The sequence below is a fragment of the Cupressus sempervirens genome, chromosome 1 (assembly GCF_028749045.1).
Source record: "Cupressus sempervirens isolate cs-2001-9-10 chromosome 1, ASM2874904v1, whole genome shotgun sequence".
Classification (NCBI taxonomy): Eukaryota; Viridiplantae; Streptophyta; class Pinopsida; order Cupressales; family Cupressaceae; genus Cupressus; species Cupressus sempervirens.
Genome location: NC_143118.1, coordinates 251759674 through 251903852, shown reverse-complemented (window position 1 = coordinate 251903852; position 144179 = coordinate 251759674).

Genomic DNA, 144179 nt, shown 5'->3' with positions numbered 1-144179 from the left:
ATTATTATTAAAATATATTTTATTAACCCCTCTTGGATGTGAGTTAGGTTTATGCCCTCTTTTAAGGGGTTTGGAGGCATTTTGGGCTCATTCCAGAACTTGATTTTTGCTCATTCTTTGTTATTCTTCAGAGGCTGCCAAACCTGTGGAGAAGGAGACCCAAGAATGGGAGTTTGCAGGTTTCTAGGGAGACCCAAGAATAGGATTTTGTAGGTTTATAGGAAGGCTAAGGATGGAAGGTTGAATCCATTCCATGTGCATGCTCATACAGAGTTTGCCTTTGTGCTGAACAGTGCAGATTTGTGGGCTTTCAGGTGTGTTTTTTGTATGAGTTTGGTGTTTTCAGTTGAGTATTTCATATCAGTTTGGGTTGCTGCTGTATTTCAGACTTTATGATGTTAAAATAGAGCTGAATATATGTACTGGGACGTGATTAAACTTCTGAGATAGATTATTAGTGTTTTTGTGGTGTTTTCGGGCATTTTTGTATTAATTTTGGGAGCCCGATGAGCATAGTATTTGTCATACATTTGTGAACTGTTGTGTAAAGGCTATACAGATTTGGAAATATCATTTTTTAGGTTTTTATTCTGCTGAAATTTCTGTAAAAATTTCCATTTTCAGATTTATTAATAATTTGTGAAGTTGTAAAGCTTTTGGCACTATTTCGGTCATACCCGATTTGGGTTTTATTGAGAAATTGGTGGATCTTTGTAATATTGGTTGTTTGATTTTAAAGATCTGATTTGAGGCTCAAAATATCATGTAAAATCAGAAAAGTGACATTTCATACCCCTTGAACCCTTCTTGGGAACACTACCCCCAAACCCCTTTAGAAATAATATGGGGGAGGAAATTGTGCTGAATAAATCACCAAGTCTAATTAGGCTCCACATCACAACAGTAGATTGTACATATTTAATACATTAGGATTTACATAAAGTGGTTACAATTCCTTTAGATCTATGTGAAATATCTAAATTAATAACAAATCATGATTTCAATACTTGTAATATATATATCAACAAGAGAGAGAGAGAGAGAGAGAGAGAGCTCCATGTGCTAGTAGTCACAATCAAGAAATAATCATAAAAATAAACATTCAAAAAGGGTAGTACATAATATTCAAAATATTACATCCATATACTAAATATGGATTGAATTTGTGTGAAAAGAATGTCACATGTGGTAACAAATTTTTATCTTGTTAGGCACCATTTGTGTAATCTGTATGAATAAAATACATCTATTAAAGACTCGTGTAGAGTTTTACATGGGTTCATCCTAGTGAGAACAATGCACAATTCTAAGTCATCTACGAATCACACATGTTAGCTCACACGGATCTTAATTAGTTAACCCCACATGGGCATAAAACTATTTTTCTAATAGGCCCCACAATGATACACCTTAACATTTACTTTTCAATAACACATCATTACTATAATGAGTCACACGTATATAGGCTTATCAAAACATTTAGCCAATTATTTCAACTAACAAAATAGAAGTACAAAGAGTGTATATTTGCCTCAAAATTAGACTGTGTAGATCTAAGATGAACAAGACAAACCCAAAATATTGATAGAACTAACCATATTTATTAAATATTGAGATTTTTCACTTTGTAGAAAGGATTTTTTTCCACATTTTTAGGAAGAAATGTAAACTTCTCTATAACAATATATATCATTTACCAAATCCCTAAATTGGAAACTGTATTTGGAACCCAATTTAATTCTCGATATGTACACAAGATCAAACTTGTATAGATCTCCAAAAGAATTATTGAATGTCATTGATAATGCCCTCAAAAACCCAATCAAAGTGTTGGGATGCTTTTACAACATCAATTATTTTCAAGAAATATCCCTTACTAATAATTTGATTTAATGCCCACCCCCTCGCAATTTTTTTTTGATAAATCTTATATCTCAATAGGATATCCAATAACTTTGGCTACAACACTCATCTTTATACATACTCTACCAACATAACTAGCCAATACAACTCAAAATGGGTAATGCAGTGTGTCATCACCAGTACTAGAAATCTCTAGGTTACTCTTTATTGCATCACAAAAAGTTAAGTTTACACCAACCAATAGATAATGGCCTTCATTTCATTATAAAATGAACTATCTTCTTAGTAATTTCAACTTGTTAGAAGGTTGGAGGTAGATCCCCAATAGAAACAATGTTAAGGAAACTTGGACAAGACCAAGACTTGACACAATCTATGTATATTGCCTAATAACAAATAATAGAAGGTGAAAAACACCCCCTCTAGATGTCTCTTTCAATACTCTTGAAGATTTATTTATTTATTTCCTTTTCTAGGAAAGACTAGATGTATGGTGGAATTCACAACTAAATTTATCTATTGAGGGGTGTGGGAAAGGCTAGGCCCAATTCTCAATGAAATCAAGAAAACATCATTTATAGAGAAACTTAGATAGAGCTTCCCAATTCTGGACAAAAGATAATTCCTCTATATTTTTTAAAATTGGCTATAGTAACAGGAATTCTAAAGATAGAAAGCAAGTGGAAACAGATATAGATAACTTGGAGAGAGGGATTAGCACTCAGATTTTCCTATATTACTTAAGATATTACCCTTCCATCTAGGAATTTATTTTGAATGCATTCCAATAGAGAATTTGAAAAGGATGGAAACATTGTTAAGATTGTGATAATAAAAATAGATTTTTGTATCTAGACATCACTATGTACACATTGGTTATGGGTTGAATGTAATAAAATCAAAAGCATTTCTCTCATAATTATAGTAAGTGAAATGATTTGTCTTAGATAGATAAATACTATTATCAAAAATTAATGGTTAACCTATTCATATGATTAAGAGTTTAACATTATTGTAAAATCAACAATTTAAATTTATATAAAATTATGACAATATAACATTATTCACTCAAGGTATAGTGTATATTATCTACAATGTATGTGATGTCTACTCCGAAGTTTAAACTTATTTTTAAAAATGATAGAACTGCTAACATGCTAAAGAAAAAGACAAACTGAAACAAAGTATTGACTCTCTAGTTTTTAAATAAGGACTCAAGAAACTGAATAATAATATTAGAAATAAGAAAATATAACATCAATAACACTAATTTAAAAAGAAAAAAAGAAAACATAATTTTCAAACCTTGCAGCGAGTATAATCAGGATTCTCTAGTATTCAGTCCAAATTATAAGAAACAAACATAAATTTAGCTGATGCTATTTTAATATTGTAGTCCATTAAACATTTCTAGAAAACAAGTAGGTGAGAATTTTAAACAGAAAATCCATGCTTCAAACAAGAAGATATTATTACAACCTCACAGTCAACTCCGCCATGAAGATTTCTTCTACAAACACAAACTCTTCTTAGAGAAAGCTTTGAGATCCCAAATTTGCTTCTCTGTAGACACACTTCTAAGATGATATAAGAAAACCAGGTATAGAGATGATCAACTTCTATGGATGGTGCAATTTCTTGGTGGTTTCTAATTTATTTATTTTTAGTGGACTTGCCACACACGTCAGAGAAAGGCAAATGTTTTTATTTATTTTTATTATGTAGTTTTTACTCTACGCGGGAACATGGTTGCTTCAGAGACATATGTAAGTTTGCTATAAATTAGATCAATTATTAATACTTCTATGATGAGTTGTTCATTGACTTCGTATATATTAAACTGGTTCGTCCAATTGAACACTAGTCAACCTTTCTTGTTCCTTGTACACAAATTCGGTGGTTGTTTTTCCTATTGTGGAGATTCCTTTTCAGTGTGAATACTAGAATCCTGATAAGTTCATAGAATCTTGATAAGTCCATTTTTCTTTGGTGTCAGCTATGTTTCAGACAGAATGTACTAAAAGTCAACAAATATTTTTTCAGATCTCAGAAATCATAGTTTTTTTTTCTCAATTTTTTTGTTGTTTTTTATTCATTACCAATATGAATATAACCTCTCATCTTTAATCATAATGACAACGTTTTGGTTTGAATTTTAGTATCACTTGCTTTTCATTAAGGTTTATTATTTTTGATGGAATATTAGATTAAAGATTATACAAATTGTAATTATCAATGAAAGAAAAGAATAATATCATAATATTTTATATTTTAAAATTTATAATATTTATTAGCTAAATGTGAATAAGAGTTTGGGAGTCATAAAGAGTAAGTAGAACATTTTTCTAATGTCTCTATATCAAGTTTGTTGCCATGTTTATGTCATATTGCACCTTTTCCATAGGAATCATCTTAATCTCTTGCAATTATTGTGTGTTTTTTAGGGTGGCTATTTAGATTGCCCAGACATGTATAAGCTCGAGAATAATTTGGCGCTTTTGAACAATGGCTCCCTAAATGAAGTATCATTGGAATTTTGTTTGGTGTTTTCTACCAATAGCTCCTTCAAAGAACTATCCTTGGATGTTTGTATCTAATGCCTCTCATGTTCTAGAAGTAATCTGACCTTCCCATGGACATCATCGTAATAATCCTTTTATTCGAAAATGCTTACAACTAATCAAATTATTTTACTTTATATGATACCATTTTCAAAAAACTCCCTAAAATAGTGTGCTTAGAGAACGAATCAAGAATAAGTGTAACCTACACGTGGGATCTAACTTGATGGAATCTAAAATATTACCAAAGATGTTTTTGCCCTTTCTATTTCTAAGGAGAGTTATACAAAGGTTTTTCTTATACATGGACTAAAGTATCTCTATACATCACTTTGGACTTTCAAAGTAAAATGTTTGACATTTTCATCTTGGATGGAAAAAAAAATGTACTTATTTGGCTTAAGTTTTTAAGGTTTTCTTTACATTATTAGAAACTTATACTAGTACTATTACTATCTCACTTAGAAAGATCATTTGTGTTAAGTTTGATATTTTATTCAACCTACTTTAAAAATAATGTTCAGAGAAATTTAATCATTTTAAACACCTACAAAATATTTAATAGATTCACATATTGGCAATTCATAAATCTTTCAAATGTCCTTTTCCACCCATAAATTTAAAAACTTTTTCTCTTAGTGTCAGTCATAAGATCGTGAGATTAAGGATTGTCATTTTTCCTCTTTGGGTAATAATATATCTTTCATGCTTATAAAACCCTTGAAAGAATGATGGAAGGTGCACTACAAGAGCTAAATAAATGTATTATTGTTCTTTGTAAAAGTTAATGAAACCATTCAATTATTTTTATCTACCTAGCTACCAAGTCACCAATAGGACATATCTTCAAACCCTCTAAAGAATAAAATGACATATCATCACCTAATCATGACTCTTCTCGACCAAATATTCAAAGAATGGTCTAACCAATGTCTAGTTTAATCTCATAATTATTGGATGATATTCATTATACTCCTATGTATTCATGTCATTCTTGTGATCCACTAAGAAATTTGAAGGAAAAATTTTTTTATAGAAAACAAGAGGATTTAAAATCTTAGCATATAGTTTGGAAGGTTCTCTTAATACGAATTTTTCTCATACAAATATTCTTATTATCTTATTGAATCAAATAATGTTGGCATACATCCTTATTCTTAACAATGAAATTTATCTCTTGAAATGCTTGAGGTCTTTTTAACTTTCCCAAGAAGTGTGCACTTTGTGATTCTCATGTAAAATTTCAAGACATGAGTATGCCCTATTTATAATATATTATAAACTATTTCCTATTTTTGTAGATTGGAATATTACTTAGTTAATTTTTTCTATAGAAATAATGATATATGTTGTATAGGAAAAGAAATCATACACTTACTAACATCACAAGGAGGAAAAACTAGACATAGCTTAGATGTAGCAACCATGCTATATCGGTATTTTCAAGCTAAATTTATAGTACAAAAGCATCCACACAAATGCCAAATCCAATGTCTTGCAAATCCTTCTTAACTCATGTGAGATGAATCCACAATAATTAGATTTACATATTAAAATGAATGAGAAGGACATCTATCTCCTTTCCTTCTTTAGTTGTTATTTTATTTCTTCATTCTATTTTCTTTATATCTTATTTTTTCCTTGATATTTCAAACCTTTTTCTTATTTATTTTATGATTCCAAAGACTTCTTCTAACACTCCCAATTTTAGGGTATAAAAATTTTCTGCAACTTCCGTTATGTGCTATAAAAACTTCTCACAATCATTCTCTTCACCATAAATTCAATCTCCCACCAAACAACAAAATACTACTTTGGCAAATACCTCCATTTCTAACATTTGCACATGGTAGATTCTTGCACTGGTTTTATTCTTGTATGGGTCTTATTATAGCCTTCTATATGAGATAAAGCTAAATTCTAAGTAATTTTTTAAAATTTAGAAAAATAATATAAATATAGCACATTACATTTCATTCATGAAGCCACAAATATAAAGTCCGTTACAAAATCTACAAAATTAATGATCTAGAAATCCATGCTTCAAACAAAGAAATATTATTCTCACCTAAAAATTACTTCCAGATGAATTAGTTAAACAAATTGAAACTACTCTTAGGAAATATACAAAAACCCAAATTTGTCTCGCATATCAATATAGTTTGACAAATGTATAAAATGTTTACACATGTAGATGAGGGTGAAAAATATATGTAAAAATACATGTACCTAGTAAACCAACCTAATTTTATATTGATAATGCACATGAAAAATAAATAAATAAATAAATAAAAATCATATTGTAGAAAACTAATATAAACCTAACTTGTTATATTTTAATAAAGAAGCCTTAAATATAAGCTATATTACAAAAATATATAAGTAAAATTAACTAGAATTTAAAAAAGAAAATCAATGCTTCAAGAAGGGAGGTATTATAATCACCTTGTTGGGTAAAAGATGATGAGCAATAAATTTGGATTGGACAATATTGAAGTTGATGAAAGATCAACCCCACAGCTCCTAAGAATCACCTACATGCAAACACCTATCACAGAAAGGAGAAGCAAAAAACTATGGAGGCTAGAATTGCCAGATACATAGATGAGACATTCTTGATGAGAAAAAAAAAGAGATTGCTATTATAAAAAATGAATCAATATTACAAAGAGAGATCCTCCTTATAAAGGAGATCGAAAACCAATAAAGTTCAAACCTAGGATGCATCATAATAATTAATAAAAGAATTAATTTTTAGATGCCTAAATTTTAGCTTAAGAAAGTTAGACTTAACTAGGAAATATCTAGTTACTCTAACACCCCTCGTCCAGGATAAACTTAGGGGGTAGCTTAAAACCTAGAAACTACTACAGAAAGTAGATTTGGGTCCCAATAAAAAAAGGCCTTATGAGGTACCAAAGCACAACCAAATGTCTAAAAAGAGGAGAACTAGAGAAAACCACATGTGAAAAACCCTATTCTGATGGAAAAATAGGCTAAAATAAAGTAATGAAGAACTAAAGAAGGCTCCAAACTAGAGAATGTCCCAGAAGATAGGAACAAAAGATGATCATGAAGAACACCACTGAAGCATGTAAAAGTTGTAAAGCTCTATCAAAAGTAACTGCTAATCTAAAGAACCTCCACTGAAATAGAACCTAACCAGGTAGAGAAGACTATAATCTATATTGAATCAAGAGGAACACAAAGGCAAACAAGTGAAATTGAAGATACAGATGACATGAAACACCAAAGCTTAAGAGATGATCAATTGAACATGGAAGGCTGCAACCAAAGTAGGGATGAAAGAATGAAAAGAAGAGTGTCTATATGGTAAATTATCCATCTCACTAAAATGCATGGGTACCCAGCCACTGCATTCGCCTAGTACATAGGAACAAATACTGAATACATAGCTCACTCCATCAAACTAAGGAACCATGAGAAATAGCAAAAGAACCCCAACTAATGCAAACAAGGATGAGGTGATGGGCAACTAGAAAAATGGACAAAAAGAACTACATTTCAAAGAACCATGATCAAGATGTGCAAAAGAGTACATATCTATGTATAGAGGTGATCAATCTCAAATACTACATGAGGCTAATGTCATAGAAGAAAAGCTCACTAGACAAAGGAACATAGTAAACAAAGGAAAAATATCAACCCCCCATGGAACTTTAGTCATGAGTAGTGCATGTACAATAAGGAATAAGATATGGTGAATCCCAAGAATACAATAATCTACATGAGTGTCCTCAGATGACACTACTTGAATTAGAAGGAAAAACAACGAAAAAAATTGAAATAAAAATATAGATGTAGTATTCCACTTCATCTTAGTGCATTTTCATGAATGCATACAAATGATATCTAAATCTAAATAGATCAAAAGAGACATAATACTAATAAAATAGATAGTACAAGTCATGATGAATCTTCTAAAGAAACAAAATCGATCATTGATCTTGAAACAACCAAGTTATCCACTAGAATGAAAAAAATGCAAAAGACTGAATAGAATATCTCTAAAGAAGAATCTGAAAAGAAAAAATAAAATAAGAAAAATAGAACTGTAAAATGAAATAAAAAAAACAAACTAACATCACTAGAAAGAGCTCAGAAAGACCTTTCCAATGATAAAAATATTTCCCAAATTGGAGATCAGATTCTCAAGATATGTCTCCTAGAGTGCAAAACTATACCCATGACTTTGATAGAACTAAAATCCACAATAAAGAGCATCAAAACTAAAAACTAATTATACCCCTATGATGGGCTTAGAACTAGCTTTCCGGCAATATCTTGTTTACAAAAAATGGGGTTTGTATGCCTAAGATATAAGTAAGAATGAGAAGATTGGTCCAAACATAGCCTAAAAAGGTGACAGAGGTGTTGATGCAATGCTAACGTCCACAAGTGACAAGCATAAATTTGATGGTCAAACGATTCTCAAGGCAAAAAATGCCTGCAAAATGACCCTTTCTTTAGAAACAATTCCAACTACCAAAAAGAAGACACATATGCCATAATTTTGCTGGTAAAGTAGCCAATGTTAGAATAAAAGTCCAGTGGCCATAAAATTGCATGTGCCAAAAATTAAACTTTTATATAAAAAACTTGACACTATATCCTACCAATAGACTTTTAGAAAAAACTACATCAAATCACTAAATAACAGAGTTTCCAAAAAAGTGTGCCCCCATCTCTAAGAAAGGTTTTTCAAGTTGAGGGTATTGATTACCATGAGACCTTAGCCCATGTTGCCAAGATGAATTATATTTCCCTTGTACTCTCTCCTGTAGCTTCACAGGGATGGATAATTTTTCAGATGAATGTGAAGAGTGCCTTTTTGCATGGAGACCTTCATGAGCAGATCTACATGAAGCACCCTCATGATTTTGTGTATGACTCTTCATTAGCATACCAACTTTAGAGGTCTTTATATGGTCTCAAATAGGCCCCTGGGGCTTGGTATGAGAAGATGGATTCCTTCTTGCTTGCTTCACAATTCACTCGGTGTCATTCTAATCCTATAGTTTACATTTAGTATCATGGGGTTGGCTTATTGATACTTGTTCTTTATTATGATGACCTCATCATCATAGGAAACTCAATCTCCATGATATAGAGTGTTCAACAAGCATTGAGAGAGCAATTTGAGATGATAGATATTCGGCTTTTGCATGATTTTTTGGGCCTACAAGTTATTCAGTCTTTGGATGGAATAGCTTTACTCTACAAGAAGTATTCTCTTGATATACTACAGAGATTCAACATGCTTGATTTCAAGCCTACACCCACACATTTTTAGTTAGGTGTTTTTTTATCTACCACTTGCTCTACTCCTATAGTAGATCCCACTCTGGATAGCCAGCTTGTGGGTAGTTTTTTGTACCTGACACACACTCATCTTGATATCTCCTTTGTGGTTGGACTTGTCTCTCAATTCTCCCATGATTCTCATGAGAGTCATTGGCAAGCTTCCAAATGTATCTTGAGGTACATTTGAGGTACACCAAGTTATGTCATCCAATACACATTAGGGGATCCTCACATTGTTGGTTTCACATACTCAGATTGGGCTACTGATATTGATGATCATAAGTCTACTTCTTGATTTGTCTTATGTCTTTGTTCTAGTCATATCAAATGGTCTTGTAAAAATTAGCATGCTCACACATTATCATCTATAGAGGAAGAGTATAAGTCATTTTTATTGGCTAGTCTAGAGGTTTTATGGCTTCGACGGTTGATGACAGAGTTTGGATTTCCTCGTGATAGTCCCACCTTTCTGTGGGTTGACAATCAAAGTACTATACACATTTCAAAAAACCTAATTGAGCATCAATGGACCAAGCACATCAAGATTCACATGGACTTTATCAAGCATCTAACTTGGGATGGTACTTTGACCTTGGAGTACATTCCTACTTCTTAGTAGGTTGCAAAAATTTTCACTAAACCATTTGCATCCGCATGGTATCTTGAACTACATTATATGCTTGGGGTGAAAGAAGTTGTCCTGCTTTTTCATGCTATCTCTTTTTGGAGTAGACTTTTTCCTACAAGTTTTCTCTATTTCTCTGTTTCATAGAGATTTGGTTGTGATTGCATACCTCATGAGGCTTGCAGGGACTCAAGTTTTCTTTCAGCATTGTGTTGTAGTTTTCTTTCTCTTTCTGTATTGTTTATAGTTGCATTGTTGCTCATCTTAAGTGGTGCTATTAGAGTAAAGCATTAATTTAATTTAATAAATTCACTTTACTCCCTTATTAAGATTTCACTTTATGCACTTATACATTCTCATTTCATAATTAATTAGTAATTATTAAATAGCATTTACCTTTTAGGTTACACTTTTTTGATTTTTGATCTCCTTCTATAAGGATAGATCATTTGTAATTATCTCTCATTTTTTCATTTCTTAGAGTACAATTTGCATATTTCTAGAGCAAAACCCTTGCCTCCTCTTATCTTTTTCTTCTTTATGATAGGTTTTTACATGTAGGTATTCTTCAAACTTTGTGGATTTGTATTGCTTAAATCCTTTAGATCACTCACCAAAGTGTTTTACACGTGTATGAATAATTCCAATATTGCACCACAAAGGAAATTCGATTAGTACAAGGAAAAGTACTAATGAGGGATCTTCTAAATGTAGAAGTCCCTTTGGCATTTTTCCTCATTTTATAAAAATGAGAAATCACAAATAATGTACAATCTAGAATAAGTTCTATGAAATAAAAAATAGGGAAATGTGCTCACCTTGAGGGCTAGAAGATCAAATAAGAAAAAATCTAAAAATAGACTATCAAATTGCAAAACACAATGAAACTAAGCGAGATCCAAAATCTACAAGATGGAATGTGTGATACATGAAAATATCAAAGCCCCAAGAATAGGTTGACCTCTAGGGTATAGGTCAAAACAAGTATACACTAAGGTGAAATTTTTCTTGCACTGAGAAAAAATCTAAGATCCAACTATCCAATGGAAACTATAACCCTATATCTACTAATTTTGATGCTAAAAAACTATAAATATTATCCATAAAAGAATGGGGAAACTCTCTTGTTTGATAGGGGTTTTCATTGTTGTAGACCTAGTTTAGGAATTAATCTTGAATTGACATAGACATAAATGGAGGAATTATAACATGTCATAGAGATAATTCTAACAATGGAGTATAGCATGGTAGTGTAGATGCAACTGTGTTTAATATGAAATCAAATATTTTAATGAAATAACATTGAATTAACACAAAAACCAAAAGTAAATCATATAAGACAAAGTGTCATGAATAGGATGCTTGTAATTTTCCTCAATGCAGGAGGGTGTGTGAAGAATCATGTGTTATGGTAAAAAATCGCACTGTGAAAATTAGTCTTGATTGATAGATTGATTGGGAAATGACTATAACTTTTAAATAGTGTAGAAAAAATTAAATCCAAAACATGCATCACATTCTATGTCTTACATACTACCATAAAAAATTTTTAAAATTTTATGACATTTAGACTAAGTTAAGGTGGTTAGACATGACATTTTCTATATTCTTGAACATTTGTAGCAAAATAATTATAATTAATTATGCAAGAGCCTACAACACAATGGTAACTTGTGAGCTTCTCATTTAGGAGGTGTTGGGTCCAAGTCCACTCGATCTTAACACATAATAATAATTAATCTTTACAAATAATAATAATTAACCAAAGCTTTATCCATTACCCATTAAAAATATTATGTAATTAATCATTTAATTGAAAAAAAATTACTATAAAATCTCTTTTACATCTAGACATGATATGCTACTTATATCTATAATCTCGTACAAAATTATTATTATTTTATTATGTTTAAAGTGGTCAGAAATACAACATCTTCTTATCTTTTTAGTCATGATTGGTAAACTAATTGAAAAATATCTATAACTTTCAAATGGTATAATCTTTTTCAAATACAAAACATGTGTGCAATTTTGTGTATTTCCTCCTAAAAGAAGAAAAAAATCAATTTGATGAGGTTCAAAAAGAGTTAAGGTGTTTAGACAAAGGAGTGTTATTTTTTTATGAAATTCTCTCTCGTAGAACTCCTTGGAATTAAAAGTCGAAAACTCTTGAATAACATTCCATCTTGCATTGTAAAATCCAGCCATCTATTTCTATGTAGATTAATAGGTTATGTACAAGTTTTCCAAGCTTCCCCAAAATAAAGATCCTCTGGATAAAAATTTCTTAATTCCTTGAACCCAACGACCTTAATCTTCATCTCTGTCCATAAAATTTACCTCCTACTAAGGGAATCTCTATTAGAAAAAATTTTAAATCTACAAAATATCAACCCATCTCAAATTCCTCTAATTCAACTATCCTTTAATATTCAAAGATTGTGAAGATTGATCATTTATAAGTAAATAATTAAACTCTTTAGGTAAAAGGTAATATATCGACTTCTTCAATGCTTAGACTATAGCATAAATCTCTGAATCATAAAAATAATATTACTTCTGGCATCATTCCATTTCTTAGCGACATAAGAAATGGGTTTACCTTCTTGATTCAAAATAGCTCTAATGACATTACCACTAGTAGCATAGTCCACTTGAAAAACCTTATTAAAATTTGAAAGTCCTAAATAGATTGTTCTACAAATTTCTTTCCTAAAAATCTAAAACTCTTGTCAAATTTAATAGTCCATTGAAATTATTTCATATCCACTCCCATTGTTTCAATCAAAGGACCATAGATACTACTCAAACTTTTGATAAAGTTTATATAGAACCTATAAAGACCATGAAAATATATAAGGGTATGTGTAGGATCATAGTGTGCCAAAATGTGGCGATCTGAAAAAATCTATAGTTTGAAAATATCTCAAACAATTTCAAAATCTATTATAACTTTTTTCCCACCCATCTTGATACTAAATGAAAACAATTAATATCTTTATAAGGTATATTATATATTTTGATACCAAACCTATATGGTCAACTTTAAAAACATCCTAAAAATGTGCTTTTGGCTTGTTTTTATGTCATTTTTACTTCAAACATGTAGCTGACGACTTTTTTTCCACCAAAATTGTATGAAATGAAAAGGGTTTCTTAATAATGTTCTTATCTTTCCATAAATGTAAGTTTTGTCAAATTATGAGTTTAGCAAGTAATTATTAATTATTTTCTAATGGAGTTACGTATAAAGTGTTGACTAACACACTACTTGAAAAACAGCTATAACTTTCAAATGGTAAAACATTTTTTAAATCCAAAGGATGCATCACATTCTATGTTTCTTCTACTATAAGGGAAAAAAATGAAAAATTGAATTTTGCAAGGTTTTGAATTAGTTAAGGTGGTCAGACACAAGTTTTTTTATTCCAAAAATACTAAAGACAAAAATTAATTATTTATTATTTATTTAGAATAAAAATACCCAAAAATATGTGTCACATCTGGGCATGAGTCTACTACTTATATGTAGAATATTATTTAAAAATATTATCATTTGATTTTGGATAAGGTTGTCAGACATCTGTCTACTTCTTATTTTTGTTTTGAAATTTTTGTAATATTGCATTAAAATTCAAAATTTCAACCAATCAATTTTATTTTATTTTGAGATAAGTCCTAGTAGTTTAGAAACTAGATTCAATTTGCTAGAGACTCTTTTCTCTCAACTTTTTGATATAAAGTTAATAACAAGTAGAAAATTGCATGTCAAGTTGACATAACCCTAATTTTCTTATTTTTAATTGCCACTTAAGAGCATAGTTTGGTTGAACATGATCCTGCACATACCCATAACCTCAATAGTCCTCCTTGAAGTGAGTCATTCAAGGATAGTCTTCACCTTCTCTAGGCCCATTTTAAGACCTTCTACTAAAAATAAAAATCTTGAATACACTAATTACCTTGTCACAAAATTGCACTTCTTCAAATTGTTAAAGTTTTATTTCCTTACCTTCTTAGAAACCCTAAGAATGAGCATTATATACTGATTGAGGGTACTCCCCTTAATACTAAAAAAAGTAAGTTTTTACACAAAGTTAGTATACACTAAATAAACCATTATTGAAAAAGACTATGTAAGATTGTGCTTATGTCATGGATGCTCCTACATCAAACACCCCAAGTAATTTGAAAAGTGACCTTGTCACATCTTAGTTGTTCAAAGGAAAACCAAGATGGGTAGCCTCCTCTCTTGTCAACCATAATGAATATTTAATAGGTCATCCTTTCCACGTCACTAGATATTCTTCATATGTCATGTTCCTTGTGTTTCTACCAACATGATTGTCCAATATATCCTTAGTCTCGTTTGTAGCTAAAGTAGTTTCGAATGAGTCAACTATGCTTCTATGACCTCACCTTTAACACCTCCTTCATGATACTGTGTCAAATTTGAAATATTAAATAGTGGTGAAATATTTAGTTCAATGGGAAACTCTATTTCATAGGCATTTATTGAATCATGCTTCTTTGGTATCTTGTATGGTTAAAAATTCATCATGTTTAACTTATAATATCGTCTTACTGAAAATCACTCCTTCGTCAAATGAAACATGACTTCATTTGCAACCTAAAATTCCTAGTGCCTTCCTTTCTCATCTACCTTAGACTTGTATTATGTATTCATCTTGGTAATGTTCTTCCTTACCTTCTCATGGATCTCCTTCAAGTGCTCTACAAAATATTCAAATTCAATGCTAATTATCTTGCAATTTTCTAACTTCCTCAATTCAAAAGCATTTCGTGAACTACTTCCATGCACTATCTAGAATGGTGATTTACCAGTACTTTTTTTGAAAAGATTCTTTTATGCAATTTTTTTATGTGGTAAAATCAAATCTCATACTACTAGCTTATCTACAACCAAACATCTTAAAAATTCCCTAAACTCCTAGTGACCACCTCTTACTATCCACTAGTATATGGATGATGTGATGGTATGAACTTCAAATATATCTTTAGTTTCTTCCATAATGTGTGTATTGAATAATATTTCCTATTATTGTAAAAATACACATATCACTCGAGTCATCATGTTGCCCAAGAAATGAACAAGGAAATGGTACACTATTAAATTTGTACCCTAGCTCTAGTAGAAACTGAGTAGTACTTTATCTACCAATTATACATCATAGCTACATGTCACACTAAGTTACTCTATTTACATAGAGTGGAGAAGAATAAAGTGCACCCTGAGCACAAAGTTAACTAATTCAGATAGAGGATTTTGAGTGAATGTTTATCAAGTGCTAAAGAAATAAAGAACAATGTATTTCCCAAGAGTCACAAGAATAAAATCATAATTTGAACTGGCATAGCTTCAAATGCTACCTGATTCCACTGAGCAAGGAAAAATTATTTACATGAATCGAGGTAAATATTTGTAAATATTTTATTGAATAATGTTCATTGATTATTTATGATTTCAAGACATATCAAACCAATAAAAATAAAGTTGAAGAGCAAAGAAAGGAAAGGTCATTCTAGAATCATTAGTCATGATTAGAGAGAAAATATTGAAGGTTCTGAAATACTAATTAAGTCAATATAAAAAATGAAAAAAAAAATTAATTTTATTAAAATAATGTTGATGTAGTTGTTGCATCATAATTTTTGTGAAGAATTATTGTTGAAGAGGTATTGCAATAAGAAAGTAATCAAGATTACTGTAAGAAGTTTGAGAGGACAGAGACAAAGTTGTAATGAATTGTAGATCTATCACAAGAAGGTGATACCTACATAGAAGAATAGGATCGAATAAAGAAAAGTAAGCTTCTACTATAGGTCATTTCTACTATTGTTTCACCACTATAGTATTTTCTTAAATCATTGGAAAATGTATACTTAACAGTCTTGTACAAAATTCTCTTAACTAGTTAAAAACTTTATCAGTGATGTTATAATCCTTGTAAAAGGTAGATCCTTATAGATCTTATTGTATACTCTTAAGCATGTAAGTTACCACAAGTGACAAATAGTGTAGCCCTAACAAGGAAAACTCTTAATGTAGTAGTGATGGATTTATAGGTCTCATTCCCACCATAATTTTCCCTTTGACCAAGGGTTGTTACGATAAAAAAATTCATTGTGCTATGTGTTATGTTTTGATGAGGTTATGCATTGAAGTTGATTTAGTTGATTTACTTTCAATTACACAAAAATTGTTATGTGCTTCATGTTAACTGAGTAACAGTAATAGGTGAAAGAAAGGATTGTCTACGTAAACGAAAAGTCTCAGACGATAATGATTCACACCCTCCCCCCTCCTCTTAGAATCCTATCTATCTTGTATTTCCAATAATTGGTATCAGGGTTTCGTGTTCTATTGCTGAAAATTTTACTATTTGAGAGTAAAGATCCAAGTCATGGAGAAGTATAGATTGGACAAGACTATTGAGAATTGGATATTGGAAAATAGATGGTCATGCATTGAATTGTTGCATTGAAGAATAGTCTAGAAAACTATCCCTAAATAAGAGAAAGGGAATTGCTCAAAAAACTAATGAGAAAACATACTTAGAACAAGTTATTGAAGAATTGTCTAATAGGATCACATATGATGAATCTGATGTTTCTATTTTTGATCTACCTAAGAAGAATAATAACCTTATCTAGTAGGGGAAAATAACAAAAAAGGAACTTGAAATTGATTACATGTGGTACTTTCAACTAATGGAGCATAAAAGAAAAGTTGGAGATCACAAGAATATGATGGAGGAAGATAAGAGATATATATTTGAAAATTTCGATGCAAAAGATGAAGAGAACTCAATGTTGACACAAAATAATTTTGATATAATAGGAAAACTACTCAGTGCAAATTATAAAATTGGTAGGAAAATGGAAGAAATTGTTGAATTGAGGATTGAAAAAGAAAGAGTAAAGAGTGAATTGGAGGCTAAGAAATATTGATGGGCATCATAAAAAAATCACAAAAAATTATTAAACTACTAAATGAATAACTCAGAGCATAAAGGAGACTGGGAGATACATCTAGCCTTAGTTATACCAACCACTTAATTACCCAAAAACAATGTGAATCATCAAAGAAGGTCAAGAAAATAAATGAAAATACCAATCCAAAGCCAAATAAACCAATATGCTATAATTGTAAAAATTATGGACACACAACAAACATATGTAAGAAAAAAAGTGGTAAGAGCAATGTTACTCCTAGATTTAATGGATTTTTTTATTATTGCAACAAGTATGACATCAAGCACCTAAATGAAGATTGAAATTTAATCATTCATCTGAGAGGTATACATTTGATGGTTACTGCTATACTTGCAACAATTTTGGACATAAATGACAAGATTGTAGATCATGGATGAATTCTAATATAAATTGAGAAAGAAGGGTAATACTACCAATTAGGATTATAACACATGTTATTCATGTACTATGCATGTGGAAAGCATGGTCATGTTGTTTCCAACTACATGAGATTTTATTTTGGAGGAAGATTTAGCAATTGGAGGAACACTAGCATCACATGGTATAATTGTAACAAGGTTAGTCATCTAAGCAAGAACTATAGAAATTGAGTCTCAACTCCAAATAATGAAAATCCTGAAAGTAAAGGGAAAATGGGTGTAGATGAAATACATTAATAGATAAATAACAAATAGGTAAGGAATATGGAGTAAAATGAGACATCAAGTTCAAATAACGAGGGCACCTCATCCAAAGGATTAGGTGAAACCTACACCTCTAACTAAAACACATAAGGAGGTTAGGAATGGTATTATCATTGAAAAATGCAACACTACTTCCTAGAATAAAATTGAGGGAAGTCCATATCTATTATACATTTTATGCATTGGGATAATATATTTAGTGTGGAAATTCTAAAATTATCACAGCTTAATCGAGCTAATTAGTGACCATATGCCAATAGTAGCAACCAGGTTTATAGCACCAAAGGTGAGATGTCACTCTACCTGAGTATAAACTAATTGTTAGAATGACTTGGAATAACTAGTGGGGGGGAGGTGAATCAATTATCCAAGGTTCTAGTGTACCAATCAAACTTGCAAAGACTCCAAATACTTTAGATCTACTCATTCAATAGCTCAGACTCTATAGTAAATAATTAGTACCATAAACTTGCAGTACATTGTTCTAATATTTATAAAACTTACAAAATATAAAAAATTAGCAATAAAACATCTCAAATGACATCCACTCAATTATGATAGGGGGATTTAACATGGAAATCCAATCTGGGAAAAAACACTAGTAACATGTCACCAATTTTTGACTCTTTTAAAGTGAGCTCTACTAGAAGTCAACCCTATTTAAAGTTACAAAACAAACTACTAAATGTGACCTTGTTAGAAAATTTAATCACCTTATTAGGACAAGCCTTGTTAGAGGACATTACAAAAATCCATTAGAATTCCACCTTGATTAAAGGATTTATATATGACTATTTGGTCAACCTTGATTAAAGGATTTCAATAGTAATACAATTGTTAGAAAGTAATCGTACGTTTGATCTGAAAAATACAACTCACTTTACGAATACATATCACAACTTGGTTTATATGTTGATTCACTAACTAACCTTCATTGTCATCTTTTTCTATGATCTTCTTGGCACTCTTTCAAGGAATCACAATTCAACTCTTCACAAATCTTCTTTGCCTCCTGCTTAAGTTTGCCAATCAATAGCATCAGAAATTGCTCCAACCTTACTAGGTTAGCCCTTGTACCTCTTAAATAGGTAATTCTAATCTTTTGTTACTTAAACACCACTGTAGATATTGGGGTTAGGTTAAGTTCATCAAATCCTTCCAACATTTTGTCCCCTCTTTACTCTTCTAGAAACTTACCCAAACTTTTTTGTGAATTCTTGCATAGGAATGCTCTAGTTCATCAATACTTATCTTCCATACATTTTAAATTTTCCAAAAAATTAATTGTATTAGCTAGAAATCATGATTTCCTCTTATTCTGTAAAATGTTATGCCCCTCAACCAATCCTGTGTTCTAACATACAATCATCACTGGGTTACTTAGTGGCTACTAACTATTCAACTTGGCACATATAATGTCACTCAGTCGATACTAATGCTCAATTGACACTATATTTGTTTAGTGTTTACTTGTGCTTGATCATCACTAGCATCACTAGTTATAAAATTCAAGTACCTTAGTATTCTATACATTTTCTCGATTAAGTATATGCATTTGGTCATTCTTTAATTACTCCTTCTATGCTTCATTACAACTATATTCTTCACTTTTAGCATGGATGAACAATGACTTTATCTTATCAAAGTCTAACTAATCAAGTAACCATTGTAATTCCTTTAATAACTCAACCTTTCCTCTAGGTCCTTTTGTTATGTCCTTTTCAAATCTCCTTCATCAATCATCTTGATATGGCACTCAAATAAAATAGAAAACCTTCTTACCAATAAGGTTTGACATCAATGATAACATAGAAATTGTCTCAGTTGCAGTTTCCAACACTGAGACTATTATGTCACCCAAGAAAATTTAGAAACATGCTATGACTGAGATACTAGAGGTAACTAGGTTATTGAAATATAGTGGAGTTGTGTACAATGCATTTAATGTGCCCTAAATGCCAAAAAGGGTAATTTTATTATATATAATGGTGTTTTTAGTTTTTAGTATATACCCTGCATTTGAAGAGATAAGAGTGAGACCAGAGAAATTAGATAAAAGAATTAGTTGCAAAAGAATTTGAAGTCAAATTTTAGTAGTGAATTCAAAAGAAAAGTGAGTTACAAGCAACTAAGTGAGCAGTTGAGTATTTGTTGAAACCCTAGTGCACGACAATGGCTTCTAGCTCTAAAGATGTGAAACGAAAAAAGAAGTTGAAGGAAAAACTAGCTAATTTGATAAAAACATGAGGCATGTAAACATATGAAGTAAAAGTTATATATGGATATCAATGCACTAACTGACAAGGTGGGTGCCATATGTACTATACCACCTAGGATTTTACTCATAAATGATGTAGAGTCATTTATTATTGAAAAATTGGAGATGTAGGAGACCTCAAACTAAATGGAGCTTATAACGAAATGTGTGTGGATAGAAAAAGGAAAGAGGAATCTAAACATTTGTAGTCAACAGGACTAACTCATACCCTCCACTTTTTGTAAATTTCAAAATAGTTGGATTACAGTTGTGTTGGGTCAAGTTCATCACCTACACATGTGGTGGGTTACACCAATGAAGATAAAAAAACTAATCTAATCCATATGGTTATTGGATACCCTATCATTGACAAAGTGAAAACCATTAGAACATGGCGCATGAGAGAAATAGAAGAAAATACAAAGGAACAGTGGGGCAATAGAGGGGTCAAAATTGATGTAGTAATGGATTTGGAGATAAAATTTGGTGTCTATGTAGTTGCATAAAAAATCTTCTAATCCTATAGACATACCATTGTTCCATGCATGACAATTAACCTAGGATTTCAAAAAAGCTAAATTAAAGGGTCATAAATATGACATTGTCGAGTTATAGCTTAGCAAACTGGCAAATAATATGAATACAATCCAAGTTGCCAAGTACAATACATGCAAATTTGGTTCTCTTCTGGTATGTTTTTCTTTTACATGAAAAACTAATTTCCAGGCTTTGGTGAAGTGAATTACAAAATAGATACCCCTGTTATATCTCAATGTAATGAGTGCATTCAAATACTAGGTAATAACTTTGAGAGTGTGATAAATGAGTATTTTCAAAATTTCAAGGAGAAAATGCACTAGAGGCACATGAAACCACCTTATCTAGTTGAGAAATATCATGATGAGATTTGTTTCCTAGATGATACTAACCATGTTATTGTAAATATTGTTAAACCTAAGGTTGCATAGTTATAACCCCTAGAATGTGAAGTTAATATTGATCAAGCAATGATATTAATTGATTTATTATTGAACAAACATGTTAATCTTGGAGCTCCCAAGTTTGGAACTTATGAAGTTGAAAAGAAAAATATTACTATGAATCTTGTTAAATACCAAAGATGGAGATAAATGGTAATAAAATAATGAAGAAGCAATAATATTCATTTATCGAAGGAAGGGAAATGAACCACTAATGATCATTGAGGAGAAAAGTGACATAGCACAAGGTAGGAGAATCCCCAAAGGAGATGTCCTAGCCCCTAGCAAATAAACTCCATAATGGAAAAAAAACACAAGATACAAGATTTTATACCAAATGCAACTCTTTATTCAGAAAATAACTGATTACATGCAATATGTCAGGCTATAAGGCCTTCCTGATTATAGTCAAATACAAAGCAAGTAACAATTCCGCAAGATCCCTCAAGATCCAACCCAAACACTAGCTAGTCCAAATCCATACTCTAGTAGAAACCTCCAATGAGGATCTAAACTTGTGCTTTCAAGCCCATTAAGAAATCTCATTATTTCCCAAGCCTCAACTACTATCCCTTCTCAAAATTTTCCCAAGATCTAGGTGTAAAATTCCTCACATTCAATGCTCTATCCACACTCTTAGGAAAAAATTTCTCACATAGCTACTCCATTTTTTCCATGCTGGATCCCACCTTCCATAATGAATCACTCCCTGGAATCAATCTGAGTCACTCCTCTAAATGAATGACTAAGACTCCCCAAGACCCCCTTACTCATACCCAACCAAGCCACAACTCATCATAGCAATAAAAAATAAAAATAAACCTTTACATTAAATGCTCATGCAAGCCACAAGCTAGTTGCAACACATGTTAAATAACTACAATCCAAATTAAATTCCAAGGTTACCTCACACTGGAGACAAAACACAAATAACTCGGGGAACACAAAAATTGTGTGTTAGAAACAACCTCTAAGCTCAGCAACTCCACCAAGAATAATCGAGCCCCTTTGTTGATCCATTCACTTGATCAACACAGTAGCCAAACCAACCAAGCTCCCTAGTATATACTAAGTTCCTCCTTCACAAATTGAGTCCCTTCATTAATTAAGCAACTTGGGCAACACTATAGCCAAGCTTCACCAAGCTCCCAGTGTGTTTCGAGTTCCCATAAGCATCATCAAGCACCTTTGACAACCAAGTGCACCAATCTATGCCAAGCTCCTTTGAAAACCAAGCACCTCTTCTTCAACTGAGTATCAGACCAAGTACCCTCCAAAGAAACTATTAATACTCCTCCCATGAACTCCAAACTAACCACTGAGGAAACCCAAGATGCCCCTACCCAAAGAAATATCTTCAACCATATTCATCTCCACCAAAGGCTTTCACTCCAATAGGGACAAGAAAACCAATATGTGTATCATCTGGATATGCTTCATCCATTCAAATATCAAAAGCATCTAAATGACCACTAACCAATCAAAATGCAACTTATTACATCAATACATATTAACAACAAGTGCATCCAACTCCACATCCATAACGACAACATGTAGATCCAAGATCAAATCCACATCAACCACAATAAATTGATCATCCATGAACAAGTGCTCTGAAATTTCCATGTCAAACTCATCCTTCTGATCATGAAAACCAATCTCAACCTCGACATCTACTAGATTAGGAATCTCTCTAGGAAGCTTAGGGTTTTCAGGAACAACCACCAATTGCTCTGCATGTTTCACATCAAACTCCACAAACTAATCAAAACCAACCCCACATACCTTTATTACCTCCTCTGTAACCTTGTTATGCCATCTTCTCTCACAAGTAGGTCTTTTAACCAGCCAAACAACTCTCTTCTAGATCATTGGACTCTAGCTCCACAAACATCTATAAAACTCAACCATGTCTTTCTTAACTCAATTAGTTAATCTAGCCTCCAACCAATGTGACATCTCTAAAAGCCTCTTTTCCACCACATAATAGAGATTTTCAATCATCCTAGGGTCCAATATTCTTAGAGACATCTTCCAAGATCTTAACAAACCCTCTGCAAAAAATCCTTCACATGCACCCTGTGACAAACCCAAATTGTTTGCAAATTAGATCAGAACCTATCACCTCACATTAACAACCAGGAATACATCATAAGTCTAGGAACATAGATCTACAATACACATTGCACAAAATCTTTATTATCATGCTCCAATAGATCAACCTTCATTGTTTACATGCATCAATCCATCTGCAAGTCCTCTATAATTGTAAGTTAGAACCACAATCTGCCACCTCACAACCAAGTTAGCTAGGACTCTAGAAAAAAAATCCACCACTGTATCAAGATCTTCTCAAATCCACTTCTCCTAACCCAAGGTCCTCATGTAAATTACCTTATATTTAGTGATCTATCTACACACTTAGGAAAAACTATTCTCTAATAACATCTAATGCAATACAAGGTAGGAGAATCCCCAAAGGAGATGTCCTAGTCCCCAACAAATAAACCACACAACAAAAAAATAATATGAGATACAAGCTCTGATACCAAATGAAACTCTTTATTCATAAAATTACTAATCACATGAAATGTGTCAATCTATAAGGCCTTCTTAGTTATAGCCAAATAGAAAGCAAGTAACAATTCTGCAAGATCCCTCAAGATCCAACCCAAACATTAGGTAGTCCAAATCCACACTCTAGTAGAAACCTCCAAGGAAGATCTAGACTTTTGCTCACAAACTCACTAAGAAATCTCCTTTTTTCCCAACCCTCAGCTACTAGTCCTTCTCAAACTTTTCCCAAGATCTAGGTGTAAACAACCTCACATTTGGTAGTTTTTCAACACACTAAGGGAAACTTCACTTGCTTAGCTCCTCCATCCTTTCCATGTTGAATCCCACACTCTATCATGACTCAGTACCTTGAATTAATCTAACTCACTCCTTTGAATGAATGACAAAGAATCCACAAGACCCCCTTACTTATACCCAACTATTTTGGTAATATGGTTCGACTAATGTCTTGATAGTTGTCATTTATGGAAACATGTATTTAGCATTTGATTTATACATTTAGAGTTAGAAATTTGTCCAAGTGTTAGATAGTTTGCAATAGTACAGAGAGAAATCAAATGTGTAAGGACAACTCATTACGAGTTATCTTATGTGCAATTGAGGAAAGATATATGAAAGTGTCATGATGGTGTATGCCAGTGCATAGGTGTGTATGTATAGTATGGAATGAGATGCAATAGAAATACCAATAGAGGTATTTAATAGAGAAAAAAAAAGCAAACCAGTAATCAAAGTTGTATGGCTTAAGCTATTATTTTTGTAACAAAATAGTTACTAAGTCATGATGAGCTGACTATGTGGATATCATTCCATAACTTATTTTATACTATGCCAAGCATGTGAAGATATGAAGGCCAACTAAGCAAAGATATGCTAAAATGCAAGGCATAAGTAAAGAGCTTATCTTGCATAGATAATGTTAAGTTAGATGTGTGATCTATGTTATAGATGAGATATGTGAATTATTGTGTGAGCCTTATGTGATGTGAGATCTGATATATAATTAGAAGAAGTTTGAATTATAGTAATGAGAGTTTAGCCAAGATGATACTATGTTAGACTACTATGTTGTTTAGTTGATAATATTGCATGATGATGCCATTTTGAAATGACAATCTATTTTATGATGATATATGGTGATCTGGTATTTGGTCATATCTCTAATTATGTTATGTGATAGATTTAATGCTATGGTCATTTACTTCATTCTTGCATTGTTATGCTTTATGCGAACATTTGTGATATAAATGGATTATTTCAAAATAATTAAATAAATGGTTAAATTAGGTGATTTAATACATTTATTTCTTTGGCTATGTTATTATATGAAATTTTACTTGATCATGTTTTTTAGCATATAGGATTTATATCCCTGGTAGTAGCACATGGAGTTAGTGATTCAACCATGCATATTTTACCAATGTCATCCCTAGATGATCGACATATTCTTATTGTAATTATATAATTAATCCTTTTTGTGATTATTAAATCCAAATTCATTTCTATTATGTGATTAGACCAATAAGCATGTTTATGCATTTAGAGGTTAACATTGTCGCGAAAGTTGTTAAGGAAATTTCTATGTTTTTGAGTTTTTCGATTTTTGGGCTTTTAATTGATTTATTTTAATTTTTGGTATCTTTTCCATAGATGAATTCCTATTTCAAATAATATTCTATTTTCATTTGGGTCAATTTGGGGTTTCACTAGGTTGGCTAGTTAATTGCCTAATCGATTATTCACTCGAAAAGTGAATAAGTATCCAAAAAATAATTTAATTCCTCACTTCTCACTTTAGAATTAGAAAGTTTGAGAGTAAAACCCAAAATCCTCTTCATGAGGATTTACTGCTTTTTTTTTATGGGAGATATGGGCATGGGATCATTGTGAGGTTGAGCTTGTTGGATCCAACTAAGGGAGACCTTGGATTGTCATGATATCTAGCTACTTTTGTGGGGTTTCTATTTTATGGTTCAAATTCTTATTTTTCCCTTTTGGCTGTGAGGTAGAGCTCCCCCATTTTATTATTTCTGCTTCATTCCAGCTTCTATTTGTGATATCCTATTGTTAGGAGATTGAGAACTAGTATTCCCCTCTATTTTTGTGTGCTAGCTCTACCCAGTTGGGTGGGTATGAACATTTCCCTATTTTTCAAGATAAGGGTTTGGGGTTTTGCACCATCATGATAGCCATTTTTCCATATAGTTTCTGCACCCAAATTTGATTGGATATTTTGAATTTTTGTGCCCAAAGACCAAATGGGTTTTAATTTTGAAGTTTTGAGATTTTGAAGTTTTTCACCTTAGTTTGTGTGCCATCCAGTTTTCTCAAGTTTTCATGGCATGATGTTGGTCGTGGACTTGGATTATCAATAGGATTTATTTTAGACCATTGTTACACTTTTTATGTTGGATTGGGATGCATGCCACATCTATACTCTTGAATTATCATTCAATTGAGTGATTTTATACCTAGTGTTATGATTTTTTGGACCTTCGTTATTGTTTTGTGGACACTAGGATTTGTGTAGAATCTATACTCCTAGATGTAGGTTGATTGAGAAAGTTCATTATGTTTGGTATTATTTCACCATTGGGATTCATGTAGAATTCATACTCCTAGATTGAGGCCAGTTGAGTGAGTTCATGATGTTTGGTCTTTGCATCATTTGGATTCATGTAGAATACATACTCTCAGATGAAGGCTAGTTGAGTGATTTCATGATGTATGGTTTTATTGTCTTTGGGATTCATGTAGAATCCATCCTCCTGAGTTGTTTTTGATTGAGTGATATTTTTCTTGTGTTCTCATCCAGTCCTTTTTTTATGATCTTCATGATGAGGGTACCCCACACATGAGTAAATGCACATACATTGGTCGAGTCACTTGCAAGTCTTGACTTTCCTTGGTATTTCCAAAAGCTATTATCATTAGGGTTGGGTTGGAAAAATGGATGCCTAAAGGAACTTGTCATTGGATAAGCATGGATAGGGTAGGGTGGCATATGGAGAGGACTTCTATCTTGTAGCCTAGTGATCATGGTGCCATAGGTTGGCAAAGGGAGCTTTAATTAAGTGATAACTAAAGAAAATATGTTAATGGTAATAAAACTTAAGATAATAAAAAGTTTTGTGCAATGGTTCCAAGGGAGTACCTTGAGAGAGTTTATACATGTGATCCAAGCTTGGGCTTTTTGATGCCAAGTGACTCTCCATGATGTTAACCCCTACTTAATAGCCTATTGAGTCTCTAACCACAACCTGTACTACTTACATTGTCTTAGGTTCTTGGTTATAGTCATAATTACTATTTGGTGTGAGTGATAGCCTTGGATGTTTTCTTTGAGTGTTTGTGGTTGGATCATTATCTCCATCAGCATGGTGGGAGTGCACCTATGGGTTCCACATGGTTGGGAGGTGTAGCTAACCATACCACTACTAGGGACTAGTGTACATAAATGGTCTTTTGTCCTAGTGCAACCATTGTTGGATATTTTCACTTGATACTTTGGGTTCCAGAGTATGCTTTCTTGTAATTTATGATTTCATTCGAATGCTTGGCTATCATGTTTAGATGATGCTATTTTATTTGATGCATTCCTATATTATGATTTTTAGCACATGATTAGATGATGTGAATTTCTTTGTTGGAGTATCTATTGCTTTTTGGTTTAGCATATTAGATTTCCTATTCGTATGATGTTTAGCATATGATAGATGATGTGGTTGATTTATTGGATTATCTAATGCTTTACTTTTAGCATGTTAGATTTCCTTATTCTTATGTTGTAGCACATTTTAGTAGCAACATCGTCATAAGATAACACCAATGATTTGGTTTGTAGTTTTGGATGTTACGTGTAGGAGATGGCTAGGATCCACGATGGTCTTATTATGCTATTGAAAGTTGGGAGGAACCGTGTACTTAGTTTGGTTGTTTAGTTATTGTGATGTTATTCCTATATATTGCAATGTTATTTCTATAAATTGCAATTTTTCTTTCAGTACATTCTTTTACCGATGTGGTTTTAGATGGATAATGTTTCTCTTTCTTGTTCATGAAATCTTTTGGTTTATGCACTCGAGTGTTCACTCCTCGATCTATGTGGATCTAGTTCTACCTAGTGTGGAGAAACATTATCCCTTAGATTTGTCATATTTTTGTTCCTTGCTATTTTGGGAGTTTGTGCAAAATTGTGCATCCTCATGTAAGGATGCAAGATCTCGTATAGTGTGTTGGATTTCTTTGCATGGTGGAGCACTTCCTCATGTGAAACCCAACACTAGTGTTGGGTACTTGGACAATTTGGTCAAGCACTTCCTCACACCACATGGTGCACATCCTTACATAGAATGCACTTTCTCATGGGGTATGCTACACATCTTCATGCAAAAACCTATCAATCTATGGTCCTTGTGTGGAAAACAAGGGGGAATCTCCACTACTTTTTGAGGATATTTTTCTGGTGGTTCTAGTACCCTTTGGGTTTACTTAAATTACCATGCTCTGATAAATCTTAGATTCTTTGTATTGTTGTCTTTTTGGCTTTCCATTTCCTATAGTGTGTATGTTAGTTTAGGTAGTGGCGTTTGGAAATTCGCTGGTTGCTACGATGGTGGTTAAGACTTCTATTGTGATCTTTGTGATCCTTCTATGATATTGACATGTGCATTCATACTTGTAAAAAAAATATCTTGGCTTGAATTGAATCCTTGTTCCAAGGATATTCAATCAGGGCATTACAAATCAATGATCATGATTGAAAAGTTGAGACTATCCTTTATGGTTTGCACCATGGGTCCACTTAGTACATGTATAGTGATGATAGCAACAACTATGGATCTCTTTCCAATACAATGATGATAACAGAAAAAATGTTAAATTTATTTACTTTACAACATGGGTCCCTCTTTCCAACTGGGTACAGCATGGAATATAGATGACAAAACTTTATTGACTAATTTCAGACTATTTTGCCTCATTGGAACCTTGTAACTAGACTCTAACTATGTTTCATGAAATGTGATGGCCCACAGAACCCATGTTATTCTCTCGTTATGTTGCTATGACTAATTTCTATGCATCTTTCCATAGTGACATAGCGAGAAGCATTGATCTTTCAAGATCTAACAATGGAAAGCATTCTCTTTTTTTTTAATAACTAAATGGGACCTGATTTGACAGGTAAGCATTTGACTTTTCAACTCAATAGCATGCATTCTTTCATTTTATTGAGTTTTTAACTTAATTATTTGGACAATTAGATGTGTTTGATTCGTTGAATTGATTCCAAATTTGATCTTCAACACCTTTGATCATGTTCTTCACCATTTCTACATTTTTAAGCATACATTTTGTATTGAATTCAACTGAACTTGATTCTGAAATATTCTCACAATCTATATATCAATATTGAACTTCAGTCTTTAGTGTTCTCTTTTGCATTTGTTCTATATATATATCTATGAAAATGTATCCTTCTCTAGTTATAGATCTTTGACCATGGAGTTAGAAACTTTTAGTGATGAAGAGTGTTGGAAATACAAAAGGAGTAATTGAGAAGGGGGGTGAATCAATTACCACTAAATAAATCCCAGATCCATTAGATGTCAACAATAAAATTTAGACTAAGAAAACTAATTGCTTTGATGCTCGATAAACAAAAATAAATTGTTGTAACTTGGTAAATTCAAAGTGAATTACTTTTAGCAGATCTTAAAACATTATCAATAATTAACTTGCAAGCATAAGAGAAATAACATAAACACATGAGACACCAGGATTTAACGTGGAAACCCAATTTGGGAAAAACCACCAATGTAGCTAGTTATTGTTTTTCACTCTTCTGAAGTGAGCCCTATTAGGAGCCAACCATATTAAAGGCTACAAAACACATTGTTAGGTGTGACCCTATTAGAGGATTTAATCACCCTACTAGGAGTGGCCTTGCAAGAGGTCTTAAAACAATTCAATGAAATTGCCACCTTATTAGAGGATTTACATCTGGCTATTAAACAAACTTTGTTAATAGATTTTAGATGACTACTACAATGGTTAGAGAGTAACAATGAAATGACCTAATTGTGATGCAACTAAATTCCTGAATCCATATCTCTTTTCTTCTTAAACTTGATCCTTCCTAATCAAATATCACTTTTTGATCCATAAGGATACCTGCTTATCCTTCAAGTTTTCTCCCTCACTTTTCTTTTCAATTCAATCAACACACATACACACACACTAGAAATCTCAACTTGACCTTTTATTTATACCTTTCAGATTGTCAAGTCAGCTCAAATTCAAATTGCAATAACTAATATTCATCATCATAGTCGGCTAGAATCAATACATAAAGTAATTAAGCTTCATGTGCCAAAATAAGAAAAATCCTTTGTAAGTCGACCTTGCTTAGTAGAAACTAACTTTAGAACAATTTCCTGTGTTAACCAATAGAAGCTCGATTAACACTGCAAACTTGTAAAAATACTTTGGCAACTAACTGAACTCGGTGAATACTAACTCTGTCAAAATTTCCCTTCATTAACCAAGTGAGATTGATTAAAACTCCTTTCTACCTAAATTCCTTTGATTCCTAAGTGATCTCAGTAGACACTGTCATTTGTTCAGAGTAAACTAGTGAATGCTCGGTAGACAAGGAAAACTATCTTTAATAACCAAGTGACTTCGGTAAGCACTATCTGTCAATTGATATGACATTTGTGTAACATCAAAGAAAACACATAATTAATCAATTGTATCCAACAATCTCCCTCTTTGGCATTGATGGCGACACAACATGTCATAGCATAATGAAATTTGAGAATAAGACTCCCTTTGACAGAAAGTTTCTCCCTCTTTGATCTTTGATTTTACACAAGAACTTCTTCTTTATGCTATATTTTCCCTTTATGAAGGAACTGCATAACTTATTTTCAAACTTCTCCCTCTACAAAATTTTAGAAAGATAAAGATATGAAAATAAACTTCTCCCTCTTTGACAACATATGCCAAATTTGTATCAATGTACCTTGAGTACTGATTCATATGCAATATTCTCTTGATTATGTTGCATTAACTGATTGATCTTTAACTTGGTTCTTGTTGATGCATCACTAAACTTTATTTAGTGAGCTTCAAATAGGGGAATGACCCCTAGCTTACTTCTTAGATACAAGAATACATCCTTAGGTAATGGATTGGTGAATATGTCTGCAATTTGTTCTTTTGTATGGACATATTCAAATCTAATTTCTTTATCCTACACGAGTTCTCTGACAAAGTGATATTTTATAGAAATGTGCTTTGTTTTGGAATGTACCACTAGGTTCTTTGATATGTTAATTATATTGGTGTTATCACAATACATGACTACTGGCTCTTTGATTTCAACCTTCATTGCTTTTGAAAATTGTTTGAACCAAACAATGTTAGAACAATTTACTAATACTGCCACATACTCTGCTTCTGTTGTGGATTGGGATGTGTAGTTTTGCTTCTTGCTTGTCCAAGATACCATCCTTTTACCAAGAAAGAAATCTCCACCAGTAGTGCTTTTTCTGTCATCAAGATTTCTTGCCCAATTGGCATCAATAAATACCTTTAGGTCTAGTTTTCCTCCAAGTTTGTACCATAAATCATAGTCTTCAGTACCTTTTAGATATCTCAAGGTTCTTTTGATTGCCATCATGTGATTTTATTTGGATTTAGCTAACAATCTTTCCACTATCCCAACTGCTAAGGCAATATTATGCCTTATGTGAACTGCATATTGTAATTTTACAACCATTGATCTATATAAGGTCTAATCTACTTCTTTAGAGTCATCATCTTTGGTAAGCTTGAGTCCAGTACACATGGGGGTACCAACTGATTTTGAATCTTCCATTACAAACCTCTTGAGTATCTCTTTTATATACTTGGATTGAGTGATATAGATACCATTTTTGTTTTATTGTATCTATAATCCAACAAAGAATGTTATTTCATCAAACATGGACATCTCAAACTTTTTGTTCATTTGTTCTAAAAATGATTTGCATAGGTCATCATTTAGTATAAATAGAGCATCATCCACAAATATCTCTACCAAGACAAGTTTTTTATCTAGTCCTTCCTTGATGTATAGACTATTGTTATCATTTGTTCTCTAAAAAAAAATCTGTATCAATTAGTTATGTAGTCTTTCATACTATGCGCTAGGAGCTTGTTTGAGATGATACAGTGCTTTGTGTAATTTATAGACCATGTTCCTTTTGTCAGGATCAACAAAACCTTCTAGCTATTCAATGTAGACTTCTTCATCAAGAATTCCATTCAAAAATATAGATTTGATATCTATTTGATATTCTTTGAATACTCTATGAGTTGCATATGCAAGTAGGGTTGTAACGCCTTCTAATCTTGCAACAAGGGAAAAAGTCTCACCATAATCAATTCCTTCTTTTTGAGAAGAGCCTTTACACACTAATCTAGCTTTGTTTCTTGATACTTTCCCATCTTCATTCATCTTATTTTTGAATACCCATTTTTTTCCAATCAATTTTTTATCTTTAGGGCTAGGAACAAGAGTCCAAGTTTTGTTATTTTATATATGCTCTATTTCTTTGTTAATTGCCTCAATCTTTCATTTTCTAGAGCATCCTTAATACTTCTAGGTTCAAAATTAGCAAGTAAACATGTACCTTTTAATTTTCTTCTCATTATAGTACCTTCTAATTTATCTCCAATAAGTTGATCAGGTGCATGATGCCTTCTGACATACTTGGTCAATACAAGTTCTTTGCTTTTTGAATGAATTTCACTATCTTCATTTTGAATTTCAACTTCAAGCTTGGGTCATTCAAACTCAGCAGGCATTGACTTAGTAGCTTTAGAATGTGACTTGTGTCCCTTTGACTTAGTTTGTACTACTTGCAACTCAGTAACTATGGAAGACTTGAGAGGTGAGGTATCCTTATTGTAAGATATGCCTAGCAATGTCTCAAGTTTGAAGTAAACAAATCTTTTGTAATCTTCTAGTTCCTTTTTGCTTTCTTCTTCAGTCTTTTCTACAAACTCATCAATTCTCATATGTGCACTTTTTATGATTTTATGAATAGAAAAATTCAAGCATTTATATGCCTTACTTCTACATGAATATCCTAAGAATATACCTTCATCACCTTTCCCATCAAATTTTCCTTTTCTACTCTTTCAAGATATAACATTTACTACCAAATAATTTCAAGTAACTTACATTGGGTTTGTAACCATACCATAATTTATAAGGAGTTTTATCTAAGTCCTTCTTCAACTGTACTCAGTTCAACGTATGAACTACAGTCATGATGGCTTCCTTCTAGTATTTGATAGCAACATTCTTTTCAATCATTAGAGTCCTTGCACAATCCATCATGGATTTCTTTCTTCTTTCAGCTATTCAATTCTACTTAGGAGTGCTAATGGCTGATACTTGCCTTTTGATTCCTCTTTCAATGCAAAAATTATTGAATTCATTGGAGATGAATTCACCACGTCTGTTTGATCTTAAGAATTTCAATCTTTTTTCGGTTTCTTTTTCTACTCTTTCTAGATAGCATTTGAATTTCTTAAATGCTTCTGACTTTTATCTAAGATACATAATAGTCATCATTCTAGAGTAGTCATTAAAAAAAAGAATAAGGAATTTTTCTCCACTATAACTTTCTACTCCAATAGGTACACATAAGTCAATATGCACAATTTCCAAGACATCTTCAGATTGATGGTTTTTTCTCTTAAAACTAGTCTTTCCCATTTTGCCAATATGACAATTTTTGTATAAACTAACATCTAGTTTGTTCAAATTAGGAATACCTATTACTTTTCTAAATTTTCTTATCTTGAAGATATTATCAAAGTTTACATGACATAGTCTTCTGTGTCATAACCAACTTTCTGCCATTTGAGCAATAAAACATGAGCAATCACCAAGATCAAAATAAAATAGGTTACCTCTTGTTTATTTTCCTGATCCAATCATATTCTCTTTGTCATCTAGTAGTTTTTCCTTGCCATGCATGAATTCTACCTTGAATCTAATGTTGAGTAGCTATGCCACACTTAGTAGGTTATGGTTCAGTCATGCAACCCAATAGGCATTGTCACGTACAAGTTCATTGGTTAATGAGATGCAACCTTTCCTTTTTATGCAACAAGGTTTATTGTTTCCAAACCTTACACTACCTCCATAATAGTGTTAAAAGTGTTCAAATTTTTTTTTGTCTCTAATTAGATGATTTGAACATCCACTATCTATGATCCATGTATCATTTTTACTAACATGAAAGATAAGTACTATCTTATCTTCTTCTTCATTAGATTCATCTTTTATAGCAATGTACACTATTTCATCTTCACTGTTATTAGAATCTTTAGACATAAACAAGTCTTCTTACCTTTGTCTTTGAAGGATTTGTAACTTTTGGATTCCTTCTTGCCTTTGTACTTGAGGCTCTTCTTCTCATCATTTCATTCTCTATTTGGACACCTGGCAGCAATATGACCAATTTCTTCACATGAAAAATCGATTAAAGGAAATCTACCTTAGTACTTTCCTCTACCTCTAGAATATTTCTTTTAAAGTAAAGCTTCAACAACTTCAAGATCACTATCAAAAATTTCCTCTATTTCCTCTTCACTTTCTAACTGATTGTCCTTTGTTTTCTTACCTTTTTCTTTGAGTGAAAGTTTGGCTTCAAATGAAGACTCAACATTTTTGGAAGCTGGAACATAATTGTCAAAGTTGTTTAGCTCAAAAGTTGCCAATATTCCTACTAGGGCATCCAAGCCTAGCTTTCTACTTGAATCACATCTCTTTTCTTGAGTAGTAGACACTCTGATTTCATAGATGGGAAGAAATTTTTTGAGCACTTTACTTACAACGGTTTCTTCCTTGATTTCTCCTCTAGAAGCTTTGATTGCATAAACACTAGCTTTGATTCTTTCCACATATTTGGTAACATTTTCATCTTCTCTCATTCTTATCTAATCAAACTATCCTCTAAGGCTTCCTTCTTTGGCTCTCCTTACATTGTCATTGCCACCATAGATATCCTTTAGCTTGTTATACATATCAAAAGTAGTTTTGCAATCTTTGATCTCATCAAATTCATCATAGCTGAGAGCATATGCAATATCAATGATGATGATGTGATGGTTCTTTTTCTTAGCAAGACCTCCAATAGATAATGTACTAGTAGGAGTTTTGTATTCTTCATCAAGGTATTTGAGCCTGAATCACTAATGGTGGCCAGATAAAGTCTCATGAGTCTCTTCCATGCTGAAAAGTTGTCTCTATTTAGCTTTGGAATCTCTCTCTTGTAAGACATCTTGATCTTTAGCTTAGATCTTTGAAACCTCTCTTGCAAGCACCAAAAGCTCTAATACCAATTTTTGGAAATACAAAAGGAGTAATTGAGAGGAAGGGTGAATTAGTTACCACTAAAATAAATCTCACATCTCTTAGATGTGAACAATCAAATTTAGACTAAGAAAACTAATTGTTGTTGATGCTCGGTAAAAAAACATAAATTGTTGTAACTTTGTAAATGCAGGGTGAATTACATTTAGAAAATCTTAAAACATTATTAGTAATTAACTTGGAAGCATAAGAGAAATAACATGAACATATGTGACACCAGGATTTAAAGTGGAAACCCAATTTGAGAAAAACCACCAATGTAACTAGTTAATCTTTTTCACTCTTCTGAAGTGAGCCTTTTTAGGAGCCAACCCTGTTAAAGGTTACAAAAGACACTATTAGGTGTGACCCTGTTAGAGGATTTAACCACCCTACTAGGAGTGGCCTTGCAAGAGGTCTTAAATCAATTCAATAGAATTACCACCTTTTTAGAGGATTTACAATTGGTTGTTAAACCAACTCTATTAAGAGATTTTAGATCATTGCTACAATGGTTAGAGAGTAACAATGAAATGACCTAATTATGATGCAATTGAATTGCTGAATCCATATTTCTTTTCTACTTAAACTTGATCCTTCTTGATCGAATATTACTTTTCTACTCCACAAGGATACCTGCTTATCCTTCAAGTTTGCTCCCTCTCTTTTCTTTTCAATTCAATCAACACACTTGCACACACACTAGAAATCTCAACTTGACCTTTTATTTATACCTTTAAGATTATCAAGTTGGAGCAAATTCAAATTACATTAACCAATATTCATCATCATAGTTGGCTAGAATCAATACATAAATTAATTAAGCTTCATATGTAAAAATAAGAAAAACCCTTCATAACCCGATCCTACTCAGTAGAAAATAACTTTGGAATGATTTCATGTGTTAACCAACAATAGCTTGGTTAACACTATGAACTTGAAAAAATCCTTTGGCAACCAAGTGAACTCAATGAATACTAACTCTGTCCAACTTTCCCTTTGTTAACCGAGTGAGCTCGGTTAACACTCTTTTTTTCCTAAATTCCTTCGACATCTAAGTGAGCTTGGTAGACACTGTGATCAATTCAGAGTAAACTTGTGAATGCTTGGTAGACAAGGAAAACTATCTCCATTGACCAAGTGAGCTCGATAAGCACTATCTATCAATTGATATGACATCTATGTAACATCAAAGACAACACACATTTAATCAATTGTATCCAAGAGAATAAATGTTTCTCAACATGAGTATTGTATTCAACATGATTAGGAACAAAGAATATGAATCAATAGAGATATTTAGATCTTCTTCTCATCAAGAAAATGCATAACAAACCTTCCCAAAACTTTATCACCTAGTCAAGAAATGTTGTATTGGTCATATGATTTCCCACATTAGGTTAACTCAAAGGGAGATGAGAAGAAAGAACATTCTAAGGGAAATCTAGACTTAGACTCAAGACTTTAACTTTTGACTTGACTCAGAAAACCCTAAGGAAAATATATAGAATGAAACTTGGGCAACACATCTCAAGGGTGTAGATGAATCATGGCTACACAAAGCAAGATCGTCAAAGTTGCATCCATCAGGATGACTTACAGAAATAAAATGGGAGAGGCACTACAATCATACCTAGAATTATTTGGCATGGATGAGGAAATGGATTTTAGTTCATGTCATCTTACCAATTCAGTTTTAAATTCTCCATTAATATACATGATTTCCCTTATTTAATCACTTAGTTGACCCATTTTACTTTACATCTCTCTTAGCAACTCAACTTGATCAAAGACACAATGTGGCTCTAAGAAACATGGTAGAATGACACATGAGGCAAAAAAAAATAACTTGACCATTTCCATATCTAATAATGATAAAACATATGGGAGTCTCTCATCATGATTATTTCTTGAAGATGCTTCCATATAAATATTGGCAAGGTTAATATGGGGATGAGAAGAAGAAATGTTGGTATTAGAAATGCTGATTGATTTGATTGCAGACTTAGAGATATTATTTCTAATGTCAGATGGAGAAGGAGGGGAGATGGAAGGGGGATTATTGCTAAAGAAAAATTCCCCTTTGTGCACAAATTTAACGTTTAGGAGTTCCAAAGGGAGATTTTTTTCCTTGGAGAGCATCTCTAGAGAAGATAGAATTTGATAGGAAGACACAAAGAAGTTAGAATTAATCAAAAGGGATGAGGTAGCATTTAGGGAGAATCTAATGACTATAATCATTTGACCAGATGGACATTTTCTTAGGCTTAAAAATGAGATTAATAATTATTAAAAAAATTATTCTCCTATATCAATAAAAGGATTTTCAAAACTAAGGAAAGAACAAAAATAAATACCTATACTAGCTAAAATATCCCACTTAGCAAGTTCAATTATAATATGCAATAGACATGACTAGTTAGAATGAGACACCAACTTGAAGGAAAAGTGATCGAAGTTCAAACATCAATCAATGAAGTGAAATGTGTAACCATTAAATGTCAATTCACTATCTAAAAGAAAATAATTTCTAAGGGAAGGATACCAACATTTGAACATAATGAATTTCCTATCAAGATTGGTAATACTTACCTAACCCAATGGGGAAGATCTTCGCCAGGTATCCACACCTTCCATATTACAAATGCACAACATTATAAACACCCTATTAAATTTTAATAAAAGTGACAAGAGACACAAGGGTGGTTGAATATCTGAGTCTACAACCTTTCTCTAATGGAAGTTGGGATTTACGGCGAAATGATTTAGATTGAGAGAAGGGAATTACTAAAGAGTGGGAGAGGGGCCACTTTTAGTCAAGGAGGAGGGACCTAAAGAATTGAGAGTGACGCTATTAGCTAGCCCCCAAATCAAAGAGAGGGATAGATGAAGATAAAAGGATTTCCCATATCTCACCAACCCTATGTGATACATTCTGATTCATGGAAACTAGAAGAGCTAGAATAGGGGATGATCACTTCCCTTGAAATTGAGGTAGTATCCTTATTTTATATACTAATTTATTTTCCATAAGAGAATGATTATACCTTTTTCTATTCCTACCTTGCAAGAGTCCATGACTTGACATTAGGGATCTAAATATGGCTTCTGAAAACACCTTCCTTCTTAGGGATTTTCCAATTACCCCATGCCAATCTCTTTTTATATCATTAGGGGAAGGATTAAACTTAGGAGGGGAAAATTTAAGAATCCTCATAACGTATTTATGGAGAGGAGATCATGTGGGAGAAGAAGAGGAACAAGGCGCAAAGAAACTAAATCACAGTTTGCAGATAAAGTTTCACTTCAAAATAAATTATTCCTGTAATTTTTTTTCCTAATTTTTTATTTTATTTTTTTAAAGAAAAAGTGGATGTGCCATTATATATATTATTATATAATAAAATGGTTCAAAAATTCAATCAAGAAAGAACCAGAAAAAAAAAAACTCGCTATCATTATTTTGTACAAAATGATATATGTGAAAACTTGGAGTAATATGTTACTTTTGAGTATACCTAAACAAAAATTACAACATGTATAATGTGTAATGTAAAAAAAATTCTATAATTAAAAAACTCTTACTCCTCCATTGCATGAAAAACCTACATCTGAAAATCTATTTGAGAATGAGTGGACCAAGAAGATGTCTTGGACACCCAAATATGTACATGATCACCCACAAAAGAAACCATAGCCCATCCATGTGTATTTAGCTCACCCCCTATGGCCATGTTAACATGTTGTATAGAATATTAAGGCTAGCCACCAACATCAAGCAGAACATAGTTTAAATCAGGGACCTCCACTATGCATGGCGCCAACTGATTATTAATTGATTATTAATCTATTATATTTCATATTTTTTATTTTTTTTAAATAATTTTTTATATTTAAATTTGTTTCATTTTTTTAAATATTTTTGGTTTATACTTTTTTTTTCAACTTTTCAAATTCAATTTAGGGGAAAAAATTATTTATATGATTTCTATTTTCAAGCTATTTTATATTATTTGAATATATTTTATTTCTCACTACTTTTAATTGTTTTATTTTACATGTTAATCATGACTTTAATTCAATTAGATAATCTAATAGAAACTTGGTTATTGTATATTTATTAGACAAATTGAGACTATTACAAAAAAAATTAATTGTATTTAACTATGAACAATTAGTGATTAGTTTTGCACCAATTGACAAATTAGAAATAATTATTATTATGTTTTATGTTTGAGAGGGTTTGAACCTAAGACCTCCCAAATGAGTGGCTTGCAATTTACCATTGTGTTTTAGGCTCATAACTTAAATAAACAACCATTTTACTAATAAATTTCAAATATAATATTGCAAGTTTCCAATGATAAATTAATAAATTTTGAGAGAATTTTTAACTTTACTTTATAGCTGTCCTCATTTATCTTCATCATTGAACTGAATATTTAATACAATAATAAAAATTAACTATTACAAACTAAGATTAAAAAAAAAACAAAATATTTCTTATAAACTATTAATAACTACAAATGTTATGGTTTGAATAAATACATGAATCCCTAGTGTAGTGGACGAGGAGTTTTTCCTAGCTTATTATGAGAAAGATCTAAATCTTACTTAATGTATATTTATATAAATGAATGTACATATAAAAGGAACGTAATCAATACATATAATAGAAATGATTAACGAGAGGGAGCTTATAAAAAAAATAAGATTTAAGTTTTTCTCCAAAACGGTAAAAGCAATTCATGGGCATAAAGAATGTTTTTTTTCCCATAATTTTGGTTACTCTTCCTATTGAAACATTCCCAAAGCTTAATTTATTTTATATTATATATTTGACAAAAAAAAGAAGAGAATTTATTTATCTTCATTTTGTTTCTCTTTTTTGAACACTTGCAACCTTTATTGGACATATTTCGAGTGATAACTTTATCACTAATTTTGAAAGAGAAATTGTTTAAATTCACCATTAGATTTTATGCCAAGAATTAGCTGATTGGATCAAGAGAATCTCGTCGTTCTTATTTAGAGGCTTCATAATAGAGGAAACCCTATCTTCATCATAAATATGTTAAATATTTGGAGCATTTATTTATTAATGAAACTATATAGCTTCAATTCTCAATATCAATATTCACTTTATACACAAATGACATATTCATTTTAAACCACAAACCCTTCACACAATGATAATCTACCACTGGATGTTAGGATTAAGCTCAAATAGAAATAATAGTTACATGAAAATATAACCAATAACAAAAAATAATAGATTGTGTATAAGAGAACACAAGACACCAAGATTTAACACGGTTCACCCATCCCTAGGCTATGTCCACCAACAATAAGTCCAATATTATTATTATCCAGTGATTACAACCTGATTACAATCCGTAATTCCTTATAGCTCAATACTACCACAAGAACCAATTTTTGCATCACACATTATGAAAATCCCTAACCCTAAGCTTTTTTATACAAGCTTTTTGTCACTTACAAAATTAGGGCTAGAATAATAGAAAAATAGTAGCCAACACCTTTTACAATATAAGGTCATTTTTTGGCTTCAGGGGGTTGCCCCTAAAAACCCCCTTGGGGCCATTGCCCCTCGACCCCACCTTGTATTGTGATAGGGAGTGCACTTGGTAGGACCCCGCAGGGGTACTACCCCTTAAACCCTTCTTGGGAACACTACCCCCAAACCCCCTATAGAAATAATATGGGGCAAAAATTGTGCTAAATAAATCACTGAGTCTAATTAGGCTCCACATCACAACCATAGATTGTACATATTTAATACATTAGGATTTACATAAAGTGGTTATAATTCCTTTTGATGTATGTGAAATATCTAAATTAATAACAAATCATGATTTCAATACTTGTAATATATAAATCAAGAAGAGAGAGAGAGAGAGAGAGAGAGAGAGAGAGAGAGAGAGAGAGAGAGAGAGCTCCATGTTCTAGTAGTCACAATCAAGAAATTATAATAAAAATAGAGATTCAAAAAAGGTAGTATATAATATTCAAAATCTTACATCAATATACTAAATATGGATTCAATTAGTGTGAAAAGAATGTCACATGTGGTAACAAATTTTATCTTGTTAGGCACCATTTGTGTAATCTATATGAATAAAATACGTGTATTAAAGACTCGTTTAGAGTTTTATATGGGTTCATCCTAGTGAGAACAATGCACAATTCTAAGTCATCTAGGAATCACACATGTTAGCTCACATGGATCTTAACTAGTTATCCCCACATGGGCATAAAACTAATTTTCTCATAGGCCCCATAATGGTACACCTTAACATTTACTTTTTAATACCACATCATTACTATAATGAGGCACACATATATAGGATTATCAAGACATTTATCCAATTATTTCAACTAACAAAATAGAAGTACAAAGATTGTATATTCGCCTCCAAATTAGACTGTTTAGATCTAAAGTGAACAAGATGGACCCTAAATATTGATACCATTAACAATATTTATTAAATATTGAGATTTTTCACTCTGTAGAAAGGATTTTTTCCACATTTTTAGGAAGAAATGTAAACTTCTCTATAACAATAGATATCATTTACTAAATCCCTAAATTGGAAACTATATTTGGAACCCAATTTCATTCTGGATATGTATTCAAGATCAAACTTGTATAGATCTCCAAAAGAATTATTTAATTTCATTGATAATGCCCTCAAAACCCCAATCAAAGTGTTGGGATGCTTTTACAACATCAATTATTTTAAAGAATTATCCCTTAGTAATAATTTGATTTAATGCCCACCCCCTCGCAATTTTTTTTTGATAAATCTTATATCTCAATAGGATATCCCTAACTTTGGCTACATCACTCATCTTTATACATACTTTACCAACATAACTAGCCAATACAACTAAAAATGGGTAATGTAGTGTGTCATCACCAGTACTAGAAATCTCTAGGTTACTCTTTATTGCATCAGAAAAAGTTAAGTTTACACCAACCAATAGACAATGGCCTTCATTTCATTATAAAATGAACTATCTTCTTAGTAATTTCAACTTGTTAGAAGGTTGGAGGTAGATCCCCATTAGAAACAATGTTAAGGAAACTTGGACAAGACCAAGACTTGACACAATTTATGTATATTGCCTAATAACAAATAATAGAAGGTGAAAAACACCCCCTCTAGATGTCTCTTTCAATACTCTTGAAGATTAATTTATTTATTTCCTTTTGTAGGAAAGACTAGATGTATGGTGGAATTCACAACTAAATTTATCTATTGAGGGGTGTGGGAAAGGCTAGGCCCAATTCTCAATCAAATCAAGAAAACATCATTTATAGAGAAACTTAGCTAGAGCTTCCCAATTCTAGACAAAAGATAATTTCTTTATATTTTTTAAAATTGGCTATAGTAACAGGAATTCTAAAGATAGAAAGCAAGTGGAAACAGATATAGATAACTTGGAGAGAGGGATTAGCACTCGGATTTTCCTAATTTACTTAAGATATTACCCTTCATCTAGGAATTTATTTTGAATGCATTCCAATAGAGAATTTGAAAAGGATGGAAACATTGTTAACATTGTGATAATAAAAAAAGATTTTTTTATCTAGACATCACTATTCACACATTGGTTATGGGTTGAATGTAATAAAATCAAAAGCATTTCTTGCATAATTATAGTAAGTGAAATGATTTGTCTTTGATAGATAAATACTATTATCAAAACTTAAAGGTTAACCTGTTCATATGATTAAGAGTTTAACATTATTGTAAAATCGACAATTTAAATTTATATAAAATTAAGACAATATAACATTATTCACTCAAGGTATAGTGTATATTATCTACAATGTATCTGATGTCTACTCCGTAGTTTAAACTTATTGTTAAACATGATAGAACTGCTAACATGCTAAAGAAAAAGATAAACCGAAACAAAGTATTGACTCTCTAGTTTTTAAATAAGGACTTAAGAAACTGAATAATAATATTAGAAATAAGAAAGTATTACATCAATAACACTAATTTAAAAAGGAAAAAAGAAAACATAATTTTCAAACCTTGCAGCGAGTATAATCAGGATTCTCTAGTATTCAGTCCAAATTATAGCAAACAAACATAAATTTAGCTGATGCTATTTTAATATTGCAGTCCATTAAACATTTCTAGAAAACAAGTAGGTGAGAATTTTAAACAGAAAATCCATGCTTCAAACAAGAAGATATTTTTACAACCTAACAGTCAACTCCGCCATGAAGATTTCTTCTACAAACACAAACTCTTCTTAGAGAAAGCTATGAGATCCCATTAGTAAATTTGCTCTGTAGAGACACACTGACAATTTTCTAAGATGATATAAGAAAACTTCAATGAGCTCTTGCTTCTAAGATGATATAAGAAAACTTCTATGGATGCTGCAATTTCTTGGTGGTTTCTGATTTATTTATTTTTATTTATTTTTATTATGTAGTTTTTACTCTACGCGGGAACATGGTTGCTTCAGAGACATATGTAAGTTTTCTATAAATTAGATCAATTATTAATACTTCTATGATGAGTTGTTCATTGACTTCGTAACTATTGAACTGGTTCGTGAATACTAGAATCCTGATAAGTTCATAGAATCTTGATAAGTCCATTTTTCTTTGGTGTCAGCTATGTTTCAGACAGAATGTACTAAAAGTCAACAAATATTTTTTCAGATCTCAGAAATCATAGTTTTTTTTTCTCAATTTTTTTTGTTGTTTTTTATTCATTACCAATATGAATATAACCTCTCATCTTTAATCATAATGACAACGTTTTGGTTTGAATTTTAGTATCACTTGCTTTTTGTTAAGGTTTATTATTTTTGATGGAATATTAGATTAAAGATTATACAAATAGTTATTATCAATGAAAGAAAAGAATAATATCATAATATTTTATATTTTAAAATTTATAATATTTATTAGCTAAATGTGAATAATAGTTTGGGAGTCATAGAGAGTAAGTAGAACATTTTTCTAATGTCTCTATATCAAGTTTGTTGCCATGTTTATGTCATATTGCACCTTTTCCATAGGAATCATCTTAATCGCTTGCAATTATTGTGCATTTTTTAGGGTGGCTATTTAGATTGCCCAAACATGTATAAGCTTGAGAATAATTTGGCGCTTTTGAACAATGGCTCCTTAAATGAAGTATCCTTGGAATTTTGTTTGGTGTTTTCTACCAATAGCTCCTTCAAAGAACTATCCTTGGACTTTTGTATCTAATGCCTCTCATGTTCTAGAAGTAATCTGACCTTCCCATGGACATCATTGTACTAATGCTTTTATTCAAAAATGCTTAGAACTAATCAAATTAGTTTACTTTATATGATACCATTTTCAGAAAACTCCCTAAAATAGTGTGCTTAGAGAACGAATCAAGAATAAGTGTAACCTACACGTGGGATCTAACTTGATGCAATCTAAAATATTACCAAAGATGTTTTTGCCCTTTCTATTTCTAAGGAGAGTTATACAAAGGTTTTTCTTATACATGGACTAAAGTATCTCTATACATCACTTTGGACTTTCAAAGTAAAATGTCTGACATTTTCATCTTGGATGGAAAAAAAAATGTACTTATTTGGCTTAAGTTTTTAAAGTTTTCTTTACGTTATTAGAAACTTATACTACCATTACTATCTCACTTAGAAATATCATTTGTGTTAACTTTGATATTTTATTCAACCTACTTTAAAAATAATGTTTAAAGAAATTTAATCATTTTAAACACCTAGAAAATATTTAATAAATTCGCATATTGGCAATTCATAAATCTTTCAAATGTCCTTTTCCACCCATAAATTTAAAAACTTTTTCTCTTAGTGTCAGTCATAAGATCATGAGATTAAGGATTGTCATTTTTCCTCTTTGGGTAATAATATATCTTTCATGCTTTATAAAACCCTTGAAAGAATTTATGGAAGGTGCACTACAAGAGCTAAATAAATGTATTATTGTTCTTTGTAAAAGTCAATGGAACGATTCAATTATTTTTATCTATCTAGCTACCAAGTCAGCAATAGGACGTATCTTCAAACCCTCTAAAGAATAAAATGACATATCGTCACCTAATCATGACTCTTCTCAACCAAATATTCCAAGAATGGTCTAACCAATGTCTAGTTTACTCTCATAATTATTGGATGATATTCATTATACTCCTATGTATTCATGTCATTCTTGTGATCCACTAAGAAATTTGAAGGAAGAAAAATTTTATAGAAAACAAGAGGATTTAAAATCTTAGCATATAGTTTGGAAGGTTCTCTTAATACGAATTTTTCTCATAGAAATGTTCTTATTATCTTATTGAATCAAATAATTTTGGCATACATCCTTATTCTTAACAATAAAATTTATCTCTTGAAATGCTTGAGGTCTTTTTAACTTTCCCACGAAGTGTGCACTTTTTGATTCTCATGAAAAAGTTCAAGACTTGAGTATGCCCTATTTATAGTATATTATAAACTATTTCCTATTTTTTTAGATTGGAATATTATTTAGTTAATTTTTTCTATAGAAATAATGATATATGTTGTATAGGAAAAGAAATCATACACTTACTAACATCACAAGGAGGAAAAACAAGACATAGCTTAGATGTAGCAACCATGCTATATCAGTATTTTCAAGCTAAATTTATAGTAGAAAAACATCCACACAAATGCCAAATCCAATGTCTTGCAAATTCTTCTTAACTCATGTGAGATGAATCCACAATAATTAGATTTACATATTAAAATGAATGAGAAGGACATCTATCACCTTTCCTTCTTTAGTTGCTATTTTATTTCTTCATTCTATTTTCTTTTCATCTTATTTTTTCCTTGATATTTCGAACCTTTTTCTTATTTATTTTATGATTCCAAAGATTTCTTCTAACACTCCCTATTTCAGTGTATAAAAATTTTCTGCAACTTCCCTTATGTGCTATAAAAACTTCTCACAATCATTCTCTTCACCATAAATTCAATCTCCCACCAAACAACAAAATACTACTTTGGCACATACTTCCATTTGTAACATTTGCACATGGTAGATTCTTGCACTGGTTTTATTCTTGTATGGGTCTTATTATAGCCTTCTATATGAGATAAAGATAAATTCTAAGTAATTTTTTTAAAATTTAGAAAAATAATATAAAAATAGCACATTACATTTCATTGATGAAGGCACAAATATAAAGTCTATTACAAAATCTACAAAAATAATGATTTGGAAATCCATGCTTCAAACAAAGAAATATTATTCTCACCTAAAAATTACTTCCAAATGAATTAGTTAAACAAATTGAAACTACTCTTAGGAAATATACAAAAACCCAAATTTGTCTCGCATATCAATATAGTTTGACAAATGTATAAAATGTTTACACATGTAGATGAGGGTGAAAAATATATGTAAAAATACATGTACCTAGTAAACCAACCTAATTTTATATTGATAATGCACATGAAAAAAAAATAAAAAATTAAAATATCATATTGTAGAAAACTAATATAAACCTAACTTGTTATATTTTAATAAAGAAGACTTAAATATAAGCTACATTACAAAAATATATAAGTAAAATTAACTAGAATTTAAAAAAGAAAATCAATGCTTCATGAAGGGAGGTATTATAATCACCTTGTTGGGTAAAAGATGATGAGCAATAAATTTGGATTGGATCATATTGAAGTTGATGAAAGATCAACCCCACAGCTCCTAAGAATCACCTACATGCAAAAACCTATCACAGAAAAGAGAAGCAGAAAACTATGGAGGCTAGAATTGCCAGATACATAGATGAGACATTTTTGATGAGAGAAAAAAGAGATTGCTATTATAAAAAATGAATCAATATTACAAAGAGAGATCCTCCTTATAAAGGAGATCGAAAACCAATAAAGTTCAAACCTAGGTTGAATCATAATAATTAATAAAAGAATTAATTTTTAGATGCCTAAATTTTAGCTTAAGAAAGCTAGACTTAACTAGGAAATATCTAGTTACTCTAACACCCCCCACCCAAGATAAACTTAGGGGGTAGCTAAAAACCTAGAAACTACTACAGAAAGTAGATTTGGGTCCCAACAAAAAAAGGCCGTATGAGGTACCAAAGCACAACCAAATGTCTAAAAAGAGCAGAACTAGAGAAAACCACATGGGAAAAATCCTATTCTGATCGAAAAACATGCTAAAATAAAGTAATGAAGAACTAAAGAAGCCTCCAAACTAGAGAATGTCCCAGAAGATAGGAACAAAAGATGATCATGAAGAACACCACTGAAGCATGTAGAAGTTGTAAAGCTCTATCAAAAGTAACTGCTAATCTAAAGAACCTCCATTGAAATAAAACCTAACCAGGTAGAGAAGACTATAATCTATATTGAATCAAGAGGAACACAAAGGAAAACAAGTGAAATTGAAGATACAGATGACATGAAACACCAAAGCTTAAGAGATGATCAATTGAACATGGAAGGTTGCAACCAAAGTAGGGATGAAAGAATGAAAAGAAGAGTGTTTATATGGTAAATTATTCATCTCACCAAAATGCATGGGTACCCAGCCACTGCATCCGCCTAGTACATAGGAACAAATACTGAATACATAGCTCACTCCATCGAACTAAGGAACCATGAGAAATAGCAAAAGAGCCCCAACTAATGAAAACAAGGATGAGGTGATGGGAAACTAGAAAAATGGACCAAAAGAACTACATTTCAAAGAACCATGATCAGGATGCACAAAAGAGTACATATCTATGTATAGAGGTGATCAATCTCAAATACTACATGAGGCTAATGTCATAGAAGAAAAGCTCATTAGACAAAGGAACATAGTAAACAAAGGCAAAATATCAACCCCCCATGAAACTTTAATCATGAGTAGTGCATGTACAATAAGGAATAAGATATGGTGAATCCCAAGAATACAATAATCTACATGAGTGTCCTCAGATGACACTACACAAATCAGAAGGCAAAACAAGAAAAGAAAATTGAAATAAAAGTATAGATATAGTATGCCACTTCATCTTAGTGTATTTTCATGGATGCATACAAATGATGTCTAAATCTAAATAGATCAGAAGAGACATAATACTAATAAAATAGATAGTACAAGTCATGGTGAATCTTCTAAAGTAACAAAATCAATCCTTGATCTTGAAACAACCAAGTTATCCACCAAAATGAAAAAAATGCAAACGACTGAATAGAATATCTCCAAAGAAGAATTTGAAAAGGAAAAAAGAAAAAAAAAAAACCAAACCAACATCACTAGAAAGAGCTCAGAAAGACCTTTCCAACGATATAAAGAATTCCCAAATTTGAGATCAGATTCTCAAGATATGTCTCCTAGAGTGTAAAACTATACCCATGAATTTGATAGAACTAAAATCCATAATAAAGAGCATAAAAACTAAAAACTAATTATACCCCTATCATGGGCTTAGAACTAGCTTTCTAGCAATATCTTGTTTGCAAAAAATGGAGTTTGTATGCTTGAGATATAAGCAAAAATGAGGTCAGTCAGTCCAAACATAGCCTAAAAAGGTGACAGAGGTGTTGATGCAATGCTAACGTCCGCAAGTGACAAGCATAAATTTGATGGTCAAACGATTCTCAAGGCAAAAAATGCCTGAAAAATGACCCCTACTTGAGAAACAATTCCAACTACCAAAAACAAGACACATGTGCCATAATGTTGCTGGTAAAATAGGCAGTGCTAGAATAAAAGTCCAATGGCCATAATATTGCATGTGCCAAAAATTAAACTTTTATATAAAAAATTTGACACTATATCCTACCAATAGACTTTGAGAAAAAGCTGCATCAAATCACTAAATAACAGACTTTCCAAAAAAGTGTGCCTCCATCTCTAAAAAAGGTTTTTCAAGTTGACGGTATTGATTACTCTAAGACCTTAGCCCATGCTGCCAAGATGAATTCTATTTCCCTTGTACTCTCTCTTGTAGCTTCACAGGGATGGATAATTCTTTAGATGGATGTGAAGAGTGCCTTTTTGCATGGAGACCTTCATGAGCAGATCTGCATGAAGCACCCTCATGATTTTGTGTATGACTCTTCATTAGCATACCAACTTTAGAGGTCTTTATATGGTCTCAAATATGCCCTTGGCGCTTGGTATGAGAAGATGGATTCCTTCTTGCTTGCTTCACAATTCACTCGGTGTCATTCTAATCCTATAGTTTACATTTAGTATCATGGAGCTGACTTATTGATACTTGTTCTTTATTATGATGACCTCATCATCATAGGAAACTCAATCTCCATGATATAGAGTGTTCAACAAGCATTAAGAGAGCAATTCGAGATAATAGATCTTGGACTTCTGCACTATTTTTTGGGCCTACAAGTTGTTCAGTCTTTCGATCGGATAGCTTTACTCTAGAAGAAGTATTCTCTTGATATACTACATAGATTCAACATGCTTGATTGCAAGCCTGCACCCACACATTTTCAGTTAGGTTTTTTTTTATCTACCACTTTCTCTACACCTATAGTAGATCCCACTCTAGATAGACAACTTGTGGGTAGTTTGTTGTACCTGACACACACTCATCTTGATATCTCCTTTGTGGTTGGACTTGTCTCTCAATTCTCCCATGATTCTCATGAGAGTCATTGGCAAGCTTCCAAATGTATCTTGAGGTACATTTGAGGTACAACATGTTATGTCATCCACTACACATTAGGGGATCCTCACATTTTTGGTTTCACATACTCAAATTGGGCTAGTTATATTGATGATCATAAGTCTACTTCTTGATTTGTCTTATGTCTTGGTTCTAGTCATATCATATGGTCTTGTAAAAAGTAGCATGCTCACACATTATCATCTATAGAGGAAGATTATAATGCATTTTTATTGGCTAGTCTAGAGGTTTTATGGCTTTGATGGTTGATGATAGAGTTTGAATTTCTGCCTAATAGTCCCACCTTTCTGTGGGCTGACAATCAGATTACTATACACATTTCACAAAACCTAGTTGAGCATCAATGGACCAAGCACATCAAGATTCACATGGACTTCATCAGGCATCTAATTTGGGATGGTACATTTAGCTTGGAGTACATTCCTACTTCTTAGTAGGTTGCAAAAAATTTCACTAAACCATTTGCATCCCCATGGTATCTTTAACTACATTATATGCTTTGGGTGAAAGAAGTTGTCCTTCTTTTTCATGCTATCTCTTTTTGGAGTAGACTTTTTCCTACAGGTTTTCTCTAGTTCTCTATTTCATAGAGATTTGGTTGTGATTGCATACCTCATGAGGCCTTGTTGCAAGGACTCAACTTTTCTTTCAACATTGTATTGTAGTTTCCTTTCTCTTTCTATATTGTTTATAGTTTCATTGTTGCTCATCTTAAGGGGTGCTATTAGAGTAAAGCATTAATTTAATTTAATAAATTCACTTTACTCCCTTATTAAGATTTCACTTCATGCACTTATACATTCTCATTTCATAATTAATTAGTAATTATTAAATAGCATTTTCCTTTTAGGTTACACTTTTTTTATTTTTGTTCTCCTTCTATAAGGATAGATCGTTTGTAATTATCTCTCATTTTTTCATTTCTTAGAGTACAATTTGCATATTTCTAGAGCAAAACCCTTGCCTCCTCTTGTCTTTTTCTTCTCTATGATAGGTGTTTACATGTAGGTATTCTTTGAACTTTGTGGATTTGTATTGCTCAAATCCTTTAGGTCACTCACCAAAGTGTTTTACACGTGTATGAATAATTCCAATATTGCACCACAAAGGAAATTCAATTAGCACAAGGAAAAGTACTAATGAGGGATCTTGTCAATGTATAAGTCCCTTTGGTATTGTTCCTCCTTTTATAAAAATGAGAAATCATAAATAATGTACAATCTAGAATAAGTTCTATAAAATAAAAAATAGGGAAATGTGTTCACCTTGAGGGCTAGAAAATGAAACAAGAACAAATTTAAAAATAGACTATCAAATTGCAAAAAAAATGAAACTAAGAGAGATCCAAAATCTACAAGATGGAATGTGTGATCCATGAAAATATCAAAGCCCCGAGAATAGGTTGACCTCTAGGATATAGGTCAAACTATATATAGGCTAAGGTGAAATTTTTCTTACACTGAGCAAAAATCTAAGATCCAAATATCCAATGGAAACTATAACCCTATATCTACTAATTTTGATGCTAAAAAACTATAAATATTATCCATAAAAGAACGGGGAAACGCTCTTGTTTGATAGGGGTTCGCATTGTTGTAGACCTAGTTTAGGAATTAATCTTGGATTGACATAGACATAAATGGAGGAATTATAACATGTCATAGAGATAATTCTAACAATGGAGTATAGTATGTTAGTGTAGATGCAATTGTGTTGAATATGCAATCAAATATGTTAATGAAATAACATTGACTTAACCCAAAAACCAAAAGTAAATCGTGTAAGACAAAGTGTCATGAATAGGATGCTTGTAATTTTCTTCAATGCAGGAGGGTGTGTGAAGAATCATGTGTTATGGTAAAAAATGGCCATGTGAAAATTAGTCTTGATTGATAGATTGATTGGGAAATGACTATAACTTTTAAATAGTGTAGAAAAAATTAAATCCAAAACATGCATCACATTCTATGTCTTACATACTACCATAAATTTTTTAAAAAAATTATGACATTTGGACTAAGTTAAGGTGGTTAGACATGACATTTTCTATATTCTTGAACATTTTTAGCAAAATAATTATAATTCATTATGCAAGAGCCTACAACACAATGGTAACTTGTGAGCTTCTCATTTGGGAGGTGTTGGGTCCAAGTCCACTCGATCTTAACACATAATAATAATTAATTTTTACCAATAATAATAATTAACCAAGGCTTTATCCATTACCCATTAAAAATATTATGTAATTAATCATTTAATTGAAAAAAAATTACTATAAAATCTCTTTTACATCTAGACATGAGTCTGCTACTTATATCTATAATCTCGTACAAAATTATTATTATTTTATTATGTTTAAAGTGGTCAGAAATACAACAACTTCTTATCTTTTTAGTCATGATTGGTAAACTAATTGAAAAATATCTATAACTTTCAAATGGTATAATCTTTTTGAAATACAAAAAACGTGTGCAATTTTGTGTGTTTCCTCCTAAAAGAAGAAAAAAATCAATTTGATGAGGTTCAAAAAAATTTAAGGTGTTTAGACAAAGGAGTGTTAATTTTTTATGAAATTCTCTCCCATAGAACTCCTTGGAATTCAAAGTCGAAAACTCTTGAATAACATTCCATCTTGCATTGTAAAATCTAGCCATCTATTTCTATCTAGATTAATAGGTTATGTACAAGTTTTCCAAGCTTCACCAAAATAAAGATCCTCTGGATAAAAATTTCTTAATTCCTTGAACCCAATGACCTTAATCTGCATCTCTATCCATAAAATTTACCTCCTAGTAAGGGAATATCTATTAGCAAAAATTTTTAATCTACAAAAAATAAACTCATCTCAATTTCCTCTAATTCATTTATCCTTGAATATTCAAAGATTGTGAAGATTGATCATTTATAAATAAATAATTAAACTCTTTAGGTAAAAGGTAATATATCAACTTCTTCAATGCTTAGACTATAGCATAAATCTTTGAATCATAAAAATAATATTACTTCTAGCATCATTCCATTTCTTAGGGACATAAGAAATGGGTTTACCTTCTTGATTCAAAATAGCTCTAATGACATTATCACTAGCAACATAGTCCACTTGAAAAAACTTATTAAAATTTGAAAGTCCTAAATAGGTTGTTCTACAAATTTCTTTCCTAACAATCTAAAACTCTTGTCAAATTTAATAGTCCATTGAAATTATTTCATATCCACTCCCATTGTTTCAATCAAAGGACCATAGATACTACTCAAAATTTTGATAAAGTTTATATAGAACCTATAAAGACCATGAAAATATATAAGGGTATGTGTAGGATCATGGTGTGCCAAAATGTGGCGATCTGAAAAATCTATAGTTCTGAAATATCTCAAACCATTTCAAAATCTATTCCAACCTTTTTCCCACCCATCCTGATACTAAATGAAAACAATTAATATCTTAATAAGGTCTATTATATCTTTTGATACCAAACCTATATGGTCAACTTTAAAAACATCCTAAAAATGTGCTTTTGGCCTATTTTTATGTGATTTTTGCTTCAAGCATGTAGCTGACGACTTTTTTTCCACCAAAATTTGATGAAATGAAAATGGTTTCTTAATAATGTTCTTATCTTTCCATAAATGTAAGTTTTGTAAAATTATGAGTTTAGCAAGTAATTATTACTTATTTTCTAATGGAGTTACATATAAAGTGTTGATTGACACACTACTTGAAAAACAACTATAACTTTCAAATGGTACAACACTTTTTAAATCCAAAAGATGTATCACATTCTGATGCAGGAGCATCCAGAGGTATAAGGGCAATCCTGTGTCACCCAAAAACATGTACTTAAACTTAGTTTATGTTTCAAGTGTTTTCATTTTTGGATACTCATTTGGGTCAAATAAAGGTTCCAACTCTCACAGTTCCACTATGAATGTTCTAGGATAGAGTATTTGAACACCTTGGGATATGTGTAAATGCCAAAAAAATAGGAGTATGTAATTGAGCCACCATTTTGGTGAACTAGAAGGTGTAAATTGACCAGATGAATCTAATTGTGATTTAGAGCATTCTAGAAAAAGAATCAAGTCAAAAGGCCACACGATTTGAAAGTTATCGCAGTTTTTCCATTTTTGGAGACCTCCTAAGAATGCTTCAAAGTCAAGTTAGGGGCATTAAATGACCTCGAAAAGGTCCAAAAAATGGGAGACGAGCTAAGCTTTTCCTTAGGGCTATAGAGTGCTTTGAGAGATTTTTGGAAATGTAAATAGTTCGTTAATCAGAGCTACGGTTCAAAAGTTATGCCTCTCGAAAGTTCGGTTACCATTTCTGGATTCTTCTAGATTTGTGTCGACTTCTAACACAGCTTTTAGAGCCTTCTATTTGGTCGGTGGATGCCAACTAGCACTTTCTAGAATGTATTCCTAATCCTTAACCCTCAGGGGTCTATTTAATAACACTTATGGCATTGTAAAAGGCAATTCGGAGTGGAGTTTGAGAGGAGGAACTGAAAGGAGAAATTATCTCCAAATTTATACTATTGTAAGCCCATAGGACATGTTTTGAAGTCTATTTTCTCTATACTTAATGTATTAGCTTATTTACAAAGTTAATAAAATTTTCACTTTCTTGTTGTGTCCATTCTTTGCTTGGTTGGTGTCCCCATCACATTCTATGTTTCTTCTACTATAAGGGAAAAAAATGAAAAATTGAATTTTGCAAGGTTTTGAATTAGTTAAGATGGTCAGACACAAGTTTTTTTATTCCAAAAAAACTAAAGACAAAAATTAATTATTTATTATTTATTTAGAATAAAAATACCCAAAAATATGTGTCACATCTGGGTATGAACCTACTACTTATATCTAGAATATTATTTAAAAATATTATCATTTGATTTTGATTAAGGTGGTCAGACATGCATCTACTTCTTATTTTTGTTTTGAAATTTTTGTAATATTGCATTAAAATTCAAAATTTTGACCAATCAATTTTTTTTTATTTTGAGATAAGTCCTAGTAGTTTAGAAACTAGATTCAATTTGCTAGAGATTATTTTCTCTCAACTTTTTGATATAAAGTTAATAACAAGTAGAAAATTGCATTTAAAGTTGACATAACCCTAATTGTCTTATTTTTAATTGCCACTTAAGAGCATAGTTTGGTTGAACATGATCCTACACATACCCATAACCTCAATAGTACTCCTTGGAGTGAGTCATTCAAGGATAGCCTTCACCTTCTCTAGGCCCATTTTAAGACCTTCTACTAAAACTAAAAATCTAGAATACACTAATTACTTTGTCAAAAAATTGCACTTCTTCAAATTGTTAAAGTTTTATTTCCTTACCTTCTCAGAAACCCTAAGAATGAGCATTATATACTGATTGAGGGTACTCCGCTTAATACTAAAAAATAGTAAGTTTTTACACAAAGTTAGTATACACTAAATAAACCATTATTGAAAAAGACTGTAAGATTGTGCTTATGTCGTGGATGCTCCTACATCATACACCCCAAGTAATTTGAAAAGTGACCTTGTCACATCTTAGTTGTTCAAAGGAAAACCAAGATGGGTAGCCTCCTCTCTTGTCAACCATAATGAATATTTAATAGGTCATCCTTTCCACATCACTAGATATTCTTCATATGTCATGTTCCTTGTGTTTCTACCAACATGATTGTCCAATATATCCTTAGTCTCCTTTGTAGCTAAAATAGTTCCGGATGAGTCAAATATGCTTCTATGACCTCACCTTCAACACCTCCTTCATGATATTGTGTCAAATTTGAAATATTAAATAGTGGTGAAATATTTAGTTCAATGGGAAACTCTATTTCAGAGGCATTTCTTGAATCATGCTTCTTTGGTATCTTGTATGGTTAAAAATTCATCATGTTTAACTTATAATATGGTCTTACTAGAATTTACTCCTTCGTCGAATGAACCATGACTTCATTTGCAACCTAAAATTCCTAGTGCCTTCCTTTCTCATCTACCTTAGACTTGTATTATGTATTCATCTTGGTAATGTTCTTCCTAACCTTCTCATGGATGTCCTTCAAGTACTCTACAAAATATTCAAATTCAATGCTACTTATCTTGCAATTTTCTAACTTCCTCAATTCAAAAGCATTTCGTGAACTACTTCCATACACTATCTAGAATGGTGATTTACCAGTACTTTTTTTGAAAATTTTCTTGTATGCAAATTTTTTATGTCGTAAAATCAAATCTCATACTACTAGCTTATCTACAACCAACCATCTTAAAAATTCCCTAAACTCCTAGTGACCACCTCTTACTATCCACTAGTATATGGATGATGAGATGGTATGAACTTCAAATCTATCTTTAGTTTCTTCCATAATGTGTGTATTGAATAATATTTCCTATTATTGTAAAAATACACATATCACTCAAGTCATCATGTTGCCCAAGAAATGAAAAAGCAAATGGTACACTATTAAATTTGTACCCAAGCTCTAGTAGAACCTAAGTAGTACTTTATCTACCAATTCTAAGTCATAGCTACATGTCACACTGAGTTACTCTATTTACATAGAGTGGAGAAGAATAAAGTGCACCCTGAGCACAAAGTTAACTGATTCTGATAGAGGATTTTGAGTGAATGTTTATCAAGTGCTAAAGAAATAAAGAACAATGTATTTTCCAAGAGTCGAAAGAATAAAATCATAATTTGAACTGGCATAGCTTCAAATGCTACCTGATTCCACCGAGCAAGGAAAAATTATTTACATGAATCGAGGTAAATATTTGTAAAGATTTTATTGAATAATGTTCATTGTTTGTTTATTATTTCAAGACATATCATACCAATAAAAATAAAGTTGAAAAGGAAAGAAAGGAAAGGTCATTCTAGAATCATTAATCATGATTAGAGAGAAAATCTTGAAGGTTCTGAAATACTAATTAGGTCAATCTAAAAAATGAAAAAAAGAATAATTTTATAAAAATATTGTTGATGTAGTTGTTGCATCATAATTTTTGTGAAGAATTATTGTTGAAGAGGTATTGCAATAAGAAAGTAATCAAGATTAATATAAGAAGTTTGAGAGGATAGAGACAAAGTTGTAATGAATTGTAGATCTATCACAAGAAGGTGATAACTACATAGAAGAAGAGGATCGAATAAAGAAAAGTAAGCTTCTACTATAGGTAAACGAAAAGTCTCAGAGGATAATGATTCACACCCTCCCCCCTCCTCTTAGAATCCTATCTATCCTGTATTTCCAATAATTGGTATTAGGGTTTCATGTTCTATTGTTGAATATTTTACTATTAGAGAGTAAAGATCCAAGTCATGGAGAAGTAAAAATTGGATAGGACTATTGAGAATTGGATATTGGAACATAGATGGTCATGCATCAAATTACTACATTGAAGAACAGTCTAGAAAACTATCCCTGAATAAGAGAAAGGAAATTACTCAAAAAACTAATGAGAAAACCTACTCAGAACAAGTTATTGAAGAATTTTCTAATAGGATCACATATGATGAATCTAATGTTTCTATTTTTGATCTACCTAAGAAGAAGAATAACCTTATCTAGCAGGTGAAAAAAAAAAAAAAAAAAGGAACATGAAACTGATTACATGTGGTACTATGAACTAATGGAGCATAAAAGAAAAGTTGGAGATCACAAGAATATGATGGAAGAAGATAAGAGATAGATATTTGCAAAATAGGATGCAAAAGATGAAAAGAACTAAATGTTGACACAAAATCATTTTGATATAGTAAGAAAACTACTCAGTGCAAATTATAAAATTGGTAGGAAAATGGAAGAAATTGTTGAGTTGAGGATGGAAAAAGAAAGACTAAAGAGTGAATTGGAGGCTAAGAAAGATTGATGGGCATCATAAACAAATCACAAAAAAGTATTAAATTACTAAATGAATAACTCAGAGCATAAAGGAGACTAGGAGATACATCTAGCCTTAGTTATACCAACCACTTAACTACCCATAAGCAATGTGAATCATCAAAGAAGGTCAAGAAAATAAATGAAAATACCAATCCAAAGCCAAATAAACCAATATGCTATAATTGTAAAAATTATTGACACACAACAAACATATATAAGAAAAAAAGTGGTAAGAGAAATTTTACTCCTAGATTTAATGGATTTTTTTATTATTGCAACAAGTATGGACACCAAGCGCCTAAATGAAGATCAAAATTTAATCATTCATCTCAGAGGTATACATTTGATGCTTATCGCTACACTTGCAACAATTTTGGACATAAATGACAAGATTGCAGATCATGGATGAATTCTAATATAAACTGAGAAAGAAGGGTAGTACTACCAATTAGGATTATAACACATGGTATTCATGTACTATGCATGTGGAAAGCAAGGTCATGTTGTTGCCAACTACATGACATTGTATTTTGGACGAAGATCTAGCAATTGGAGGAACACTAGCATCACATGGTATAATTGTAACAAGGTTAGGTGAAATAATGAGAGCACGTCATCCAAAGGATTAGGTCAAACCTCCACCTCCAAGTAAAACACATAAGGACGTGAGGAACGGTATTATCATTGAAAAATGCAACACTGCTTCCTAGAATAAAATTGAAGGAAGTCCATATCTACTATACATCTTATGCATTGGGATAATATATTTAGTGTGGAAATTCTAAAATTATTTCAGCTTAATCGAGCTAATTAGTGACCATATGCCAATAGTAGCAACCAGGTTTATAGCACCAAAGGTGAGATGTCACTCTACCTGAGTATGAACTAAGTGTTAGAATGATTTAGACTAATTGGCGGGGAGGTGAATCAATTATCCAAGGTCCTAGTGTACCAATCAAACTTGCAAAGACTCCAAATACTTTAGATCTACTCATTCAATAGCTCAGACTCTATAGTAAACAATTAGTACCATAAACCTGCATTACATTGTTCTAATATTTATAAAACTTACGGAATGTAAAAAATTACCAATAAAACATCTCAAATGACATTCACTCAAGTATGATAGTGGGATTTACATGGAAATCCAATTTGGGAAAAAACACTACTAACATGTCACCAATTTTTTACTCTTTTAAAGTGAGCTCTACTAGAAGTCAACCCTATTTAAAGTTACAAAACACACTGCTAAATGTGACCTTGTTAGAAAATTTAATCACCCTGTTAGGAATAGCCTTGTTAGAGGACATTACAACACTCCATTAGAATGCCACCTTCATTAAAGGATTTATATATGACTATTTGGTCAACCTTGATTAAAGGATTTCAATAGTGATACAATTGTTAGAAAGTAATAGTACATTTGATTTGAAAAATACAACTCACTTTATGAATACATATCACAACTTGGTTTATATGTTGATTCACTAACTAACCTTCATTGTCATCTTTTTCTATGATCTTCTTGGCACTCTTTCAAGGAATCAAAATTCAACTCTTCACAAATCTTCTTTGCCTCTTGCTTAAGTTCACCAATCAATAGCATCAAAAATTGCTCCAACCTTACTAGGTTAGACCTTGTACCTCTTAAATAGGTAATTCTAATCTTTTGTTACTTAAACACCACTGTAGATATTGGGGTTAGGTTAAGTTCATCAAATCATTCCAACATTTTGTCCCCTCATTACTCTTCTAGAAACTTCTCCAAACTTTTTCGTGAATTCTTGCATAGGAATGCTCAAACACAATTTCTCTTGAATTAAATGTTCTAGTTCACTGATACTTATCTTCCATACATTTTAAATTTTCCAAAAAATTAATTGTATTTGCTGGAAATCATGATTTCCTCTTATTCTATAGAATGTTATACCCCTCAACCAATCCTGTGTTCTAACACACAATCATCGCAGGGTTACTCAGTTGCTACTAACTATTCAACTTGGCACATATATTGTCCCTAAGTCGATACTAATGCTCAGTTGACACTGTCTTTCTTTAGTGTTTACTTGTGCTTGATCAACACTAGCATCACTAGGTATAAAATTCAAATTCCTTAGTATTCTATACATTTTCTCTATTAAGTATATACATTTGGTCATTCTTTAATTACTCATCCTATGCTTCATTACAACTATCTTCTTCACTTTTAGCATGGATAAACAATCACTTTATCTTATCAAAGTCTAACTAATCAAGTAACCATCGCAATTCCTTTAATAACTCAACCTTTCCTCTAGGTCCTTTTGTTATCTCCTTCTCAAATCTCCTTCATCAATCATCTTGATATGGCACTCAAATAAAATAGAAAACATTCCTAACAATAAGGTTTGACATCAATGATAACATAGAAATTGTCTCAATTGCAGTTTCCAACACTAAGACTATTATGTCACCCAAGAAAATTTAGAAGCATGCCATGACTGAGATACTAGAGGTAACTAGGTTATTGAAATATAGTAGAGTTGTGTACAATGCATTTAATGTTCCCTAAATGCCAAAAAGGGTGATTTTATTATATATAATGGTGTTTTTAGTTTTTAGTATATACCCTACATTTGAAGAGATAAGAGCAAGACCAGAGAAATTAGATAAAAGAATTAGTTGCAAAATAATTTGAAGTCAAATTTTAGTAGTGAATTCAAGAGAAAAGTGAGTTACAAGAAACTAAGTGGGCAGTTGAGTATTTGTTGAAACCCTAGTGCATGAAAATGGCTTCTAGCTCTAAACATTCAAAAAGAAAAAAGAAGTTGAAGGAAAAACTAGCTAATTTGGTATAAAATGAGGAAAAACTAGCTAATTTGGTATAAAATGAGGCATGTAAAGAAATGAAGTACAAGTTATATATGGATATCAATGCACTAACTGACAAGGTGGGTGCCATATCTACTATACCACCCAGGGTTATACTCATAAATGATGTAGAGTCATTTATTATTGAAAAATTGGAGATGTAGGAGACCTCAAACTGAATGAATCTTATAATCAAATGTGTGTTGATATAAAAAGGAAAGAGGAATCTAAACATTTTTAGTCAACAGGGCAAACTCATACCCTCCACTTTTAGTAAAATTTCAAAACAGTTGGATTATGGTTGTGTCAGGTCAAGTTCATGGCCTACACATGTGGTGGGTTACACCAATGAAGATCAAAAAAATATCTAATCCATATGGTTAATGGATACCCCATCATTGACAAAGTGAAAACCATTAGAACATGGCCCAAGATAGAAATAGAAGAAAATACAAAGGCACAATGGGACAATAGAGGGGTCAAAATGTACGTAGTAATGGATTTGGAGATAAAATTTGGTGTCTATGTAGATGCACGAAAAATCTTCTAATCCTATAGACGTAGCAGTGTTCCATGCATGACAATTGTCCTAGGATTTAAAAAATGCTAAATTGAAGGGTCATAAATATGACATTGTCGAGTTATAGCTTAGCAAACAAGCAAATAATATGAATACAATCCAAGTTGCCAAGTCCAATACATGCAAATTTGGTTCTCTTTTGGTATTTTTTCTTTTACATGAAAAACTTATTTCCTGGCATTGGTGAAGTGAATTGCAAAATAGATACCCCTATTATATATCAAAGTAATGAGTGCATTCAAATACTAGGTAATAACTTTGAGAGTGTGATAAAGGAGTATTTTGAAAAGTTCAAGGAGAAAATGCACTAGAGGCACAGGAAACCCCCTTATCTAGTTGAGAAATATCATGATGAGATTTGTTTCCTAGATGATACTAACCATGTTATTGTAAATATTGTTAAGCCTAAGGTTGTATAGTTATAACCCCTAAAATGTGAAGTTAATATTGATCAAGCAATGATAGTAATTGATTTATTATTGAACGAACATGTTAATCTTGGAGCTCCCAAGTTTGGAACTTATGAAGTTGAAAAGAAAAATATTACTATGAATCTTGTTAAATACCAAAGATGGAGATAAATTGTAAGAAAATGAAGAAGAAGCAATAATATTCATTTGGTGAATGAAGGAAAATGAACCACTAATGATCATTGAGGAGAAAAGTGACACAACACAAGGCAGGAGAATCCCCAAAGGAGATGTCCTAGCCCCCAGCAAATAAACCACATAATGGAAACAAAACAAAAGATACAAGATTTGATACCAAATGCAACTCTTTATTCATAAAATAATTGATTACATGCAATATGTCAGGCTATAAGGCCTTCTTGATTATACTCAAATACAAAGCAAGTAACAATTATGCAAGATCCCTCAAGATCCAACCCAAACACTGGCTAGTTCATATCCATACTCTAGTAGAAACATCCAATAAGGATCTAAACTTGTGCTTGAAACCCCATTAAGAAATCTCATTATTTCCCAAGCTTCAACTACTAGCCCTTCTCAAAATTTTCCCAAGATCTAGGTGTAAAATTCCTCATATTCAACGCTCTATCCACACTCTTAGGAAAACTTTTCTCACTTAGCTACTCCATTTTTTCCATGCTGAATCCCACCCTCCATAATGAATCACTCCCTTGAATCAATCTGAGTCACTCCTCTAAATGAATGACTAAGACTCCACAAGACCCCCTTACTCATACCCAACCAAGCCACAACTCATCCTAGCAATTACAAATTAAAATAAACCTTTACAGTAAATGCCCATGCAAGCCACAAGTCAGTTGCAACACATGTTAAATACCTGCAATCCAAATTAAATTCCAAGGTCAGCTCACACTAGAGACAAAATAGAGATAACTTGGGGAACACAAAAACTAAGTGTCAGAAACAACCTCTAAGCTCAACAACTCCACCAAGAATAATTGAGCCCCTTCATTGATCCATTCACTCGGTCAACACATTAACCAAACCAACCAAGCTCCCTAGTATATACTGAGTTCCTCCTTCAACAATTGAGTCCCTTCATTAATTGAGAAACTTGGGCAACACTATAGCCAAGCTTCACCGAGCTTCCAATGTGTGTCGAGTTCTCATAAGCATAATCGAGCACCTTTGACAACCAATTGCTCCAATCTATGCCAAGCTCCTTTGACAACCAAGCACCTCTTCTTCAACTGAGTATGAAACCAAGTACCCTCCAAAGAAACTATCAAGACTCCTCCTGTGAACTCCAAAGTAACCACTAAGGAAACCCAAGATGCTCCTTCCCAAATAAATATCTTCAACCATATTCATCTTCACCAAAGGCTTCCACTCCAATAGGGACAAGAAAACCAATATGTGCATCATCCAGATATTCTTCATCCATCCAAACATCAAGAGCATCTAAATGACCACTAACCAATCAAAATGCAACTTGTTACATCAATCCATATCAACAAAAAGTGCATCCAACTCCACATCCATAATGACAACATGCAGATCCAAGATCAAATCCACATTAGTAGAAATATGTAACTCCTCAGCAACACATGCTGAACTCTCAATTCTAATAATCTAATTGCTCACAACAAGATTTTCTACAACATATAACACATCACCCACAATAAATTGATCATCCATGAACAAGTGTTCTGCATTTTCCATGTCGGACTCATCCAACTGATCATGGAAACCAATCTCAACTTTGACATCTACTAGATTAGGAATCTCTCTAGCAAGCTCAAGGTTTTCAGGAACAACCACCAATTACTTTGCATGTTTCACATAAAACTCCATAAATTAATCAAAACCAAAACCACATACCTTTATTACCTCCTCTATAACCTTGTTATGTCATCTTCTCTCACAAGCATGTCTTTTAACCAGCCAAACAACTCTCTTTTGGATCATTAGACTCTAGCTCCACAAACATCTATGAAACTCAACCATGTCTTCCTTAACTCAATTAGTTAATCTAGCCTCCAACCAATGTGACATCTTTGAAATCCTCTTTTCCACCACATAATAGATATTTGCAATCATCCTAGGGTCCAATATTCTTAGAGACATCTTCCAAGATTTTAACAAATCCTCTACAAAAAATCTTTCCCATGCACCTTGCGACAAACCCAAATTGTTTGCAAATTAGATCAAAACTCGTCACCTCACATGAATAACCAGTAATACATCATAAGTCTAGGAACATAGATCTACAATACACATCACACAAAATCTTTATGATCATGCTCCAACAGATCAACCTTCCATGTTTACATGCATCAATCCATCTGCAAGTCCTCTATAATTGTAAGTCAGAACCACAATCTACCACCTCACAACCAAATTAGCTAGGAGTCCAAAAAAAACAATCCACCACCGTATCAAGATCTTCTCAAATCCACTTCTCCTAACCCAAAGTGCTGGTGTAAATTGCCTTATATTTAGTGATCTATCTACACACTCAGGAAAAACTATTCTCAAATAACATCTAATGAAATACAAGGTAGGAGAATCCCCAAAGGAGATGTCCTAGTCCCCAACAAATAAACCACATAGTAAAAAAATAATATGAGAGACAAGCTCTGATACCAAATGAAACTCTTTATTCATAAAATTACTAATCACATGAAATGTGTTAAGCTATAAGGCCTTCTTAGTTATAGAAAAATACAAAGTAAGTAACAATTATGCAAGATCCCTAAAGATCCAACCCAAACACTAGGTAGTCCAAATTGCAACTCTAGTATAAACCTCCAAGGAAGATCTAGATTTTTGCTCACAAACTCACTAAGAAATCTCCTTTTTTCCCAACCCTCAGCTACTAGTCCTTCTCAAACTTTTCCCAAGATCTAGGTGTAAACAACCTCACACACTAAGGGAAACTTCACTCGCTTAGCTCCTCCATCCTTTCCATGATGAATCCCACACTCTATCATGACTGAGTACCTTGAATTAATCTAACTCACTCCTTTGAATGAATGACTAAGACTCCACAAGACCCCCTTACTTATACCCAACTATTTTGGTAATATGGTTAGACTAATGTCTTGATAGTTGTCATTTATGGAAACATGTATTCAACATTTCATTTATACATTTAGAGTTAAAAAAATTTCTAAGTGTTAGATAGTTTGCAATAATATAGAGACATATCAGATGTGTAAGGACAGCTCATTAAGAGTTATCTTCTGTGCAACTGAGGAAATATATATGACAGTGTCATGATGATGTGTGCCAGTGTACAGGTGTGTATGGATAGTACGGAATGAGATGCAATTGAAATAGCAATATGGGTATTTAATAGAGAAAAACAAAGAAAACTAGTAATCAAAGTTGTATGGCTTAAGCTATTATTTTTGTAACAAAATAATTACTAAGTCATGATGAGCTCACTATGTGGATATTATTCCATACTTATTTTATACCATGCCAAGCATGTGAAGACATGAAGGCTGACTAAGCATAGATATGCTAAAATGCAAGGTATAAGTAAAGATCTTATCTTGCATAGATAATGTGAAGTTAGATGTGTGATCTATGTTATAGATGAAATATGTGAACTATTGTGTTATCCTTATGTGATGTGAGATCTGATATATAATTAGAAAAAGTGTGAGTTACAGTAGTGAGAAAGTGATCAGAAGAAGTGTGAATTATAGCAGTGAGAAAGTATTCTATGTATACCTATTGTTGTGAAGAATTGAATTATATAATTGCATGTTAGGGTAGTGGGATTTTCTTGCATACATTTTATTTGATCTATCAACTTCTAACATTGTTGAAACAACTCTTAATAGGGTTGACAATTCTAACAAAGCCTCATCCTCTAACAAGGACTTGAGAAAGTATATGTATTTTGTAGACTCCAAAAAGGGTCAATATCCTTATTAGGATCCTATTGTTTAGTGAATCATCTAGTGGATATCATCCCCGCAGGGGTTATCCCTTGGCCAGGGTTTCCCTAGTTAATAAATAATGGTGTTATGAGTTCCCTATTTGCATGGTTGTATTTACTGTTCAACATTGTTGGTTTACTTTCATTAACAAGTTATAAATTAATTAACAATATTCAGTTGTGGGCAAAATTTTCTAGAATATTGACCCCCCACCCTCCCCTTAGTATTATCTATTTCTAAAAATTGGTATTAGAGAAAAATTACTTTGAAGAGGCTTAAGAGCTTGAGTAAGATCCCTATGAATATGGAATAGTTAAAGAAACATCTTGAAGAAGCTCTTGAACAGATTGACCTTCTTCTTGGGGAAAGAGATAACTTGAAAGATAGGTATGAAGATCCAAAAGTTTACATTGGCAAACTAAAATATAAGATTGATGATCTAAAATCTAGAAAAGAATCGATTGTGTAGACTAGTGATAATGATGAAGTAGGAAACAAGAACTACAACCCATTTTGGAAACAAGAACTACAACCCATTTTCCATTGAACACTTCAAAACTGGTAGTGTACAATTACTTTCAAAGAAATTTACAAAAAACTTATAAAACTTGAACAAAAATCAAAATAATGCAACTATAATAGAGAACACACCATACACAAACTAATTCATCGAACAATATGAAAACTACAATGTTATTTACTTCCAAACAAAGCCAAAAACTAGTAAATACTACTGTAAAACATTCACAGTCTACTACAATTGTACAATGGTCGTACTAGAAAATGAATTCCAACCCTTGGTCAAGCTTCTTCAAAGCTTAAATAGGGTTTCCTCCTTGGTGTGTGGATAGGTTTTAGGACTTTAAGTTAGCCACTTTACAAATTAGACCTTTTCTTAACAAAGGGAAAAGTTGCTAGCAACGGTGGAGCAATTTTTATTACCTGAGTAGCATATTTTTTCCCACACTTTAAGACCATTGCTAGATCTTCCCAAAAAAACCTTGGGAGTTAAAATTTCACCAACTTACCTCATATAATAACTTAAAACTCTTAATGATATCTATATCATATTGTGATACTTTTTGCATAACATTTTATTGTTTAAGCAAGTTTTGGTCTTTCAAGAGAATAATCCACCTTGGAAGTTCTTTTGATGCACACATGTGCTCATAGTGCAACAAAGACTCCTAACTCAACCTTTCACCAAAATGGAAAAACAAGGATATCAGAATGATACCAACCTAAGGTTAAGATACCATTCCCATCAAGGACCAAAGAGGATTCTTTAAGAACTATCCTAGCCTAGACACACAAGCATGAGAAAAGACTCTTATTGTATTCACATACTTCTTAAGAGAAGTTCATCACACAAAAAATGAGATGGTGGGAGCCTTGAAAGAGTGCTCCTACAACATCTTTAAACTAGTCTAAAACATTGTCCACCAATGTGTCAACAAAAATTCTAACTCCTACATCCTCATGTTGAGGATTGACTACACCACAAGCCTTACGGGAAGCACTCAAGTGTTCTTTTGTAGAAGTAAATCCATCTCTATTGAATCTTTAAAAATTCTTCCTTGATTCTCTTGGTAGATCATTATTAGCCACAAGGGAAAGAGGACCAATAGGGTTTCCCCATGGTTGTGCCATAACTGTTGGTACAATTATTTGATTTGTTTGAAAAGTAACAAAAATAAGAAGAGCAGTACCAATCAACAAAAAAGAATCAAAAATAGAAGGAATAGAATTTCTGACAATAGGAGGAGAAAATATTGGCTTCTTTGTGTTCTATTTGGAAGAACAATTACAAATAATAGAGTATCTTGAAGTTGTTTGGTTATAGATTCCCTTACACGTGTTTTTCCTCTTTTACAAAGGTCTTCTAGGATACGAAAGTTAGCCTTCTTGATCTCTTCATATACTGAGCCAATCTTTCCTTTCTCCTTAGCACTCTTGGCATATTTTGAATCCAGAGTGTATCAAATGTTTAGATAAATGGTGTTTTTCAAATTTATCTTACCAATCTTCAACTTAGAATTTATTTCTACTTCTTTGATAGGTTGAGGCTATAAATTGGTATTAAGGCTATAATTTGGTATCAAGGCTATAAAATGGTATCAAGCCATTATGGAAAACACCTAAATACCACAAGTCTTTTCTTGTAACTCAAATATATATTTAGAGTATGAAGGGAAATTCTTCAAAACTTTCATTTGAATTCTTCCCCAGTAGAGTCACCAAAAACTATTGGTTAACAATTTGTCCTCCCATTAGATTTCATAATCTTGACTTTTTGGTGACCAATGGTTGGAAAGACAAAAGGGTGTTTACCAATAACTGGGTCAATGTATGTATTCTATCACTACCCTCTACATTTACTAGGTACAGCTCCAAATGTTTCTTACAATAATATGCAATGAATATGTCTTTATGTGATTATAAATTCTTGATATGATAAGCTCTTAACCTGAGAGCAATAAAGGATAACCAAGTTGTTTGTAGGCACAAAAAACTCAACAAGATGTATATGAATAACCTATCACGCTCAATGGAATGATTGCAATAGATTATCTTGATATTTTTTAACTTTTGATTCCATTCTAAATGCAAATTACTCATCTAAATGTAGAAGTGGGAAAGAAAAGATTATACATATGAGGGAAAGTGGAATTTCCTTGGCTATTAGCCTTGACTAAAATGGAATTCAACAAGTATCCAATAGATTCACATATATTATCCTTTAATTCCCAATGAAATGCATAACATGTACGAAACTATTAAGAGAAGAAACAAAAGCTTATCTAAAGTAGCAAATGGAATTATCATACTGCAAATATCAAAATGAAGTGGAATCCATTTGATTATTTACTAGATCATACACAATTATATTTAAACTCTAATTGCCAAGCTATCTAATGCCTTGTATTCCATTGAAGAGATGTGTGCCCATGTTGGACAACCAAAAACTCTAATGTGTTTCAAAATTGGTTTTCTTCCACACCATGCCTCAAAAGGATTCATTCCATCTAAGAAATTATGAGGAGATCTATTATAGATGTGATTGGCACTACTTATAGCTTCTACCTCAAGTGATGGATCAAGAGACTTAGCTTGAACCATACAACTTTTCATTGACTTAAGAGTTCTAATCCTCATTGCTACAACACTTGTCTTTTGTGGACTAAATGCTATAGGATTTTGAAGATCAATACCCTCAACTTCACAAAAGACTCTAAGTCTTGATTTCACATATCTACTTTCATTTTCCATATGAAGAACCTTCATGGCTTTACATGATTGCTTCTCAACATGAATTTTGAAGGCTAAAAACTTATCAAACACTTCATTCTTGTAATCAATAAAGTAGACCCATGTGTAGTGTGAAAAGTGATCAATGAAAGTGAGGACATAGCAACCCTTGCTAATTGTTATCACTGAAAAAGGGCTTGCTAGAACTGTGTGAACCAACTCAAGAATAATTGATGCTCTCCAAGACTTCCCTTTTTCAAACTTCTCTTCTAGATGCATATCCATTGAACAAGTTGAACATTCATTCTTAGAAAAGTTGATTGTAGGTAGACCTTTGACCATATGTTTTGAGCTAAGTTGATGAAGGTAGAGGAAGGAAAGATGTCCATACCACTCATGCCATAATTTACTTTGTGATTGTGAATGTGTCAACAAGGCATGTGAAGGAGACTTAGGGACAAAGTGCAAGAAAGAATAAAGCCTTGTGTCATGATTAACTTTACCCATTGCAACCAATCAATCATCCTTAAGATTTTGCACCATTTTTGAATCAGGAAAGAAATCAACTTTATTTCCACCTCTATAGTGAGTGATTTGGTAAATTGAAAGGAGATTAGTGCTAAGGTTAGGAACATAGAGAACATCTTTGAACTCTTTATTTTCCATCTCAATGTGTCCTTTCCCTTCAACTTCCATTTGTGTATCATTCCCTACAAAGATGTGAGGTACCTTAGATTGCTCCAATAAAGAAAAGTGTCCTTTTGAAGAACCCATATGATGTGAGGCACCTAAGTCAAGAATCCATTCCCTTGAAGAACTTGAACTTTTCATAAGTGCTTGGTCTTCTCCGTTTGAAGTGGATGGATTTGAATCCTTCAAAACATTTGGCACATTGATTTTGTTCTTCCTAAGTAATTTTTCCAACTCATCTATTCTCTTAGTCTTGCAATGATGCTTATCATGATTTGGTTTCTTGCAATATGCACAAAATAGTTTATCCTTCTTGTTGTTGTTTCCCTTCTTGTTGGAAGAAGAATTTCCTTTTTGTGAGGAGGAAGATTGTTGTGTCTCTAATTGTGATTTTTGCTTCCACTAATTTTTCTTGCTGTTGGTGAAACTTTTGCTACCTTGATTTGTTTGGTTCTCATTACTAGCCACCTAAAACACTCCTAGAATCAAATAAAGACCAAAAAAACTTCCACAAGATATTGGCAAGACAATTTCATTAAGATGCAAGAATGTTATTATTGATAATGGACTTGATTGACATCAAATAGATTATTTCAACATCAACTTTTCTACAAATGCATCAAATGTAGGCTTAGTGAAGGCACTTCTCATGGACAGCCTATGAGTGTTGTAACTTGAAATAAAATATGCATACTCTAAAGGTATCCTCTTTGAGATGTGATGAATAAATCTATCATACTTCATGGGATTACCACAATCTTTAAGTAGTGCTGTCAATTCATTGGCTTTGTTGACATAGTCCTGAATTGTGTCAAAATTCTTAGAATCCAATAGAAGTAGATCATACTCAATCTAGAATCTCTTTTCCTCATCCACCTTACCATACAGTTCTTCAAGTTTCTCCCAAGCACCCTTGGCTTCCTTAAAGCTAGAGATGTCGAGGAAGAGAACTCTATGAACACAACTCCTAATAATTACTAAATCCTAGTTTTCTTTAACTTGCGAATCAACTAGTGTAGTAGCATTAGCAGGTTTTACAATTGTACAATCAACATATAGATTTAAACCTTTTTTCATTAGTCTACTCCATACAATATCTTTCCATGTAGTATAATTGTGTGAAGTTAATAGTGGAGTTTTAGATGAACCCATGATGCAAATATAGTGCCTACCCTCATTTACATTTTTTCTAAATACATTGTTGCTATCCTGGTGGAACTTTATTAGACTAGCATTGTTTTGAGACTTTCATATATTGTGCTATGGATTCAGTTGATATATGATGAGATTACTTAGACTCTACATTTCATGTATGCATGATGATTATTACATTATTCTCAATATTGATGATGACTAGCTAGATGGTTATTATCACATGTGTTTTCTTATGGATACTTACCCCATACTTGCATGTGTATGGTGTGCATATTTTTTCTCTTATTGTATGGCATTTCTGATGTGGTTAAGGAAGGGAGTTGTAGTCACCTACTAGTTAGGATCTACATGATGCACCACTTCCTGCCATTGCTTGTTTAGCTTAGCATTTATATATATTGTATGTACATGCATGGATTTTATGTAGGTTGTAGGTATCGAGTATCAACTTTCCTAAAATTTCCAAGATGAGCATACCCTATCACACTATCTCAATGGTAAGAGAGGGGAGATAAATTCTCAAGTCCAAATCTTAAACCCTTAAACCAATTGTCCTAGCGAGGTAGGACAAGTATCTGAGATGTTTTACCCACCGAATGCATCGGATGATGTAATTCACGATTTCAACCCCTTAGACTAATTTTGTATGGATTGTTCTATGATGGGTTTTCATATTTTATCTTGGAGGTCTATGGTGAATTTTCTGTTGATTAAGTCTAAAATTAAAAGATTTAATTAATAATTTAATTATTTTGGAAAAATTAATATAATATCATGATCTTTAGATATTTTGATTTTAATTAATTAAAGGGAATTAATTGAGAAAAAAGAATTAAATAAAAGAAATTAAAATTAATAATAACAAATAAATAATAATAATGGAAATAATAAAAGAATTAAAATAAAATTCATAAGTCTACCTAGGAGTAAATGCACCTCTTGATTGCACATATGTCTACAAAATAGGAGTTAGCGCACAAATCAAGCACATGGTATCTATAACCTTGTGACCCATCTAGAAGGTTGGAAAAAGCTTGTGCTTATTTGTCAATGTTTATCTCATCTTTTGGTTGTTTCTAGAGACATTCTAGGTGCTTCCTGAGAGTTCTTTATATTCAAGCACTCCTAGAAGCTCGAGGAGTGTGTTTGGAGGACCCAGGAACGTTGGAGAAGGAAGGAGCTTGCTCTGTAGATTTTGAGAAGTGATTGATGGAGACACGACCTGAGCACAGAATGGACACAATAGGAAAGGGAAAATTATATTAACTATGAAAATATGCTAGTACACTTAGTGCAGAGAAACAGACTCTAGAACATGCCCTATGGGCTTACAATAGCATAAATCTGGAGATGAATTCTTCTCCCAGTACCTTCTCTCAAACTCCACTCTGAACTGCCTTTTACAATGCCAGAAATGTCCTTAAATAGACCCCAAAGGGTTAAGGATTAGGAATACATTCTAGAAAGTGCTAGTTGGCATCCATCGACCAAATAGAAGGCTCCAAAAGCCACGTTAGAAGTCGGTGCAAAATTAGAAGAATCCAGAAATGGTAATCGAACTTATCGGAGGCATAACTTTTGAACCGTAGCTCTAATTGATGAACCATTTACATTTTTGGAAAGCTCTCAAAGTGCTTTATAGCCCTTTGGACCAGCTATGCTCATCCCCCATATTTCAGCCCTGTTCGAATTTATTTAATGCCCCTAACCTAACTTTGAAGCATTCTTAAGAGGTCTCCAAAAATTGAAAAACTGCAATAACTTTCAAATCGTCGGGCCTTTTGACCTTGTTATTTTTTTGGAATGCTATAAATTACAATTACATTCATCTGGCTAATTTAAACCTTCTAATTCACCAAAATGATGGCTCAATTGCATACTCCTATTTTTTTTGCATTTACACGTATCCCAAGGTGCTCAAATACTCTATCCGAGAACACTAATAGTGGAACTGTGAGAGTTGGAACCTTTATTTGACCCAAATGGGTATCCAAAAATGAAAACACATGAAACAAAAACTAAGTCTAAGTACATTTTTTTGGGTGACACGGGATTGCCCTTATACCTCTAGATGCTCCTACATCAGACACCCAGGGTAGATTGAAAAATGACCTTGTCACTTTATGAATGGTAGAGGAAATCTCAAATGGGAAACCTCAATTTCTAATATTTAAGTTGAGTCCTCTATCAGTCATCCTTTCAACTTGACCATATACTCCTCATACTGCCTATTTCTGGTACTCCTACCCACACAACTATCCAGAATCTCCTCTATCTCCTCCTTCCTAGAAGTAGGAATTGGACATGGCTCTAACATCAGCTCCTCATCTGCACCATCATCATGATACTATGTTAAGTTTGCAATGCTGAAAATAGGAGAAATGTGAATTCCATCTGGCAACTCTACTTCATATGCATTTCTTGAGTCATGTTTCCTCAAAAATTTGCAGGGGCCAAATTTCTTCATCTTCAGCTTGTTGTAAGTACCGGCTAGAAATCTTTCTTATCTTAAGTGTACCATGACTAGATCCCCTACTTGGAATTCCTTATATCTTCTCCTTTGATCAGCCCTAGCTTTATACTTTTGGTTCATCTTGGTAATGTGTGCCTGAACCTCCTCATGTAGATGCTTGATATGTTCAACAAATTCTTCAGCTTTAGCACTTGTCCTCTCCCCTTGCTCTATCTTCCTCAATTTTGGTGCACTCCTTGTGCTACTTCCATATACAATTTGGAATGGTGATCTACCAGTACTCCTATTTATAGAGTTATTGTAAGAAAACTCTGCTTGTAGTAGAATCAAATCCCACCCCTTGGGCTTATCCCCAACTAAACATCTCAGCAAATTGTCTAGAATTCTGTTTACCACTTCTATTTGGTCGTCAGTCTGTGAGTGATGTGTGGAACTAAATTTCAATTTTGTTCTCAACTTCTTCCATAATGTTCTCCAAAAATACCCCACAAATTTAGTATCTCTCTCAGAAACTATACTCCTTGGAAGACCATGTAGTCTTACCACCTCTTTGAAAAATAAGTCTGCAATATGGATAGCATCATGAGTTTTGTGGCATGGAATGAAATGTGCCATTTTGGAGAACCTATCAACCACCACAAATACTGAGTCATTACCCCTTTATGTCCTCGAAAATCCAAGAACAAAATCCATACTTATGTCCTCCCATGGTTTTGATGGAACAGGCAATGGCTGATATAGTCTAGTATTGTGACTAAATCCCTTGGCAACTTGACAAATCTGACAACTTTGTACAAACTTCTTCACATCCTATGAAATTTGAGGCCAAAAATAATGTTCTCTAAGAATGGTAATGGTCTTATCTCGACCAAAATGTCCTGCCATCCCTCCACTGTGTTTCTCCTTAATCAGATTTTCCCTCATGGAACTCCTTGCAATGCACAATTGAGTGCCCTTGAACAACATACCATCTTGAATCAGATAGTCTAACCAATTAGTTATGTCTATAGCAACAGGCTCTTTACAAGCTTTTCACACTTCCACAAAATCAGGATCCTCAAGGTACAGATTCTTGAGTTCATCAAACCCAACTACTTCAACCTACATTATTGTAAGAAACAACTGTCTCCTACTCAGTCCATTTGCAACCCTGCTAGATTTTCCACTTCTATGCTTCAACACAAATGTATAGCTCTGCAAGAACTCTACCCACTTCATATGCCTTTGATTCAATTTACCTTAGCTATTTAGGTACTGTAATGCCTGGTGATCAGTATATAAAACAAATTTCTTTGGCAATAAATAATGCATCCATTTCTTTAAGGCCTAAACTATTGCATAGAATTCTTCATCATAAATCGAATAATTATTTTTTGCGTCATTCAATTTTTCACTAAAATATGCAATAGGCTTACCTTCTTGGCTTAATACAGCCCCAATAGCACTGCCACTAGCATCACAATCCACTTGGAACACCTTTCTAAAATCTGGAAGTGCCAAAACAGGTTGTTTTGTCACCTTCTTCTTCAACAATTCAAAACTTCTCACAGCTGCCACAATCCATTTCAACTCTTTTCTATCCCCTCTTATTGTGTTAGTCAGGGGTGCACATATGCCACTAAAATTCTTAATGAACTTCCTGTAAAAATTAACCAGACCATGAAATAATCTTACCTCAGTAGCAGACCTTGGAGTAGGCCATTCCAAGATGGCTTTTACCTTCTTTGGATCCATTTTGAGACCTTCACTAGGTGATATAACAAACCCCAAGTAGACTAATTCCCTTTTTGCAAAGATACACTTCTTCAGATTAATTAACATTTTCTCTTCCCTTAACCTTTCAAGGACACTACGAATATGCAATAAATGTTCTTCCAAAGTCTTGCTGAAAATTAAAATATCATCCAAATAGACAATAATAAATTTTCCCAAAAATTTCTTAAGTACCTCATTCATAAGCTACATGAAGGTGCTTGGGGTGTTTGTCAATCCAAAGGGCATGACTAACCACTCATAAAGACCCTCCTTGGTCTTGAAGGTAGTTTTCCACTCATCTCCTCCTCATATCCATATCTAATGATAGCCACTCTTGAGATCTATCTTTGTGAAATACTAAGCTCCACTCAAGCAGTCCATAAGATCATCCATTCTTGGCAAAGGAAACTGATACTTGATGGTTATCCTACTTATAGCTCGAGAATTTATACACGTTCTCCATTCTCCATCCTTCTTTGGTGCCAGTACTACAAAAACTGCACATGGACTAGGGCTCTCCCGAATCAACCCCTTCCTCAATAACTCTTGAACCTGTCTATTTAGCTCCTCAATTTTAGTAGGAGTCATCCTATGAGTAGCCTTGTTAGGCAAACTAGCTCCTGGGATTAAATCTATCTAATGACTAATTTGCCTTATCAGTGGCAATCCTTTTGGAACATTATCAGAGACGACATCTTCAAACTCACTTAGTAAATCTGAAACTTCAAGTGGTATTTCACTACTACCTTCTTTATCTTTCTTAGGAATCAAAGCATAGCACATACGTTGATGTTTCATGCCATCTAAAAACTTGCTTCCATCAACAAGACAAATCCTAGCACTGCTACATACCTTTTTGCCTTCCTTTTTTATGGGCTTCAGTTTGTGGTGAACTCCATCCTTTGTTAAAGAGTATGTGTTTGCATGACCATCATGTACTACATACCTATCAAACTGCCACGGTCTACCCAACAATAGATGGTAAACATCCATTCGAATAACATCACAAAGAACTTCATCATGGTAACTCCCAATTTTGAATTTCACTAAACATTGTTCACTTACCAAGACCTTATGATCATCTTTCACCCAAGCAATTTGATAGAGCTAGGGGTGTTTCTCCCTTTTGAACTTCAGCTTAGAGACCATCTCCTCTAATACCAAGTTATCAATGCTACCACTATCAATGATCACATCACAACATTTATCCTCACACTTGCACCTAGTACAAAATAAAATCCTCCTTTATTTAGGTTCAATCTCACCACTTAGAAGAACTCGTTCATTTACTAAAGTCTCTCCTTGTTCTCCATCCTCTGAATGTGATGATTGTGCATCCTCATCCACATGAGCAGCCCTAACTTGACCTTCAGCTCTCCTATCTATCCTTCCTTATCATTGAGGGCATTCAAAGGCACGATGACCTTCTTCATTGTAATGGAAATAGGTACCATAGAAGCCTCCTCTTCCTTGTCCACATCCTCTAGCTCTTCCTCTCTGATTTCCAAAGTCTTGATCATGGGAGCTGTTGAAACCCTCGTTCCTCTGGTTCCTACTAGTACCCACATCTTCATTTTTCTTTTGGGTTTCATTTTGACCTCTAGATGACCTACCAGTACCCCTTCCTCCTTGACCACACCCTCTTTGTCTCTATTCAAACCTCTTATTTAGCTTCTCCTCAACTCGGAGGGCAAACTAGTATGCCTCTTCAATGTTGGTCATTCTTACCAGACTTAATTCCTCCTGGATGCTAGGTCACAACCCACTGATATAATGAGCAATATTCTTCTTATTTGCTTCTACATGCCCTGCTCTAATCAGAAGTCGGTAAAACTCCTCTATATATTCTTGGACTGATTTTCCTACTTGCTTTAACCCATGCATCTTCTTAAAAAAATCAAGCTCGTAGTCAACAGGAATGAACTACTTCTTTAGTTTGTCCACAATGCGATCCCACCTTGTGATCTTATCCTTTCCTCTTGTATTTCTTTCCAATTAAACCTCTTGCCACAATATTTTTTGCATGCCCTTTTAGTTTGGCCTTTGCAAACTTAACCCTATCTGGGTCCCTAATATCCTTATACTCAAAGTATTCTTCCAGTTCATTGATCTAATCGATCAACTCATCTAGTTTCAAATTTCCTAAAAATACACCCACATCAATTGTAGGTCTTTTCCCAAACTTAGTAATGGCCCTAAAATGCCTTTCCTCTACCTGATTTAGAACTTCCCCATCAACTTCCCCTTTTGGTCCAACTTCTTCTTCTTCATTGTCATCCTCACTTTCATCACCTACGGCGACATTTGTTCCTTTATGGATCTCCTCCTACAACACTTATACCTGGCTTTGGAGGGCTCTAACCTCCTTAGGATTAATAGCTCTTGCCTTTCCACCATGCTCTCTTTGTGGAGGCATCTTCTTAACTCAAACCCACAACCACACAGTCCTGGTGCAAACTGCATCATAGTCGGCGCTCTATCTACACACTTAGGAAAACCTGCTTTGATACCACTTGGTGGGGACACAACCCAAGCATAGAATGGACACAACAGGAAAGGGAAAATTTTATTAACCATTGAAATATGCAAGTACACTTAGTACAAAGAAATAGACTCTAAAACATGCCCTATGGGCTTACAATAGAATAAATCTGGAGATGAATTCTTCTCCCAATACCTTCTCTAAAACTCCACTCTGAACTACCTTTTACAATGCCAAAAATATCCTTAAATAGACCCCAAAGGGTTAAGGATTAGGAATAAATTCTAGAAAGTGCTAGTTGGCATCCACCGACCAAATAGAAGGCTCCAGAAGCCACGTTAGAAGTTGGTGCAAAATTAGAAGAATCCAAAAATGGTAACTAAACTTTCGAGAGGCATAACTTTTGAACCGTAGCTCCGATTGACAAACTGTTTACATTTTTGGAAAGCTATTGAAGTTCTCTATAGCCTTACAAACTAGCTACACCTGTCCCCCATTTATTGGCCCTTTTTGAGGTCATTTAATGCTCCTAGCCTAAATTTGAAGCATTCTTAGGAAGTCTCCAAAAATTGAAAAATTGCAATAACTTTCAAACTGTGGGGCCTTTTGACCTGGTTATTTTTTTGGAATGCTATAAATTACAATTATATTCATCTAAAAAATTTACACCTTCTAATTCACCAATATGATGGCTCAATTACATACTCCTATTTTTTTTACATTTAGATGTATCTCAAGGTGCTCAAATACTCTATCCTAGAACACTAATAGTGCAACTATGAGAGTTGGAACCTTTATTTGACCCAAATGGGTATCCAGAAATGAAAACACATGAAACAAAAACTAAGTCTAAGTAAATTTTTTTGGGTGACACAGGATTTCCCTTATACCTCTGGATGCTCTTGTATAAGTGATTTAGCATCAGTGTCTAAGTAGACACTTGTGATTTTTGCATGTGATATATCGCTTCTTGCACTTCCTATCTTCTTCATGTCTTTTGAATACTTTTTGAGGATTTTTATATGTTGTATATCTTGTTTGTATGCATTTTTTCATGGGTAGTTAAATTCTATATAAGAAATTCTTATATGCGTAGATCTGAGAAAACTATGGGGCTAGGGTTTTTAGATGCGTATAGACAAACCTACTTAAAAGAAATTAATGGATAAATTTAGAAAAAAAAATATTTTAAGGGAAATTCTTAACTTATAGAATAGGATAGCCTTTTTTATTTAAAAACCATGTATATGTTCTCTTTTAAAAGTACACAAATCTTTATACATATATGCTTAGTAACACTTTATGTATATATGTGTATATGTGTGTGTGTGTGTGTATATATACATATATATATGTCTATACACACACACACACACATACACACACACACACACACACACACACACACACACACACACACACACACACACACACACACACACACACACACACACACACATATATATAGTTAGTTAGTTAGTTAAGCGCTGCTTATTTAAAAATCACAGTGAGAAAATGTTTATAAAATAAAATCGAATCGCATTGGGTTGAACGTTTATTAAAAACATTTTTTTTTTTTAAATTCAATGTTAAAAGGGGGGGAGGGATGAACCTGTATCCCCACATCGCTCTTCATGGCAGAGACCCAGCAGCGCTACTACTGCAGGCACTCTGACAACATGTTGTCGCAGGTTTGTGCCAACAAGCCCGCACGACACTGTCATATAAAGTACAACACTTGCATTATAATCCACGGCACATTTCAATACACTTTGTTTAATATTGTCATTGCCACTTTGAAATCAAATTTTGTAATTTGGTTTTTATGAAGTTATATATATATATATATATATGTATGTATGTATGTATGTATGTATGTATGTATGTATGTATGTATGTATGTATGTATATTATATTATATTATATTAATGGAATTTTATTATTCAAGTCAATTAAATTTTAAATAGGTGATATAGTTTTATAAATAGAATTAATAAAATTATTTAATGAAATTTTGTAATTAAAATATTTAAGTTAGTAATTATTTTGGGTTTTTTTTAAAAATTATAAATTGAGTTATTTGAAAAGATATATGATTTAAAAATATATATAATTTTTCCCAAAAGAAGTATAGAGATATTGATTTAAATGTGGATCATTTCCAACAAGGCGACCTTAGGACATTTTAGAAAATTGAGTTTTTAGAGTCAAGGGGAATATCTTTAATTTAACAAATACATGGGTTAGGTAAAATGTACGAATTTCTCCACTCGATATCTAAATTTGAAAACAAAAACTGAGACCTCCACACTTTATTCAACTATGTAATTTTACCAAACCAAAACATGTGCTTGCATTTGTGTTTTCTCTATGCGTCTTGTTTTGGGTTGACTAGTTTGTTGACTAGTTATAGGACGTCTACCAGAGGCTCGGGGGTTATGATTGTGATGTCATGATGATGTCTTTTCATCTTGATCTTTTTAAAACCCAACCATGGTTATGTGATGGCATGCTCTATGGTGTGTGTGGTTTACTGATTGATATTGTTTCTAGTCTTCTTGTGTAAGCTATGATATATGTAAGCTTTTTGATGAGTTATTGATTAGTTGTATTTGGATTACTTTCTAGTTACTTTGATGGAATTGAATTGTTTATCTGATCTTGATGATGTCATGTTGTGACAAGTTTTGACTCAACCATTTTGGAGTCTTTGATCAGTATTATTTCCTTGATATGCAATTTTGGTCGCTTGTTTGAGAACCAATGGATATTGTGATTATCAATGATACCTTCAGTTGCCAATAGAGAACTCTTGTGGTCATGATTATCTATGGATGCTTTTCAATTGCTCATGGAGATTTGATGTTCTTATTATGGATTATCTTTTGGTATTTTTTCAGTCGCTCGTATAGGACTGTGGTGATTTTTGTGATTTATGATTTCATGAGCTTAGGGTAGGTTATCTACATGTAGTGTCAGGAAGTGGCTTGCAATGGGGGCTGGGGCCCTAAGTGGCTATTAGGGTAACTCATTGTAAGTTATTTTAATAAGTGAAAACATCACACCTAATATTGACTTAAATAAACCTAATAAGATAATTGTTTATTCTTTCCCATGCCTCGAGTGCTAGTATAGACTAGGATGGGAGTAGAGAGAAAGCTTGGTTGCGACCTTGCATTTTGTAGTATGCCTCATCAGCATGAGAGGATACTAGTGGTTGCATAGGGATCACTAGGGGGCTAGGGTCTATAGAAAGACTACCATGGTAACTCTAGCATGATTCGTGCAATGACACTTTCTCGCTTGCATAGTAGATGTCCTACATGTCTTTGTTGTGCCTCTAGGATTAGATGTCGATTTGTGATTGGAGCCTTTGAGTTAGTATACTTTTAGGATTCCTAGACTTAGAGAGTATTTGTGCTATGTGGTTTGATAACCTGTTTGGGACTTGAGATTATCTCCTTAGTGTGGTGGGAGTGGACCATTTAGGTTCCACACAGTTGGGTGGTAGTGCTTATTCACTCTTATCATTTGAGATCTGTCTGAGACACCATGGCTGATGTATTATGTTCATGGATTATGATGGTGGACACGTATCCTTATACTAATGATTAGCATATGTTAGATGATGTTATCTTATGCTTATTTTGCATGATTAGATTTCTTATGCATATGTTGTAGTATGCTAGATTTCTTTTTGCATATGATGTAGTATGTTTTTGGAGTGACATTCCTACTATGATAATACCGATGATCTCTTTGGTGATTTAAAATGTTATGTATGGAGGGATGGCTAGGGCCCAAGATGGTCTAATGATGCTATTAATGGTTGGGAGGAACCGTACACTTAGATAGTTGTGTTTGTGATTTATGGTTATCTCTTATGTTGATGTATCATGTATGATATGTGGTTTCATTTACTTTATTGCATCATGGATTAGAATAGGATGATGATGATGTACTTTATTTTCATATATGTATATTATTTTATGTCTTTCATACCCTGTGGCATGTATAGTGGATGATTGAACATTCTAAAATGTAATTTACTAAAGGGACATTTGGAGAAAAGTATATTGGTTAAAGAACGTTAGACTTTTCATTATTATTTTATGTGGATATAGTATTAGATGGAATCATTAATAGTTAATTTAGATGTGATTCAACGTTAAGGGATCCTTAAAGAATGTAACCTATTATGTATGTTACTTTATGTTAAATGATGTTATTTCTTTCACTACTATGATGTGAATGGATTTACTTTCATGTTTTAAAAAAGAAATGCTACCAAACTTAGTGAAATTTTAGGTTAATTCTTTGGATCCCTTGGTGGGGCGTTACATTTGGTATCAAAGCCCAAGTTTCTACATTGGGATCTCTGGGTATTTTGGAAAAAACCTAGGACTTTGAACTATCATGTGTATCTCTTTCAAACTTGAAACTAGGTGAACTAAAACAGAACTTAAACTGTTACTTGCATATGCAACACCTAGTTTTGAAAACTGAAAATTTTACTTAAACCTAAACATAGGCAAAACTAAAATTGAACTTAGTCTATTTGTTAACTAGTGCCTTTTATGCTATATAGTAGTGTGTTTTATGGTTGTAATAGTACTTTTTATCTTGGATATTGTTGTAGGATGGTATCTAGGACAAGGTCTTCTGTTAGAGGCTTTGGTAGAGGTTGTGGAAGAGGTTGTGGTCATGGTAGAGCTATTAGTGTCCATGAGTTTGTCCATGGAGGGCCTGCTCATGAAGAGAGAAGGGGAGAGCACATTAGTGAGTAGCAGGAAGAGAGTCATAGAGGTGATCAAGCTGAGTCTAAGGAGGTCAACTTGAGATAGATGATGTAAACTATTCTTAATCACCTACCTCATGTTCAGGATCAACATAGAGCACATCAGATAGAACATGAACATAGATCTAGGTGTAGGAGCCCTCAAAAGGATCGACAGAGATCCATTGTATCTACTCAGATGAAGGACCTTTCGAGATCCAAGGTCAATCTCTTTAATGGGCAAGGTTCTAGATATGTGGTCAAACTGTGGCTTATTGTCCTTGACAGGATTTTTTCCATGCAAGACTTTGATAGTAATGTTAACCCGAGATTTGACATTACCAATCTAGAGAATTTTGAGGCTACTTGGTGGACAATTAAGGAAAAGAAGCTGGGCATAGATATGAACAGTGTCACTTGGGCGCTATTCTTAGAGAGTTTCTATGAGCGATTCCTACTAGAGGAATAGAAGCAGTAAAGGGAAAATGAGTTCCATAATCTCAGATAGTATTCTATGACTGTGACAGAGTATGAGCACAAATTCTACGAGCTCATGTCCTTTTCAAGAATTAGTAGCAATTTAGCTCAGTTGACACAGCACTTTATCAGAGGTTTGAACAACAGTATAATTGGGGGTGTTAAGGTATTTGAGCCTAAAACCCTCAAGGAGGTGATATGATGAGCCATGCTCACTATCCATAGCAAGCACCTCAGTATTTAGGACCTAGGCCAACAGCATCAAAGCCTACAGTTGGAGATGTTGTTAGAGCTCATAGAGTGTTTGCAGTGGTAGATCACTGTTAGGCAGACCATTAGGGAATAGTGGTTGAAACCATAGGAGCTATTTGAGGTACACCTCTTTCAGTGTTGTTTGACTTAGGTGCTACAAATTCTTTTATTTCTCCATCTATAGTTACTAAGTGTAAGTTGGATGCAGTGAAGCAAGATCATGGTTGGCAAGTGGAACTAGCCTCAGGCATTAAAGTCTCCATAGATTCTATAGTTCATAACTGTAGGCTTAGCATAGGAGGATTTGATACTGCAGTTGACCTTCAAGCTATACCTCTTGGTTCCTATGATGTGGTTTTGGGTATGGACTGGCTTGGATCTAATACAACTAGTATAGACTGTAGGAAGAAGATTATATTGTGTCAGGATGACCAAGGGAATGATGTGAAGATTGTTGCGATACTAAGGCCTATATCTCTACAGATGATTTTTGCTATACAATTGAAGCGGAGTTTTCATAAGGGATGTCAAATATTTTTAGTTACGGTAAATGATCTCGATGATGAAGATCCTATGAGGAAAACCTTAGATCACCCAATTTTATAGGAGTATGCAAATGTCTTTCCAAGTGAGATTTTGGGCTTGCCTCCAAAAAGGGACAGCAACTTTAGCATTGATCCAGTTCCAGGGGCGAAGCCTATCTCTAAAGCTCCTTATCATATGACTACATAGGAATTGGGTGAGTTGCATCTTTAGCTAGAGGAACTTTTGGCCAAAGGGAGCATTCGACCTAGTGTGTCACCATGGGGAACTCCAGTGCTCTTTGTGAGAAAGAAAGATGGTTCTTTGTGCCTTTGTATTGATTACAGACAGTTGAATAAGGTGATGATAAAGAATAGGTATCCTCTACCAAGTATTGATGAATTATTTGATCAAATCAAGGGAGCTACAATATTCTCCAAGATCGACCTTAAGTTAGAATACCGCCAACTTCGCATAAAGGAAGTTGACATTCACAAGATCACCTTTCGAACTTGTTATGGGCATTATGAGTTCACAATGGTACCTTTTGGGCTGATAAATGCTCCATCAATTTTCATGAGTTTGATGAATGGGGTGTTTCGATCTTATCTTGACAGGTTTCTGCTTGTGTTCCTTGATGATATATTGATATATTCTAAGTCTCAAAAGGAGCATAAGGAACACCTATGATTGGTTTTACAGTGCTTGAGAGACAATCAGCTTTATGCCAATGCAGCTAAGTGTGAATTCTTCAACTTAGAAATTCAATATTTAGGGCATGTCATTTCAAGTGATGGTATTTCTGTAGACCCTGTGAAGATCCATGCAATAGTAGATTGGTCTACATTGACTAATGTGTCAGAGATTCATAGTTTCATGGATCTAGCTAGTTATTATCACAGATTTGTCCAAAACTTCTCTAGAATAGCGCATCCTATCACTTCCCTTTTGAGGAAAGGAAAGAAGTTTTTATGGATGGAGAAATGTGAGGAAGCATTTCAGAAGCTCAAGGAGCTTTTGACTAGTGCACCGATCTTAGTAGTACTCAAATCAGAAGGTGATTTCATGGTGTGTACAAATGCTTCTCTTGAAGGGATTGGAGAGATTTCGATGCATAATGGATGGGTGATTGCATATGAATCACGCAAGCTCAAGGATCACGAGCTAAATTATCCTACACATGATCTTGAGTTAGCAGTGGTAGTTCATGCTTTGACAAGGTGGAGAAATTTCTTGTTGGGGCACAGATTCGAGTTACATAGTGATCATCGCAGTCTTCAATACATTTTCACTCAGCCTAATTTGAATGCTTGCCAGAGGCGATGGATGGAATTTTTATGTGAGTATGATTTTGAGGTAAAGTAAATTCAAGGAAAATAAAATTTGGTGGTAGATGCTTTGAGTTGCAGAAGACATGTGATATCATCTATGACTCTTAGTGTTAATTTGAGGAGTCAGATTCTTCAGGAACTTTCTACAAATTCTTGGTACTAGGAGGTGTGCAGAGAAATAGATTCAGGAAGACCTTTGTAGGGTAAGTTTGTAGGCTATGTCCTAGAGTCAGATGGTCTTTTGAGACATTCAGGAAGGATTTATGTGCCTCTACTGGATGAGCTTCGCACCTTCATTCTAGTAGAGGCCCATCGTACACCTTACTCGACACATCTAGGTGTTAAGAAGATGCATGCAAATTTGTGACATTTATTCTTTTGGTCTGGGATGAAGTGAGACATCGTTGATTATGTGGCTAGTTGTCTTGAGTGTCAGAGTCTCAAGGTAGAACACCAACACCCGATAGGACTCTTGCAACCAAATCTCATTCCTTCATGGAAGTGAGACATCATCTCTATGGACTTCATACTAGGATTACCTATGACTACTCATTGTCATGATGCTATCATGGTCATTGTTGATAAGTTGAATAAGGTGGCACATTTTTCACCAATCAGGTCTTCCTACATGGCAGCTTTTGTAGCTAATGTCTTCATGCGTGACATTGTGAGATTACATGGTATTCCCCGAAAGATCATTTCTGATAGGGACCCTATATTCAGATTTGCATTCTGGACATCGCTGCAACATGAGCTTGGAACACAATTGAATTTTAGTTAGCATATCACCCAGAGATAGATGGTCAGACATGGAGGGTGAATTAGGTGTTGGAAGATATGTTAAGGATGTATGTGATGGATAGGCAAACACATTGGGAGGACTATCTATACCTAGTGGAGTTTTCTTACAACAATGGGTATCACAGTTCTATTGGCATGGTATCATTCAAGGCTTTATATGGACATCCTTGTTGTACACCTTTGAGTTGGGACAATCTTTAGGATCGCATCCTATTGGGTCATGAGATGTGTCATGATATGGAGCAATAGGTAGTGCGTATCTATGAGAACTTGACTACAGCATAGGATAGACAGAAAAAGTATGCTGATGCACATAGGACAGATAAGCAGTTCGTTGTGGGAGATAAGGTTTTCTTGAGAGTGCATCTACAGAAGAGTCCGATTAGATACCAAAAGCGTTCAAAGCTAGCACCTCACTTTGTGGGACCGTTCAAGATTCTCTAGAGGATTGGCCCAGTTACTTATCGCCTTGCTTTACCACCCATCTTAGCTCACATTCATGATGTTTTCCATGTTTCAGTACTTAGGCAGTATATTCCTGATGTTGTACATGTTCTTGATTGGAATACATTGTAGGTAGAGGATGGGCAGCTGGCTTTGGAGCCAATTTGTATTCTGGAGCAGCGGGAGTTGACCCTCAGGGGTCAAACCATAGAGCAGGTATTGGTCCAATGGGACCCTACTAATGACTCTTTAGCTACATGGGAGGATGTAGCTAGATTATGGGATTTATATCCCTACTTGTTTGTAGGCTTCCAAGAGTAAGCCTAATCCTAGGAGGGTAGATGTAGTGTCTGCCCTTATTTACATTTTTCCTAGATACATTGTTGCTATCATGGTCAAACTTTATTAGACTGCCATTATTTTAAGACTTTCAGATATTGTGCAATGGATTCAATTGATATATGATGAGATTACTTAGACTCTACATTTCATGTATGCATGATGATTATTACATTATTCTCAGTATTGATGATGATTAGTTAGATGGTTATTATCACATGTGTTTTCATATGGATACTTACCCCATACTTGCATGTGTATGGTGTGTGTGTTTGTTCTCTTATTGTATGGCATTTTTGATGTGGTTAAGGAAGGGAGTCATAGTCACCTACTAGTCAAGATCTACACAATGCACCACTTCCTACCATTGCCTGTTTAGCTTAGCATTTATATATATTGTATGTGCATGCATGGATTTTATGCAGGTTGCAGGTAGCAAGTATCGACTTCCCTGAAATTGCTAGGATGAGTGTACCCTATCGCACTATCTCAATGGTAAGAGAGGGGAGATAAATTCTCAAGTCCAAATCCTAAACCCTTAAACCAATTGTCCTAGTGAGGTAGGACAAGTATATGAGATGTTTTACCCACCGAATGCATCAGATGACGTAATTCATGATTTTAAACCCTCAGACTGATTTTGTATGGATTTTTCTACTATGAGTTTTCATATTTTATCTTGGAGGTCTATGGTGAATTTTATATTAATTAAGTCTAAAATTAAAAGATTTAATTAATAATTTAATTATTTTGGAAAAATTAATATAATATCATGATCTTTAGATATTTTGATTTTAATTAATTAATTGGGAATTAATTGAGAAAAAATAATTAAATAAAAGAAATTAAAATTAATAATAATAATAATAAATAATAAATAAATAATAATAATAGAAATAATAAAAGAATTAAAATAAAAGTTATAAGTCTACCTAGGAGTAAACGCACCTCTTGATTGCACATATGTCTACAACACAGGAGTTAGCACACAAATTAAGCACATGGTGTCTACAAACTTGTGACCCATCAGAAGGTTGGAAAAAGCTTGTGCTTAGTTGTCAACACTTATCTCATCTTCTGGTTGTTTCTAGAGACATTCTAGGTGCTTGCTAAGAGTTCTTTATATTTAGGAACTCCTAGAAGCTTGGGAAGAATGTTTGGAGGACCTGAGAACGTTGGAGAAGGAAGGAGCTTGTTCTAGGGATTTTGAGGAAAAGTGATTTAGCAGCAATGTCCAGGTAGACACTTGTGATTTTTGCATGTGATATTTCACTTCTTGCACTTCTTGTCTTCTTCATGTCTTATAAATGCTTTATGAGGATTTTCATATGTTGTATATCTTGGTTGTATGCATTTTGTCATGGGTAGTTAAATTCTATATAAGAAATTCTTATATGCGTAGATTTGAGAAAACTATGGGTCTAGGGTTTTCAGATGCGTATGGACAAACCTACTTCAAAGAAATTAATGGATAAATTTAGAGAACAATTATTTTAAGAGAAATTCTTAACTTATAGAATAGGATAGCCCTTTTTTATTTAAAAACTATGTATAGTTTCTCTTTTAAAAGTAAACAAATCTGCATACATATATGCTTAGTAACACTCTGCGTGTATACACACACACACACACACACACACACACACACACACACACACACACACACACACACACACACACACACACACACACACACACACACACACACACACACACACACATATATATATATATATATATATATATATATAGTTAAGCGCTGCTTATTTAAAAATGGTAGTGAGAAAATGTTTATAAAATAAAAACTGAATCGCATTGGGCTGAACATTTATTAAAAACATTTTTTTTTTAAAAATCAATGTTAAAAGGGGTGGCGAGGGACGAACCTGTAACCCCCAGCCTGCTACGCATGGCAGAGAGCCGGCAGCACTGCTGTCGCAGGTCTGCATCAGTAGGCCTGCACAGCACTGTCATATAAAGTACACGCTCACATTATAATCCACAGTGCATTTCAATACACTTTGTTTAATATTAACGTTGGCACTTTGAAATCGAATTTTGTAATTTGGTTTTTATGAAGTTTTAAATATTAATATATGTATGTATGTATGTATGTATGTATGTATGTATGTATGTATCTATGTATGTATGTATGTATGTTATATTATATTATATTAATGGAATTTTGTTATTCAAGTCAATTAAATTTTAAATAGATAGAATTAATAAAATTATTTAATGAAATGTTGTAATTAATATATTTAAGTTACTAATTATTTTGGGTTTAAAAAAAAAATTGTAAATTGAGTTATTTGAAAAGATATATGATTTAAAAATATATATAATTTTTCCTAAAAAGAAGTATAGAGATATTGATTTAAATGTGGATCATTTCCAACAAGGTGACCTTAGGACATTTCAGAAAATTGAGTTTTTAGAGTCAAGGGGAAAATCTTTAACTTAACAAATACATGGGTAAGGTAAAATGTACGAATTTCTCCACTCAATAACTAAATTTGAAAATGAAAACTGAGACCTCCACACTTTATTCAACTATGTAATTTTACCAAACCAAAACATGTGCTTGAATTTGTGTTTTCTCTATACTTCTTGTTTTGGGTTTTTGGGTTGACGAGTTTGTTGACCAATTATAGGACGTCTACTAGAGGCCCGGGGGTTATGATTGTGATGTGATGATGATGTCTTTTGATCTCGATCTTTTTAAAACCCAACCATGGTTATGTGATGGCATGTTCTATGGTGTGTGTGGTTTACTAATTGATATTGTTTCCAATCTTCTTGTGTAAGCTATGATACATGTAACCTTTTTGATGAGTTATCGATCAGTTGTATTTGGATTACTTTCTAGTTACTTTGATGGAATTGAATTATTTATCTGATCTTGATGATGTCATGTTGTGACAAGTTTTTACTCAACCATTTTCAAGTCTTCGATCAGTATTATTTGCTTCATATGCCATTTTGGTTGCTTGTTTGAGAACCAATGGATATTGTGATTATCAGTGACACCTTCAGTTGCCAATAGAGAACTATTGTGGTCATAATTATCTATGGATGCTTTTTAGTTGCTCATGGAGATTTGATGTTCTTATTATGGATTATCTTTTGGTATTTTTTCAGTCACTTGTATAGGACTGTGGTGATTTTTGTGATTTATGATTCCATGAGCTTAGGGTAATTATCTACATGTAGTGTCAAAAAGTGGCTTGCAATGGGCGTCGGGGCCCTAAGTGGCTACCAGGGTAACTCATTGTAAGTTGTTTTAATAAGTGAAAAAATTACACCTAATACTGACTTAAATGAACCTAATAAGATAATTGTTTGTTCTTTCCCATGCCTCAAGTGCTAGTATAGACTAGGATGGGAGTAGAGAGAAAGTTTGGTTGCAACCTTGAATTTTGTAGTATGCCTCATTAGTATGAGAGGATACTAGTGGCTGCATAGGGATCACTAAGGGGCTAGGGTCTATAGAGAGACTACTAGGGTAACTCTAGCATGATCCATGTGATGACACTTTCTTGCTTCCATAGTAGGCTTCCTACATGTCTTTGTTGTAGCTCTAGGATTAGTTGTCAATTTGTGATTGGAGCCTTTGAGTTAGTATACTTTTAGGATTCCTAGACTTAGAGAGTATTTTTACTATGTGGTTTGATAACCTATTTGGGACTTGAGATTATCTCCTCAGCGCAATGGGAGTGGACCATTTAGGTTCCACACATTTAGCTGGTAGTGCTTATTCACTCTTATCATTTGAGATCCGTTTAAGACATCATGGCTGATGTATTATGATCATGGATTATGATGGTGGACATGTATCCTTATATTGATGATTAGCATATGTTAGATGATGTTATCTTATGCTTATTTTGCATGATTAGATTTCTTATGCATATGTTGTAGTATGTTAGATTTCTTTCTGCATATGATGTAGTATGTTTTTGGAGTGACATTCCTACTATGATAATATCGATGATCTCTTTGGTGATTTGGAATGTTACGCATAGAGGGATGGCTAGGGCCCAAGATGGTCTAAATATGCTATTAACAATTGGGAGGAACCATGCACTTAGATAGTTGTGTTTGTGATTTATGGTTATCTCTTATGTTGATGTATCATGTATGATATGTGGTTTCATTTACTTTATTGCATCATGGATTAGAATAGGATGATGATGATGTACCTTATTTTCATGTATGTATATTCTTTTCTGTCTTTCATACCCTGTGGCATGTACAGTGGATGATTGAACATTCTAACATGTAATTTACTAAAGGGACATTTGGAGCAAAGTATATTGGTTAAAGAATGTTAGACTTTTCATTATTATTTTATGTGGATGTAGTATTAGACAAAATAATTAATAGTTAATTTAGATGTGATTCAACGTTAAGGGATCCTTAAAGAATGTAACCTATTATGTATGTTACTTTCTATTGAATGATGTTAAATTGATTTCGCTACTATGATGTGAATGGTTTTACTTTCATGTTTCAAAAACAAAAAAATTTGCTACCAAACTAAGTGAAATTTTAGGTTAATTCTTTGGATCCCTTGGCGGGGCATTACAACAAACAAATAAAAGAGCTAAAGAGGAAAGAGAGATACAAGAGCACAAACACACCCGCCCTATTCACTCAAATCAACCCCCCCCCCCCCCCCCCCCCCCCCACAAAATGATTCTTTTCAAACTTTATATGTAGGGAATATACAAAAGGCCACTTGTCAAAATGGACAAAAGTGGGCTTTTGATTTTTTTGTTTACAACCTCCTTTTGTAGTTCAAATATCTTACCTAGAAATGTTGCTCAAATATACAACAATTTTAAACTTTAATCAAATCAATACGACACAAAAAGAACCTATTTCTAAAAGTGGTATTTTTGTCCACACAAGCCTATAATTTGATTGCAGATCTAGAAAGTAGACAGAAAATTATGCACTTTCAAAAAGAAATGGAACCTGAATATGTGCCCAGATGAGCCTGAACTAAGCCTTTGAAGTTGCAAAATTTGAGATTTGTGAATTATAGAAAAATTTAGGAATAGATATCTTAAACATCCTACACCAATGTGTAGATCACAAAATTCTACAACATATTTATCAGCTTGGATTATTCCAACATTAGCATTTTTACAAATGCATCAAATGAAGGCTTAGTGAAGGCACTTCCCATGGTCAACTTGTGAGTGCTATAACTTGAAACAAAAGATAGGTAGCCTCTTTAAGATGTGATGAATCAATCTATCATCCTTCATGGTACTACCAAAATTCTTAAGTAGTGCTCTCAACTCATTGGCTTTGTTGACATAGTCTTGAATGGTGTCAAAATTCTTAGGATCCAAGAGAAGTAGATCATCCTCAATTTGGAATCCATTTTCCTCATCCACCTTACCATACAACCCTTCAAGCTTGTCTCAAGCACCGCTGACATCCTTAAAGCTGGAAATATGGAAGAAAAGATTTGTATGAACACAACTCCTAATATTTCATAAAGCCTAGTTGTCTTTAATTTTTCAATCAACTTGTGCATCAGCCTCAGTTGGTTTTACAATTGTACCATTGAGATATAGATTTAAACTGTTTTCCATTAGTCTACTCCATACAATATCTTTCCATGTAGTATAATTGTGTGAAGTTAAAAGTGGAGTTTTAGGTGAACCCATGATGCAAAAAATTAAAAGAGCATAAGAGAGAAAGAGAGACACAAGAACATAAGACACACCCAACCTTTTCACTCATTCAAAGAATCCCCTCAAAGGTGATGCTTTTGGCACTTTATATATAGTGCATGTACAATTGGTCACTTGTCAAAATAGACCAAAGTAGACTTCTAGTTTTAATGGTTACAATAGAAAAGGTGAAGCTATAGCAGACTCAAGTACATAAGACACCTGATCTCCCAAGGATCTAAATTAATTACAAGTGCAAAAATAGGCCAAAAATGACCAAATTTTGAAAATACTATGTCTACCCAAAATTACTCCAAACTGATACTAGATCTAGAAAGTAGACAAAAAATCATGCACTTTCAAAAAAAATAGCACCTAAATATGTGTCCATATGATCTTGAATGAAGCCTCTAAAGTTGTCAAAATCAAGATGGGCAATTTTTAGAAAAAATCAAGAACAGGGATCACAAACAACCTATACTAATGTGTAGATAATGAAATTTTACCCCAAAACAAAAATAATTGGTTAAAAAAAGGAGTTCGTATGAGGGAGATATCAATGTTTGAAAATTACCTCTGTAATTATTTTTCTTGAATCACCACTGTCACACCTCCAAAAATCAAATGACTCTAGATTTCACCTTAGATCTCCGATTTTGTTGAAACAAAAGTAAATTTGGAGTTTTTTTGACCTTCTATGTGATACCAATTCTAATTTGCACCAACAAGCTCTAATCTTGACCTGCAAAAAAAAAAAGTATCCAATGGCTATGTAATGAAACTCTTATGGCTCTGATACCATGTAAGAATTTGGTATAGCTTTGATACAATGTAAGAATTTTCCTAAGGAAAGAATGAAATGCCAACATCTAGAAGCTCAAAAGATAGCACAAGAGAGACAATATATGATCAAATGAGAATGGATTAATCAAATAATTGGATTAATACACATATAAGTGCCTTGTATATAAAAGCAACTAATATGCTAATGCATTAACCTAAGTAAAATTAAGTAAAGTGTAATTAGTAAATACTTAATTACACCAACAGAAACTAATGCAAAGAGCACGATAGAAGTGTCTTATATGGGCCTTCCACAAAAATTTGAAATATTAGGTATAGGTTCACATTTATAATCTTTTCCAACCAATCAAATGAATGCAAAAATGTTGCAGCTGTTAAGAACAATTTCTCAACTAGGGCAGAATTTAAAACCCTTAATCAATCATTAAATACTTCCATTAATGAAAGAATGAAACCAATCCTTTTTTTGAGACTCATTAACAGTGAGTTAGAAACATTTTCTCCAAGATATAGCCAAATAAAATCAAGGAAATAAAAGTTATTGCAATTTTCTCAAAACTATTCATACTATGACAAAATCTGACCAGTCTTCACTAAAATGGCCATATCTTCTTCCAAACATAATTAAAATCATCCAAACCAAAACCAAATAAATTCTAACTCATATACCTTTCCAAAAATATAATTTTTAGGTCTTTATCATTCAAAATTATTTTCCATCAATCAAAACCTCAGAGAAATTGCAAGAAAAAATAACCAGAAAATTGAAATATACAACATCAAAATGAATTTTCTTCCATTCCAAATCCTTCCTCCAACTTCTCTAAATTAAAATTTCATATTTTGGATATAAAATATATATAATTTGGAAGCAAATTAAACTCTCCAAAAAACCTATAACTACCCATTAATACCTTTAAACCAACTTTTAAAAAGTTGTCACCAAGTTGTATAAGTTCTCATTACAATTTTGGCAACTTTTGTACAAATTTTACAATTATTATCCAAATGAATTTAAAATTTCCATAAACCCTTTAAATATAGTAAAAATTGATTTAATACTTAAATTAAACCATTTCCACCCTACTTTGATTATTTTCAGTGGTTTTCTCATACTTGACATTTTTTAGGACCTTGTAGGTCAATATGATTTTAATGGCTTTTATAGCCTTACAAAATAATTTGAATGAACTCCAATAGGTCCTAACATAAAATTTAAACCATATTAAAGATAATTTAAAATATTAATTTATGCATGAGATATAAAATAAATAGGTCCTCCTACACCATATTCCCCAACTTTGAAATTTTTCCAAGTCCTCTTGGAAATGGGGTTTCAAAGATCTCTTCATCTTCACTTTTGGTCTTCCAATTCTTTTTCTTGAGAATATGAACCTGTTAAGAACAAATCTATGTCCTTTTCAATCTTACTTATACATCACCCACATTGAAATGAGCATAATAACAAATTCATGGGCTAAAATCAATTGATTAATATCAAAATCAATCACAAAATTTGCATCATTCTTCTCAAATCTTCTTGGAAACTCTTCCTTTTTAGCATCATTCTCATCATAAATCTGATCACTATCTACTATTTTCTCACTATCATCACTTGTCTCTAAAAATACTTCAACATAATCATTTTCAGCAATATCCATCTTCATGGAGTCTCTTCCATATTAGATTCAATCAACTCTTCCTCTTTTGTTTCTTCTATACTTGATTCTCTTTGCTCTTCCTTAAGTTCATTCTCTTTTCCCAAATTTTTTCAACTTCTTGAACCTCTAAAAAAATAAATTCTTCATATCCCTCACCATTTGCAATTCCCTGCTCCAGAATTTTAATAACTTCCTCCAACTTCTTTGTATGCTCCATTTCTTCTTTTTTCAATCTTGTTATCTTCTCATCTTTTGTTTTTTGCTTCCTTCTTTTATGAATCCAACCCTAAAAATTACCATGCATTAATTTCATAAATAAATTAATTTTTAAGAAATTCTCTTTTATACTTCTTCTTCTTGTCTTTGATACCTCTCCTTAGGCCTTTCTCCTCTTTTCTCTCTTGCCCTAGTCTCTTGGTATCTAGGTTCTCTCTCTTCAACTTGTAAAAGACAAACACACAACCACAAAATACCTTTTGCCTAGACCTTTTGGGCTCTGATACCACTTGACATAGAGAGCACAATGGAAGTGTGCTAAATGGGCCTTCCACAAAAAATTTAAATATTAGGTATAGATTCACATTTATAATCTTTTCCAACCAGTCAAATGAATGCAAGAACGTTGCATCCTTTTAGGACAATTTCTCAACTAGGGTAGAATTTAAAACACTTAATCAGTCATTAATAACTTCCATAAATGAAAGAATGAAACCAATCATTTCTGTATTTTCTCCAAGATATAGCCAAATAAAATCAAGGAAATAAAAGTTATTGTAATTTCCTCAAAGCTATTCATATTATGACAGAATCTAACTAGTCTTCACTAAAATGATCATAACTTCTTCCAAACATAATGAGTTTCCAAAAATATAACTCATATACCTTTCCAAAAATATAAGTTTCAAGTCTGTATCATTCAAAATGAGTTCGCATCAATCAAAACATCATAGAAATTATAGGAAAAAATAACCAGAAAATTGAAATATACAACATCAAAATGAATTTTCTTCCATTCCAAATCCTTCCTCCAATTTCTCCAACTTAAAATTTCATATTTTGGATACCAAATATATATAATTTGGAAGCAAATAAAACTCTCCAACAAACCTATAACTACTCATTAATAACTTTAAACCAACTTTAAAAAAGTTGTCACCAAGTTGTAAAAGTTGTCATTACAATTTTGGCAACTTTTAAACAACTTTTACAATTATTATGCAAATGACTTCAAACTTTCCATAAACCCTTGAAATATGATAAAAAAAATTTAAGACTTAAATTAAACCATTTCCACCCTACTTTGATATTTTTGAGTGGTTTTCTCATAGTTGACATTTTTCAGGACCTTGTAAGTCACTAGGATTTTAATGGCTTTTATAGCCTTACAAAATAATTTGAATGAACTCCAATAGGTCCTTACATAACATTTAAACCCTATTAAAGATAATTTAAAGTATTAACCATAAGACATAAAATGAATAGATCCTCCTGCACTAGAAACCTAAATTTGATGGTAATAATTAGAATAGTAGAATGTTTAGAAATTCTAACCTTGCAAGTAATGAAACAGGTAGATCCTAGAGTAGATCCAATGATGGTGAGAAACCTAATGGTGAAAGAAAGAAGATTGTATGTTACTAGTGAAACAATCCTGGGTACACTATAAGGAATTTTAGAGCACCTAAGAATTAGAATGGAACTAACTAGAGGAGAAATGCACATGTATGTTAGTTATGAAATAAATTTCGACACAAGGAAAGATTCTATAAAATGGACAAAAAGAATTTTAATAGGAACCCTAAAATACAAGGAATCTAGAATGGCAGAAGAAGTGAAAATGGAAGTGACAATAGTCAAAAGGAGGCAATTAAGGAACATGTTGATGAATTAAAGGAACCATTTATGAAAGCTTGTAATCTAGAAAGCTCTTGTAAACTTTTGGAAGAACAATTCTTTGATGCATCTGAAGGGAAGTTGAAGTCATTGATTGTTTGTGAATCATCCTATCTGAATTAAGCTATTCTAGTAGTAGCAGAGCATTACTCGAATAGAACTTATGTTAGAGAGTTGGAAGTTATGCAGTTAATTAAAGGTAAAGGATATAGAGAGGAAGCTATGGTCAATTGTGCAAGTCTTGATATGATGGACTCAAGCAAGAATTTAGAAATCAAGCTTATTGGTAAATAGAGACAATATTTAAATTTGTGTTAGATACACATTTAATGTGCAATGCAATTTGAAATTATTTAAAGATCACAAACAAGATTGTGTATACCATTTGTTCATGTGAAGTGTCTTGAGCGAGTGAAGTGTGAAGTGAAGTTTGTGAAGCACTAAGTTGTAGAAGCCCTAAAATGTGATTTTAAGGTATTTTACATAGTTTTAATCAATTTTTCAATGTTTATAGTTATAGTTTTCAATTTCTAGTTAGAATGTGTATGATGTGAGTGATAGACCATGGTATGTATTCAAGGAACATCCATTTATTTCACTTTTAGATGACCTGTTGGGTGTATTTTTGCAAGTTCTGTAGAATGTGCTTCATGTTGAGGATATGAGAAGTTATACCCACTATAAGATTGAGATCATAGGTGATGAAGATTTTTAAAAAGATTTGGGAATCATGTGTAACAATGACCTATCCTTTAAGTTTGAGTATGTGCACCTAGATGGCTTGAATCTAGTGAAGTATATGTTCTATATAGAATTTAATAATCATGATTATACCCAAATTATTTTAAATAGGCTACACAATGATATGTTATAGCTAGGTGATGCACAGATAGTTATTGATGATGACCTAATTCATAAGGTCATAGGACTAAGTAATGAGTGTTGCAATCCTGTTAATGAGAAAAATATTAGGAAGATAGTGGAGACAAACCTGAATACAAGGTTAGATGGAAAAAACATGAAGGTAGACTCCATTCAACACAAATGAGTAAAGTTATTAAGAAATATATTAGGGTATTATTTCAACCATGGATCAAGGGTTAACTCAGTAGTAGCTATATTTTTGCATGCAGCTTATGTAATGGTAGTACAAGGGAGAAAATTTAATCTGAGTGAGATTATCAGATTGAAATTATTGGATAACATTGCCAAAGTGAAGAAAACAAAGAGCACAATTTTTAGATTTGAGTCCCTATTGACTCATTTATTTTTCTATGCTACAATGAAGTTTCTTGGTATAAAAAATTTGGATAGCAACAAGTGTGCAATGAAGATGGTGACTCAATGCTAACGATCAAAACTAGAGAATGTCAGTGACATGCCCTAAATTTTACAAGGCAAAACACGACCAATTTTTTTTTTTTTTGAAAGGTAAACTAGGGGTATTATGAATCTAAATTTACATGTTTGAAATTTCTATTGAACTATTACATATGACATAGTAGCTAGTTTGCATTGATGTGGTTAATTTAGGTGAAGATTTTTTACAACATGGTATTTTGAATTGTTTATCATTTATTCACTATCCAAATTTTGAAATAAATTACTATTCATCAAACTCTTATTTTTCTTTATCTAAAAGTCATACTATTATGATTTAATAGATAGGTTATATATAGAGTTCCCATTGAGAATTATGCTTCTAATACCAACTATGATCAGTTACTCTTAACTAGGATTCATGGTTTATAGCTCAAATTAATAAAAGAAAACATCATCCAGTAACTGACCAATTTAATACATATGCTTATCTATCAACCAATTCTTATATATAATTTAGTTACCTAATTATTACTAAATTAATCCTATATTCCAATGTTTATTCACCATAATGCAACTAATCTATAACATAGTCACTTTATAATTGAATTAAATATGTCTTAGTAATCCCAATTAATGAAATGTATTACTAATTATTCCCTTTAATAATATACGTTATTAGTTCATTAACTCTTAAATATAACCATTTTATTCACTTAAGTTCAACAACAACATTTCCTCCAACTCATACTACTCATGTCATAAATTTGTTTTCTTCCCTTTTCTTTTTATTCTAACTGCTAACACATGTCACAAAATGACTAGCCCTAAACATTTAAAGAAACTCATTTAGTATCATAAATTACTTATTTTGTCTTTATTAGCCTCCAAACATAATCTAAATTTAAGAAATTTAATATTAACCAATTTCTTTTTATACCCCTAATAGTTACCTTTAATCTTAACTATACATGCCCCTTCACTCCATCTTATTTAATTGGTTTTAAACCTTCCTTTCCCCAAATTTGAACTTCCAAGGCATGGGGTCATGTGCTCATTCAATTCCCTTTTTTTTGAAGATGTTAACTAGACTTACTTTCTACTCATTGAAAGGAAGGTTCTGACAGCAATAATTTGGAAGTTTTGAACTTACCTAGCAACACTCCCTAATGTCCACCTCCTCCACTCTCCTTCCAAGTGCATGGGTCCTCTTACCAAAGCGAGATGTGATTGGGGAAGATGTTATTTCAAAGCCCTTCATTAATCTTTCTTGCTAGGTGTCTAGATAAGTGTCTGCAGTCTCTTGTCATGTTAGGTGGTATTAAATCATTGTCCCTCTCCCATGTGACAAGGCAACTCACCTAGTTAGGTCCATTTTTTTTTTTTTTGTTATTTTTTATAAAACAATTTCACTTTATGGCTGCCTAGGTATATGGAACAATATGGTATAACTATGATTTTCTCTTTTGCATTTTCTTTCCTTTTAAAAAATATATATATTTATTAAGGTATGAGGACGTTCAAAGGGTAAATACTAGTTTAGTTTTAAGTGTCTAAGTTTAATGTTCTTCTGATTTGACATATATATATATATATATATATATATATATATATACATATACATATACATATATATACATATACGCATATACATATTTATACATATACATATATATACATATACGCATATACATATATATACATATACATATATATACATATACGCATATACATATATATACATATACATATACATACATATGCATATACACATACATACATACATACATACATACATACATACATACATACATATATATATATATAAATATATATATATACACATACATACATACATATATAATATATAGATTTCTAATATGATGACCAGTGGGTCACAAGATTTTGGTCTTCTCTTACAAAGAATTTGAGGAGTGACTCATTATAATTATTTGAGCCTACAATTAGTACATATATTATTTTATTAATCCTACAAACTCATGATTTTGGGTATATTCTCTTGATTAAAATATTACTTTTTATTCTAGGGGAGGATTTTATTTCCTTCCCCATACATTTTCTAGAGAGGAAATGTATGCCTATAGCAAGGGTTTCTCATGGGTTTGTATTATGCATTTTCTCTTTTGAAGAAACCTTTATTTTATTCAACCATGGAATTTTAGTGATTGTGTAGATGATATGATGATGCTAATTGATCTAACAACTTAATTAGACTTGAAATCTAGGTGAATCATTATTCTAGCATGCACCATGAGTTAATGAATTTTTCCTCCCATGGTAATAAAAGCATTTGTTTTGAGGATGTATTGGTGATTCTTAACCTATGAAATTGTTAGGATTTGGAAAACCCAAAGGATTGATTTTCCATGCACATGAAATGAACTATGATATCTTCCTTTCATTATAATGAATGCATAACTCATACATTTATACTACAACCACTTATGTATTAAATCAAATCATCCATTACAAGAAAATGTGTAATTACTTTACAATATTCATACTAAGGGAATTGTGAGGATAATTGTTTCCATTACATGATTTCCCATATTACATCAACACACAATGTAAAGATATACAATGAATCTTTCTTACAGTACAACTTCTCAATCAATTCTGACACATTTTGAAAAAAATACAATAATCTAAAATTTTCACTTTTACATCACATTGAAATAAAAATGGAGACTTTAAAAAAAAACATGGCACATTCAAGATGATATGAACATTGACTTCTCTTTATACACTTGAATCATTTCAACTTTATCAAGGCTGAAACCCTAACATCTTCAAGGGATCCATCTTCACAAAAATTGCACATACACACAAACTAGGAACCATGGAGGCTCACCTCCCATCCTAGGCTTCTATGAAGCCACCCAACAAGTAGGGGAAACAAGACCCAAATGGGTTACACACATACATCACTTTCCATTACATGAACACAACAAAAAACACAAAACAAATCCCTCCCATGGCTTGCACAATGATTCACCATTGGAATCATCTCACATTGGGTGAAGGTGGACTCTTCAAAGAGGAGGTGCCATAACCAAACATAAAATATCATATTGAAATTGCATTTTCCTCTCAAGGCCATCATAAAAATCTCCTCCTTCATACATTACAAAACCTCTTGTATCTCCCAAAATAACAAAGGTATATGGCTATAATGGAGCCCATACTCCATGAAAGAAAAAAACTCCTCCTCATGAGGTAAATCTTCTCAACTACAATGTTGAGCCCAACTAAGCCCTTCACCCAAGGCTTCTCTTCCCTACCAAGGGTGAGTGAAGCCTTCACACCCATGACCACATTCAACATTCAAATCCAAACAAGAAAGTCAAGAAGGAAAAACCAAGAAATATTAAAGATCATAATACACATTCACATTGCCATATTAAAAATCCAAAATCACAATGCAAAGACTCACAATACAATCCATACTCCATTGACAAATTTTCCATACTTGCAGATCTATTTTGCAATACTAAAGAAATAAAATGAAACATGATTTGAAACACCAACCTTGGTCAAAGCTAAAGGAAATGATAGTTGTAGTAGAGCTACCTTAATATCCCTCCAAAACCTAACTATCTCTAAACTTAGAGAGTAGGTGAACAACCCACTAATTTGACCAAGACTCTCTAATAAGGCCTTCTCACTAACTATTTTTGCAAAGACACCTAGCCACTTCCTCTCACAAACTTTTCTCCTCTAACTTTTATATATTTGATTTAGTGTGAACATGGAAGAAAACACATGTGACAACTCCAAATTCGAATTGATGAGAGAATGCATGGGTAAAGGGACCCTCTAGGCTCTCTAGGTACTCGCATGGTCAAAATTAGGTTGCTAACTTGATATACTATCATATGGGTAACTTTTTTTAACATAAAAGACACCTTGGGACCACCTAATGACCCCTCAAAACCCTAATCAATTCCAAATTCGAATTTCTTATGATTAAGACCCATCCTTCCTTTTGTCAAGTGGGTTTACTTACTTATTAATAGGATAATTAGTTTTAGGGTAAATTGCCACCATGTTCAAAACCCTAAATGACATGTCAATTACACACAAAGTTCACAAGTGTCAAGTGACACATAAAGAAACATTCACATTACCATGACATGCTCCTACTACATCTGTATGATTAAACATTTCCACAACCAAGAAACCTTACATTTATGAAGAAAAATACTTTCACAACTAGGCTTTTGAATCTTCCAAAGATTTGCCTTGGTTAAACAATGTTCACAAGGTTTGGAACTTGTTTCCCCCAAGAATTTCCATGGTTCCACTTCCTGCACATTAAACTCAAGCATCAGTAGTCCAAGGAGGTCGTATAAAATACATATATCATAAATGCATATAATTTCATAATTCAAATTCAATTTCCTTCCCTTGTCATTTTAAGGGTTAGTTCAAACATTAGAATATCAATATATGCATATCATTAGTCATCATAATCAAATTAACATTTATCTGCATATCATGAATCATCATAATCAAATTAACATTCATCTGCATATCATGAAGCATCATAATTAAATTAACTTTTAGTATCACATCAAAATCTAATAGTATCATGTCTTAAAACTGCATCTATATGTGTTCAATCATTTCATACACAATATCAGGTTCTTAGTGCATATCATAATGTAAAACACTACTGTAGTATCAAAATCAATAGATAAAACAATCCACTATCCATCTATGTTTCGAATAGTTGTCAAAAAATAAAAGTCTCAAATAACAAAATTTAAATCAAATTTCTATGCTATGATGAGTCGGGGTGAGGTCTCATAGTCAGAGATGATGACATTGATAGAATGATGAAAATTTTCTTGTCGAAAATGAAACAAAGGTAGAGAATACCACCCTCTGTGGTAGAAAAGTACAAGGAAGAGTTATGCTTCATGGTGGAGATAGACAACACATGTATGGAAGTTATAGTAACAAGGGTTAAGTACATATAACCCATGGGATATGAGATGAGTGTAGAGCTCATAGAAGGGTATGTACAGGTCATACTCCAATTAGAGAAGGACACAAACTACTCTAGATGGGGAACATATGAGTAGAAAATGAGAATAGTTCAATTAGAACTACATGGCAAGGAAAGAAAGAAGAAAGTTGAAAAGGTGATAGATTCCATCCTTAAGAAATTAGGCATGACCATAGAAGAGCTTAATAAAGTCAAAGGCATTGCAGTGGAGATGAAAGAAAGCAGACAGATTGAAGTAGTTGCAGCAACTCCTATTATTTTTGTAGTACCTTCAGAAGTTGTGACAATAGCACAACCATGTGCACAAACCCCCATTGTACCATATTCAATAGTTGCACGAGTACAACTAGTTAAAGGAAGAGATGATCAGCCTAAGAGGTAGCCAAAGGTGGAAGCACCTATTGCACAAAAAATGTCAAAGACAATGGTAAAGGTTAAGCAAGAACCTACACCATTCACCAAGAAAAGGGCCAAGAAGACCACCAGTGGACTAGGCAAAAGAAGAAAGATGATGCAAATAAGCGAATTTGAGAGTTCTAAGGATGAAGCTAAAAATAGGCCAGTAGTGCAAGATGCACTAGAAGGCAAAAACAATAGCTGGAAAGTGAGCATGAAACCAAAGTTAGAGAACCTAAACATGCAAATAATTAATAATGGAAATTTTGTACAATTAAACAAGTATTATAGTCTATATAGTAATATGGATACAAGGTAGTTGGAAAATTCCATTGTAAGAAACATGATTTTGAGGTATAAGAAATTTGAGAATATTCAAAAAAAAATCCATGAAGACCTCTATAATAGGGAAATAAATAGGAAGAAGAGAGTATTGGAAGAAAATATGAGTTTAAGGGTCAAAATGATAAATAAACTATGTGAAGTTGACTCTAAGGAGGATTTAGATAGAATTTTGAAGGGTATTGAGCCCTTGCTAACGAACAAAAGAAGAGAAATTCTTCTAATGGGAGGCAATTATGAGGATGTAAGGAAGGAAACAGAGGATACAATTGTGAAATTCATGACCTTAGTACCCAAGTGTGCAGTCAAAACATGATATCCCAGTGTATATGCAATCCAGTACACCTTTGAAAAATGAGGAAGAAGTAGAAGAAACACAACAAGCACTTTCACCACTGCATATTGTTATGGTTACTAAATCCATGCAAGTGGATAGTGCACATATAATTGTGGATGCAAAGGAGGACCCTTTTGCAAGATATGGAGCAAATATTGTTGGCAATATTAGTAATATAGCAGCATACTCTATCTCTAATGATGATGAGGAAGATTAAAAGAAGAAACAAGAGGAGAAAAAGAAGAATCAAGAAGAGAAGAAGAAGAAAGAAGAAGAGAAGAAGAAAGAAACAAAAAGGATAGCAGAGGAAAAGAGGATAAAGGAAGAAAAGAAAAAGGAAGAGGAAGAGAAGAAAAAGAAAGTATAAGAAGAAGAGAAAAAGAAAAAGGAAGAAGAAGAAAAGAGAAAGAAAGAGGAAGAAAAGAAGAAATCAGAGGAATATGCAAGGGGAGAAGTAGAAAGATTGACTAAAGAGAAGAAGAAAGTTGAGGAAGAGAAGAAGAAGGAAGAACAAAAATTAGTTACTCTTATTTCCATGTGAACTCCAATAGTAGTAGCATCAACAATAGTATTTTTACCATCAGATGATGAATATCAGCAAGGATTGATGAGCTCACTAAGAAATTTATTTGAAAAGAATAAATTAGTAAAGTCTTTGGAGAATACACTAAATAAAGTCTTGGACATAATGCAAAAAATATTACTACAACTATAGTAAATCTAGACTTATAATTAAAGGTCAAGGAGTTGGTGAAGATATTTGATGAAGATTTCATAACTCTAGTAGAGGTAGCTTCAGCAGAATCACAAGCTAAACACTATGCAACACAATTTGATGCAATGTGCAACAATGTGAGGAATGACTTAAAGGAACTTTATGGAAGCGTGAAGGATTTGAGAAAGCATATTGATGAAGGAAAAAGGTTGTATGGATAGTGCGTGCTACCATACAAGTACTTGACAGACCTTGAGATTCAAATAAGAGGAAAGATGAGTGAACTTGAATCACTCACTGCAAAACTACAATTCCCAGAGACTAGCATTGAAAGCTATGGTACTAAAGTGGAGAAATCTCATAGTGTGATCAAAGGCTTGGAATTTGACAAGGAGAAGGTAGCAGAGAGTTTCTCTAGCCTTAGAGAAATTTTGTAAGCAAAGATCAACATTTTGTAGAGACAATTGGAGGAATGTCTTACAACAAAGACTTCCTATGACAAGTTTTCCTATACTAACTTGAGTATAGTTGAAATGTCATCTTATGCACTATGCACACTAATCAGTATTTTAGGTATAGTGAAGGAGAACTAGAAGAAGAAAACAAAAAGATTGAGACTTGTATATGCAAATTGCTTTTCCAAAATATCAAGTTAATGAGTAGCGGGTCACCCATTTTTTGTTGATACAGTTTTTGACACCTTTGCCATTGATGTCAAAGGGGGAGTAATATGTAAAGGAAAATTGTATAATTGTAAAATATATTTTATGTGCAAGGGGGAGTACACTTATGTATCAATGTAAAGGAGTGAGAAGGAATATAATGATCCATCAAAACATGAATAAAATTATTATGTTTGAAGGTTATTTTGTGTAGTTACTTTTCTTTTTTTTTTATTATGTATGACATCATTTTTACACCTAGCCCATTTTCCCAAATTTTTCAGTCAATTCCAAAGGTGAGACTATTGGTAATATGGTCAGATAGATGTCTTGATAGTTATCATTTATGAAAACATTTATTCAGCATATCATTTATGCATTTAGTGTTAGAAAAGTGTCTAAGTGTTAGACAGTTTACAACAATATAGAGATAGATGATATGTGTATGGATGACTCATTTAGAGTTGGCTTATTTGCAATTGAGGAAAGCTCTATAACAATCTCATGATGATGTGTGATAGTGAATAGGTGTATACAGATAGTATGACATGAGTTACATTTGAAATACTAGTATGAGTATTTAATAGAGAAAAACAACACATACCAATAATTAGAGTTGTATGGCTTAAGGAATTATTTTGGTAGCAAAAGAATTACTAAGTCATGATGAGCTGACTATGTGAATATTATTCCATAAGTTATTTTATATTATTTAAAGTGTGTGAAGACATGAAGGCCGACTAAGAAGATATTTACTAAAATACAAGGTATAAGTAAGGATCTTATTGTTAGATTATGGTGACTGATCAGGAAAGTATTGCACATACTTCATAAATAGTGGGGTTCGGGGCATCGCCCCAAAAAAAAATTTTGGGCTGTGTCCAGTTTGACATGGTAGTAGACATATGGCCAACATGTTGTAACCCTAAAATGAATAAAATACTTGTATAAAAGGGTTTAGGATTAGGTATTTTCATTATGTTATGTTATGTTATGATGCAAAATTGGTTCTTGCAGCGGTATTGAGCTGTAAGGGATTACGAATTGTAATCAGGTTGTAATCATTGGATTTTAATAAGATCGGACTTGTTGTTTGGTGGACGTAGCCCAGGGATTGGGTGAACCATGTTAAATCTTGGTGCCTTGTGTTCATTTCTGTGTGATCTATTATTTTTCTATTATTGGTTATATTTGCATGTAGTTTTTATTTATGTCCATAGTTTATCCTAACAAGTGGTATCAGGGCGAGGTTTTCTTTCAGTTATCCTCGGCAGGAAAGTCTCATGGTTAAGTAGGAGTCTCATGATTGAGTGGGAGCGATGGTAGATGAGGGTAACCTAAGGGTTGACAGGTTTAATGGGCAGAACTTCCAGTTATGGAAGATGCAAATGAAGGACTATCTATATCAAAAGGATTTATGAAAGCCGTTGGAAGGGAAAGCCAAGAATCAAGGAACTATGTCAGAGGCTGAATGGGATCTTTTGTACAGAAAGGCACTCAAAAGCATTCAGTTATGCTTGGAACCATCAGTGGCATTTAATATTACAAAAGAAAATATGACAGAAGATTTTATGAAAACCCTAGCGACACTATATGAAAAGCCCTTTGCTTCAAACAAGGTATTTCTAATGAAGCATTTATTTAATATGAAAATGGCAGAAGGTGGATCTATTGCAGATCATTTAAATGAGTTTAATACTATTACTAGTCAGTTATCTTCTATGGGTATCAATTTTGATGAAGAAATTAGGGCTCTCTTGATTTTGTGTTCTTTGCCTGAAAGCTGGAATGGCTTGGTAATGGCGGTGAGTAATTCTATTCCTGGATCTAGTACCCTAAAATATGATGATGTGATTGGTGTTGTTTTGAGTGAGGAAACTTGTAGGAAATCCTTAGGTGGATCTACATCAAGAAATTCTTTGAATGCACAAAGCAGGGGCAGAATGACTGAAAGAGGAAGTAACTTTGGAAATCGAGGGAAATCAAGAGGAAAGTCAAAGGGGAAGAGGTCTCAATTGAGAGGACTGAACGACTGTTAGTACTGTGGCAAACTAGGTCATAAAAAGAAAGATTGTTGGAATCGAAAGAAAAATGAAGGAGATAAATCAGATGGAGACAAGGAGGCAAATTTGGTAAGTAACAAATCCAAAGAGGATGCTTTGCTTCTATCTTTAGAGAGTTTTGATGATTCATGGGTTTTAGATTCTGGTGCTTCATTTCATGCTACACCTCATAGAGGTTATTTCATTGATTATGTCCAAGGGGATTTTGGGCTTGTTTATTTGGGGGATAATGAACCCTGTCAGATTGTTGGAAAGGGAAAAAATAAGATTAAGTTGCAGAATGGGAATCATTGGCTACTACATGAGGTAAGACATGTTCCAAAACTAACTAGGAATTTGATTTCAGTAGGGCAACTCGGTGATGAGGGTTGTGTAGCTACTTTTAATGATAAAAATTGGAAGGTTTCAAAAGGTTCCCTTGTAGTAGCAAAAGGTGTGAAAGTAGGCACCTTATATCTTTGTACAGGTCATATTGTTCCTTCTACTTTGATTGTTTCAGAGAAAAATGAATGTTCAGGAACAATTGCTGCAGTTGAGCACAGAGAACAAATAGCTGCTATAGATTCTGATACAGCACTATGGCATAATAGACTTGGGCACATGAGTGAGAAAGGTATGAAAGTACTTCATTCAAAGAAAGTTTTACCAGGTCTGAAATGTGTGAATATGGATTTTTGTGAAAGTTGTGTGTATGGAAAACAAAAGAGAGTGAGTTTTGTAAAGACTAGGAAGGAAAACAAAAAGGAGAAATTAGAGCTTGTGCATACAGATGTATGGGGACCAGCTCAGGAATCTTCCCTTAGTGGCTCTCATTATTATGTTACATTTATTGGTGATACAACTAGAAAAGTATGTGTTTATTTCCTTAGACAGAAATCTGATGTATTTCAAACTTTTAAGAAATGGAAATGCTTGGTTGAAAATGAGACTGGTAAGAAATTAAAATATCTCAGATCTGATAATGGTGGTGAGTATTGCAGTCATGAATTTGAAGATTATTGATCCACTAATGGTATTCGTAGACAGAAAACTATTCCAAGGACTCCACAGGAAAATGGATTGGCTAAACGCATGAATAGGACTATAATGGAGCGTGCAAGGAGCATGAGGTTGCATGCCAGGTTGCCCTTACACATGTGGGCAGAGGCTATCAATACTGTAGTATATTTGATTAATAGAGGTCCCTCTACTCCTTTGGGCTATGGTATTCTAGAGGAAGCATGGACTGGTAAGAAGGTGAGTTTTTCTTTTCTCAAGACCTTCGGTTGTGAAGGTTTTGCTAATATAGACTCTAAAAATAGAACCAAGCTAGAAGCTAAATAAAAGAAATGTGTCTTTGTTGGATATGGCATTAATGAATTTGGTTATAGGCTTTGGGATTTTGAAAATCTTAAAATTGTTAGAAGTCAAGATGTCATATTCAATGAGAAAGTGTTGTACAAAGATTTGTTGTAGCAACATGAGAAGAAAGAAGATGATTATGTAGTGTTGGATGATACTCCAAAAGCTGATGTTCCAGCTATTCCTCATGATGTGCAACACCTGTAACAAAAAATACCACAAACATCAGTAAATGTTAGACGGTCAACAAGGCAAATTAGACCTCCACAATGGTTTTCTCCCTCTTTGTATTCTATTTTACTTACTGATGTTAGTGAACCTGAAAGTTGTGATGAAGCTGTGCAGGTGGATACTAAGATTCAGTGGGAGTTTTCAATGAAAGATGAAATGGACTCTTTGCTGAAAAATAAGACATGGGATTTGTGCAAGTTGCCTACAGGTAAAAAGGCTTTACAGAATAAGTAGGTTTATAGGTTGAAAGAAGAGGAAGGAGGTAAGAAAATATTTAAGGCCAGGTTAGTTGTAAAAGGATTTGCACAGAAAAAGGGAATTGATTTTGATGAGATATTTTCTCCTATTGTTAAAATGACTTCTATCTGTACTGTTTTAAGTCTTGTGGCTACTGAAGATTTTCATTTAGAGCAGTTGGATGTTAAAATAGCCTTTCTTCATGGTGATTTGGATGAAGAAATATATATGGCTTAGCCATAGGGTTTTGAGGTCAAAGGTAAGGAGAACTTAGTGTGCAAATTGAAGAAAAGTTTATATGGCTTGAAGCAAGCACCTCGGCAATGGTATCTAAAATTTGATAGGTTTATCCATGAGCATGGCTATAACAGGTGTCATTCAAATTATTGTGTTTATTTTAAGAGGTTGGATGATGATAGCTACATTATTTTATGTCTATATGTTGATGATATGCTTGTAGTTGGGTCTAACATGGATCATATTAAGGGACTAAAACGCCAGTTAGCACATGCATTTGCTATGAAGGATTTGGGGGCAGCAAAAAAAATATTTGGTATGAAGATTTGCAGAGATAGGAAGAACAAAACCTTGACACTATCTTAGGCTAATTATGTTGAGAAGGTGTTGCAACATTTCTCTATGGAGAATGCTAAAGCTATCAGCACACCTTTACTTGGTCATTTGAAATTGACTAAGGAGATGTGTCCCAAGACATAAGAAGAGGAGGATAAGATGTCCAAGTTACCCTATGCTTCAGCGGTAGGAAGCTTGATGTATGCTATGGTATGCACTAGGCCAGATATTGCACATGCAGTGGGAGTCGTTAGCAGGTATATGAGTCATCCAGGATTTGAGCATTGGAATGCTGTTAAGTGGATTCTCCGATATTTGAGAGGAGCATCCAATAAGTGTTTACACTTTGGGGGCTCTACTACTGATTTACAGGGCTATGTTGACTCAGATTTGGCAGAGGATATTGATACCAGGCTTAGTACTATAGGTTATGTCTTTACTATTGGTGGGGCAGCTATGAGCTGGGTTTCTAGGTTACAAAAGATTAATGCTCTATCCACTACAGAGGTAGAGTATGTTGCTGCTATAGAGGCAGCCAAGGAGATGATATGGCTTCAGTTCTTCTTGGAAGAATTGGGACATCCTCAGAAGGATAATTATTTGTTCGCAGATAGTCAGAGTGCCATTCATCTTGCTAAGAATTCAGCTCTGCATTCTAAGACCAAACACATACAGTTGCGGTACCATTTCATTCGGTCAGTTTTGGAGGATGGACAGTTAAAGCTGGAGAAGATACATACTAATGACAATCCAGCAGATATGTTGACAAAGGTTGTAACAAGGGAGAAGCTGAACTCCTCTTCAGCTTTGGTTGGTCTTTTTAGAAAGAACATGAATAAAAGAACAGTAGAGTCCAGGGTGGTTTGATCTAGTGGGAGCCCCATTTGGTAGTGGTATTGGTACAGGATCAGTCTCCAAGTGGGAGATTGTTGTTTAGTGTGGAGCTTGATCAATCCCCAAGTGGGAGATTGTTATATTATGGCCGACATATGGCCGACATGTTGTAACCCTAAAATGAATAAAATACTTGTATAAAAGGGTTTAGGGTTAGGTATTTTCATTATGTTATGTTATGTTATGATGTGAAATTGGTTCTTGTGGCAATATTGAGCTGTAAGGGATTACGAATTGTAATCAGGTTGTAATCATTGGATTGTAATAAGATCGGACTTGCTATTTGGTGGACGTAGCCCAAGGATTGGGTGAACCACATTAAATCTTGGTGCCTTGTGTTCATTTCTATGTGATCTATTATTTTTTTGTTATTGGTTATATTTGCATGTAGTTTTTATTTATGTCCGTAGTTTATCCTAACACTTATCTTGCATAGATAATGTGAAGTTAGATGTACGATCTATGTGCTATATGAGATATGCGAACTATTGTGTGAACATTATGTGATGCAGCATCTAATATATGATCAAAAGAAGTATGACTTATAGTAGTGAGAAACTATTGCATGTATACCTATTCTTATGAAGAACTAAATTATATAATTGCATGTTAGGGCAATCGGCTCTTCTTACATAGATTGTATTTGATCTATAAACTCCTAACAAGGTTGAGGCTTATAACAAGACCTAGTCCTCTAATAAGCACTCGAGACAATAGATGTATTTCATAGATTCCTAATAGGGTCTATACTTAAGAGGATCCTATTTTTTAGTGAATCATCTAGTGGGTATCATCCCCACTAGGGTCTTCCCTATGCCAAGGTTTCCCTAGTTAACAAATAATGGTGTTATGAGTTTTCTATGTGCATGGTTATATTTATTGTTCAGCATTGTTGGTTTACTTTCATATGCAAGTTATAAAGTATTTAACAATATTTAGTTGTGGGAAAAAATTTGTAGAATATATATTTCCCCCCACCCCTCAGTATTATATATTTCTAATGAACTAAATCACATGTTGGTCTAGCAATTAGAAATTAAAATAAACCCTTACATTAAATGCCCATGAAAGCCACAAGTCAGTTGCAACACATATTAAATAACTACAACCCAAATTAAATTCCAAGGCCAACTCACACTGGAGACCAAACACAGACAACTTTAGCAACATAGAAACTGAGTGTTAGAAATAACCTCTGAGCATCAACAACTCCACCAAGCATAATCAAGCCTCCTCATCAACCAAGCCACTTGGTCAATATAACAACCAAACCAACTAAGCTCCCTAGTATATGTTGAGTTCATCCTTCATAGACCAGGCTCCTTCACTGACTGAGCAACTCAGGAAACATTGCATTCAAGCTTCACTGAGCTCCTAGTGTGTCGAGTTCCCACAAGCATCATCAAGCACCTTCAATGACTGAGCTCCACAAGCTATGCTAATCTCCTTTGACAACTGAGCACTGCTTATTCAATTGAGTATCAACCTAAGTACCCTCCAAAAGAAACTACTGAGCCTCCTCCCATGAACTGCAAAGTAGCCACTGAGCAAACTCAAGATTCTCATGCACCAAAATGTTAATAAAAAGTTGAGGGAAAAGGAAAAGAAATAGTTGGTGTCAAGCTTGAGTCACCAAAAGATAAGAAGAGGAATTTTGATACTACCCCTACAAGCCCCAAGGTCACATGGTCTAGAACTAAACAAGATCAAGAGGCCACAAAAAAGAAAGGTGTTGTGAAAAATTACAAAGTTTGTTAGAAAGTAAAGTCCACGAATATAACTAAGAGGTGATTGAATAAGTTATACAACTAATTATACCAATTATCAACATTATTAATCCTTAACTATATGTAGAATATAATTAGCAACGATAAGAAGATACTCATATACAATAACACCAAATATGTTAACCCCTGGTGCGGATGGTACCCACGAAATGATCTACTAATATAGATATTCCTTGTTAGAGGATGGACTCTAATAGGAGACAATGAAATAAATTCAGTACAGGATTTGAATCTTTGTTAGGAGTTGTAGAAGGAAGATGGACCCATTGCCCAAACAACTTTAGGGGCAAGATCACTAGACTCATTTTCCAACTAATCTCTATATTATTCCTTGTAGAATAATAAAAATGAACTATAATTGTACTTCCTCTTCCTCTGTCTTGTCAACTAGATTCTCTGCTTCTTCTGATCTTGATACCAAATTACCAGCTTCACATCCAATAATCCCTTGGATTGCTTACTTTCATTTACCAAATACTTTTCTCTTGTTTACTTGATCTTGACCACCATACCTTTTTACAATCAAGGAAAATGCCTTCCTTTATACCATGTCCTCAAAAAAATTCCTTGAGTTGGCCTTGAGGCTTTCCCAATTAATTATAATAGGACTGAATTATGATAATTAATTATATTACAATTACACAACACTTTTGGATCAGAATATTTACAACTTATCACATGTGTGACTCCAGACCTTGTGCACTCATTGATGTCATCATCAGAATGTCCTTTGTCACTGTCTAACCTTGTATATCTAGAATCTATCTTAGTTAGTAGATACAATCCATTCATTAGAAACTACTTCTTAGATACTCTTTCTATATAGTTCTCTCTGTAAATCAACCATATCTCATGCATATCTTTGACTTACTTTATGCACACTTAACATTGTCATGAGGACATAGTGTAGAACACATTCTTAATTTCAATTCACATAATCATCAATTATTTTCTCATACAACCTCATTATTTGTCTACTACAATGCCAGTCTCTAAAAAATTACTACTATGTCAACATCAATGACAAAAATAGTCATGAATGCAACATGTCAATCATACTAACAATATCCTATAGGATTTGGAAGTTCTTAGGATACTCCCTCAAATGAATACCATCAACATTCATGGTAACAAAGTCTACTACACAACAGAACAATACTTTATAGAAAAGAAAGCTATCCCTCACGTTCTCAAGTAAATAGGTCAAGAGACCAACTTAGAGGAGAAAAAAATTGATTTTGAAAGAAGATGATGAAGAGGAAGCAGAGGATAATGAGAATATAGCATCTGATGAACAAGACAAATATAAGGTTTATATACCCAAAATACCAAATGACAACTAATGAGATAACCAATACAATAATGAATGGTAAAGGTTTTGGTAGCTTCAAATACTACAAATACGAGTCAACTAGTGAAGAGGATAAGAGAAAGGTGGAATAAGCAGTGATAATTATGATGACTAGAGTCAAATGTGCACCTTTAGAGATTGGCAATCAAATTCCTAATGAGTTGTATCATAATATTGATAGTAGATGGAAATATTCCTTTAATATTGAGAAGGAAATGAGGTTTAAATCATTAGCAAATATTATTCCTAAATTTGGTTTGGAGGATATTGATCCTCTAAAGAAACATGAGAAAAGGATTATTCAAAAATATAGAGCTCTTTATGTTTTACTAGGTTAATTGAATTTAGTGGATGATGATTCTAAGATAATATAGAAGTAAATTTACAACATTAAAGATCCAAATGCAATAATAGACATTGTTGATACTTCTACCAAGAAAATAGTTAAACTTGACAATCAAGAGGATGGATTTGACATTATTTTACTGCAAGATTTTGTTGATAGTGTACATGAAATGGTCAAAGATATTACAAGAAAAAGGAATGAAATTACTATCAAAAATATTCCTAATGAGTACCATGAAAAGTTGATAAGGAAAGATGAGTACATTACAATGACTACCGAGCTAGATATTGAGGGATTAACATTAGATGAATGTACACATGCACATATAGCTAGATTTGATCTAGTCATTCAATAAATTAAAAAAATTTGCCAAACCCAATGATCAAAATGAAAATGATACACCAATTGGATCCATGTACATGTTAGCAGAAACAATAGTGAACACCTAGGGTCAACAAACACAAGGGGAAACTGATTAACAAGGAAAAAAACCACAAAGGGGAAACATAGAAGGAAATATTAGAGATGTTGAAAATAATACTAAACATGCTCAAATTGGAGGTGAATACATAGAGCATAATGTAGATACATCTACAAAAGGTTATCTAGCACCAACTAATGGACCTCTAAGTGAGGGAATAATTAGGTAAGGCCAACTTACAGTTGCAAAAGCATTAAAGATTGCAGGATTTACATTCTTGAGAAATATATCAAGTTTTACAATTGATCTAAAATTCTTACAACCATAAGTTTTGAAACTACCTGAAGTCCAAGTGAGGAAATACCGAGTAAAGAGATAAAGGATAATAAAGACAAACATGGATTAGAGAACATGGCATTAGTATCATTATAACACAAACATCTACTGATGATCAAGAAAAGGTAAAGTTAGAATCATAAACAAAGACAAGGATTATAATGCAAAATTAGGAAATTCAAGTACCTCAGCCACAAATAGTGTCACTGAGCACCAATAAAAAGAAGAAGCTTAAGCTAAACAAGAAGGAGTCACATGCACATTAGTCAAGCCAACTCACCCTTGAAGAGATCATTATACCAAGCTAGAATCTTGACATTCTTGATGACCAAAAAATGGCTAATTTTTTAGAGCTATGTAAAAGAAAGAAGGAGAAAGAAAGGCTAAATAGAGAGTATAAACAAAAGTAGGTGCCACATGATATCAAAGATATATTCTTAGATGCTACATCTAGAATGGATTTGAATGAGAATGCACCTATCCTAAACCAGCTGGTACAAATTGTTGACACATTGAATGCTCCAAATATTAATCAAATCCAACTATTGATGGAGAGAGTTGAATTAAAGTTTGAAAATAAAGTACTAGAGAGAGTCTCTAGAGATATTTTGATTGAACAAGTGAGTCTATCTATTTCTATTACAACACTAGAGATTGATGTTCCAAACGGTTCATTGTTATTTAAAAAGTTATGTGATATTTCATTCATCACCCGAGAAGTTAAAGATAAACTGAAGAAAATAGGTAAAGAAATTAAGTCAAGTGCAGATACATTAAGAAAGGACTCAAGTATGTCTTCAAAACACTATACTTGCATAATATTTCTTGATGGACATTAACATGAATTGATACAAGAAGAGAATAATTTTTGAACTGAGATAAATAAAGTTCAATCTTTATTTTTACCTGATCTAGAGGTAATGCAATCCCACATTAAAGATTCCAAAGATCTCATAGCCACCTTGAGCCTATCTATTTTTGGTTACATGGTTGATGTTGCAACAAAGCTGAAGATTGCACTGCAAAGTTTGGAGCTAATCAAGTCAAATTGGGACAAACTTGTTAGCACAATTTATAATAATTGATAGGGGGTGAACCAATTATCCTTAGGTCTAGATGTACCAATTGAACTTTGTAAACACTTCAAATACTTTAGATCTAAACATCAATAGCTTAGCCTCTGTAGAAAATAATCAATAACATAAACTTGTAGTCCATTGTCCTAATACGAACAAACTTGCAAAATGTAAAACATTAACAGTAAAACATCTCAAATTACATCCACCCAAGTATGACACAAGGATTTAATGTCGAAAACTAATTTGGGAAAAACCACTAGTAACATGTCACCAATTTTTTACTCTTTTGAAGTAAGCTATGTTAGGAGCTAGGCCTATTAAAGGTTACAAAACACACTATTAAATGTGACCTTGTTAAAGGATTTAATCACCTTGTAAGGATTTCAAAATTGATACAATTGTTAGAAAGTATCAGTCGGGTGATTTATAAAATACAACTCAATTTGCAACTATACATCACAATTTGGTACATATGTTGATCCACAGACTAGCCTTCATTGTCATCTTAGTCTCTAATCTTCTTGGAAACCCTTCAACCAATCACACTTCACCTCTTCATGACTATTTCCAGCCTCCCTCTCAATTTTTCCAATCAATAGCATCAGCAATAGCTCCAACCTAGTTAGGTTAGCCCTTGTACCTCCTTAAATAGGCAGTTCTAATCTTTTTTCGCTTAAATGCCATCGTAGATCTTAGGGTTTTGATTAGATTCACCACATACAATGAATCTATCCACCTTACTATTAATCTACTTCTTTCTAGAATTTTTTCTTTTGAACTAAGCCATTGATCACTAACCTAACCCTTTCCTTCAATTAAATAACCAAGGTCATGCATCCTTGTCTTCAATACACTTTATGTATTCCAAGAAATTAATTGTGTCGCCTAAAAATCACAATTTCCTCATAATCTATCAAATGGTGTCCCTTGCCCAACATTGTATTTGTTGAAAAAAAATTGATACAAGTATGATAAATGTGTTTCAATCATTATTTTGTCACTGATGTCAAACTTTCTACTTGCTAGTAAGAGAATTTCTTATATGAATTAAGTACTATCATTTGTTTGATTGATGAAGAGGATTTGATCAAATGAGGTAACAATAGCACCTAGAGAAATGGTTGAGTTATGATATGGAAAAGGAGTACAACAATCAGTTAAGATAGTTATATTATAGTGCATTAATAATCTACTTAAGGTTGCAAAAGATGGTAACACTGATTAATTTTAGAAGAACAAGTTAAAAGAATTTTTTTGCCAAGCTTAACAATCTACGCAATAGGTGCCAAGAAAAGTTAGTGCAAGCCGATTAGAAAATCAATTAGAGCCAAGAAAAATCAATTTTAGTGTAAGTCAAGTAAAGTTTACTTGATGTCAAGCACCAATAGACTTTAGTTCATGCTGAGTGATTTGATAGAGGATTCTGAGCAACACAGTATATGTTGAGCATCAAAAGCTAGTTAATGTCATTGTTAGCATTATGAGAAAGATCAAGAATTCGATGAATTTGAGCTAGCAAGTTTGATTTCTTAGATTGTGTGAACCATGTGGAAGATAAGGTTGATGAGATGGTGGCACAGAATTCAAGATGAACCATTTTAAGGAAAATTCAAAGTGGATTGAAGGAGAAGTTTCTAGAAGGGAATGAAATGAAATGATGGGTAGATTCATTGAATCCTACCTAATCTGATATAACCCTAAAACAGACAATAGAGGATGAACAAAAAAAGATCTTAATTTTCTATTTATAGAGATGGCTAGTCAAAAGCAAAGGTTGTCATATGCAAGAACCTAAGGTAGACAAGAAGTCTAGGGTATTACTTCATTCATTGACCTAAGAGAAGAGGCTACATTGGCGAGAAAAGAAAGAAGTCTTAAAGGTATGGATGCTTGAAGGGTGAACAAGCTATCAGAGCTGAAGTGTGTGAAAGCCAAGCAAAATGGAGTACTAAAACAAAGATCTATAATCTATAACTGTGTTGTGAGTTGTTATCAAATCAAGCCTTACTATTATTTTCTAATCATTGTACTAGTCTAGGGTTAATCCTTTGAATTAAGGTTAACCTAAAAGTCATTTGTAAATCCTTTAACTAGGTGACATTCTAAGTGAATGATCTAAGGTCCTCTAACAAATCTCACTCCTAACATATTGATTGAAATCCTTTAACTAGGTCACATTTAATAGTGTGCATTGTAACCTTTAACAGGGTTGGCTTTTCACAAGGCATCACTTCAGAAGAGTGAGAATGAGTAGCATGTTACTAGTGGTTTTTCCCAAATTGAATTTTCAAATTAAATCATTATGTCAAATGTGTTATTGAATCTATTATGTTTCATGTTTACATTTCTAAAAATTTGATTTGACAGTAACCTACAAGTTTAGGTGATTGCATAATCTAATGGATACATGCATGATGAAAATATTTTATAATTATGGATTCACTAAACTGTGAAATTTTTTAATTCTACATATGGACCTTGGATAACTAATTCATCCCACTTCGTAGTTATTCTAAAAGAATTCCAACAATTGGTATCAGAGCCATCGGCTTAAGAGGAGTAGTTTGAAGGTACTAAAGAAAAAATATCAAGATGTCAAAATGAAACATACTCAAGCTCAATAGAGATAATGTTTCTGCATGGAAAATTCTAATGAGGCTAAACCTAGGAGGTCTTGGAGATCATGTAGAATCTACCATTTCTATTGAGCATGTTGATCTTATTGGAGTCTTAACTATTCAAGATCTAAAAAGGAAGAAAGAACATAACAAGGAAATTTTGAACAATGCCTCTACCCTAAGCTATGTCAAGTTTGATGATATCAAAGATTGTGACAATGCAAAGAAAATGTGGGATGCTCTACACACTGTCTATGGAGGTGACAAGAATGTTCTAAGAGCTAAAGCTGAATGTCTAAGAGGTAAGTTTGGTAATATGAGAATGCAAGAAGGTTAGAATATTGCTCTAGGATAAAAGATATTGTTAATGCGATAATAGGAGCTACTAGTAAAATAGATGATGATACTGTACTAACCAAAGTTTTAAGAATACTACATATTTATGCTATTAGATTTTTTGTATTACAAGAACTAAGATGTATGCAAGGGAATGATCTAACTCTTGATGGTCTGGTAGGTAGGCTCACTACTTTTAAGCTATATAATTTCAATAATTACAAACCTAAAAATGTTGAATCTCCTTTCAAAGCTAAGTGATGCAGGAGCATCCAAAGGTATAAGGGCAATCCTATGTCACCCAAAAAAATGTACCTAGACATAGTTTTTGTTTTATGTGTTTTCACTTTTGGATACCCATTTGGGTCAAAAAAAGGTTCCAACTCTCATAGTTCTACTATCAGTGTTCTGGGCTAGAGTATTTAAGAACCTTGGGATATGTGTAAATGTCAAAAAAATAGGACTATGTAATTGAGCCATAATTATGGTGGATTAGAAGGTTTAAATTGGAGGGAGGATTAAAATTGTAATTTAGAATATTCCAGAAAAAGAACCAAGTCAAAAGGTTGCACAGTATGAAAGTTATCAAAATTTTTTAGTTTATGGAGACCTCCTAAGAATGCTTCAAACTCAAGTTTAGGTCATTAAATGACCTTTTATAGGGCCAAAAAATGGGGGACAACCAATGATTTTTCATAGGGATATAGAGCACTTCGAGAGCTTTTCAAAAATGTAAACGGTTTGTCAATCAAGGCTACGGTTCAAAAGTTATGCCTCCCAAAAGTTCGGTTACCATTTCTGGATTCTTCTAGTTTTGCATCAACTTTTAACGCAACTTCTGGAGCCTTCTATTTGGTCAGTGGATGCCAACTAGCACTTTCTAGAATGTATTCCGAATCCTTAACCCTTTGGGGTCTATTTAAGAACATTTATGGCATTGTAAAAAGTAGTTCGAATAGGAGTTTGAGAGAAGGTACTAGGAGAAGAAATTATCTCTAGATTTATGCTATTATAAGCCCATAGGGCATGTTTTGGAGTCTGTTTCTCTGCACTAAGTATACTAGCATATTTTCATGGTTAATAAAATTTTCCCTTTCCTATTGTGTCCATTTTGTGCTTGGGTGGTGTCCCCATCAAGTGGTATCAGAGTGGGTTTTCCTAAGTGTGTAGATAGAGTGTCGACTATGAGGTAGTTTGCACTAGGACTGTGTGGTTGTGGGTTTGAATTAAGAAGATGCCTCCATGAAGAGAGTGTGGTGGAAGGCCGAAGCTATTAATCTCGAGGAGGTTAGAGCCCTCCAAAGGTAGGTTCAAGTGTTGCAGGAGGAGCTCCGTAGAGGAAAAAATGTTATTGCAGCTGACAAAAGTGAGGACAACAATGAAGAAGAAGAAATTGGACCAGAAGGGGAAGTTGAAGGGGAAGTTCTGAATTAGGCAGAGTAGAGGCTTTTTAGTGCCATTACTATGTTTGAGAAAAGACCTACAATTTATGTGTGTGTATTTTCAAGAAATCTGAAACCAAATGAGTTGATCGACTGGATTAATGAACTGGAAGAATACTCTAAGTATGAGGATATCAGGGATCCAGATAGGGTTAAGTTTGCAAAGGCCATGCCAAAATTTGGTGGCAAGAGGTTCAATTGGAGAGAATTAGAAGAGGAAAGGAGAAGATCACAAGGTTGGATCGCATGGTGGACAAACCAAAGAAGAAGTCCATTCCTGTTGACTATGAGCTTGATTTGTTTAAGAAGATGCATGGGTTAAAGCAAGCAGAAAAATTAGTCCAGGAATATACGAAGGAGTTTTATCGACTTTTGATTAGAGTAGGGCATGCAGAACCAAATAAGGAGAAGGTTGTTCATTATATCAGTGGGTTACGACCTAGCATCTAGGAGGAATTAAGTCTGGTAAGAATGACCAGCGTTGAAGAGGCATACCAGTTTGCCCTACGAGTTGAAGAGAAGCTAAATAAAAAGTTTGAAGGGAGACAAAGAGGGTGTGGTCAAGGAGGAAGGGGCAGTGGTAGGTCATCTGGAGCTCGAAATAAGACCCAAAGGAAAAATGAAGATGTGGGTACTAGCAGGAACTAGAGGAACGATGATTTCAACTACTCTCATGATAAAAAATTTGGAAATCAAAGAGGAAGAGGTAGAGGACATGGACAAGGTTTAGGAAGAAGAGGTTTTCATGGTACCTATTTCCATTGCAATGAACAAGGTCATCGTTCCTTTGAATGCCCTCAACGACAAGGAAGAACAGATAGGAGAGCTGAGGGCCAAGCTAGGGTTGCTCATGTGGATGAGGATGCACAGTCATTAAATTCAGAGGATGCAGAAAGAGGAGAGACTTTAGTAAATGGAAGGGTCCTACTAAGTGGTGAGATTGAACCAAGACAAAGGAGGAGTTTATTTCGTACCAGGTGCAAGTGTGAGAATAAATGTTGTGATGTGATCATTGATGGTGGTAGCACTGACAACTTGGTGTCAGAAGAGATGGTCTCTAGCTTGAAGCTTAAGAGGGAGAAACATCCCCATCCCTATCGAATCACTTGGGTGAAGGATGATCATAAGGTCATGGTAAGTGAACAATGTTTAGTGAAGTTCAAAATTGGGAGCTACCATGATGAAGTTCTCTGTGATATTATTCCAATGGATGTCTGTCATCTATTGTTGTGAAGACTGTGGTAGTTTGACAGGCATGCAGTACATGATGGTCATGCAAACACATACTCTCTAACAAAGGATGGAGTTTGCCACAAACTAAAGCCCAAGGTAAAGGAAGGTGAAAAGGTATGCAACAATGCTAGGATCTATCTTGTTGATGGAAGAAAAATTTTAGATGGCATGAAACATTAGCATATGTGCTATGCTTTGATTCCTAGAAAAGACAAGGAAGGTAGTAGTGAAATACTACTTGAAGTTTCAGATTTACTAGGTGAGTTTGGAGATATCATTTTAGATAATGTTCCATAAGGATTGCCACTAGTAAGGAAAATCAGTCATCAGATAGATTTAATCCCTAGAGCTAGTTTGCCTAACAAGGCTACTCATAGGATGAATCCTACTGAAACTGAGGAGCTAAATAGATAGGTTTAGGAGCTATTGAGGAAGGGTTTGATTCAAGAAAGCCTGAGTCCATGTGCAGTACCTAGAGTACTAGCACCAAAGAAGGATGGAGAGTGGAGAATGTGTATGGACTGTCGAGCTATAAATAGGATAACCATCAAGTATTTGTTTCCTTTGCCAAGAATGGATGATCTTATGGACTGCTTGAGTGGAGCTCAGTACTTCACAAAGATAGATCTCAAGAGTGGATATCACCAAATACGAATTCAAGAAGGAGATGAGTGGGAAAATGCCTTCAAGACCAAGGATGGTCTTTATGAGTGCCTAGTCATGCCCTTTGGATTGACGAACGCCCCAAGCACCTTCATGTGGCTTATGAATGAGGTACTTAAGTTCTTGGGAAAATTTGTTATTGTCTATTTGGATGATATTTTAATTTTCAGAAAGAATTTGGAAGAACATTTATTGCATATTTGTAGTGTCCTTGAAAGGTTAAGGGAAGAGAAACTATTAATTAATCTAAAGAAGTGTAGCTTTGCTAAAAAAGAGTTAGTCTACTTGGGGTTTGTTGCATCACTTGAAGGTCTCAAAATGGATCTAGAGAAGGTAAAAGCCATCTTGGAATGGCCTACTCCAAGGTCTGCTACTGAGGTGAGATCATTTCATGGTCTGGATAGTTTTTACAGGAAGTTCATTAAGAATTTCAATGGCATAGGTGCACCCCTAACTGACACAATAAGAGGGGATAGAAAAGAGTTCAAATGGACTATGGCAGCTGTGAGAAGTTTTGAATTGCTGAAGAAGAAGGTGAGAGAACAACTTGTGTTGGCACTTACTAATTTTAGCAAGGTGTTCCAAGTGGATTGTGATGCTAGTGGTAGCACTATTGGGGCTGTATTAAGCCAAGAAGATAAGCCTATTGCATATTTTAGTGAAAAAATGAATGATATGAAAAAGAAGTATTATGCTTATGATCAAGAGTTCTATGCAATATTTCAAGCCTTAAAGAAATGGAAGCATTATTTATTGCCGAAGGAATTTATTTTATATACTAATCACCAGGCATTACAGTATCTAAATAGCCAAGGTAAATTGAATTAGAGGCATATGAAGTGGGTGGAGTTCTTGCAGAGCTATACATTTGTGTTGAAGCATAGAAGTGGAAAATCTAACAGGGTTGCAGATGCATTAAGTAGGAGACAGTTGTTGCTTACAATAATGCAGGTTGAAGTAGTTGGGTTTGCTGAACTCAAGAATCTGTACCCTAAGAATCCTAATTTTGCTGAAGCATGGAAAGCTTGTAAAGAACCTATTGCTATAAATAGAACTAAGTGGTTAGACTATCTAATTCAAGATGGTATGTTGTTCAGGGGCAGTCAATTGTGTATTCCAAGGAGTTTCATGAGGCACAAGCTGATTAAGGAGAAACATAGTGGAGGGATGGCAAGACATTTTGGTCAAGATAAGACCATTTCCATTCTTAGAGAACATTATTTTTGGCCTCAAATTTCATTGGATGTGAAGAAGTTTGTACAGAGTTGTCAGATTTGTCAAGTGGCCAAGGGATTTAGTCACAATACTGGACTTTATCGGCCATTTCCGATTCCATCAAAGCCATGGGAGGACATAAGTATGGATTTTGTTCTTGGATTGCTAAGGACACAAAGGGTTAATGACTTAGTATTTGTGGTTGTTGATAGGTTCTCCAAAATGGCACATTTCATTCCATGTTTAGTTAGGGATAAGCCCAAAGGATGGGATTTGATTCTACCACAAGCGGAATTTGTTTACAATAACTCTATAAATAGGAGTATTGGTAAATCGTCATTCCAAATTGTATATGGAAGTAGCCCAAGGACTGCACCAGAATTGAGGAAGATGGAGCAAGGCGAGAGGACAAGTGTTGAAGTAGAAGAGTTTGCTGAACATATCAAGTGCCAACATGAGGAGGTCTAGGCACACATTATCAAGATGAATCAATAGTATAAAGCTAGGGCTGATCAAAGGAGAAGACATAAAGAGTTCCAAGTAGGGGATCTAGTCATGGTACACTTAAGAAAGGAGATATTTCTAGTAGGTACTTACAACAAGTTGAAGATGAAGAAATTTGGCCCCTTCAAAATTCTGAAGAAACATGACTCAAGAAATGCATATGAGGTGGAGTTGCCAGATGAAATTCACATTTCTCCTATCTTCAACATTTCAGACATGACAAAGTATCATGATGATGGTGCAGATGAGGAGCTAATGTTAGAGCCATGTCCAATTCTTGCTTCTAAGAAGGAGGAGATAGAAAACATTCTAGATCATCGTGTGGGTAGGAGTACCAGAAATAGGCAGTATGAAGAGTATCTGGTTAAGTGGAAAGGTCAACCGATCGAGGACTCAACTTGGATATCAACAGCTAGGGTTTCCCATTTGGGATTTTCTCTACCATCCATAAAGTCACAGGGTCACTTTTCAATCTACCTTGGGTGTCTGATGCAGGAGCATCCAAAGGTATAAGGGCAATCCTGTGTCACCCAAAAAAATGCACCTAGACATAGTTTTTATTTTGTGTGTTTTCATTTCTAGATACCCATTTGGGTCAAATAAAGGTTCCAACTCTGATAGTTCCACTATCAGTGTTCTGGGCTAGAGTATATCAGCACCTTGGGATATGTGTAAATGTCAAAAAAATAGGACTATGTAATTGAGCTATAATTATGGTGGATTAGAAGGTGTAAATTGGAGGGAGGATTAAAATTTTAATTTAGAATATTTCAAAAAAAGAATCAGGTCAAAAGGCTGCATGATTTGAAAGTTATCGTAGTTTTTTTATTTTTGCAAACCTCCTAAGAATGCTTCAAAGTCAAGTTCAGGTCATTAAATGACCTCGTAGAGGGCCAAAAAATGGGGGATGAGCGACATTGGTCCATAGGGCTATAGATCGCTTTGAAAGCTTTCCAAAAATATAAACGATTTGTCAATTGAAGCTATGGTTCAAAAGTTATGCCTCCCAAAAGTTTGGTTACCATTTCTGGATTCTTCTAATTTTGTGCTGACTTCTAACACGACTTCTGGAGCCTTCTATTTGGTCAGTGGATGCCAACTAGCACTTTCTAGAATGTATTCCTAATCCTTAACCCTTTGGGGTCTATTTAAGGACATTTCTGGCATTGTAAAAAGTAGTTCGGAGTGGATTTTGAGAGAAGGTACTAGGAGAAGAAATTATCTCCAAATTTATGCTATTGTAAGCCCATAGGGCATGTTTTGGAGTCTGTTTCTCTATACTAAGTGTACTAGCATATTTTCATTGCTAATATAATTTTCCCTTTCCTATTGTGTCCATTCTATGCTTGGGTGGTGTCCCCATCACTAAGCTATCATTGAATGAAGCTAATGAGAAGAAGAAGAATAAGAAAAACTATGTGTCTAGTGATAGTGATATAGATGAGGAAGATGTAGATAAACTTGAAGCACTACTGCCAAGGAAAATTCACAAAGGTGAAGGCAAGTTCAAAGGTAAGTTACCTATCATGTGTTTTAATTGCAATGAGGCTGGTCATATTACTGCTACATGTCTAGAGAAGAAGAATCACAAAGGTGGTGACAAGTACAAAAGTAGAAGAGATGAAGAAAAAAAAGATAACAAAGATAAGGAAAGAAGTCTTGCTACATTACTAAAGAGGAGACAAAAGATGGATTTGATGGTCATGATGATGAAGTAGTGTATGTTGCAATGAAGGATGAATATGATGAAGATGAGGCAACTATAATAGTATCTTGTATGAACACGAATGATAGATGGATCATTGATAGTGGGTGTTCAGATCACATGACTAGAGATAAAAATCAGTTCATTACCTTGAATTATTATGATGGAAATATTGTAAGGTTTCATAATGATGCACCATGTCTGATAAAAGGAAAAGGTTCTATCAAGCTCATAGAAAATATTTTATCTGGAAATGCTTACTATGTTGAAGGACTTAACTATAATTTTTTGAGTGTGTCACAACTTAATAATTTAGTTGTAAGGTTGAGTTTGAGAACAAGATTGCTAAGATATATGATACTGATGGAGAATTGATTGGAAAAGTTAATCAAACTAGAGATAATCTATTCTACCTTGAGATAGAGGATGTTACTTATTTAATTATAGAGTTTGATGATGTGTGGCTATAGCACAAGAGGTTATACCATGTTAATTTTGATAACTCAGTTAGTATCAGTAACATGAAAAGAGTCAGAGGTTTGCCTAATTTGAAGAAGCTTAACAATATAATTTGCAAACAATGTCAGTTAGGCAAAATGATAAAGTCAAGTTTTAAGAGTAATAGTCATACCTCTAAAGGAACATTAGAGTCATACTGACTTGTGTGGACCAATTGAAGAGCAAAGCTACAAAGGAGATAAGTACATTATGTTTCTTATTGATGACTATTCTAGAATGATGTTTTTTATGTTTGTGAAATAGAAATCTGATGTTTTCCAAATGTTTAAGTAGTACTTAGAAAGAGTTGAGAAAGAAATAGGTAAAAGTCTGAAATGTTTGAGATCTGACAGAGGAGGAGAATTTAAATCAAATGAGTTTAAGATTTTTTTAATAATAGAGGAATCAAAAGGCAGACATCTTCTCCTAGAACCCCTCCACAAAATGGAATTTTTGAAAGGACGAATAGATCTGTAATGGATTGTTCTAGGACACTCATGATGGAGATAAATATTGCTTTGAAATACTGGAGAGAAGCTATAAGTAGATTTTTATATACCTTGAAGCGTGTGTAAATCTAAAAAGGTACTCATTCAACACCTTTTGAACTATGGCATGAATACTCACCTAATATAAAATATTTTGAGATATTTGGAAGCAAGTGTTATATTCTCAAAGATTTTAGGAATGGTAAACTAGATGCAAAAACTAAAGAAAGTATATTCCTTGGTTATTCTACAAGAAGTAAAGCTTATAAGTGTTTAAATACTAACACTAACAAATTTTTAGAAAGTGCAAATATGAAATTTGATTAATATATAGAAATTTATGAGGCTGAACCTATGAAGGAACCAGAAGAATACAAATCATATATATACTTTTATGAAGGTATGTCTACTGATGAAGATGTTGTAAATCAAGTTGCAAACCAACAAAAAGTTTCAGTGACTACTAAGTCATATACTATGAATGATGAGTTGCATTTTAAAATTGAGCTACACTCAAGTATCGAGTTATAGAATGAAGTTGAAGCACATTCTGATTCTAAGATTAGTGTACATGAAAGAGATGTTAAAATACCTGAGATAGATGTCCATAGTGATTCAGAAGTTGAGAGACCAAATGAAGAAGCCAGAGTTGAACCAAGATTGTCTAAGCATGTAAAGAGACATCACCATGTTGCACAAATCATTGGAGATAAAGATGCTAGACCAATGACAAGGAAAAAGTTGAGAATTGTTACATGTTTGATGAGCATGAAAGAACCCAAAATATTGAAATATGCATTAGAATATGTGGACTAGAGTAAAGCCATGGAAGAAGAGATTGAACAAATTGAGAAAAATAAGACATGGACTCTACTTCCTAGACTAGAAGATAAAAATGTGATTGGTACCAAGTGGGTATGCAGAAACAAGTTAGATGAAAATGGTGAATTCACAAGGAACAAGACAAGATTAGTTTGTAAAGGATATGCACAAGAACAAGGGATTGACTATGGAGAAACATTTTCCCCTGTTGCAAGAATTCTACTTGCTAACTCTGCATACAAAAGTTTCAAATTTTATCAAATGGATGTTAAGTCTATTTTTTTAATGGTATATTAGAGGAAGAGGTTTATGTACAATAGCCAAAAGGATTTGTTGATGCTGACAACAAAAACATGGTATGTAGACTACACAAAACCCTATATGGTTTGAAGCAAGCACCAAGAGCATGGTATGAAAGGCTTCATACTTATCTTGTGAAGATTGGATTTGAAAGGACTAATGATAACAACAATGTGTACTTGAAAACAGAGAAAGAAAAAGTTATTTTATTATCTAAATTTTTTGTTGATAATATCATATTTGGAGGTCAAGATACTTTATGTAATGCTTTTGCAATTGAAATGAAGAAAAAATTTGAGATTCTATGTTTGGAGAGATCAAGTTCTTTCTAGGTTTGCAAGTACATCAGATAAAATATGGTATATGGGTCAGTGCAAGAAGTTGAGTCTCACTTTTGGCCAAAAAGTGCAAGTGCTTTTCCTATTTTTGAAATATTTTGTCAATTGATGCCAAAATTTGAGCCATTTAGAGATTAAATATAGAAAACTTCAGCAATAAAAATTGTAGTGCCTAGGATCTTCTTTTTGAATATGTAATTTATTTGTATACCCATAAGATAGATTTTTTTTCGGTATGGATTTTTAAAAACCACTTTTTCAAAATGCTTGTTTCAGGACCATACCACGCTCGTGTATGGACACCATAATTTGACACAACTAAATGAATTTTTGTGAATCCTTTTAAATGGAGTTACCTAACACACCAAAGATTGATGAGAATATTTTTCTTGAATTTTTTAATAAATATTTTTTTACTAATTTTTAATTGGCTATAAAGGTAAATTTTAAAACCTCTCGTGTACAGACACCATAATTTGATCAAAATTTCTTTTTTTTCAATTTTTTTTTAACTTCAAAAGAATTGAATGTAGATTGATGACATATAAATTAATTTAAGAAAAATCATAAAATAAAAAAGTTATTAAATTTTTACTGAACGTCTCTATTTTATATTTAGGTACCACCTTTGATTAAAAAATAATACAAAAATAGTAAATAAAATCATAACACTATGAAATTTATATTTATAAAATCAGGACAATGAGAGCTCTAATGGGTTTTTGTTTCATAAAAAAAATTGATCGGGAAGACCCTCTAAAAGTTATGGCAAGGCATGATCTTGTTAGTTCAATGCCTTAGCCAAATCTTGAGAGGCCAAGGCATAGGCTTGGTCTCACCAAGCCTGTCCCAAACCAAAATCTAAGTCAGCAAAAAATATCCTGCCTCATGTTGTAAGAAATGGGCACCTGTTATTTGAAATTCAAAAAATGGGTACCCATTTTGAAAAACTAAAAACGGCATGTGAAATCCCCTCAAAAATTAAAAAAAATTAATTTTTTTCAGAACAGGTGCCTATTTTTTACTTTTAAAAATGGGTACCCATTTTTTACTTTTAAAAAATGGGTACCCGTTTCTAAAAAATTCAAATTTTTAATTTTTTGAGAAATGAGTACCCATTTTTTGAAAATAAAAAATGGGTACTCAATTTTTTTTTAAATGGGTTCCTATTTTTTAAATTTAGGCTCAAGTACCCAAGGCAAAAATGGGTGCCCATTTTTTAAAATTGGGTACCTGTTTCTAAAAGTTATCATTCCAAGGATTTGACTTTTGTAGAATTTCGACCCACCTTTGTGCATTCACCCACATACATCACTCAGTCAAATCTTGTAAAGGAGATACTATAAACTTTTGGATTGAAGGATACCAAGCCAGTAAGTACACCTATGGTGACAAGACATAAATTGTCAAAGAATGATGATTCAATTGAGGTAAATCAAACATTGTATAGGTCTATGATTGACAAATTACAATATCTAGTACATAGTAGACCTAATATTGTATTATCAATAGGGATAGTCGCAATATTCTCTATTAATCTCAAGGAGAATCATTTGATGGTTGTTAAGAGAATAATGAGATATATGAAAAGAATAGAAGACTATGGTCTATACTACAAGAAAAATGAGAAATTTAAATTTAGAGCCTATAACGATGTTGATTGTGCTTGCTGGAAATATTGGTGACAGAAAGAGCACCAATGGAGCAACTTTTTTATTAGGCAAAAGGTTGGTTACATGGACTAGCAAGAAACAAAACTACACTTCAAGGTATGAAGGAAGGAATCACTAAACTTGTGATAATATAAGTGTTATAAATATATGGGTAAAAGCATAAACCTGTGTCACCTTTTATAAAGAAATATGATATCAAAATGTGACAGTTCAACATTAATGACAAAAAAAATGGTATTTGTGTTTAAAATATGAAGATGATGTAAACTGATGAAATGTGTAGAATTGTATGAATTTTATGCCTATAATTTTTATAATTTTTTTGACTAAGAATTTATTCATTTTATTTTATTTTGAAGTCCCTTTTTTAACTTTAAAAAATATAGGATGTAGTTCTTGTCAAACAAGTATGTGCAAATCATCTTTTTTTGTTCTGATTTGAAAATATTTTATAGATGACATGTATAGCTAGTGAACAAAAAAAGAAATAATTATTTTTGATGTATATTTTTTTTGTTATAAGTACTCAAGTTTGACCTTGTCAAAATCCAGTAGTTTTTTCCTCTCGTCAAAACTTTCATATCAAATCTACACCTTCTTGAAAAAAAATTACATATTCATGAAGAGAATTCTCTCCTCTAGTGATAAATATTTTCATTTTATTTTTTTGATATGATTTACTATTTTTTTTAATTTTTTGAGAGAGCATCTTCTAAAATGTTGAAATATCAACTTATAATATTTTGAGATTATAACATATTATAACTAATCAAAACACTCAAAAATTTATATGATGAGGATATTGAATCTGAGATCTATAAAAGGGTACTTTTAGTTTTTGAAAAAAGAAAAATTTGATAGAGAAATGAGATTTGACCAAAACAGGTTTTTGTATCACAAACGGTGACACAGATTTGTGCTTTTAGCCATATAAAATAATCTTGTGATGCATACAAAGACTAAGCACATTGCAATCAAGTATCATTACTTGAGAGAATTAGTTCAAGATAAAGAGATGAAGATGGATTATGTTAACACAAAAGAGAAAATAGCTTATATCTTCACAAAAGTATTGCCTAAGGATGCTCATGAGTATCTAAGAGGTAAACTAGGGGCAATAACCCTATCAAAGGCTATCTGAGAAGCATGAGGAGTGCCCTGCATCAAACAAGCTAAATGGTATATGTTACACATTAATGTAGTGGATCGTACTTTAGGAGCTACCTAAAGTAATCAAAGAGCTAGAGTTACAAATCAATCGCAAGCAAGGTGACCAAGGGAGAAACTAAAAATATTCATATCTACATATGAATATGACAAGTCTTTGGCATTTTTGTTAAAGAGGGAGAAAGTGTATTGAATTCAAGGAGAAATCATTAAGAGAAAAAGGCAAAGAGGGAGAAATCTAGATAGAAGATAAAGAAACATGGAATATCTACTCAAAGGGAGAAAGTTTACCAACTAATTACATCTACCTAGTAAGAGGGAGATAATGGTGAGGGAGATATAAGAAGTAATAAAGAGGGAGTAATAAGGATGATTTGATTGATTATTTGTTGATCGTAACAAAATTTTGTAACCTATTCAGAAGATGAAAGTTGTTCATAGAGGGAGAGATTTCAATACAAGAAATTATTTTCTTTTCGGTATTTTGTTGGTCATACTAATTAAGTCTGGTCAGTTTGGTTTTCCATCAACACCAAAGAGGGAGATTGTTGAAAATAGATTGATACAAGTATGATAAATGTATTTCAATCATTGTTTTATCACTAATGTCAAACCTACTACTTGTTGGTAGGACAATTACTTATATGATTTAAGTACTATCATTTGTTTGATTGATGAAGAGGACTTGATCAAATGAGGTAACAATAGCACCTAGAGGAAAGGTTGAGTTATGATATGGAAAAGGAGTACAAGGATTAGTTAAGATAGTAATATTATAGTGCATTGATAATCTACTTAAGATTTCAAAGAACGGTTACATTGATGAAGTTCAAAAGAACAAACTAAATGAAATTTCTCTACCAAACATAATAAGATGGATAGTAGATGCCAAAAAAAGTTAGTGCAAGCCGATTAGAAAATTAATTGGAGCTAAGAAAAGTCAATTTCAATGGAAGCTAAGTGAAACAATGTAAGTCAAGTAAAATTTAGTTGATGGCAAGCACCAGTAAACTTGAGTTCATGTCAAGTGATTTGATAGAGGATGTCGAGCAATGTAGTATGTGTTGAGCATTAGAAGCCAGTTAATGTCGAGTGTCATCATTATGAGAAAGATTAAGAATTTGATGAATCTGAGCCGACAAGTTTGATTACTTGGATTGTGTGAACCATGTGGAAGATATAGTTGATGAGATGGTGGCACAAAAATCAAGATGAATCATTTTGAAAAAAAAATTAAAGTGAATTGAAGAATAAGTTTATAGAAGGGAATGAAATGAAATTATGGGTAGATCCATTGAATCTTACCTAATTTGACCTAACTCTAAAATGGATGATGGAGGATGAAAGAGAAAAGAATTTAATTCTTTATTTATAGAGATGGCTAGTTAGAAGCAAAGATTTTCATGTGCGAGAACCTAAGGAAGACAAGGATTATAGGGTATTACTTCATTCAGTGACCTAAGAGAAGAGACTGTATTAGCAAGCAAAGAAAGAAGGCTTAAGGGTAGGGACGCTTGAAGGGTGAACAAGATATCAGAATTGAAGTGTGTAAAAGCCAAGAAGAATGGAGGACTGAAACAAAGATATGTAATCTGCAAGTGTGGTATAAGTTGTTATCAAATCAAGTCTTACTGTTACTTTCTAATCATTGTATCAATCTAGGGTAAATCCTTTGATTAAGGTTGACCTAATAGTCATTTTTAATCCTTTAACTAGGTGACATTCCAAGTGAATGATCTAAAGTCCTCTAACAAGGCTCACTCCTAAAAGGGTGATTGAAATTGCTTAACTGGGTCACATTTAATAGTGTGCATTATAACCTTTAATAGGGTTGGCCTTTCATAGGGCATCACTTCAGAAGAGTGAGAATGAGTAGCATGTTAGTTGTGGTTTTTTCCAAATTAGGTTTCCACATTAAATCATTGTGTCAAATGTGTTATTGAATCTATTATATTTCATGTTTACATTTTTGCAAAGATGATTTTATAGTTACAACCTACAAGTTTAAGTCATTGTATAATCTAATGAATGCATACATGATGAAAAATTTTTATAGATATGGGTTCACTAAGTTGTGGAAATTTTTAATTGTATATATAGACCTTGGATAATTGATTCACCCCCCTCTCAATTATTATAAAATAATTCCAATAGTATTCTGACACTCAGTCATCACTCAATTACTCAATTGCTATTAACTTTTATGTTCAATACATATACTAACACTCAATCAATACTAATGCTCAGCTAACACTATATTTTTCTCAGCTTATATTGTCACTAAGTCATCACTAGCATCACTCAACATAAAATTGAAGTTCCTTAATCTTCTTCTTTTTTCTTGGTCAAGTCGATACATTTGGTCATTCTTTGATTACTTCTTCTAGGATTCATTACAACTATCTTCTTCAATTACATTATGATTAAACAATCATATTATCTTATCAAAGTATAACTAATCAAGTTTCCATTGTAGTTTCTCATAATGCAACCTTTCCTCTAGGTCCTTTTATTATGTCCTTATTCTGAAATCCTCTTCAGCAATCATCTTGATATGGCACTCTATTCAAATAGAAAACTATCTAACCAATAAGATTTGACATCAATGACAACATAAAAATTGTTCCAAATGTAGTTTCCAACAAAAACTTTACAAATTATACTGAAGGATCATAAATATTTCTTAAAATATTTTTTTTTATTACCTTAGTAATTATTTTTTTATGTCGAGAATTCTTTTGACTTAAGTGTCAAAACAAGGGTGACTAATGCTATATTTTTGTCTTCTATATATAATCTTTGTGTATACTTTGGAGTGATAAGGATCTATATTCTAAGTATAGAACAAATAAAATTAATTTTTGAAAAAAATGGGCTTTACTAAGTGGAAGCATATCTATAGGGATATTTGAGTTGATAACTTTGTATAAAGTTCAGTTAAAGTTTAGTTATTTGCATATATATTATTTTTTATACTAACATCGAAGGGGGAGAATTACTGAATCATATTTCCTATTAAAGTAAAAATGAACATATCACCCAAGTCATTATGTTTCCTGGGAAATGAAGGAGAAAATGGAAGACTATTAAAGTTGTACCTAAGCTCTAGTGGAACCTAAGTAATACTTTATCCACCAAGTTGAAGTGAAAGATACAATTCACACTAAGTTTATCTTTTTACTAAGTAGAGAAGAATACAATGTGCCCTGAGCACAAAGTTTAACGAGTCATACAGAGGATACCTAGTGAATGCTTACCAAGCGTCAAAAATAAAGAACAATCTATTTTCCTAGTATCACAACAATGACAATAGGATTTAAATTAGAACAAATTCAAATGCAACTTAATCCCACTGAAAAAGGAAAAATAGTTTACGTGAATCAAGGTCAAGATTGGAAATATTTTATTGAAGAATGTGCATTGATTATTTATGATTTCAAGACAGATCAAACCAATGAAAAAAAATGAAAAGTAAGGAAAGGAGAGATTATTCCAAGACCGTTAATCACAATTAGAGATCAAATATATAATGTTCTCAAACCCTAATTAGGTCAAGATATGAAATGGAAAAAGAATTCCATAAAAGGAGAAATTGAGATCATTTTAAAGCTCAATGTTGTTGATGTAGTTGGTGGTCAAAATTTTGGTAAAGAAGTATTATTAAAGAGGTATTGTAGTAAGGAAGGAATCAAGTTACTATTTGAAATTGGAGAGGATAGAGATAGAGTTGTAATGAAATGCAAATTTATCATAGGAAGGTGATAAATACATAGAAGAAGAGGATCTAATCAAGAATTTAAGTAAGTTGCTACTATAGGTCATTGTTGCTATTGTTTAACCATTGTACTAGTTTCTTAAATCCTTTATAAAAGTGTAATTAACAGTCTTGTATGTAAATCCCTTAACTAAGTACACACTTTATGAGTGTTTTTAAATCCTTGTAAAAGACAGATCCGTATAGATCTTATTGTATACTTATAACTAAGTAAGCCACCAGAAGTGGCAAATATTTTAGCCCAAACAAAGAAACCTCTCATTGTAGTAGTGATGGATTTGTGGGTGGCATCCCCACCATTTTTTTCCCTCTGACCTTGAGGGTTTCTATGATACCAAATTCATTGTGTTGTGTGTTGTGTTTTCATGAGCTTATGTGTTGAATTTTGTTTAGTTGATTTACTTTCAATTGCATGTAAACTGATATATGCTTGATGTGAACCAATTAATAGTAAGACCAAAGAAAGGATTATTTGGGTAGGAAAAAAGTCTTAGAGGATACTAATTCACCCCCACACTACACCACCACCCCCCTCGCCTCTCAACATCCTATATATCTTTTTATTTCTAGCAATGTGCCAAAAATACCCAACAAACTTGGTACCTCAATCTTAGACTATGGTATTTGGTAGACCATGTGGTCTAGCTACTTATCTATAAAAAAATTCATTAATCTTATTCTAGGGAATGAAATGTGTCCTCTTTAAAAACCTGTCAACCACCACAAAAATTGAATTATGCCCATATTGAGTCCTTGGTAAACCAAGAACAAATTCTACACTAATATCATTCCACAACTTCTCTAATACATGTAATTGTTGATATAACCCTATATTATATTTTTCTCCCTTTGTCATCTGACATACTCTACAACTTTGTACAAAATTATTTACCTCTTATTGCAAATATGGATAGTTGTTGTTATGTAGATTTCAATAAAAGTTCAAACACAAAGGTTGATTTTTGTCACTTCCTTCAATGTAGTTTCCCCCTAGATTTCTTTTTAAAGGGTTTGGGGACAGCATCCCCATGATAGGGGTTAAGGGGAAATAACCCTTGTGGGGTCTTGGGATAATTCCTAAAGTAGGGTAACAGACATAATTCTTATATAAAATATCTAATCTTTAGGGATTTTATGATGTATGATGATATAGTAGTTTCTTGTGATGGCATTGAGTTGTAAATGATTACATATTATAATCAAATTGAAATCACTAGATAATAATATTTGACTTTTTGTTTGTTGGATGTAGCCTAGGGATTAGGTGAACCATGTTAAATCTTTGCGTCTTCTATTCCCTTATATGTGCTTTATTCCTTTGTGATATTGGTTATATTTGTATGTAATTTTTAATTGTGTCTCTCTAATCCTCACACTAGTAATAATTCCTACTAACTAGAGAAATGGTTTTATCTCAACCAAACTATCTAGCCAACCCTCCACTATGCTTTTCCTTCATGAAATTTTCCCTCATAGATCTCCTTGAAATTATAAGTTACCTTCTTAAAATAGAATTTCATCTTGGATGATCAATCGACCCACTTGGTTCTATCCATAGTAATAGGTTTTTTACAAGTTTTCTAAGCTTCACAAAAATCAAGATCCTCTAGATACAAACTCTTGAGTTCTTTAAACCCAACAACCTCAATTTTCATCTCTTACAATAAAATAAACTTCTCCTACTAAGAGAATCAACAACCCTATTAGACTTCCTCCTACTATGTTCAAAAATAAATGTATAGCTTTGTAGAAACTCGGCCCATTTCCAACACCTATGATATAAATTTCTTTGACTGTTCAAATATTGTAAAGCTTGATGATTAGTATCTTAAAAAACTCCTTAGGAATAAGATAGTGTCTCCACTTCTTGAATACCTAAACTATAGCCTAAAATCCCTTATTATAAACTCAATATTTTCTATTGGAATAATTTAAAATCTGACCAAAATCAAACATAGGTCCACCTTCTTTTCTCAAGTAAACTCCTATTGTAGTACCACTAGCATCACTATCTACATGAAAAACCTTATTAAAATTTAGAAGTGCTAAAACATGTGATTTTGTAGATTTCTATTATAATTATTCAAAAATCACATTTTCTCCTATAGTCCACTTACACTCTTTCCTATACCCTCACATTGTTTCACTCAAGGGTCGACAAACACTGCAAAAATTATTCATAGATTTTCTCCAAAGTTAGCTAACCCATGAATTGTTTATCTCTATAGCACTCCTTAGAGTAGGTCATTCGAGGATGGCCTTCACCTTCTTTGGGTCCATTTTTAGACCTTATGTTGCAACTACAAATCCCATACACACTAACTCCTTCACAAAACTAAAATTCTTCAAATCAATCAAAAAGATTCTCTTTCCTTAACTTCTCAAAAACCTTATAAATATACATTATATACCCATCCAATGTCTTACTAAAGATCAAAATATCATCTAGGTAAACAATGACAAACTTAGCCAAAAATTATTTTAGTACCTCATTCATGAGTTGTATGAAAGTGTTCAGTGCATTAGCTAGCCCAAAAGGTATTACTAAACTCTCATATAAATCTTCCTTTTTCTTGAAGGATTCCTTCCATTTACCCCCTCCTATGATCAAAATCTAGTGATATCCACTCTTTGGATCTATCTTTGTGAAATACACAGCTCCACTCAAAAAATCCATAATATCATGCATCCTTGGAAAGGAAAATTTGTACATGATGGTGATCTTATTGATAACCCTAAAATCTGTGCACAACCTCCATTATTCAATCTTTTTTGGCACTAATATTGTTGGTACACCACATGGACTCAAACTCTCTTGAATCAACTCCTTTTGCAACAACTCTTCTACATGCATGTTCAACTCTTAACTTTCTACTAGTGTCATCATATGTGCTATCTTATTTGAAAAGTGGCTCCTAGAATCAAGTCCATCTGATCATTGATCTTCCTTAATGGTGGTAATCCATCAGGCATATTACAGGATACAATATTCTAAAACTCATCCAGAAAATCTACAACTTTTGCAAGTACATCTTCTTCTTCTTCTTTTCAATTTTTTAGAATTATAGAAAAATATAAATGCTCATACCTCATTCTTTTTAGGAACTTCCTTTCATTAACAAAACATATTGTTGCATTACTACATATTTTTTCTTCTATGTCCCTCAACAGCTTTAGCTTATGTCTTACTCCATCTTTTGTTAGGGAATAGGTATTCAAACTATCATCATATTCACCATGCCTATCAAATTGTCACTACTTTCACAACATTATATAACATGTATCCATGGATATGATATCAGATAGTACCTCATCATGGTAGCTCCCAATCTTGAACTTTACTAGGCACTATCCGTCAACCATGACCTTGTGACCATCCTATTGTTGGCAAAATGTTAAGTGCTCCCCTTGGAATTCATGAGAAGGGCATAACTACCTCCTATGAAATATAAGTTGAGTGGTTGTATTGAGCACTAAAAGATCAATCTTTTGGTGCAACGAAAACCCCACTCTAACAAGTGGTATCAAAGCTTGGTCATAGGTTTGAATCCTCAAACTATCAAGTAATGTCGAGAGGGACATTATTGGAAAAAATTTCAATGTTCTCTTCAAGATTCGTGACAAGGGCTTAACTGCCTATTGTGTGCTATAAGTTGAGTGGTTGTATCGGGCACTAACAAATCAGTCTTTAGGTACAATTCAACAACCCCACTCTAACACCTGTATTGATGCAATCTGGTATGGATGTGGGTATTTGTGCCTCTTGATTTTTAAATATCTAACCATCTCCTTTGACACCAAATTATCAATGCTTTCATGTCTACACCAATGTTTAAACTTAATATTAAATGTGACAGAGGATTTGACATACCAATGGAAAATATTTAATTCAAAAACTTAATATTAACTTAGTGGTATTAAATAACTTGTAATGAACAACAAAGGATCATGTGAATAATATAAAATATACCATCAATAGCACTAATATTTCAAATAATAAACGATATACTTATATACCTCACAAATAGGAGACGAGACTCAATGCAACAAGAGATAAATTATTACAATTGAATATAACTTCTAGGATTTATAGTAAGAATAAATTGACATAAATCATAAAATATAATCTTTTACAAAGTCATTTTGAAACCATTCAATAAGAAAAGGAGTAAGATAGACTACATAACAAAATGAATGTAGAAAATGTCCATCTTTATTCCCTCATTTTCTTTCTTCCTTCTTTGTTATTTCCTCTTCTTTATTTTTACTCAAGATTCCTAACGTTTTGCCTCATTTTTTAACATAAATATGAAGAATACATACTCACTACTTCATATCCATAACAATTTCCAACATAGCTTCACTTAACATCAGTAAATATTCACCAACACCATTCTCTTTTAATAACAACACACTACCACTATATTATGTGCTTTCTTTGTGATATGTGTATATGATATAATTTTATATAGACCTCTGCATATTCTTTCAAAGGTTATTGTAGAAACGTGTATAAATATACAGCATACTACTACTATATTGAATGCTTTAATTTCTTATATTTACAAACCATAGATTCTTACATAGAACTTCACATATCATTAAAAATGTTACTATACATACATATATAGCATACTACTACTATATTGAATGTTTTCATTTGCGATATCCTCGCCTTTTAGATTCTTCAATAGACTTTCACATATCTTTCAAAATAACACTAAGCATTCATATTGAAAAATAAGTCAACTTTGACAATTTAACACTTTTAGCTTAAATTTCAAACCTTAATGTGTGATGTTTTAAAACCATCCTCACATAGAACGCTCTACTTCTATATTAGTGCACAAGAGCAGGTCTTTTAAAATATTATATGCGCACACATGACAATTTTGGAAGAACCCAAAAACCTCAATGGGCTACCATTTCTTCTCTTGAGCGTCGCATCCTCTCTCCCCATGTCTTCCTCTCCCCCCGCCTCCGACTCATTCTAAGCCCTTCAAGCTGATCTGTCCATGGCTGCTTCACATTTCTCCTCTTTGACAGCAATAACTGTGTACTCAAAAGAAGCGTCAAATCATAATCAGCCCTTAACATGGGATCGGACAAAGTCTCATAAGCTTCTTGCACTATAAGAAACATTTCCCCACATTTCTCTTTCTCAGCAGCCGGACACACATCAGGGTGGTAAATCCTCACCTTCTCCCTATAAGCTTTTTTCACATCACCCAATTCAGCATTCTTTGGAACACACAACACATCATACAAAGTCATAGTTGGGAGAAAACAAGAAGAATGAATATCTTTGATGGCTCTGGTCCACAACAATCTATTCATCTTTGTCGTCTTCACTAAATTGCTAGAATTGGACTGTTTTGCAGATGGGAAACAATTGAATGAGCTATCAAAAGATCTGAAAGCATGAACATTGGATGATAAGCTAGTATTCAATAGGGCCATGGAATCTGATTGAGAATACAGTGCTCAATAAAGAGAAGTCACAAAATAGGAGGCATAGATATGATCGACATCTATAGATAGGTACAAATTCTTGGTGGTTTCTGATTAATTTATTTGCCTGTACTTGGAAACAGGCGCCATGGAAACGGCATTGTTTTGCTTTTTTTAATACAATGTGAGACATGTGGTTTTTAATTTATCACATATACCTACCGTGATGTGATTTTTGCTTTACAAGCCAATATACTTGGCTCTCATCCACTTGCAGGTTTACTTTAAATAAGTTGTATTATTGTCTCCTCCATAGGGGCTTGTGCATTGACTTCGTTTCCATCTAAGGCTTCATTTATTTACAGTTGTATTATAAGATTGTTTTCGTCAGAAATTGTTTTACTATATTATTTAAATTCTTAAAGCATATTTAAAAGTTTGTTTGTAAAAGTGGGTTGCAAGTAGATTTTCACAAGTCAAAAGAGTTGTATATTTCTTAAATGTATGTTGCTATTATATATTTTGTTAAATATGTCAAATTGAGTTATATATCTATTTGAAATACAAATGAAATTAAATGAAAAACTAATTATTTATGATAATATCATATGTTACATTAGACATAATAGATTATAATATATAAAGTTTTATGTTTTATATATAATTTTAAAATGGGTATCAACTTATACTAGAAGTAACAATATATTAATTACATCATTTTTTAATTTTTTTACTAGATAAAGAAACATAAATGGGATTTGCATAACTCAATTACATTATTATTGTTTTATTTAAAGAATGTGTCTAAACTCCAACTTAAACCTCTCACAAAATTATTCAAAATATTATACTAAACATTGTGTATCTTTCTAGATCGACGCTAGTGGATACCCATCAATCATTTTAATTTTATAAATAAAAATAATAAAATAAATCTTTGATTTTCCTTAAGCGGTGCTTATCTACCAATATGAGATTTAAATTTGTATTGATTTACATGGTTTCAAACAACCAATTTATGCTATGTATAGTTTTATTATATGCATTTTCCTCATGTAAAAAAATTCAAAGCATTGTTTACTTCATTCCACAAAATTTAAATTAAAATAATATAAAATGAAAAATTATAACTATCTCAAAAGAAAAGAATAATTTTAAAATGAACAAAAATATTTTCAAATATGTAATTTTTTGGATCACATGGTATAAATTACATTTTGATAGGCATGTTCAAAATCTACTTTTTCAAAATACATGTTTTGGGATCATACCACACACATTATTTTTTTGGGAGCAAAAAATTGAACTTTTGTGATTCGAAAAGGCACCTAACACAAAAAATATTGATGAGAATATTTTCCCTTTTTAATATAAATTTCTATTTGACCATAAAATGGATTTTGAAAACATCTATGTACGACCACCATAATTTGATGAAAACTTCACTTTTATATATATATATATATATATATATATATATATATATATATATATATATATATATATATATATATATATATATATATATATATATATATATATATATTGATGACATATAATTTATTATTCAAAAAATATAAAATCAAAAAAGTTATTAAAATTATAGTTAACCATACTATTTGAAGTTTAGGTACCAATTTATCTTCATAAATATTTTTAAAATACTAAAATAAATCATATCACTATAAAATTTACATTTTTAGAAGATCTAGAAAAAGAGTATTATAATAAGTTTTTGTTTTGCCAAATAATTCATTTGGAAAGTCATCCAAACAATTATGGCAAGGCAGAAATTTCCTGTTCATGTGCCTTAGCCAATTTTTTGTTGGCACAACCACAAGCTTGGTTCTACCAAGCCTATCCTAAGCCAAAAGTCAATTCAACCCATGGCTTGTGAAATTTAAATTTTAAAAAATGGGTACATGTTTCTTCACTAGGTATCTATTTCTAAAAGTGGGTAAAGATGAGCTTTTAGGTGCCAAAAATTAATATTTTAATTTTTTTGGAAATGGGTTTCCATTTTGAAAATAAGGGGTACCCATTTTTTGAATTTAGGATCAAACACCCGAACCTAAAGTGGGTACCCATTTTTAATAAATGGTTATCTATTTCTAGTGATAAAGTTTTTCCTCAAGGACTTCTATGCTCTTGGTACTCAACTTCTTGCATTTACCCTTCTTTCTCCCTCTTCTATTCCTTAGCCTTTATTTTTTATGAAATAATAGAATATGGGCTCCAAACCTAGAGATTTAAACTAGAATCCAAATCAATATGATTCATTAAAAGAGGAAATACATGACAAGATCCAACTCTAGTCCCAAAGGAGACTTGAATGTCATGTAATTTCCTTAGCTTTTGTATAAGTAAGTTTAATTTGAATGTGTAATGACTAGGTTAAATGATGCAAGATTGGAAATGTTAAACATAAATGGATAAATATAGAGTATAGGAAGCTACAAAAAAATAATAGATCTATAAATGAATAACATGGTAAAATCTTGAGTTGAATAGAGCTATGGATTTTTCTTGATCGAAGTCTAGAATTATGTATCTTTATTTTTCTCTACATAACTATGAAACTTTCATCAATTTTATATATTATTTGCACAATGAGAGGAGGGAAAATTGGTTTTTTTAAATAGGGACTTAGCTAAGTCAAAGCTTGTATTGGTGTTTCCACCTCCACTACAATAATGATGATGAAAAATATATAATACCCCTAGTAGGAAAGAGGATATAGCTAAAATGAAATGTTTTATTAAAATGATATTATATTAGGATTGATAGTGATGGTGATGTAATGATCATTAGATAAGCCTTCCAAGTTTTCATAAATCATTCAAAGCTATAAAATTTATCATTAATTGTTGTAGATCGATACTTCTTGCACCCCTATGTAATCTTGAATGAAGAACTTTGGACTTACAATAAGATCAAATAATTTGAACATTTGCATCCAAAATATTGGGATTAGATCACAAAGATGAAGAACTAATAATATGAAATTATCAAATTTAGTTCTCTTTTGGAAGGAATAAGGCACTTCGAATCTATTTGCAACCAAGAATACACCAAAGAAAGTTGTTTAGTGAGTGCATAGGACTAAATTATAGGATCAAGTCACCTCATTAGAATGTGATGATATAAGTGTGCCTACTTGTTGAGTTGTCATTTTGCACGATGGTTAACGATAGGAATCCTTTCGAACTCCTCTCTTGAAAAGCTAATCTGAGATCAACTCCAAGGTTCTAGGTGATATTGCAACCTACTAGAATCCGCTCAGTTGAAGATAAATGTATTTGTTCACAGGGAGGCCTATGTTTGTTCTAAACAATTTGGATAAGATTTTGAATCTACTTGCTATCTCAAAAGAATAACCACACAAAAAAGAAATATATTTTTCTATTTTTTATGAATGCAATCTAACAATGCAACTATATGAATTCCTAAATTAACCAAGTGTTTGTAAAAGAAAATAATGAAGATAGGGTAACAAGAATTTTAAGAAAATAACTTGAAAAGTAAATTCCTAATGAACATAAGCTATAGAAACAATGTGTCTATGAGTTTAGTCGTTGAAAAGATTGATAGGTAACCAATGAAAATAGGAGCAACACTTCCTTAATTCCACTAACGCAATCATCGATGGGAATTCAATAACCATAAGATGTTTCACTTTTCATCAGATCGTAAGGCCACAGGAAGTATGCTCATGCAAGACAAAAAGCTATGCAGGAACAATATGGTGATCTCTTCTCCAACTAAGTACATTAGCAAAATTTGTAAAACCATAGCAAAAACTAGAATTAACAAATTGCTCAATCAAAATAATGCAATAAAACCATTGGCTCCATCACACTCCATGAACATACATTCATAAAATATAACACACTTAGGCAAGAATCACTAGACTCCAAATGCGAGAACCAAAAGCATATATTATTGCATCAAAGTGATGGCCCAAAATACATATTATATTCCTA